Here is a 143224-nt window from a genome sequence, read left to right as displayed (position 1 = left end):
GCTCTGTTCTGGGTTTTTTGTTTTGTTTTGCTTGGTTTGGGGAGGAGAATGATTTCCTGAGTAAACAGTGGAGGAAGCAGCTTGTGTGTGCATAATTTAGCTGACTTGTGGCTTAATATAAAGGGACTCACTTGGCCCTACTGCTGAACCTTTACTGCCAAAAGACTCGGGAAGATCAAATCACCTGGGCCGGTGCTTGGCAGGGAGGAGCTCCTGACTACCAGGTGCAGTGCGGAGGGTAGGTGCGCATGCGTGTGCCTGCCGTGAGGGGCACGCAGCAAATGGCACAGAGCACACAGCAGAGGACTGCTTGGGGCTTCTGGTGGGAGGCAGTGATGTGATGGGGAGCAGCTGGCTTGGGAGCCAAAGTTTCTGAGTTTTACTCTAAGCCCCATACCAAATAGCTGGGTCCCCTTCAGTCTGTCATTTTTCACCCTTTCGGTTCCTTCTTTCGCCTTCAAAAGAGGAGATTGGATTTGATCTGTAATATCCTAGCTATTTCTAACATTCTGCGACTGAGTGTTCTTGCAGGAGATTTTGAGGGGAATTCTAGAGCTTTGTCATTCACCCCATGCACGTATCTGCCATTGAATTTTAGTCTTTGCCCTCATTCCTCACCAAATAATATGTTTCAGGCACCAAATGGAAGCCCCAGGCCACTTCTAAACCACCTCTGTGTGCAAGTCAAGGCCACCACCCTTTCTGTTCATGGCAGGCTGGGTCAAGCTTCCGCAGGAAGACATCAGAGAGAACTTGAGAGCCAACTGCATTGTCCTTCTTCTTGCTGTCCAAGCACAGAGCAGGGTTGAAGAGGATTGATCACAGTGGGCAGGAGGTGGTGGAGCAGAGCAGAAAAAAATCAAGCCCTTTAGGGGGAAAAATATTATATTATCTATCTATCTATCTATCTATCTATCTATCTATCTATCTATCTATCTACTGCATTAATTTCAGCCATGATTCATCTAGTGGCTGAAAAGCTCCCCTTACTAACGTGGAGACAACCTCACCACTAACCAGAGCAAAGTTTGATTTGGAAGAAAGTATTGATTGTGGACTGACTATCCACTGTCCCTTAATGTTCTAAGGATCTGGTCTGTTCCCACTTGACTAGAGCAGCCAGTTGGGGAATAAACCTGCCTGGCTTTGACTCCTGGCTTCCTGGCCAACTTGTTTGACTTTTGGGGAAAAACAGGCCTGTTCTGCAGCCAAGCTCTGTGGAATGCAGGCTGGAGGAAGTGCAATTTCTTCCTCCAGAAGCCTACAGAGTGGCCTTTGACTGGCAGGAAAGCAGGATGTTGTCCTTTCTCCACACTCTACACTCACATCCTGAGACCAGGGGGATCTGGATGGCAGATTCAAGACCCATGAGGAGTCAATTATTCCTTACTTCTTATTACCCTGTCTTCAAATGAAGAGGCCTACCCTGGTCCTCACTGGGCATCAGTAGACTTCAGTTTATCTCTGGAAGATGACACTCTGAACTTGCAGGTGAGGCAAGGTCTGAGTAGGTGCAGAGCCAGAGTGGAGAGGCAGAGTCTGAACATGGAATTGGACATGAGACAAAACACCTAAACATTTCCTGGACACTGACTACAAAAAGAAGCCTAATGTCATCTCTGCTTCAGTCTATCTTGTTGGTTGGCTTGAGTTGCAACAACTTGTGAACGTAATATATTTATGTTTGGGAAAGTGGAGGTGGAATGAGAGTAGAGGGACAGAGAAGACAGAGATGTGAGGCAGGGACGACATGAATGAACTGTGTTGTGGGTCTTTATTTTCCCATCTGTAACATGGATCAAGGAAGAACCAATAATAGCAGATCAGATTGAAACAAGGAGTTAAAATAAAGACACTGAGATGTATCTAATAATAGTTATAAATTCCACCATTTGGAACAAAAAAATCTTCTCTACCTCTGACAAGTTGGAAGCACTTGAAAGCCAAAAATTTCTCTACCACAGTAACTAGAACTCCTTTCCAGTCTCTGCAGAGATAAGAGAATCCTCTCAGACTAAGGGGATGAGGAGGGCCCTTTGGAGTCATCAGAGTCTAGAGTGGACTCAGTTTTACCCCAGAATTCAATCAATTCAGTCAACATGAGCTGAGACTCCCCAGGCACTGTCCTCCTTCTCACTGATTAACAGCTTCTCCAGGATTTGGTTACTGATTAACAGCTTCTCCAGGATTTGGTCACTGGCCTGAGAAGTATCTCTTTAGTTTCACTTTATCTGGTAAACTTCTGACTGTGGCTGGTTGCTGCTTGATCTTGAATGGAATCTGAGCCATCAAAAAAGAGTCACTTCAAGCTCTCTCCCTCTAGTAGCTCAGCATGAGCTGAGATCCCCTGCCATGCTTCCTGTTTCCTCCTAGATGCTTCTCTGAAGTGTGAAAATATTCATCTTTACTCAGTGAACCTTATAAATGGTCCTCTTCTCCTCCATTCTACCATTTCATAGACCCAGTTCTGTACCTAGAAAATAAGTTGGTCTCCCAAATGCTCTTGCTTAGGGCGATGCAATGGAGCAGACTTCCCTGGTTCCGTGCCATTGCTTGCTTGAAAATGTCAGGACCTCAGCATCTTATTTGTCTTTCTTGAAACTGGACCATAAATGTACTGGGTTTGTTTGCAGTTGTGAAACAGCACCTGCCTTTGACTCAGCAGTGGGCATACCGCTGTGGAAAGTGAGGGGATTATAGAACACGTGGGATGTAATGCCTGGTAGAAAGGCAATGTGAAGGTTACAGAAAGAAACTGACAATGGGCAGGAAAGAGAAGTCAGAGTTAAAGCAATGTTGGATGATGTTGTTGCTGACCATGCAGGAGTGGGTGGCAGTGAAAACTGGTATGTGTGACCTGCTTAGGTTTGTTGTCTGATTAGCAGCTCACGTGACTTTTTGGGAGTGCCTGTCATTGATTAGAATATGTCGCTTTGGGCCATATGCTGCATAACTGTCACAAAATGAATTAACTCACCTTGTACACAGAGAAGTGGTTCAATTTGGCACCTTACCTAGGAATTCCAATTTATCTGTGTGAGTGACTGTGGCTAAAAGGGCTTCATTAGTGAGGTATACGTAGAAACCACAGCCACAAATCGAAGAACAAGATCAACCTGCACTCAGGAAGAAAAGGACTACTCATCGCACCCCAACTTCATCACACCCCACAGTTGCACTCTTGGATCATAATTGCTGGTGGCACGGGCATCATCTTCAGACTATCAAGAAGTACTCTGTGGAGGGGGAGGGTATAGCTCAGTGGTAGAGTGTGTGCTTAGCATGCACGAGGTCCTGGGTTCAGTCCCCAGTACCTCCATTAAAATATAAATAAATAAATAAAAATATTAAACTTAATTACTCCCCCCCAAAAAAAAAGAGTACTCTGCAGTTGTAGAGACCAAACTAATGGTTACCAGTGGGGGGGAAGGGGCAAATAAGGGTGAGGAGTGGGAGATATAAACTATTGGGTTATGACAGGATCAAGGATGTATTGTACAACATGGGGAATATGACCAATAATTTTGTAATAACTGTAAATGGAAAGTTCCCTTTAAAATTGTGTAAAAAATAAAAATGTTTAAAAAGGTATGTGTTTGTATGCACCCAAGTGTGTGTACTCAAATGGTGAACACTATAGGAGTGCAAGATTAAACCAGTGCATCTTTTCTGATGTTAAATTCTAGTTATTGCCGTATAAGGTTTGCTAATTTAACTATAACTCTATGGTTGGCATCAGTAATGCAAATTCAGCTTGCTGCATATTTCAAAGTACAGTCACCAACTAAATTCTTCTTTACTTCAGTGTCCAATATCCTATTGCAGCAGACATTGAATTTATTCATGGGAAAATCAAAAAAGAAGAAAGGAAAAAAGACAGGAGGACAGACAAAAAGACAGACTGAAAGAAAGACAGAAAGAAAAGACAAAGACAGAAGAGAGAAAGGAAGAGAGGCAGAGAGAGAGAGACAGAGAATCCTAACTAATCAGAGACCAGTTAGAGAAGCACCACAGCAAGAGCGCTAAGAGTACCGTTAACCCCCTTAACTCTCCTAGTGAGGGAGGTGCTTATGAGTGGTCACAGACAAATATGTATGCACCACCAGAGATGCTCAAGGGATGTATATTCTGTTTAGGGTTGGATTATTGGAGGATAAGCTTCTTCAGAGGGTGTCTAGCAGGGGATGACCTGTTGTGATGTGACTAGCAGACAGATTCTGGAATAGCTAGAAGTGAAGCTTATTCCTGTCTCCTGAAAAGTCATCTCTCTTTTTTCTAGGCCATGTAATAAATGCCCAGCTCAAATGCTTTAAGAGGTACTCAGGCCCTGGGGCACTGCTGATGAGCCTGGCAGAACCTTCTCTGGGAGGGAATCACATCATTACCCCACTAGAATGTAAGCTACGTGAGGGCGTGGACTTCATCTGCTTTGTTCACTGTTGTAGCTACAGCACCTAGAACGTCTGGCATATGATTTCCACTCAATAAATAAGGGCATTCATGAATTAGTGGGAATGCGATACATTCCACGCAGGAAATATTTATTGATCTTTCCAAACTTATGTCATGTCAGGATTTCACACCTTACACATCATGGATATCACATTCGCCAAATGAGTGAAATAAGATATTCACAAGCATGATCACCAGCAAAAACCAATTTACTTTTGAGGACAGGCGTGACGTGGTCCTATCAGCCCCAGAAAAGAATGTTTCAGAGTTATGAGAGCCAAGAGACAGGGAGAGTCAATGCAAACTCAGTGGAAACCTTAATGACACACTCCTGCACAGCTAGTGAATTGCTCTCAAGTAGCTGATGGGATGCGTAATGATTCTGAAGGTCTAGCAGAGGAGAAATGGTGCATATCTGGGTGCTAGTCAACACACTGTCCCTGCGTAGAGCCCGCTTCCCTGTTGTCCCCCAGGCACTGAACAGAGAGCCAGCAACAGGGGCAGGACCATTGCTCACTGGTACTATCCTGGTGGTTGACAACAGATTTGTCCTTGAAGACTGAGAGAAGCTTGGTAAACCTCTCCAGGGGCTCCCCCAAGTTCAGATACCTCAGGCTTTGGCTGCAAAAGCCATGACTGAAATAGTCCATAAAAGAAGAAAGGCTGATCTTGGAAACATTGGGCATAAACCAATCACTCTCCAAGTCTTAGGAGAGCACCGAACATGTCTAACATATCTGCCATTTTGTTCTTCCTTCCTCCAGCTGAGTCGAGGGCCATGAGACTCCCACCATGACTACCATGGTGAAAATTTCATGCCCCACCACCACACACACACGGCACTTATCTCCCTGTGTCTGAAGGGCACAGGGACTTCCTGCCTCTGCTGGCAGTGCTCCCTCAGCACCAAAAGCTGAGCCCCCACTTTCCAGTACACTGTCACATCCTTGGAGGTTGAAAATGACCCCGAAAAGAAAAATTCACAGTCAGCAAAAAGACGCAGACTTGCTCCTTGGAGATCCTACTGAAATGCCCCGGTCCTTGTCAGCAGATTTTTTTAAAAAGACGTCTGTCTTTTATTTCACACATGCCCCCAACTCCTTACCCCAATGCTTCTGAAAAGTAGCTAATGCTTTGAGAGTTTTCTCAGACTGGGGACACTATCTGACTTTTTGAGGTACCCCTCAGACCACTTTCTACTTCTATAAGTGGGCAGGCAATATGGGGGAGTTAGGTCCAGGAAGGAATGCTGATTGACTCTTCAACTTTGCCCCCAGAATTCAGCCCTAGAAGTCACTGAATTCACCCAGTAATACCCATCCCAACATAGACAGGCTGCTCCTCAGACAGTTTCAGGAAGTCTGCTTGTAAGGAGGGCACAATTGTAATTTTCCTTGCATAGGGCTGAAATGTGACAGACTCTTTCCTGGAATGAAACATTTATGAAAATGTGCTTCATCCATTTTTAGCATCTCAGTCGTTTTTTCATGATGAAATAATATCTTTCATCCTGAGAAACACTTTGCTTACTGTCACTCCTCCTCCCCAGACCAGAAGATGCTGAGGTCATCTTCAGAAAGTGTGACTTCCTGTTAGTAAAGGGAACTCTTGAATGGGCAACTCCCCTGCTTCTTGCCACCTCCTAGAAGCAGTTTATTCAGTACTTTGCCTCTCTGGTCTCTCTTCTTCTCCCAAAGAGTCGGCTTCCCTCACCCGAGGAAAGTCATATCCCTTCCACCTGCCAGCCCGACCCTTGCAGCCTCTCCTTAGAAGGGATCTCTCCTCCCAGGAAGCTGACCCCACTGTGCTCTCAGCGCTCAGGGATCCCACAGGACACACAGAGGGTGAGACCTGAAACAGCGGACCAGTCCGAAAGGGCCTGTGCCTTCCATTAGCCAAGAACCTCGGATGACTTGAGTGTGAGGCCTTAAGACTAAAGGGCAAGGGACTGAAAACCACTTTCTTATTTCTCCTTATTACCATTACCTCCTGCTGACCCTCTGTGTGTGTGTGTGTGTGTGTGTCTGTGTGTCTGTGTGTCTGTGTGTCTGTGTGTGTGTGTGTAACTTACCATTCTTGTTTGACAGAGAAAGGTGCAGAGGCCCTGGGCTTGGGAAAGTATCTCGGGGTGTCCAGGGTGCATCTTTTAACAAACGTTCACTAGTTGCCTAGAATGTGCCGGGCTCTGCACTGGGCCCCAGGGGATTGGGTGGATCTCATGTCTCTGCCCTCAGGGAGCTCACCATGTATATGGAGTGGGGAGAGAGTCAAGTCAGCGAGCAACTGTAACGGAGTGTGGTGGGCGCTGTGAAGGGGAAGGCCAGGGTCCTGTGGGAACACATTGGACGGTCTCCTAACCCAGACCTGAGAGGCGGGGGCGGAGGCAGTTCAAGAAGTCTTCCTTGAGAAGATGACAACAAAACTTAGCCTAGAACGGTAAGAGTGGAGGAAGGAGTTGCTCCGGCAGAGGGAATAGTATGTGAAACAATGTGGAAGCTGGACACAGGGGATTCTAGATGCGTCTGCGGAGGAGCAGAGTGACCAAGTCACACAGTTCCTTGAACTTCAGCTGGAGAGCAATGGGAAACAGTCGAGGCAGAGGAAGGGACATGATCAGGCTTGTCGGAGACAGTGAGTCAAACAGGATCGAGTGCCTCTGCTGCCCGTCCCCTGCCCCTGAGCTCACAAGCCTGGAGCTCTGCCCTGAGACATGCCGTCAAGCTTGGTTCCTTGCCGTTCCTGATGCTTATGGAAAATAAGCAGGGAGGGCAAACAAGTGAAAGGGCTGCTATAGATGTTTTTAGGAAAATATTTTGTGTTTTGTGCTTACTGTCCAGAGAAGCGTGATTTGAGGCTTATAATGTTTCTCATCCCAATTCCAAAATCCCAGCTCCCCCCTCAACATTTCAGTGTGTAATCTTTAAAAGAATCTTCTTTCCTTTTCCTCTGTGCTTTAAAAATTCCTCTTCTTTAATAGGAACACAGCCACAAGGGAGATGCAGCCCAAGTTCCACCCATCCTTGCCTTTGTCGTTAATCCCTCTGAGTAGCACATGGGCGCCACAGAAGAACTGAGGTCCTCACAAACCCCTCTCTGGTGAGACTGAGGGGCCGCAGTCAGCTCTGGGCTTGGCCCCTATAAAGTGGCACCGACCCCTCCTCACTGATGCACACAGGAACTCAGAAAAGCTGTTGTGAAAGTTTCCACTGAAAAAGAAATAAAAGCCTTGGGCTTCTCCCTGTCGTAATTTCAGAGGAGAGAGTGAGAAAATGGAGATAAAGGGGAGGTCGAGAGAGAAAAGAGGGATGGAGAGAAAGTGAGGGCGAAAGAAGGGGGAGGGTACAGACAGAAGGTGAGACAGAAAAGGAAAAGGCAGGGAGAGGGAGATGGAGGGAAGATAGACTGAAGAAAGCTTCAGGGAAAGAGGGAGAAAATATAGAAAGAGAGGGAGGGAGGGAGGGGGGTGATGCCCTCCGGGAAGTCCCAGAACAGTTCAGGTGGTGCTTGGGCAAGTGCGGAGAAGGGTCCGACAGGGGAAGAGAGTTGCTCAGGCACCTGTGATGCTGTAAGCCAAATAGGCAGAAGCAAGAGAGAGGACAGGCCGAATTTCTCTGCCTCTCCTCCATCCAGGGCTGCAGGCTGCTAGGTCATTACTCTTGGCCCCCTTGACTCCTCTGAAGCTTGCAAAGCCTGCTGTGTGCCAGGCCTGCCCTTCCCCTGCCGGGGACACTTATTCCTCCTCACAGTCTAGCTGGGCTGGGGAAAGGGTGTTTGGAGAGCTATGGAGGGCCAACCAAGCCCACCGAGATGACCTGAGGGAGGGAAGCAGACAGGAAAGAGGATGCGCAGCTACAAGGAGCTGCGGCAGGCAGACAGACAGACAGACGGACACGGACAGACTGACAGGCAGGCAGACCACATATGAGAAGGACTCCAAAGTTCCTCTGCGTCATCCAGCCCCCTCATATCAATCCAGAGGGTGGAGGAAAAGCCGCCCCTGCCCTCAGCCTCCTCCTCGCCTCCTCCCAGCCCTGAAGCTGTCAGCTGGAGAATACCCAATGGCTCCGCCTAAACCCTCTCAGGTCTTTTTCACCCCTTATACAAACCATTAGGACTTTACAGTTCGGCCCCAGCTTGGCTCCAGGCTAAAAGGGAAACTGCTGAGGAGAAGGGGGAAGCAGGGCAGCCTGCGTGCACTCCTCCAGCTGGAGAGTTAGAAGCTGGACAGAACACCTCCGGCCCTCTCCAGGCGGCAGCAGCAGCCCAAGCTCCTCCCCAGTACACACGGATGCTCCAAAGCCCACTCCAGCTGCTGGCGACTGTGCCTTTAAATTGCTGCTTTCGGAGGGTGCATCTGGCGGGGAAGCGGGAGGGAGAGAAACATCTTCCTACAGTCTCCCTCCTCCCTCCCCTCCAAGACTCTCCAGGGTTTGGAGAGTGATTGCTGCCCAGAGAGAATCTCCTTCAGCTCCCGGGCAGGGCAGGCTGGCTGAGGCCCTCCGGAGCCCCCGGGTGAGCCGGTAGGGTTCTCTGTGTCCAGATCACTTCCAGGGGAATAGTTCTGGCCCCTGACTGGTAACGACAGGGCAGAGGAGAAGAGAGCAGAAGAGGACAGAGCGCGCAACTCCTCGCTCCGGGCCCCCCACTCCAGTTCCTTGCAAGGCTCCCAAGTAGGAGGAAGGCTTTGTACTTTGGGCTTTCCCGCCACCAGGATATCCCCTCTCACCTTGGCAGCCCGGCTGAGAAGGACTCCGGGTCCCCGCGGAATGACCACTCTCGTTCCAGCCACCCTCTCCTTCCTTCTCCTCTGGACCCTGCCGGGGCAGGTCCTCCTCAGGTGAGCTGAGTGGGGATGAGGAGGAGGTGCATGCAATCACTGGCCGGTGGGCAGCAGGGGCCTCTGGCACAGTTTCCTCGAAGTTTGCAAAAAGCCCACAGTCTGGAAGGCTCCAGGGGAGGACGTGGCCTCCTCAAGCCAGGACCAGGAGATTTTCATGCGGGATGCCACGGCCCCAGAGCCAGCCAGAAGGCTTCTGCATGGGTGAGAGCTTCCTGGGTCAGGGTAGGGGCTAGGCAGCGAGCCCCGGAACAGAACAGAACGGAACGGAAGCCATCTGTCCTGCCATCCAACCCAATCTCCCTACCAGCTTGGCCACACACTCCTCAAATCCTTAAAAATGACACCAACATTGGCCAGCTGCCCATGCAAGAGGCTTCAAGGAGCAGAGATTTGCCCAAAACCTCATCAGAATGAAGCTGGGTTAATCAAACCTTGGCCCTCTGCAGTTACCCTGCCCTGCCCCGGTGCGCCTGGCTCCTCACTATCCCCGAAGGGGTACTAAGTGGCTGTCATTTCCTAGACCGGGGGGCAAGTCATGCTTTGGGCTGCCTGTAAACGGCCCTCCCAACCCATCCTCACTTCCTCATTAGACCAGGAACCAATCTAGGTGGACAGGGTGAGCCGAGGAGGAAAGATGGCTGTGGCTTGGGCTGAACCAGTCATAAGAGTGGCTCCCAAGGTGGAGGGGGTGAGTGCCACTGCAATATTGTCCTCCTCCTCCTCTTTGTTCAAAGAGCACACCTGGACTGTTTGCCTCTGAGGGCCCTCCTGCCTCACTGCTGGCAGACACGTTACAGGGCAAGCTGGCAGGGATGAAGTAGGGGGTGGGGAGAGGATAAACTTCTTAAGAGTGAAAAGCAGCCCAAAGTGGAATAGCAGCTCAGCCGGAGTTGAGAGGGGAATGCAGAAGGGGGCACCCAGCTGGTGCTTGCTGGCCCTGCTGGAGGGGAGGCTGCCTCAAGGCCCAGGCTTCGGTGGCAGCCTTCCCACTTGGGTGGTTAGAGCCAGGCGGGCCCTTAGGAAGTCTTGAATCCAAGTCTTTTCTTGTACATCAGGAAACTGAGGACTAGAGAAGGTGGGGGGTGACCTGGCCAAGGTCACCCAGGGACCAGGAACAGAATCAGAGTTCTCCCCCTCCCCCACCCCAGGACCTTCTGTGAGAAAGACTGTCAGCTCTGGAACCTCCTGAGTCCTGCCAGTGTTTGGAACTTTCCAGGAATGAAAGGGAGGAAGGAGAGGCCGCACACACAGTGACACTGCTCTCAGGTCCGCAGAGGAGGTAGCCCCAGAAGAGAGGGGCTGCGACGGGGGCGGGGGCCCAGGGCGGCTGAACCCACTGCCCGTCCCAGGGTCCTGGGGCTGGGGCTCCCTGGAGAGGTGACCAGAGAGGGAGTGCTGAGGGTGGTGGCAAGGGTCTGGTTGCTCCATGTGCAGGACCACATGGCCTCCCAGCAGACGGGTGGCAAATGCCCAGCAGTAGCACCTGGCCACTGTGGACGCCCCATGGTGAAGCCACGGGCTTCTGCCTGTTCCAGCTCCACCACCCGCCTCCTTGGATGTTCAGAGCCTGCTTAGGCCGCCTGTTCTGGCAGCCTTAGCTCAGGGCCGAGGTGGCCTCTGTCTCCAGGGTAGGAGCGCCCTCCTGCTCAGGGGATTCAAGGAAGCAGGCCTCTAGGGGTCAGGGTGCAGCTGCCACTGACCTTCCCCCAATCTGGTTCCTTGGCAACCCACCCTGGGCTGCTCGCATCATGATATTGCAGTAAATGGACTTAGTTTTGAAGTCAACAGCTCTGGGTTGGAATCTCGACTTTACCACGATCATGAACAAGTCGGTTCACCCTGCAGAGCCTCAGTCTCCTCACTTGTATAATAAGGATAATAATAGTACTTATTGAGAGGGTTGATGTGAGAACTCTACTAGATCAAGCAGTTAGGTTTAGCATGGTGCCTCAGCGATTTTTATTATTCTATCAGTTACCGGTAGGTACAAAGATTTACTGGGAAAAAGGAGCCCACTGGCCTAAAGGAGACTTAGACCTAGAAGGCCAGTGGTCACCCCAGCCTCCCAGCCCTAACACTGAAGCAGCCTTGGTGGCAGCATGGGAGCTAGGCCTGGTGCCTGACACAGTGACGATGGCAGGACGGAGCAGGAGGCACAGGGCCCAGCCAGGAGGCCAGCCTGCACAGCGCCCTGATCCTCACCCCTGCCTTCAAGCCCTTGCTGAGCTCTTGGTCTCTAGCTTTTGACTGGTAAGCAGACAAGCAGGTACGTGAAAGGACCTTGGCTGTTCTTAAAGGGAAATTTGACAGGGGAGAAGGGGGTAGGCCTTGAGGCCAGGCCAAAGCCCTCTGGCCCCTTCCTCAAAATCAAGCTGTTAGGGAGAAAAATGGGAGTTGACCTGTATAGCATGGCCACCCTACTGGGATGCTCGCCTGGGCTCCCAGAGCCCTGCTTTCCACGGCCTATTGTATTGCCAAAGCGAATTTACCTGCCCGCAGCTGCCACAACCTTGAACTGAGGTCCAGCTCAGGACATAGCTTCCTGCTGGAGCAAACACGAGAAGCCAAGCCGCCCTCTGCAGAATCTGGGTCCTAGCCTCTGAGGGGTCAGCACAAAGGCCAAGCAACTGAAACCAACTCTCAGGGATGGAGATTGTCCTTGGCTAAGCCATGTGTGCAAAATATTGCCACAACCACATTATTTCTGTCACTCTTCTTTGAGTGTGTTCAAAGCAACTTCAGAAAGAATCCTGGATGAGGCCTCAGCCTTGGGTTTGAGTCCTGATCCTGGGACATGTGTCACTCACCTGTGACAGCTGTGAGACTTCAGGCAAGTCACTCCTCTTCTGGTTGATTGGTTGGTTGATCAATCTATCTATCCATCCATCTATTTATTTATTTATTTAATAGATTCCACATATAAATGAGATCATATGGTATTTGTCTTTGACTTATTTCAGTTAGCATAATGCCCTCCAAGTCCACCCATGTTGCTGCAAATGGCAAATTCTCATTCTTTTTTATGGCTAAATGACATTCCATTGTGTGTATGTATGTATGTGTGTGTGTGTGTGTATATATATTTCCACATTTCCTTTATCCATTCATCTGTTGGGGAACTTTTGGGTGGTTTCCATGTCTTAGCTATTGCAAATGATACCGTTATGAACATGAGGGTATAGATTGCTCTTGAACACAGGCATCTCATTTCATTTGGATAAATATCCAGAAGTAGAATTGCTGAATTATACAATAATTCTACTTTTAATATTTTGAGGAAATTCCATACTGTTTTCCACAGTGGTTACAACAACTTACAGTCCCACAGATTACTCCTCCTTTGGAAGCCTCCATTTTCTCACCTGTAAAATGGAAATAACAGTTCTCGCCCCCATCACACTGAGAATTAGGAGGGCAAAAAGATCTAATGTATGTGAAAGCAGTTTTCTAGGACTAACTAGTGAGTATGTTGGCTTCTGTTCTGGTTTTCTCATTTTGCAAATGGGCACCCAGAAACCCATCTCCTATCTTCCTGCCTGATGGAGAGACCAGCCGGCGGTGGGTGGGATCAGGGAAGGAGAGGATCTGCGATAAAAGCAGGATACAACTGATCTCAGTTATTAATTCTTTATCTCTCCTGTCCAGGGTGGCTTTGGCAAAAGAGGAAGTCAAATCTGGAACCAAGGGGTTCCAGCCCATGTCCCCCTCGGATTTTCTGGACAAGCTTATGGGGCGGACATCTGGATATGATGCCCGGATTCGGCCCAATTTTAAAGGTAAGAAGCATTCATCCTACCAAAACCCCTCCCTCCCTACTCCTTTTGGGGACACACTACTAAGCCGGCCCCTATTGCCTGCCTGCCTCAGGGACAGGAGGCTGGAGGTCCAGGGCTGGCTGTCATAGCTCAGAAGGAGCGTCCCCTCCCCCTTGCCCATGGATGGTCCTGTGTGTCGGGCACTGCCTTCTCCCAGCAGTGCCCTGGCCTCAAGCTCAGGGAGAGAGTCTTGGAAACTTCTCCCAGATTCCTGGAATGCCCTGCCAATATGGCTGTGCTTTGCTACCCTTAGGCCCACCTGTGAATGTGACCTGCAACATCTTCATCAACAGTTTTGGCTCCGTCACCGAGACGACCATGGTAAAGCATCTCCCTGTTCCCCTCTTTCATTCTAGTGGGAGTGGGAGAAACTCACCAGATAGCAAGCCTTTCCTCCCTCTGCTGTCCTCTGTCTGTTTCATGGTCATGGCTAAAGCCATGGGATGTCTGAAGTTGGTCACTGAGAGGATCTTTCCCCGGCCCCAGGTTTTAGTGGCTCAAGGCAGTCTAGCCTAAGCAGCAGATGTTCAAATTTGGGAGGTAGCTTGGTGCAGAGCACAGGCTTTGAAATCAGACAAACCTGCATTCAAACCCTGACTCTACCATCTAATAGCTATGTGTTACTTAAATCTCTTTGTCTCAGTTTCCTTATCTGTAAAATGGGGATCATAACAGCACCTTCCTCTCAGGTTGGCATGAGATTTCAGTGAGATAATGAACATAAAGAAAGCACTTAGCAGAGGGCCTGGCACATAGTAAGTGCTTCATAAGTGTCTTTTCCCTCCCCACCTTTGCCATATCAGCCCAAGGCAGGCTCCTTCTCCAGTGGAAAATGCCCACTGCCCCTGAGATGTGTTCCCAGCATTTCCACCTCGTGGCCCTTCTGCCCAGGTAGGCTTGCTAGGCCCCCGGAATAGCACTGCCTCTGATGGGCCCACCTCTCCCCACTCCCAGGACTACCGGGTGAACGTCTTCCTGCGACAGCAGTGGAATGACCCCCGCCTGGCCTACCGAGAATATCCCGATGACTCACTAGACCTCGATCCCTCCATGCTGGACTCGATTTGGAAGCCAGACCTGTTCTTTGCCAACGAGAAAGGGGCCAACTTCCACGAGGTGACCACGGACAACAAGTTACTGCGCATCTTCAAGAATGGGAACGTGCTCTACAGTATCAGGTGCCACTGGTGGGCAGCCAAGAGAATTCAGATCAAGGGGAAGAAGCCGGATAGAGGCTGAGGGGTGGGAGAAGGATCCCCTGGGCTGTGCTGAGCCCCAGTAAGCTGATGTCACTTCTTTTTTACCGTCCCTGCCAGGCTGACACTCATTTTGTCCTGCCCGATGGACCTCAAGAACTTCCCCATGGACATCCAGACCTGCACAATGCAGCTGGAGAGCTGTAAGTGTCCCTAGAGAGCCACAGAATGAGGCCTGAGATGCCAGCTAGTTAACCCCATCCCATGATATTCCAGACAGGCAAAGAGGAGCCCAGAGTGGGGACGGACTTCCCCAAGCACTCACAGTCGGTTCTTGGCACAGGTGAGACTAGAAGCCAAGGCTCGCCAACACCCAGCCCAGCGTGGCTTCCCATCCCCACACTCTCGGCTGGTCTGGCTGCCCCACAGGGCCGGGGAGTGGGAAGGTGCCAGCCTTACATACAAATGTGCTTGTGCTGGTTGTGGGGGGCTATTTGAGGGGTACCTCCTCTGCCCAAAGAGATGCCTCTACCTTTACTTCCCCTGAGTCAAGGCACTCAAGATGCCTATAAAAATCCAGAGTTGGCAGGGCAGGGGAAGTCTCTGAAAACTGATTCCTCACGAATGCAGATAACCTTTGTAGAGAGGTGGGAGAGGACAGTCCTGGGCATAGGACAGTGCCCAGGGGAACGAGGTCAGCCGAGGGCTATCAAAGGCAGGGGGGTCAGTCTGCAGGGGGTGCCCCAAGTGCAGAGAAGCTAAAGGATGACAAGACTGGACCTATGTCCTCTCCTTTACCATCTCCTGGGCAAGTGAGACTGTGAGCTCAGGAGTCATCCATTAGCTCCTCAGAGAAGAAGGCTTATCAGGCTTGCTTCCAGCATAGAACAGCGGTGGGTAGGATGTGTCCCGTGTGGTCAGCTTTGTAGAGTTCATAAACCACGTTCACATCCAGGTGCTCATCACCTCGTCATAACGATTCTGAAAAGTAGGTGGGGCATTTTACAGAAGGGGAAGTGACTTACTCAAAGTCACAAAATTCCTCAGGGCAGAGGCCCTACACTGGACATCTGTGAGCCTTGGTGTCCCTGCTCCCATTTCTACCTGACCTATGTGAATATAGTCATCTCTGTGGCAAGAGCCTTCACAAACTTCTAGCTATCTGCAAGCAACTTGGCATTTTCAGATGTTAACTCTCAATTCGCCCCAGTTCAGGGCCCTGGCCAGGAGTCTGTGGTATGCACATTGTCCCATGCACAACCGGCAGGGTATAAATAGCTCTTTCCTCCCTAGAGTGCGATGGCAAAAGCCCCGGCTCAGAGGCTGGCTCAGCTCAAGACATGTGGTCGGTACACATGCTTCCTCCCCTGGGTTTGAGATGGGGCAGGAGGTTCCCAGCTGGGTTCCTTAATATTTTTCCAACCCTTTTGACGTGCTTTCTAGGTCTGCCAGGATCATTTCTCTTGGGGCATTGCTAAAGCTTGAGAACTAGGTAGAAGAGGAGTCTGGAATCTTTCTGATTTACCCACTTAGGCTGGGTCCATGAGATGACTGACCAAGTACCCTCTTCAAAAAAGGGTTTCCTCTTGAAGATGAGCATGAAGCACCAAAAACCCAGGCTTTATCCCTCATATGTTCTTTTTTTGCCAGTTCTAACCCTCTCCCTACCCCCACCCGACACCCACAGTCTGCAGCTCTCTGCCATCTTTGTCACTTTCAGTTGGCTATACCATGAATGACCTCGTGTTTGAATGGCTGGAAGATGCTCCTGCTGTCCAAGTGGCAGAAGGGCTGACTCTGCCCCAGTTTATCCTACGGGATGAGAAGGATCTAGGCTATTGTACCAAGCACTACAACACAGGTAAAAACCCAGAGTTATTACCAGCTGTGGGTCACACGAGGGCCTCTAGATGGGAGGGAAAAGGGCCAGGCAGCCAGCTTCTACCTAAGGTCCAGTCCATGCCAGATGTGGTGCTAAGTAACTTCGTGTGTCTTATCGCATCATGGTAGGGATGGTCAGCCCCATTTTTTCAGAAAGGGAAGACTGAGGCTCTAAGAAGTTAAACCAATAGCCCAAGTCACACAGTTGGTAAATGGCTGATTTAGAATTTGAATCCAGATCTGTCTAAAGCCCATGGTCCTGTCCCTATCACACGCTGCAGAACAAATGGGCCTGCGCCAGTGAGTGGCAGGAGTGTTCCACCTGTCCGGGGACCAACTTTGTATCGAAGGTGGAGAATCAATATCTGGGAGTGGTCCATGGTTGCACTGAACCAGGAGAGAATAGAATTCAGGGCACCAGTGGGCTTCCCATCCACACATCCTACCACTGCCCCCACTGCCCAACTCTCATGAATGGGCTTGGTTTCCCAGGCGTGAAAAGTGGGCCAAGAGGGAGGGTGGGTGGGTGGGTATAGCTCAGTGGTAGAAAACGTGCTTAGCATGCACGAGGTTCTGGGCTCAATCCCCAGTACCTCCATTAAATACATAAGCAAATAAATATAAATAAATATAAAAAGGAAAGGAAAGGAAAGTGGAGCCAGGAAATGGAGAGGAGCTACTTTTCCAGCCTGAGCATCTGCCCCCTACAGCTTCCCTGATCACTGCTGGTTTCTCATTTGCCCTGGCAATTTGGCTGTGAAGAGCTATGACCCTGAGATAGAGGCTACAAGCTGATGAGGGGAGCTCCTGGGTTCCTTCTACTATGTGCTGATGTGCTCTGGGTGCACCCTATAAATATATGTGTTCGTGTACGTGGGGGTGCAGGGAATGGGGAGAGGAATGAGCCATTGAACTTAGAAAATGCTGGGGGGAGTGTAAATTGGTATAAACTCTTTTAGGAAAAAAAAGCTGGCAATTTGTATATAGATCAGTGGTTCTCAAACCTTGATGTGCATATTTCCCTGGAGAGCCTGTTAGACTATTGATTCCTGGGTTCTACCTCTCAGAGATTCTGATTACACGCACTTGGAGTGAGGTCCAGAAATGTGTGTTTGAATAAGCTTCCTGAAGATTCTGATGCAGGTGGTCCAGGGGCACAATAAGAAATTTTAGTCTAGAAGCTAATTTTTTTTCCTTACCTATTGATCTGGGAATTCTACTCTTTGGAATTTATTATAAGGATATAGCCCAAACTATCATATTGACTTTAGACTTTTATACTAGCAAAAACTTGGAACTGTTCTAAATATCCACCAACAAGGGGAGAAGTTAAGCAAATTACATAGCGCATCTACTTGGTGGAATATTATCCAGACATTCAAGAGGATGCTTGCAAGGTGCTTATAACAGCATGGGAAAGTACAGGTGGAAAAGGCTAAGATTTGAAGTTGTATACACAGAATGATTCTATTATGGTACAAAATCATGTGTTTAAAAATCCTGGAAGGAAATAGCACAGTGTTTCTAAAGCAGTGTGATGTAAGGGATGAGAGCAAAAAATTTGGAGTCAGATAGAGCTGAGTTTGAATTCTGGCTCCACCATTCACACTAGTTGGCTGTCCATGAGAAACCTAACTGAATCCCTTTGAGCCTCAGTATCCCTACCTGTAAAATGGGAAATAATAATTTTACCCACCCCAAAGTGTTGCTATGGGATTTAAATGAGATAAACTATATAAAGTCAGGGCACTTACTCGGGGCTTAATAAACATTAGTTTATGAATATTATTCTTCCTTTTCTACTTCTCACTTTTTTTCTACTTAAACAAGTGTTCATTTTGTTATTGAAAGCAAAATGGCTATTACAAGAGAACAAAAAAAGGAAAGAAGGAAAGAAAATACGGAAACCGAGCAAAAACATGTCACGGCAAGAAACCCAGGGTGGGGTGAGGTGGGGTAGGCTCGGGAAAGAGTAGGAGATCACAGCATCGAACAGCATGTCAAAGCCATAATCAGTCATTGATGAAATCACTAGCCTTCTGGAGTCAGACAGTCCTGCTAAGAGCAAGCGTAGGCCAGAATAAAATAATAATATCTATAGTGTCTGCCTTTTGCTTTGGTTGTCCTAAGCCTCTGCTGCTGGGAGAAGCTCTGAGCTAGTGTTTTCTTAGCCTTGGGGCATGGAAAGCAGGGTAAAGTGAAGACAGCTGGCAGAGGAGGCGAGCATCGGTCCATGTGCCCGGGGCCATGCACTTTTTGTTGGTGGCAGAGACTGCGGGTGCCAGATGCTCTCTGGGAACCCGCTGCGCACAGTCCAGAGCTGGTCTCTGTTAGACACTGTTTCCAGATGTTTGCTGTCCGGCTCTTCTTACTTGCTTAAGACACAGGCAGTGTTCATTTCAGTGAGTCGTTGCCCGAGTTTCAGGGGGTACCAGCATGCTCAAGCCAGGCTGAGATTTGAGTGGCATCTAAGCTCATCACTTTGGTAACAGTGATGATAGTACCAGCTGCCTATGTGCTCAACACCTCTAATACATTATCTCATTTAATTCCTACCATTGCCCAGCGAGGGAGATGCTATTGTTATTACTCTATTTTACAGGCAAGGAAACTGAAGCTTTAAAAGCTTAGGTGTTTCACCTGAGGTCACACAGCTAGTAAGTGGAAAGTTCAGGATTCAAAGCCATACAGTCTGGCTCTGGAGCCCTCCCACTCTTAATCCTCTTGCAAAGTTGTCAAGGGGAAGGCCTTCTGGTGCAAACTAAGAATGCTGGGAGCAAGAGGTCAAGTCCTTGATGGCAGCTCTGAGAGCTTCCTTGAGACATCTGGCGCTCCCTGGGGCCATTTTGAAAGGCTCATTTATTGGCCCAGCTTAGATGCCCAGAGGCTGGCCCACAGAGATAGGGCTGCCCTAGTCCTGCCTCTCAGGCTCCGGCAGGCTGGGGACCTGGGGCCTGATCCCTGACCTCTTTCCTTGCAGGGAAATTCACCTGCATCGAGGTAAAGTTTCACCTGGAACGACAGATGGGCTACTATCTGATTCAGATGTATATCCCCAGCCTACTCATCGTCATCCTGTCCTGGGTCTCCTTCTGGATCAACATGGATGCGGCCCCTGCCCGAGTGGGCCTAGGCATCACCACCGTGCTCACCATGACAACTCAGAGCTCTGGCTCCCGGGCCTCTTTGCCTAAGGTGAAGAGACATGCAAGGGAACTTGCTTTCCGTAGAGCTCCCCATTTCCCATTCATCCCATTCCCTCCTGCTCCCTATTCTCCTTGGATTTAAGGTAGAGAAGAGCCATTGTGCCAGAGCAGGTGGCTGCATTCTCTTCCCACAGAACATACTGCTAATAATATTGCTAACTGTGTAGAAGCCAGGGTTGCAGCTGCTGTCTGGCTAGGGAACGAGTAGAGACAGTGCCTGACTTACTTTGACTTTCAGCAGGAAATTCTAGCGTGTCCAAAATCAAAAGACCCTTAGCAAGTAGGAAGTCCCACTCACTCATGTTACAGAGGAGAGCAATGCAGCCTAGAGAGGTAGAACGACCTTCTCAAGATCATGCCTCATAAGAAACAATCAAAGAAATACAAGGATTTTAAACTGACATCCTTTTCTTGCTATGTCAGAAATTGGGTACTGTTTCACAGAGCTCTAGGGACAGTGTCCACTCTTATAGGGGAGAGAAAACCTTGAGGTAGCAAATAGCAATTAAAGTCAGTGGTCTCTGATTGTCTGGGGCCTGGCAGTATTTTGATGATGCAGACATTGTGCTGATGGGACTGGGCCCAGGTTCTCCCTGCCTCGTGTCTTCATATTACAGAAGTTAGAGATCATCACCTCAGTGTCCTTACAGTCAGCAAGACTCTGAGAAAATCAGGGAGCAAGCTCATTCATTCATTCATTCAATAAAGATTTATTGAGCAAGTACTATATACCAGGAACTGTACTAGGCCATGGAGAAATAACAGGGAACAAAAACAACACAGGTTTTGTGGATCTTATCGTGAACACATTCTCTCTTGCTCTGTTTTGATGTTGAAACCAGGCTCTGTGATCTCTCATCTCCCAGTGTTTATTCCTAAGAAGACTTTCACCAGGGACTGCAACAGGGGGTAATCTGGACATCCATGGTGAATTTACAGATTTACTTTATGGTGGAGGGTGTAGTGGTTAAGAGTAGGGGATTAGAGTCAGATTTGTATTTAAGTCCCAGCCTCATCCTTTACTGATGGTGACCTTAGGTAAATTCCTTAACCTCTCAAATCTCCTCACCTGTAACATGGGAATAAAAATCTTACCTCTTCCATAGGGTTATTGCAAGAAATAAATCAGATAATGTATTCATACAGAGAACAGTGTTTGACACATAAGAACCGCTCAAAAAATGTTAGCTATTGTTTTAATTATTAGGTGTTTAGTTGGAAAGAACGGGGTGGGGGACCTAGGCCTAAAGCAGATGGTGGTGTCCGCAATTATTTTTGAGCCACCAGGAAACCTTTGAGGTAGTCCAAAGCCCGCTATGGATAAACAGTGACAAAACTCAGATTAAGATTAAGTGTTGCAGGTGAAGTTGTCAGGGGGCATTCCCTATACAGGCATACTTCGTTTTATTGCACCTTGCTTTATCGTGCTTTGCAGATACTGCGTTGGTTTTTTGATTTTGTTTTTTACAGATTGAAGGTTTGTAGCAACCCTGCATTGTCAGATGACAGTCAGCATTTTTTAGCAATAAAGTATTTTTTAATTAAGGCAAGCGCATTGTTTTTTTAAGACATAATGCTGGAGCACACTGAATAGACTGCAGTATAGTGTAAACGTAACTTTTATGTGCACTGGGAAACCAAAAAGTTCGTGTGACTCGCTTTATTGCAATATCTGCTTTATTGCAGTGATCTGGAACTAAACCCACAATCTCTCTGAGGTATGCCTGTAAATGTGTTTCCTAAATGGGCAAGGATATTGAAGAGGCTCTGAGAGGCAGACTGGGCTTAGGCAAGGGCCACAGGGCCAGGTGGGGCTGTGACGGCGATGTTGTCGTAGTAGCCTTGTGTGAAGCTGAGAGACAGGAAAGTCGTTCAGACCTAGGAACCCTGCCCTAGTTTAGTGCCGCTGCCACACAAGAAGGAAAATTCCTTTCTAGATCAGGAAGGTGCTGCAATTTATGCCTTATTCCTGCCAGTGAAACGTCTTCCTCCAGTCCCCGCTTGTTAGCAAGCATGGTCCATCCGCTCCCAGGAATCACTTCGTTTCCTTATATGGAAAAAATGGACTTTGTTGGAGGGTTGTTTTGTTTTCTGGTTTGGCGGGGGTGGGGTGTTGCAGTATTTGGTTCCTTCTCATCAAATTTTGATGACCTTCTCTTAGCCTCATTGGCCAGTGGCAAAATATGTAGGCATGCATTCCGAATTAAATAGCTTTGTTGGCCAGCCCCACGGAGCCAGGGACTAAGTCAGGGGGCTTCTGCTCATTCCCGAGTTTGTGCAACATTAGATTTCATGGGCGCCCCAAGTAAAGAGGTGGGGCCAGGTCAGGGGCTCCTGAAAGCCACAGCAACCCCACCCACAATATAACCCTAGTGTCCAGGATGAGAGAAGCAGAGACTCACTTTGTAAGGGAACTCAGCTGGGATGGCCATTCCCCACGTTCCCGGAAGCCACTCCTTCTTTGCCTTTATGAAGGCTTCCGAAGGCACCTATCGCTGTCTCTCTGCCAGGCTCTTGATCTACACAAACTGCAGGTGGCTTAGTGCATAATGGAAGGGTAAGCTGAATTTTCTACCAGAGACTGACGGATGAGACCTAAAGTTGCAGCAGAGAGGAGGGACCCAATTCTTTCCAAATCTGTCATCTAAATGGCTCACAGCTCTTGGGGCAGGTAGTAAGAAGGAGAGCCAAGAGAGCAAACAGAAGTCAGCAGAGACAAATACATTGCTAAATCATCCATGTATTCATTGATTCAAAAGATAGTTACTGTGTGCCAGGCACTCAGCTAGGCACGGGGGATAGAACAGTGAACACAACAGAAGTCCCTGCCATTGAAGAGCTCACAGTCTACTGAAGGAATCGACCAGGTCTCTTTGATGGATGCTAAGAAGGTGTAGGTAACCAGAGCACATACAGGAGGGGCAACCAACCCATACTGGGATGATTAGGGATGATGTCTCAGAGGACATGGTATAGTGAATGTTTCAGTAAAAGTTATCAAGGTAAAGGAGAGATAGAGAGAGCAAGATTACTTCTTTGGGAGACTATTGAAATTGTTCAGCACGGTCATGGATTGCAAGGGGTGGGATGAGGCTGAAGAAGTTGACAGGGACTACGTGTCATGCCAAGGGAAGCACTGACTGTATCGTAAGGTAATGGAGAGCTACTGAAGGGTTGTAAGCAGAGAAGCGATATGATCATACATACAGTTTGGAAACAAAACTCTGGCTACTGTTTGGAGAACAGATTGGAGGTGGCAAGCATAGATGCAGGGAGATCGTTTAGGAAACTGTAACAGTTCTTCAGATGAGCGAGGATAGTGAGTGGATGGATTCTAGAGAAATTTAAGGTGCATTATTGACACATTTATTGTTAACAAGACTTTCTTCCTGCTGCTTAAGGTGTTCTTTTCTTTTGATGGTCCAAAGCCCTTCATGGACGTCCCTTGTCATTATCTCATTATGGATTTTCATAGCACTTACTCAACATCCCTGGGGGCACAGTGGGACTGGGAGATGGTGAATGAAATAGGATGCCCTCTTAGTAGGTGACAAACTGGAAACACCAAAGGATGCTCAATCAGGGTTGCCTAGCAACCCACCACTACCATCTCAGTGGAGTTGCCTTAAAAGAAATAGAGCAGGGTTTCTCAATCGTAGCAGTACTGTCATTTTGGGTGAGATTATTTTTCTTTGTTGTGCAAGTATGGAGGGGATCCTGTGCATTGTAAGATGTTTAGCAGCGTCCCTGGCCTCTACTCACTAGATACCAGTTGCCAGCACCACCCCAAAATTGTGTGACCAAAAATGTCTCCAAACATTGTGAAATGCCCCTGGTGTTTGGGGGCTGGGAAAGTCATCCCTGGCTAAGAACCACTGAGATGGAAGATTTCTCTAGTGAGACCTGCTCCTTACCTAGAGTCTGCAACACCCTCACTGTCCAACATAGCAGAGGCTGGTGAAAGAGGTTGCCTGTCATGAATACTACTCCTGCTGGGGAGCCCCCCAGGGTGAGCTCAGCTGTGCAAAACTTATGTAGGGAGTCGATGTGGTTGAGGAAGTGAAAGGCCATCAAAAACCTGAGTTCTAGCCACTCTTCTGGTCCCACCCAGCCACGACCCTGTTTCAGGAGAGGTGAGCATTCAATCCTCACAAGGGAAATGGGAGAGAAAAGTACAGTTGTCCCTTATACTCACAGGGGATTGGTTCCAGGACCCCCTGCAGATACCCAAGTCAGCAGATGCTCAAGTCCCTTACATTTGGCCCTCTGTATTCTCGAGGCAGAACCCACGGCTACGGAAGGCTGACTGTACTTACAGGCTACCAAGGCAGGTAGTAAAGGAGAGCACTAGGGACCAGATAGGCAGAAGCCAATAGTGCTTTGAAGTTAGAGAAGCATCTGGAGCAGGGGGAGGATGGCTCTCCATTGGGATCCCTGCCCTGCTTTGCTCTTCATTGTGAGAGATGAGGCCCCCACTCACCACTGAGCTCAAATCCTCACCAGGGCCTCTTACAAAGAGTCACAGGGTCAAAGGAAGAATAGGGGTGGAGGAAAGAAAGGAATGGACTCCTGGTCTGACACTGAGACTGCAGCCTATGTAGACGGCAGCACCACTGAACTGAAAGCCCAGGATCTCCCCCTAGTGCCATCTTCCCACCGGGTCAGACTAAGACTTCTCCCCTCCAGGCCTCAAGGTCCTCCTGTGTCTCACTGGAGAACCATGAATCCTGCCCAGTTACCACCGTAGCTGTGATGACCCTAGGAGGTAACAGAGAGCAAACAAATGCAGGCTTCATGTTCATTGCTGTTTACTGAAAGAAAAGAATCAGAAGAAGAATGAAAAGAATAATAAGCAGAAGCAGAAGTCCTGAAGGAAGGAAGAAAGAAAGGAAAAGAAGTGGAGGGAGAAAAGGCAGATAGAAGTGGAGGGTGGAGAGGGCAGAGAGAAGGATGGTGGGTAGCCCGATCTCTTTGGCATAGGCCCTCAGACAATGGGACATATCATGAAAAGCTTCTTTAAAAACCAGAAGAAATTCAGGATAAAACTGAAGAACAGCAGGCAGTTGATATGGGCTGGCAACCCACTGGAATGGCCATGGGAGGACTCCAAGAAGGCTGACTGCTCCATTGGCGGATGTTGCAGGTGTCCTACGTGAAGGCAATCGACATCTGGATGGCCGTGTGCCTGCTCTTTGTGTTCGCTGCCCTGCTGGAATACGCTGCTGTCAATTTTGTCTCCCGTCAGCATAAGGAATTCATGCGACTTCGAAGAAGGCAGAGGCGCCAACGTATGGTGAGTATAACTAGGGAGGGGCCCACTTCCTCCCTCCTTTGGGCTCCTTCCTCCCTCCTCCTCCTCCCACAAACCAAGACTTGACCTGGGCTGCAAAGACTAGACAGGCAATCAGGAACCCTGGGTTCTAGTCCCAGGCTGGTCACGAAGAAGCTAAGTATTTTAACTTCTGATTCCATTTCTTTATCTGTCTAATGGGACATTAATTTCTGTAGGGCAGTCTAGGAGAGTGATTAAGAGCATGGGCAGTGCCCAGCACATAGTAAGCACTGAAAAATACTAGCCATTATTAGAACCTCATCAAGCCAGTTAACATGAGATTGCTTTGAGAAGTAGTAGTGGTTGCTCCTGGCTCTCCTCCCACCCAGGAAGAAGGTACCCCAAGTTGTCATAAACTGATTGGTAGTTAAGAATTCAAGAGTCAGGCATTGGTGCCTTTCTAGGGGAGCATTCTAAAAGGGTCCCCATAACGAAGCTGGAATTGAAAAACCATCACTTGCCTCTTCTGGCTGTTGGATTTCTTCGCCTTGATCTTCATTGGGTTCATCAGAGTTGTTGGGCATGAGCTGTTCTTCTCCCTCACTGTTGTCTGCTAACCCCATTTCTCCTACAGTAAAATGATCACCTGGGGAAATAGATTAGGGATCTTGTCGTCATGACAACAGAGGCAGCTCCTCCCCTTCCCCTACTGCCCAGACACTAGGTGCTAGGTACGTTGTCATGACAACAGAGGTGCCTGGGCCACTCTCACAGAAGCAAGTGCCCAATTATGAGCAAAGCTAAAACCTTTTGCTGAGCTACATACTGGTCGCTTAATCAACAGACAGAGTTCTGGTTGGACTTGAGCTCCAGTTCCTTGTTTTCTGCCTAATCTGGAGGCTCTAAAGCCAAGGGGCAAGTACATATGACATCTGGAGGAAGAAGAAACAAAGATCTATCTGAGCCCACTGGTTCTAGCCTGTCGGGGCCACTCTAGCCCTAAGGCTCTTTGCCCTTCCTAACACCCCAACCTCCCACTTCAGCTGCTCCCGCGGTACCCCTACCACATATCACACTAAAAATACCTCTCAAGTTATCGCTGGGATTTCACATCCCTTGCTAAGGTCCCTTTCTGCCGAGGGGCAGGGCTCCTGTCTCTAGTGGTTTGTCAGAATTTATCATCGCCCAGCTTCAGTCCTTTAGTTAGGGCTTGGGAAACTCGCCCTCTAGTGGATCTATCCACAACTGCATCTCCTTGAGTAGGAGTAATTGATTCTTCAAGGGACCTAAAAGCCTTTCCCATTTGATGCTGAGGGTTAGAAAAAAAAAAATAGATGGTCTTGGCAGAAGGGCAAGAAAAGTAGAAGCAGTCTTTTCTAAACTAACGGTCCCCCACTCGCTCTTTAGCTGTATCAAACCTGCCTGCAGATATCAAAATCATCTTCATAGGGGTTTTGGTCTTGATGCCTTCTTAATACCCACCTCAGAAAAGAAGAGCAGGCTGCCAACCAGTTCCAGAGTCCTTTTGCCAGCTAAATTGCCTGCGTGAGTGTCCCAGCAACAGAAGACTGCTGCAGTTACTGTAGAGCTACTCCAGGTTGACACTTGTCCCACCCCCTTGCCCGCACCTCTCCAACCCCCAACTGCCCACAGCCTATCCCCTCCTGGGCATGTATAGCTTGGTCCTGATCTCATAATGAAGTCTGTCATAACCAGTGCTCAATCACTGCAAAGTTATAACAGCAGCCTGGGCTCTGCTTAGGCACCTGGATCCTACCTAAATGTGTGCATGGCTTATTAGGAATGTAAATAAAGCCTGAAAACCAAAACCTAGGCCATTAGTCCTGTCCCTTTTCGGGTTTCCTAAACCCCTTGCTATCCAGGAAGAAATGTAGCAGAATCCTGGAGGTCACCGAGCAGGCTGAAAAAGTTGATGCAGGGTTAATCCATTTCTAGAAACACCCTGGGCCCTGCTGTTCCAGCTAGAGAAGTCAGTTTTCAGTCTGAGAAGAGCCCTCTTTAGGGAGAGAGAGAATCCATATGATTTTCAGGGATCCCTTAGACAAGAGCAATTTAGGAGCATGCTAGGGGCTGTTCGCCCAGCTCCAGACTTCATCTTGTTTTCCTTTAATCTCTCCTCAACCATCCATCTCCACTGCATGGTGGTCTCCTTCCACGTCACGGTCTAAAATAGTTTAATCTTTTTCCAGACATTTCTGCTTTGTCTTCCTTGCTAGTCTATCGGCTTCACAGGGAAGGGTCTGTTTCTCCTTTTTTTAACCTCAACAGGCCCTCGCACCAGGGTCTGGACACAGCGGCCGTGGAGCCCAGCTCACCAACCTTGGCAGATTGATTGGCGAGGGCTCTCTTGCCAGCCGGACAGAGAAAAAGCCTTTCCATTATCGATGGAATAACTTGAGAAAAGGAAGAAATTTCAAAATACTGCCAAGAGCACTCAGGGGCTTGGCTCCAGAACCCACCTTGCCTCTTTCCATCCCCCAAGACCCTTCCCCGGTTTCGAGTCTCCTCTCTTCACTTCAATATATATCACTCAATATCTATCCCTTTGTCCCGTCTCCACACCCCCTCTCCCACACTCTGCCTTCCCTTCTCAGCTTAGTTTGGGAATATCTTCCCTCTCTAGTGCCCCAGCCCTCCTCCCCTATAGATAGCTGACATAAAAAACATTCTATTTCAACAGTCGTGGAAGCCAGAAAGTGATGTTTGTCTCCATTGTCCCTCCCCTCCAAAACACACACACACACACACACACACACACACACACACACACACCCCTCAGAATTTGGTCTAAATAGGTAATACCCAAATCCAGGACTCCCGCCCTTGGATTTTAGGTCATTCATCTTTGCTCCTTCAACTACAATGGGGTACAATATGTCAAAATCAAAAAGAGCCAAGGGTGGCTTACTCTCTCTGCCATATTTTCTCTCCCATGTGAAATAGCTTTTGCCTGAGAAATATTTCCAAATAATTCCCTTTAGATTTACTGTGATTGGAGAAAAGGGGAAATAATGAGATCTGGCGACACAGAAAGAGCAATTGGAGTCAATTTTCTCTTTCAAGGCTTTTTGCAAACAAATATATTCCATGCTTGTATCCTCTCGCTGGAGAGCTGAGGGGATGAGGATGAGCCGCAGGGAACACAAGGTCTGGGGAACCCTGAACTAGAAAGCAAAAGAGAAAATCATTTTCTTTACCCCCGCCCTTTTCACTTACTTGGGAGATGTTTCCTTGGCCTCTGATTCTTCATCTCTAAAATGGGTCCAGCACAACCTCTGAGGTAGGAACAGTGTGAAAATAATTGACAGGATATAGGGAGGTAAGCCAAGGCCTGAGGTGACCCATGTTATGTAAATAACCTTGAGGAAAGAGCTGAGGCCACCCCACTACACAGACTCAACATCGAAGCACAACCACAAGAGCGAATTGCCTCTGACCTACATGTGTACAACTCTCTCCACAGAGACTAGCACAATGAAGGAGTGGGTAGCTCAGCTCTCCAGTGGGCAGACCTAAGGACATTCTTTCCTAGACCAGAGGTGCCACTCTTTCTGAAGGCTGAAGGGCATCAGGCCACTGTGCGGGGGTGGGGCAGGGAGTGATGGTTTTTTCCTGCCAAGCACTTTGTCACTAAGATTCTTTTCTGAGTAGACTCTTCAGTTGGAGATCCTGTGAGGATGCTGGCTTCATGAGAACAAAGCCATTCCCTGTCCCATATTCTGAAGCATGTGGCTCACCAGTCCATTCATTCTTTTAACTGATATCTACTGGGTGTTTACTGGATGCTGGCACCGTGCTAGGCACTGGGACACAGCAGTGAGCAAGTCCAATGCCCTTTCTCAAGTCTGTACTAGGAGCCCACAGGGAGCAGAGAAAGAGGTGGGATCTGTTGGTAAATCTCTGACCTGAGCTTGTCTGCCCTGCTGCCTAGGGCCAGGCTGGGCCTTCCAGTGCTGCAATAACCCAGAGTTACTGGGACCCACCACATTGACATCTCATCCATGAAGCCACTTTGCAGCCGGTTACTACAGTGACAGAGGTCCCATTATAAAGACCCTATGATGTTCTTCTAACTGCATAGTAGGTGTAAAACCTACTTTTATCCACACTGTATGTCTATCTGTCACATCCATTAAATATACAGGTACTTATTCTGTTTTTTACTGAAAGTCCAGTGTCTCCGGAAGCCCTCAGTCCTGGGCAAACTGAGGAGATAGTTGGCATCATCCCACAAGGGGGCATTTCACTTCAGGTTATTTCTGGGAGAGCCGAAGATTTCACTCCTGTAAACATCAATACTTTAAAAAGTCATAACCATCTTTGAATGAAGTATTTCTAGGTTCTGGTATACTTGTCCTCTCTCTAATTTCCAGGCTGTGAACCACCACCACTTCTGATGGCAGTGTGTCCTTTAGAAGTAGACAAGATTAGGCAGGTTTGGGTTGGATAGAAACTAAGAGTAAATAGGCTCTGAGTGGGGCCCTGAAAGGCTCTTATATGAGTAAGATCTACTGATCATTCAGGGGCTTTGGTTCATTCTCTTTCTCTTTCTCTCTCTCTCTCTCTCTCTCCCTCCCTCTCTCTTTCTCTGGCCTTAACTCTTGGCTCTCAGCTGTGTTATAGCTACTTAAGATTGTCAGCTATCACTTACTAGACAAATGAACTTCGTGTCATCTGCTACATTGCTTAATGTTTATATAAAATTTACCTCTGCAGTGTTAATGCGTTCATCAGAATGCATGTATTGTACACAAATGTAATGTGCGTTGGGTAATAAATGTTACTCAAGGTGTACCAACCCCTATGTCAAAACCTGCTGATTTGCAGAGAAGCACACGTATCTGCAATAGCGTAATCATTTTTACCCTAATTTGGATACCAACTAGGTTATTTAAAACTTTGGGAATTTTCAGCTTTGAGTCGAGATAAACATTTTTTAAAAGATACCGTGTACAAGGAGAATTATTTCTGCAGCTTGGGAAAGTCATTAAAGTCAAGTTCCCAAGTCTCAATATCTCAGCTGTGCTTTCTAAAGGTTTCACTGTTCTGTTTATTCTGTTTATTACCAGTCAGAGATAACTTGACATTGAGATGTCCCTCTCACAGTGAGTTGGCACTTCACTGGGTTTTAGAGGGCTCTAAATGATGTTATGCATTTTAAAAAGGAAGCTCAGGGCTTATCTGCAAATGGAATCTAAACACATACTATATGTACTTTGTAGAGCTGCTTAGCATACATCTATCTCATAAGTAGTTTTGTGGCCATTAAAAAGCATGCAATGGGCCTGTATACCCAGCCACCCCGTCTGCATAGCATCACCTGAGATCTCTATGTGGGGCCTGGTCTCTAGTCCTCTGCCTTAGAGCTGTGACCTCAAATTCTGCTTTTTCTTCCATGTAATTCCAGGAGGAAGATATCATCCGAGAAAGTCGCTTTTATTTCCGTGGCTATGGCCTGGGCCACTGCCTGCAGGCAAGGGATGGAGGTCCAATGGAAGGTTCTGGCATTTATAGCCCCCAACCTCCAGCCCCTCTTCTAAAGGAAGGAGAAACCATGCGAAAACTCTACGTGGACCAGGCCAAGAGAATTGACACCATCTCCCGAGCTGTCTTCCCTTTCACTTTCCTCATCTTCAACATCTTCTACTGGGTTGTCTATAAAGTGCTACGGTCAGAAGATATCCACCAGGCGCTGTGAATCAGAGCTAAAGGGTCCGGCTGTTGGCTTCCTGCTTCCTCCTGGGTGGGCGTTCCCCCTCCATTAGATTCCGTCAAGGGCTTGGACAATTCCTTCCTGATCTCCCACTCAGAACTTCAACAGCCAACCTCAGAGCTATGTGGGTCTACAATGGATGGTGCCGATGGTGGCTGTACTTAGAAAGATGGCTTATCTGCCCAAATCTAGATCTTCTCCATGCTCTCCCATTTCTCATGAGAATAAGATTTGGCCATACTCCTGGGGCCAGGATGATCGTCTTCCATGGCTAAGTCATCTCTGTTTTTCTGTTCTCCAGTGCAGAATATTCAGAACACTGCTACTAGATTCTGCCATTGGTCATCTTAATCTGCACCAGTCTGTGTCCTGCCACCTCCACCCAGAGCTTGGCCTGGACTGTGCCCTCTGTCCCTCCTACCACAGGCTCAAATAGGGAGTCCTGTCCATCCACAAGTGCTTCCCTGTGTTGACCCAGTCAGGTTTCCCTGACTATAGGAGGAAGGCAAGGGGATAGATTCCCCACCTCTTAGCAGTCATCAGCTATACCAGAGGAGGGCATCGCTATATGACCCAACAGAGAGGTCTTCAAGTTTCCTTGGAAGTGTAACACTGTCAGAATGGAGTCAGCAATCTTTGGCTCTCAGAAAGACCACCCTTTCAGCTCTCAGAAATACTTGTTTTATTCCCTAACTAGCATGGTGGCAGGTGTTTGACTGCTGTGGAGTATAAAAAGATAAAAATGCTTAGTCTTTAAGAAAGTTACTTGGTGATGCTAGAAAACTTTCAAGAAAAGTCAGATCCAAGGCAGTGGGATCTAGGAGGAGTAGAATACAGAAACTATGCTCAGAAAGTCTTCTGTTGGCTGGGCATTCATTTTTTCTTCTTTTTCTCCACAGTCTCTTTATTTCACAGGACCCCTCATTTTCCACTTGTTCCTTCACTTCCTTTTAGTGAGCAAATAATGGTGCCGTGCAGCCTCATCCTAGATAAAGTGATCTCTGAGGTTCCTGGGAGGGAACTAGGTATATAGAGGACCCCTTCCTGGACAAACATTGACTTGGTCAATCTCAGGATGGTGTTGTAGAAGTTAGAAAACCGTAAGTTGGAGCTATTTCTTAATCCTTCTCTTGCTTCCCTTCTCCTTCCACAGTGAGGAGGGGCAGCATTCAGTTGAAGCTACCAGGAATGTCAGAATAGAGAGAGTGTGGGAGAGCCCATTTCAGGCCTGACATCCACTGGGAGGTGGGGAAGTCTGGGCCTGGTGCTCCAAGTCCTTTGAAATGACCCAATTGTGAGGAACTGAAAAAGGAAAGATTAAAGGGTGGGGCTAAACAGCTGGAAGACAGGTGATCAAATGATCTCTTAAACATCTTGTACATTTCTCTGGACCTAGAATAATTAACTATGTGAGTCCAATCTCTCTCTCTCTCTTTCTCTCCCTCTCTCATATCTTCCTCCCACCCTGTCCCTCCCTCCCTTCCTCAAAATAGTGGTCAAAATTGAAAGTCAGTAAGTCCAATGACCAAAGCAAATCCTATAGTCAGAGCAAGAACTCAGCTTTCTTTCCCCCCTTTTCCTATTGAGCTTGTTTGCTCTTTCCTGTTCACTGAGATACTCCTCTCGTCTGTCTCTTGGCTTTGGGGAGAGCATCCCGGGCTGACCAGGATAAGCTGGACCAGAAATGAATCTTATTGACTGTTTTAATTATGACTCTGGTGGCCGAGGAGATTGAATTGAGAGGGCAGAGAGTCCCTGTTTTCCCATTTCTGCCCAGGTAGTGCCAATCAATGAGAAGCCCCAAGCAATACCCCTTTGAAAGGAGCAGAGAGTATCTCTTTGATACTCTCTATGGCGGGGCTGGGGTGTCAGGCTGCTGCAGCCCGAAGGCGGGGGTGGCAGGGGGTGGACTATGGAGATGAGCTTATTGCACAGAGCTCTACTTGTTATAGATCTTGTCCAGATGGGCCAACTGCACAAATCTGCCCTGTTGGAAGTCTCAAGAACAATGCCCTGGAGACAGCTACAGCACTGAGCAATAGAGCCTGCCCAACTGGGACTCAGCACAGGGCATCAGCTGGTGCTGGGAGCCAAAGAAGCCAAAGTACCAACCAACATAATAGCCCAAAGGAGTTCACAAAGCTACTCAGAGGCCATGCCAGGTGGAAGGTACTGTCCCTCCCTATCAGAGCCCCCGAGTAGAGCAGGGAGACACATGGTGTCAGATCAGCTGCAAACAGCTTTTATTTTCCTCACCCTTCCCGCACATGTATGGGGGTAGGGGGCATGCTGGGTCTCACTGGAAGCGTCTGACACCCAACAATCCATTCGATCACAGTATTCTTGAACTTGGACCCTTCTTACAGTGACTTGTCAGATTTCTTTCATCTACCCTCATTCTTATAGTACTCGCTGCTCTAGAGACCCACACTACTTTCTGCCTGAATCACATATGAAATGATGTTAAATTTTAAAACAGCACATTTTCTAAAGGGGAAAAAACTTGCTACATAAATAAAATGTTTCGGGTGTTTTCATTAATTCATTGTTAGCATTTAATGTCTGTTAAATATTTTATACATATATTTTTCCAGAGAAAGGGCTATATTTACTCAGTTGTTGCTGAGGCTATCAGTGCCTCCATCTTTCCTTCAGTTTGCTCTGCTCTTTGGAAAACTGGTGGTCTGTCTTCATCTTTCCCCTCAGTCCACTAGCAGGGCCTCCTGCTCTCCCAAATTTCACTAGCACATTTAAAATTTTAAAAAAAGTTCTATGTGAAAGAAAGGCAGTAAATAAAATTTATTTCTTTCACTTTTTCCCATAAGCCTTTTCCCCCACCTATCACCAAAGAATGGAAACCCTTCTTGCTGAAATGTTAAGTTGCCTCTCAAAGTTATTTTTCCTTTTCACTGAGCCATGCAAATATCTCAACTTTGTCTAGAATGTATCACCTCCCATGAATCTTTCTATGTGCCCCCACTTCCCTCTCTCCATTCTCCATTTACTATTATCAATGTTGGGATGATGATGACGATGATCATCATCATCATCATCATCATCATCATCTTGTCATTCCTGGCTGTCAAAATCTTAAGTTCAAACTCACTATGTTAGGATTAAAGATTTTCCCAGGCTGCTTGGCTGATGAAAAACAAATCAGCCAAACACGGGAACCACCAAGGGATTAGGAAACCAGGTAGTAGTATCACCTGCTCAATGGAAGAACTGTAGAATAATCTCTTTGAGGGCAGGGACTGCATCTTATACAATTTTTTTAACCCACACAGATCCTGGTACATAGCAATGCTCAGTATGTATATGTGGAATGAAAGCCTGACTTCTGTGGTTTATTATACACCACATTTCTATTCATTTGCTTTCCATTAACCTATTGATCATAGACAAACAGATGTGGAAGGCAAATTATAAAATCAGATAAAGTCTGCATGCATACACATACCCAAGCTGGTCCTTGGGTATAAGAGAACCAAAGTTACAAAGACATCAAAGCCTGGTAAGTTGCATTGTTGAATAAAAAATGATACCAATCTGATTAAACATTAATAATATTCCAAATACAAAGACTAGTATCGTGCTATATTTCAAAAACCAATCACCAAATGAAAACTCTGGCAGCGACCAGCGAGTACTGTGGCAGGGATTTTGGCAGTACAACCATCTGCCTTTCCCTGTTCCACACACTCTTCCCACTGGCAAGCCAGTCATCCCTGAAGGGACAGCAACGAGGTTGTTCTTCCCAGCCTCACACTCCTTGCTTCATTATACTTCACAACTAGAGTAACATTTAGAGTCTACAAGCTTGGATTAGTGGCATCAGAACAGCTTGTTATCAAATCTCAGGCCAGGAGGAGGAAGGACATCTGAGCCAAGGGCTTTCTTGCTCACAGAGCATGGCTGCTGTCATAAAGCCACCTGAAGAATTCACGTGAGAACTCAGCTATTGCCACCCTACTTGAGTAGCTCTATTTTTTGCAGTCTCTCCTTTCACCAGGAGGCTTTCTACAAATTCCCTGGCTGCATCATACCATGTGGTGCATTTCCAAGGCAAGTACATGCCCTCACTATCGGCTCCCTGGAATAAGGGCAATTTGTACCATTACTTAAGTTCAGGGAATGTTTTGCCTTACCAAGCTGGATCTAGCAAATTCTCTATTTTAATAGCTGCCATTTATGACAATGTAGTGATTAAGAGCGTGGCTTTGGTACCAGACAGAGCCTGGGTTTGCATTACAAGTCCAACACTCACCAGAGATGGGTTCTTGGACGAATGACTCCACCTCCCTTAGCATCAGTTTCCTCCTCTAAAGGGTCACTTGAAGGCTCTGGAAGATCCAGCACACAATAACTATGTGGCCTTGAGCAAATCATTGAACCTTTCTGTGATTCAAATTTCATGTCTGTTAAATGAAGGTGATAACAGTACCTACCTCATAGGGTTGTTGTGGGACTTAAATGAGTTAATGTAGGTAAAGTGCTTAACTGAGTGCTTGGCCCATAGTAACTGCTCAATGAAGATTAGCTATTATATGACCAGACCACAATATCGTAGTCTCTTCTACACCTGTCAAACTTTCAGCACATGGGCCTGGTTGGAACTTCAGATTTCCATTTTGTGTGTCTCATTTTGCAGGGTCCACACTCACAAAAAGGGTCAAGTGAAAAATCACCTTTTATATTTTTCAGTCTCTCCACTGTCACTGGGTTCTTCTGCTGGCATACAACATGCTTATAAACTATGTAACCATGGCAAATAGCTGAATCTCTTAGAACCATAGCTTTTTCATTGAGCGAGGGCGGGGAGAGTGAGAGAGAGAAAGAAGAAGAGGGGGAGGAAGAGGAGGGGGAGAGGTAAAAACGAGAGGAGAGCAAAGAGGAAAAGTCTCTCCCATTCAAAATGAAAATTAAAAATAAAACACACCCTCCATTTGAGCCTGAAGTTCTCTCTAGGTATTGATTTACTGCCCTCTTTCCATTCACCATCAAGTTTCTTAAAAGGGATGTCATTATCAGATGTTTGCACACCTCATAACTACCATTTACTCCTTGACAGACTGCAATCTATCCTCTGCCTTCTCCCTAACTCCATCCCAAAAATGCTTTTCCCATGTTCCTCACAGTGCCTTCTTCATCGCCATATCAAGTCAACACTTTCCTGTCCTAATCTTACATTACCTCCTGCAACATTTGTCACAGCTGTCACACTTTCTTTGAAATTGTCTTCTCCCTTGACTTTTATTCCCATTCTTGTTTCTTCTCTCGCCCCTCTGGCAATAGCGTCTTGGTGTTCTCATTCTCCAGGATTTCACCTTTGGCTTTCACCTCTCTTCGTTGCCTGCCTACTGCTTGGCTGTTCTCAGCTGTTTCCATGGCTGTGATAACCTGTACGCGGATGATTCTCAAATTTCTACCTTCAGTTCAAACTCTCCACAGCTCTAGTCTTATTTTCCAATTCTCTGTTGAACATTTCAACCTGGATGTCCACAAGGACCTCCAACTCAACATGTCTGGAGCCAAGCAACTCACAACTTCCTTCAGACTTCCTCCTCCATTCTCCCCAGTTTTCATGAGTGGCACTTCCACCTACCCAGTCACCTAAGCCAAAAACCCGGGAGTCAGCCTTGACAATCTCTTCTTCCACAACCCTCAGATCAAATCAATCATCAAGTCCTGTTGAGTCTGCCTTCCAAATACTTCTGAAATCTGTCCCTCCTTCTGTCTCCTCCCTGACCCATCTTGGTTCAGCTTTTGATTCCAGCATCATTTCCTATTCTCCACATTATTGACAGATTGACCTTTCTAAAACAGAAAACTCTGGGGGACTCTTCCTTGCTTTTAATCCTTCAATAGTTCCCTATTGTCTTCAGAAAAAGTCCACATTCTTTAAATTGACCTCCAAGAGATTTTCTGCTCTGGCCCCTGCCAGTGCCTCCAGCCTCTTCTCTCATCACTCCCCCAACTCCCCTAAATGCACCCTGCACTTGACCAGTCTGATCCACCACAGATCCCTGAACCCAATAACTCATCCTGTCTAAAGCTCCATGCCTTTGCACATGCTGCTCCCTAGCCTTTAAATGCCCTCCTCTGACCTCTCCCACCTGAAGTAACCCTACTCATCTGTCAAGACTCTAACCAGATATCACATTTTTTGTGATGCCTTCTCAAACCCCTGTCACCCCAACATCCACATTTGGGTTCTCCAGTAATGCCCTGTACATAACTCTATGTTTCTGCTTATAAGATAATATAGTGTTTTGTTTGTTTCTCTCATACATAAATATGAGTTTGAAGTCAAGGATTATAATGTACTTATCTTTGAATTCCCCATACCAAGTTCATAGCATGAAATAAATGAGTTTTTGCTAGATAACTTTTTAAGTAGTGAGCAACTGTAGTTCTTTAAAAAAGATGTTTTTTTCAACCCCACCCCCCAAATGAAGCATCAGTTCTCACCAACTGTACTGATTTTGCAAGGGTTGTGTCACGAGGGACTATGCTATTAAGGTAAAAAGCATCCTTGTAATCTTCCTTTTCAAAGCATTTAAGTGGCACATCATCCTCAAAGCAAATAACCATGTATTCATGCAGATGTGGAAATGAGGCTCAGAGAGGCCAACTGACTTACCCAAGTCTCACAGAGAGTAAGTGACAGGGGCAAAACCAAAACCCTATTTATCAGTTTTCTTATTTCTTAGTCCAAAGTCTTATTTACTGGGCAAGGAATTTTTCAACATTTAATTTTCTCTTTTATTTTGTTTTACATCTTTATTTGTTTTAAGTAGGCCATGCTTGCCTGGTAAAAGAGAAAAATAGTACAAAAGCATAGGAAAAAAAGTAAATTTCCTTTCACTCCTAACTCCCAGAACCTGCTCCTCTGCACCCCCTCTCCCCCACCAAAAAACCCAACTGGTTACCACTATAACTAGTCTTTTTAAGGGAATAAATTTGTTTTACTTCATAAAGGTTACTTTAAAAAAGACAGGTGCATGAGGTGGGGATGTAGCTCAGTGGTAGAGCACATGCTTAGCACACATGAGGTCATGGGTTCAAACCCCAGCACCTCCATTCTGTTGTGCCCTTGCTCGGGAGATATTTTTCTTCTACTTTGTAGGTCACATGGGCAAAGAATTTTTAAAGTCAGCTTTAAGGCACCCTAGACCAGGCAGCCACCTCCCTCTCTCCTTCTCCCCACACTACATGCACAGTTCAGTCAGAGCAACTATACTTGCAGCTGATGCATTTACTCCAGCATAATATTTCACGTGGGAGGGGGCGGGGGCAGGGAGGACAGAGTTTACTGCTGCTTTTAAATTTTTGAAAAACAAAACTGCAGAGGTAATCCATTTAACAGGTCAATGGGTGTTACAACTGTATTATTTGGATAATAGTATAAAAAGACTTTGTGTTTTGAGACTAAGTCAAAAAGAAGGGCAGTCATGACAAAGGAATCTAACAATTGGGCATCTTTCTGACTCTAAAGCTCCTCTTCAAATTATCAAACTATAGAAGTCCTGAATTCTTATCAGCCTCTCTCCCCTTACACTTACTAACAATGCCTTGTTGACTAATGTGTCTTATCACTCCTCAACTTAACACTAAAACTTAACTACTTCAGGGAGTGAGAATCTTTGTTATAAAGACAGCCCTGACTATCAGAAGGGAAAGAATGCTTGGGACCTTTGGTCTCAGCAGCACATTTGCTATCTTGACTGCATTTACCACTATTCCCACACAGAGAAACAAACAATTGGCTCTTTTAGAAAACTAATCTCTCATGGGATTTCCCATAAGGCAACTGGGTCAATGGAGCACAATGTCTTAGAATCCTAGATCCTGGCACAACAGAGCTAGAAGGGCCCTCCCAGGTCATTTTGTCTTGTCTGCTCATCAGATAACATGGGGACACCGAGTGCCTGATTGAGCAAATCCCAAGCCCTAAGTGTAACTACTTCCACTCTTTTTTTCAACTTAGTTGAAGCTGTTAAGGGAAAGAATGGAATAGAAAGTGAGGAATCAAAGTGTGTCATAATTTATTAGCTCCAGAGGCTCACTTCTGAGACTACTCTGACACGTAAACTGCAGCAGATTCAAGACCTAGACGTAATCTGTAGCTGAGGAAACTGTCCCTGTGATACCATTCAGTCCCCAACCTCTGGCATGCCAATCTGTTGGCTGATACCCAAATTCAATGTCCAAAGTCCCCATCGAAAGAGGCTACCACAAATAAATCTTGGCAACAAATATGATAGTATAGGTATAAAGTGGTCATGCCAAGCTCCAAATTCTACAAACTCAGGGTGTTCAGTTCTCCAAGGTTCCTTTGTAAATTTATTTGTGAATTCTAGTTTTATACCATTTTACCCTTTCCCTAATAGAAACATAACCTATTACCACCCATTTGACTAGCCTAAGCTTCAGTTTGATCCTTTAAGGAAGGATATAATGTGATTTCTCACTAACACATCATTATCCTTATTTGAAATATCCTTCACTGATTTTGGAGTTAACCTTTCCTGTCCCATCTCTTGGAATTTCAAATCCCAGGTGCCTGAACGTTCTTCACACAAGGCCACCTAACAGAGTAGAGCAATGAGTCATGGAAAGTAATCTCACTCATGTCTATCTGCTACTTAGGTAATATCTCCCTGATATTCTGGTGGTGGATTCATATTCAGGGGAAATGATTCAAGGGGGAGAGAGAGGGTAAAAACTAATGACTATATCTTCAAAGCTTCACTAATACCATGTTTGATGTTATCCCTCAAACAAGAGATAACCACTTAAGACTATAGCTACAAAAGACTATCCACTGCTTCCTTTAACTCTCCCTTAGGGTGGGGCCAGGGGCAGGGGTGCACTGCCTCTCTGACATCCCCATTCGCTATCTTCCTAACCACCTGGGAACCAAATCTAAGATGAAAGACACCATCCCCTGGCATTAATGTCTACCCCAGGTGAGAGTGGGTGCTTTCTAATTGTCCTTGGAAGGTTTCTTGGAGCCACATTTTTGTTTCAGCCCCCTTCAGGGAGCAGGACAGCTCCTTAAATTTTACTGGGAAATCTAATTGCTTTTTTTGTGATTCCTGCAGTTCCTCCACTCTGCTCACTCAAGGGGTGTACCTTGGAGGTCTACTGGCCTTATGAGTCCAGCCTCATAAGGTTAAGAAATGGCTACTGCCTGAATGCCCTTCCAGACATTCTTCACCCTATTTAGCCTCCTTATGGAAGGGTGAAAATCTGGTGTGGATTGGCATAAGCATCCATTCTTTGAGTCTCACTGAGTCCCCAGCTTTATAGAGGGCCAACCCCTGAGATTCAGGTCCTTTGCAGGCTTAGTGCCCTGAACAATCTCCCAAATTGAGCCTAGGTAAGGCAAAGCTCTTCACCAGAAATCTGAAGCTATCAACTGAGTGATCCATATGAGGGGTTCACTCAACTGTGAGCCCCATTTAACACAGGAATCAGGTCTTCTTCATCTGTGACTAAGAACACACTGTTGGAAACAATGGAGATGGGCGATAAATGGCAGCCCAGTGAACAACTGCTCATGTGGAAGTAAGTGCATTTGGCTCTACTGCCAAATCTCTCTGGTTAAAGAACCAATGAGTAGGTTTTCTTGTTTGGGGAGAAGGGAGTGGTGGGGTGAGCACGTAAAAAGGGAACATGAGTCCACAAGATAATTGGGAGGCTGGGGTTCATGGTAAGCTGAGGTTGGAATTCTCTGGGTATTGTTTGTTTGAATTACCTTTTATTTGTTCTGTTTGTTTTCAAAAGTCAGTGCTGGGGGGAGGGTGTAGCTCAGTGGTAGAGTGCGTGCTTAGCATGCATGAGGTCATGGGTTTGATTCCCTATACCTCCACTAAATAAAAACAAACAAATAAACCTAATTACCTCCTCCCCCAAAAAGGTCTGTGCTGTCCAGTGATTTCTTTATCCTATAATTAAAACCTTTAAAGGTTTCCATTTGCCCACAGATGTGAGAACAATCTCTTCAGCTGGCTTTCAGCTACTAATACTGCCTCATACCCCTTGGATTCATTCATAAATTTTTGTGGAGCACCTACCACAATATGCCAGGCACTGTAATAAATACAAAGGCAACACAGTGAAGAAGAAACACAGCCCCTGCCCTCGGAAAGCTTATATTCTGATGAGGGAGACAAACTTGGACTAAGTTATTGGAGAAGAGTAAAATGGAGAAAATGGAGAAGTATTATGGCAATATGTAAGAAGAGGACTTGACTGGGTTATGGTAGAAGTTGGAGGAAGGGACATCATGGAAGGCTTCCCAGAGACAGAGCTGTTCACGGTATGAGGAAAAGTCAGAGGGAGGCAAGCAGAAAGGATAAAAAGGGAGGCACAAGAGAACAAAGGGAGTTTTAAAAAGGGAAGCAGTGTAACAGATTTGCATCTGGCAAAGAACTTTCTGAGTCCCAGTGTGGGGAACAGATGGCAGGGAGACAAGAGTAGGATGTCAGGTGAAGACGGCAGCATCTTAAAAAGGGGAAAGCAGTGGGTGCCACAGGGGAACACAAAGTAAGAGTGCTTACCCTGGTCCTGGAGGTCAAGGAAGCCCTCCCTGAGGAAGGGACATTTCAAGTGAGACTTGAAGATGGGGTTGGCTGTGGTCAGGAGCTGGAGGGGGTGAGGATTTGACAAGTCTCTGGCACAGTAACCTGCTGCTTTAGCCAAAGCAGTCCTCATTCTCGCTAACACTTGCGGCTCAACCTGGAATGCTGGGTGCCTTTTCCTTCTAATCAAACCGTGTCTATCTTTCTAAGGCCCTCTCAAATCCCACCTTCTCTGATCACACCCAGATATGGCTTCTCTTGCTTCTAAACTCCTATTCCATGTTTGTCACATGACATTTAAAGATACACTAGTACTGTTACTTAACTTTACACACAAAACTCCTTGTAAGGTGCTTAAACTTATGAACTGCCTAACACAACTTTGCCACACCTAGGGTACCTAGCACAGTGATGAATGTGCTCACTGAATGAATGAATGAATGAATGAGGCACTAGAGTCCTTGCAGGCCTCCTTCAGTGATTCACTATTATCTGTGAAGCTGACAAGGAAAAGATCTGCTTTCCCTACAAGATTTCTGCTACCTACATCCGAAGACCTAAGATTTGAAATGGACAGCTCCTTCCCACTAGTCACGGCTTCTCACCCCCTTCCAATCCTGCCCCCTCTCCCACCACCACCACCACCACCTTCTATTGTTTCTTCTGTCTTCTGGTTGTCAGCCAGGATGAGAAAATGGTCTAGCTGTCCTCAGAGACTTACGCCAGCCTGGACTGCTCTGCAGTGCCATGAAGGGCCAGGACTTTTGTTTACAGCTGGGACCATGGTGAGGCGGTGAGCACAGCTGACAGCCCCACTCTGGAGCAAACATCAATCTTCCTCTGTGCTCTCAGCCAAGTTTCACAGACCAGCTCTATTGAAAACTGGCCGCACCCGCCTGGGTCTCACTGACATCCCACCCACAACTCTGGCCTGGGAGCAGCTGGGTGAATCTAGGCTTTGTACCTTTTAGGTACTGCCCTTGGTCTCTTTTCTGGCCCGTCTCTAATATGTCACCTCAACTCAGGGCCTTGAAAGAACATGTCCTCTGGGGTCCCCACACTCCCAACAATGCCCCCCCTCTCCAATCGTATCTTCTTACTCCCAGCAGTGTACCAGCACCGTTGTTTGCTGGGTCAAAGTGAAAACACCAAGGAAGAACCCAACCGCCCAGTTTTCAACGCGTACTTTATGGAGGTTGCCTTTCCAAGCGACCAAGGATGCTCGCGGGTGTGCTTGTGTGATCTTGGCCTTCAGATGGCTTTTCCGCTTGTTTTAAAACCTGCAAATCAGACGGGGCCAGGAACCTTCAAAGAATATCCTTTGAGATCCAAGTGAGGGCCTCTTTGCCACATATTCTGTTCCCTGCTCTCCTCTTTCCTTAGCAGATTGGCCGCTCCAGCACTCACCTGGGGTGAGAATGAAGTCCTGTCTCTTGCCCCAGTTTCTCTTTGCCTGTGTTTCTCTGCCTACTGACTAACAGTTTTCAGCAATCAGCTGAGGCCCGTTTCCTGATTTCCAACCTCTCCCTACTCCCAAACGCCCGAGGGAGATGATTCGCTTACCAGTGTTTCTTCAGGGGTCTGGTGGAGAGGGATGGCAGGCCAGGAGACTCCCCTTCTAGGGGACCTTCTCAGAATTGCCAGCACAGAGGCTTTTTCGATCTAAAATACCCCCTCCCCAGACTTTTACATGGTACCTCCCTACTAAAAGTTACCACCCAACCCCTTGGTTAATAAGTATTCTTCTGAAGAGAAACCCATGTCTGTTCCCCTTCTCAGGACTGATGAAGCACTTTTTATTTTTATTTTTTGGTCTTTTTACACTGTTTTATTAGAGAAACCTTCAAAAAAAACACTCAAGAGTAGGAAGCATAGTATAATGAACCTCCATGTGCCCATCATTAAGCTTCAACAATTTAAAGATACAGCACTTTAAGTGCTATGGGTTTGTCCTCTTTAATAGAGCAGCTGAAATTTTCAAAAGATGTGGCTTTACACCAGAAACTAACACAACGTTGTAAATCAATTATACTTCAATTAAAAAAAAGGACACACCCTTTATCATTTCCAGTCAAATGGGGGCTGTGGGTGCACGTTATAAGCATGAACATAGTTACCTCTGAAAATGGGCTCAAGGGATCCCCTTGAGGCACTGCTCAGACGGTAGGAGTCAGTGTACACTAGTGGGAATCAGTCCTCATCTCTGTTGGGTGATATGTACCACAGATGACTTGACATGATCATTCCAAGTAAAGTCTGTGGTTCACAAAACCACACATTTCGGTGAATCGCACACTAAGCTAGTGACTCAGGAAGGGGAAACCAAGGGATTATGTGCAAGTCCAGCATCCCAAGGTCACTCAAGGACTACACTGATTAAATTCTGGTTCTCAGTCATTTGAAGTAACCTCTTTCTGCCATATGGATGGGTCAGTTGGACGACAGGAAAGGAGAGAAGCCAGAATAGAACAGATACCCCTAAAAGGGTAAAATTTTCCCATGATTATTTCCATCGTTGGCTCTGTCTGTCATAGCAAACTTGACGGCTCCAGACTGGAATGAGGCAGGTATAAATACACAGACCGAAAAAAACATTGCTATTAAAGAAATACCATTTTACTTAGCCTTGAAATATTAGGGTTTTTTTTAAAACTTTTAAATTAACCAAGCACTCTTTTAAAAGTCATCTAATAAGCTAGTCAGAACCAAATAAAAAATATTAAATTAACCTTAGAATGGAGCAATTTCACCTACTATCCAGACACTGGGGGAAGACACCAGTGTCCCTCTCCAACCTCAAGAACAGACTGACCACTGCCTTCCAGACCTAAGGAGGCTATCTTAGGCACGAAGTGAGACAAGCAAGGCCAGCAGATACTGTTGGACAGGACAGGTTGCACCCTGCACAAGGGTGCCCCACTGAGAGGGAACAATTGGAGGCTGAAATTCATTCCTCAATGGCCCTGGTGGAGCTCCAACATCCCTGAGAAAGAAAAAAATTTTTCTCATGGGTCCACTAGAGTGGACACTTCTCTGCAATTTGTCTGCCCCCAGGTGGCACATGTTTCTAGTGAGCACAAAGGCATCATATAAATAGCAAATGGTAGCCTTGAAAATTAACACAGAGTTCTTAGAGCCATTCTTTGTTCCCTGAAGGCTGGGATCATAAATAGTCTCTGTCTGGCCTTGGGCCTTGAAGCCAAACATTGACTGAAGCGATCTTTCCCTTCCAGTTGTCGCAGACGGTAAAGACAGTGATTCCGCTGTAAAATCAACAGGAAGAGAGTAACTAACATTTTCTGAGGGCCCAGTAAGAGTCAGGAATCTGCTCAAGCTTTATCTCACTAATATGTGGAAGGAGACGATTATTCATATTTGAGAGGGTACCATGGTAGAATGGGAAAAAACATGTGCTTTGGAGTCAGAGAGAAATCTGAATCTTTGCTCTGCTGTTTACTAGTTGGCAACCTGGAGTTAATATTTAACTTCTCTGGGCTTCAGTGAGGAGTCACTAAGATAATCGCAGTAAAAAGCTGAGCACACGGCTGCCTGGCACATAGCAGGCATTCAGCTCCTAAGTTTTTTTCTGCTACTACCCTGACTCCAAAGTTAAGTCACATTATTCACACCCTTGGCCTTAGGACCTCACTCAGCAGAGCATAAGGACGGGTCTAGCAGACAGAATATTGGAGCAAGGGTCAGGAGATGTGGGGCCCAACGTCAGACACATCCCCTGTTATATAGTACACTGGGTAAGCGACTCCCCTCTCCAGATTCCATCAATAAACAGAACATGACAAGCTCTGATGCTAATAGAGCAGAGGAAATCACTTCTGGGCACCTGCCATGAAATATCTACCATACTAGGCCCTTCTACATCCCCTACATATGCTAAATCAACACCGCCCCGTAGAATGCTCTATGGTGATGGAAGTGTTCTGTATCTGTTGCTGTCTAATTTGGTACTAACACTAGTCATGAGTAGCTACTGAGCCCTTGAAGTGTGATTAGTTTGAAGAACTAAATTCTTAATTTTACTTATATTTAACTAATTCAAATTTAAATACCCACATGTCTACTGGCTACTGTATTGGACACTGCAGCTCTAAGATTATGAAGCAGGAATATTTGTTCCCATTTAATATATGGTGAAACTGAGGCTCAGAAAAATTAAAGAACTTGCTGAAAGTCACATAAATAGTAAATAACTAAACCAGAGTCAAAACCAAGCTGTAGAAAGTTTAGCACGGATATACTGCCAGATACACCCGGAATTACCTGGGCTCCACTTCTTACAAATTATATAACTAAGAGAAATAATTATAGTCTCTAGAACTCACTTTTTTCTCACCTATAAAATGAGGATATTATCACCTAATTTATCGGCTTATTGTTGGGATTAATGGATTAGAGCTATACAGAGTGTGGCTTTTAACAACTGTGCTTCCTCACCCCCCTTTTTCTTCCCCAAACATTTAAGAGGTTTAGACATAAACTTTAAAAGATAACTGCAGGGTAGAGGAGGCATCTGGGAAATACAAAAGCAGAAAAGGAAACACTTATGGGCTTTTATGTGATATCTTATTATAGAATGGAGATGAAGGAAGGTATGAAGTCATCAAAATATTTCCATTTATTTGCTTTGCTTCCCTGTCTTCTTCTTAATGCTCTAGTCAACATTACCCAAGGCAAGGAACAAAGTACTGTAATGTATTTTGAGGCCCAGAAATACAAGCTACTGCAGCTGAACAACAGAGTACTGTCAAGGGCTTGGGTTCGAGGGGCAGGTAAAGCTCAGTTCTGGTTCTCGTACTTTTATATGCACTGAGACAATAATTGACACCTCTACACAACAGTTTTTAACCTCTGAAAAGGGACTGATATCAAGCAGGGTGTCGCAACAAAACCTTTTATTTTGCTTTACATTCTGTAGCACCCTCTAGTGGAGGGTGCAAAAATAAGCATTGTATTTCTGCCTTCCAAAGCAGTGCTTTTAACTTCAGTGTACATTAAAATTACCAGAACAGTTTGTTCAAACACAGATAGCCAAACCCTACTCCTAGACGTTCTGATTAATTAGCTTGGAGGTAAGGCCTGAGAATCTAAATTTCTGACAACTTCCCAAAAAGTGATAATGATGCTATTGGTGTGCCTGGGAAACATACTTTGAGAACCACTGCTCTAAATCCCGCCCTACTGTGTGTGTGTGTGTTTCCTGAGCACACAGGTGCCTGCGTGCACACATGTATAAGATCGATAACTGAAAGAGAGATAACTTTTGTTGTTTGATACTTATTTATCAGTATCCACCTAATATAGATTTTGTGAAGAATAAAAGAACATCCATGTGAAAGATATGACACAGCATCTAAAATATAGCAAGCATGCACAAAAACTGAGGATCACAGAACATAAATCCCAGGGTCTCAGAACTAGTAAGTGATGGAATGGGGTTTAAAGTTAGGCCTCTGACTACAAAAACATAATAAAGCTTAATAGTACTAGCACAGAAAACATGGTGGAAACACCCATAGCTAATCATAATTTCAAGAGGAAAAGAAGATCAGTTTTTAATACCAGGGTCCAAGTCCAGTAAAGACAAATGTCTTTACTGACTATAGAGCCATCTCTATTTTCCCTTTGGGGGGTGAGGAGGGTGAGTGGAAGCATTTGAAGAGAAGATCCCACAGAAAGGGTTAGGATCTTCATCAGGATCAGTGCTTGGGGTCATTCATCAATTCTGACCCCCGTCCCCAAAAGTCAAGGAAGAAAGAAGAGAGGGATGGGGAGGGGAGCTTTTTTTTTTTAAGAAGTAAAGAAACATGGCAAAACATTTGAATCTAGGGACATAGTCCCCTGCTTGGTAGGGCTATGAACATAAGTTAATTTGATTTTCCCCCAGCAATGAAAGATATATATGATCTCTATAGATTGGACAGTTCAGCAAATCAGGAAAAGGGGGTGGGGGTGAATCCCATAATTCCAGGGACCAAACAGCCAATCCTTTGCTGGAATTTGGCGGCATCTAGTGGCAGACTCAAAAGGTATAAACCTCACCCAGCGAACTTTCTGGAAAATTAACTGAGTGCGTACTTGCCTGAAGAGCATTCTGCTGGAGATCTGGACCAAAAGGTAAGAGAGCCTAAGCCCCCAAAGAAATTTGGAGTCCTTAGTGAAGGAGAAGTCTGTCGTTATATAGATATTCTCAGCAGAACATTCTGCTTGTGCCAGGGGAACTGAACGCAACTTGGGGTAGGGGGAGGGAGCGAGGAAGGGGGAAAGGCTAATAGGGAACAGGAAAGAAGCTGTTTCTTGGAATTGCTAATACGGGAATGGAAGGGTTTTGACTCTTAATCACCGGAGGGCCAGGGTTTAGAACGGGATTTCGTCACGGAGAAAAACGTGGGAATAAAGTGTATTTTTCGGGTCTAAAATTAAATCGACAAAGGAGACCGAAATATTTCTCGCAAAGACTTAATCTCAGTTATGGTCGCCTTGCCTTACTTATTTAATTATTTTCCTTTTCATTTCAACAATTTTCAAACATATACAAAAGTAGAAAACGATCGGTATAGAACGCGCGCGCGCGCGCGCACACTCGCGCACGCACCCGCTCCGAGACACACACCGGCCCCAACGCTAGGGGCGCACGCCTGCGCACACCCGCCGCCTCCAGCGCCACGATGCCTGGCGTTCGCGCACACGCCAACGCCAAGGCCTCGCGGGCTCGCCTGCGCACAGACGCACTCGCCCTGACACAGCGCGCCCGCAGTACTCCCGCCCGCCCCCGCTAGCACACACATCAAAACCCCTAGTTCTGCCTTTTTTTTTTTTTTACCTCCGATAGTTGCGCAAGAGGCTCGGGGGCGTGGCCCCAGATTTGACCTCGCGCTTCCCCACTCGCGGGAACCTTAGCTCATTTCCGCCCATCCTGTTTCCGCAGGCCACGTAGACACTTCCTTTCCCAGTGGAAAAAAAAAAACCCATAATGCCTCCCTGCAGGAAAAAAAAAAGGAAAAAAAAAAAACCTCTGGTCAGGGGAACTCTGGGTCGTGAAAGTTGGCCACGTGAACACCCTGCCCTATAGACTTATGACCCAACGGCTGTCGCGCTTTTTTAGGGCGGGCTAAGAACCTAAGAGGGCGAACTTCATTGGCCAGAGCGCGCACTAAAGGAGGAAGGTGATTGGTTTGCTTCAAGCCTTAACGGTGAAGAAGCAGGTTGCTAGCACCCGCCTTTACTGCGGCGGAGTGTCATTGCTGACGTGGTGCGCTTCGTCCAATCATTTGGTTATGGAACATTCTAAAACTTGGAGAAGACGATTGTGATTGGCTGAAGGGTATAAGCCCGCCTCCAGGGTGACGTGTCTGCCTATGGATATCAGTTGCCAGAGAAACCTGTCTTTACTATGGCGGTTGGAGGGTCGGCAGTGATCACACGTCGGCTGCTGGAAAGAACTGGATTCTCGTTTCAGGTTTCGGGGTGGGGGTGGGGAGAAAGGGTTGACGATTTCCTCTTATCGTCGCGTATGTAGACAAGATTAACTAGTGGCTTCACAATCGGGCAGAGCTAGATTCAAATTCCTAGTCGCCAACGCCCAGCTTGGGCTGGCTCCTGTTCTTTCTGTGTCTCGGTTTCCATGTTTGTAAAATGGTGATAATAATAGTATCTACCTTAGAGACGTGTGCCTCAGAGGCGTGTGCTGCAAATTAATGCGTATAATGTACTAATGCGAAGTAATATAATATAATACGTATAATAACTTAATATGAAGCCTGGCTCCGGATGATATTAGCCATTATTGTGGAGAGAAAAACCCGCGTAATAGAATGAGAAGAAACAAATTATGTAAAGTCGTTCGTTACAGCGCTTTTCCTATCCATCACCTCCTTACCTAGAAGGAATTCGAGATATAAGAGAGACGTATCAGACTTTACCGATGAAATAATTTATTTGGGAATTAGCTCAAAATAGCGGAGATTGGAATTTTCCATATTGAAAAGTTAAAAAAAAAAGCGGTGGGGGGGGTGGGGAGAGATGGAGAATGAGAGCGAGCTGGAGATGAACCACATGCGATGAGTAGGCCTTGTTTGGGTCCTGATTCGGATACATCAACTATTTTAAAAGCTGTTTAAGATGCATCGGGAAATTTTGAAGACGGATTCGATTTTTGTTGTTTTTTTCAGGAATTGATGTCGATTTTTTTAGACGTTATAGTGGTATTTTGGTTATGTTTTCAAATTGTCTTTAGCTTGTAGAGATATATACGAAAACACTTACGGATTAAATAATAAGATTTCTGAGATTGGCTTCCAAATACGTTGATGCCTAGAATTTGCTTCAAAATAATCTCAGCGGTAGGGGGAAGTGGGGAGGGGTATAGATGAAACAAAATTGGCCCTAAGTTAATCGTTTTAGCTGAGTGATGGGCATAGGGAATTCCTTTCTATTATTCTGCCTTCCTTGGTATATGTTTGAAATTTTCCGTAATAAAATACAGAAAATGAGCTTTAAAAAAACGGAGGTGGGGGGAGCAGTGGGTGGGGTTACAGATAAAACAAGATGGCCTTCAGTTGGTAATTGTTGAAGCTGGGTGATAGATTCGCACAGGTTTATAATATTATTCCCTCCACATTTTTATCCATTTGAAATTATCCTTAATAAAAAGTCAAGAAAACATTACCTTATCAAAAATCAGGGTGAATATACAACAAGGTAAATTAGAAAGTATAACCACAAGAAAGAAAAAAAAACACTTGTACATTATTTATCAGCTTTGGTGTCCTTTGTGTGTGATAAAATACATTGATGGAGAAGGAAACCGTTATCTTATATCTTTTTATTTTATGTCCTTTTCTGTCCCCTTGTTTGACCTTCTAGGCTACCATCAGAAAAGCTGAGTTTGCTGTGTAGTAAGGATCAGAAGGTCTGGTCCTGATTGCAGAACCATCCCTGATTACGGAATCTTGGGTAAGTGCCTCCCTTCTCCTGGCCTCTGTTCTCAGACAAAATAATTCCACATAACTGTCCTAACTGTCCAGGAATATTTTGAGGATTAATAAGCACCTATCTAGGAAAGCACTCTACAGTCTAAGAAAGGAAAGATGGAGCTAAGTCCATTTGTGCTTCCAGTATAAAAAGTGCCTAAATAAGAGGGCTATGTCATCTTACATTCCTTGATAAAAGATGCTATAATTGACTCCCTATAGTTAGCTCCATACATCCCTATTTTGTTTTCTTTGTGGCATCCCGTATGCAGCATAATTTAGTGGTTAAGAGCAAATACTGACATTCTGAACTTAAATCCTGGCTCTGCCACTTACTGTGTGATCCTGGCCAAGGTACTTACTCACTTTGTCTCTAAATTTCCTCATCTGTAAAATAAAGATAATAATAGTTCCTACTTTGTAGGATCATTGACAGGATCACATGTAAAGTACCAAGACATTGCTTGGCACATATAAGTGTTTGCTTTACTAATTATTATGGCTCTATTAGTCCTTCTGGTACATCTTGTGTTACACACACACACATGCGTGCACATGCACACTCTTACACTAATAAAAGCAGGATACCTCTTTTTGGAGTTATTATTAATAATAATAATAATAATACTGTTGGTTTCTCTCCTGATTTTCCAGAAGCAGCAGTTACCACTAGAACTGAATTCTGAGATTATAACTTCTGGCTTATCCTAACAATCTAGGAAGATACTGAGTATGTTGATCATATTTATTTAAAAGGGAATTTCCAGGAACTACAATTTTAACTAGCAAATCATAACCATATTCAGTCTGCTAACAGTTTTTATATCATTCCTCCTTTGTCTCAGACTCATAAAATACCTGTTAAACATAAAGGAAGTGTTCCAAGATCCAGAATTGGTATAAATGTAACTGACATGATGTATATGCACTTAAAGGTTATTCCAGCAAACTGTAGGAAATGTTCCCACTCATTTGTGATAGACCCATACACAAAAATGGTAGCATTTGGAGTCTGCATTCCTGAATGACCCATCAGTTGCATGAGGAGATGAAGGAAGGTTTTTCAGACTCTTGACAGCCTTATTTTCCCATGGAGTCACTATATTTTCCTTTTTTTTTTTTCTTCTGAAAGCTAGATTGCAGAGGAGGGTACTGCCCTGGTGGAAAAGATGCAGTAAATGGTTAGGCATAGAACTCCTTTACGGGAGGCCATTTGGAGAATGATTAAAGGCAAAAGGTGGGGGAGGTGGACTGTTAGGCCAATAGGAGCTCAGAGAAGGCAAAGGCCAAAGTAGCCTGAAATGGAAAAAGCCTCAAGGAGGGAAAGGACCTTGACCTGGGCCTCTGAAGTGGGCAGAACCTAGAAGTGGGGAAAGAAACCAGTTCAGATGTTAATGCCTACAAAGTATATGTTACACAGTGAAAATTAACTGAAAAGTCCAGCTGTGTGTGAGAACCATGGATAAGAATAGATTTGAAAATCATGAATTTTAAATACGTGTATTTTAATATAAGTATTTAGTCATAATGATATGTGAATACAGTCTCCTAGTAATGTGAAAAGTTAAAATAATACGGATTAGGCTCGAATTACCTTTTTTCACCACCCCCAATTCTCTTACTCTCCGCAGAGGTAACCACTATTAGCTATATTTCCTTCTAAATCTCTAAATGATGTACCTGTTCAAAAAATGTATATGGATATGTATATAAAATACTGTTTTGTGTTTTCTTTCACATAAATGTGGTGTCACACTATAGGTATTGTTTTGCAGCTTGCTGTTTTTATTCAACAAATTGTCTTAGATGTCTTCATGTCCATTCATAGAGTTCTATTTGATTCCATTCCCAGTGGCAATCCTTTAACTGGCATATTCCACATAATGGATAAACCATGTTTTATTTTTGCCAAATCACTATTGGTAGTCCTCTACATTAACTCCAGTGTTTTACTGTTTCAAATAATACTGCATCAAACATCCTTGGAACCCATTTACAAGTGTTATTCCAGGGCAATATTTTATTTAAACTATGATAATGAAACCAGTGTGATACTGGTGTGAGAACAGACCTTGCTGTGACAGAACAGGTGACTTAGAATCAGTGATATCTTTAAAAATTGAATAATCAAAAATCATTGGGAAAAGAGTATCTTAAAAAACTTATATACCTAGGAATTTAGAATGTTATAAAATAGCAATTCAAATCAGTAGGGAAAGGGACTAATTATTAGGAAAAAATAGTTACATATTTGAAAGAAACTAAAAAAATGCCAAGAAATAACACAGGAAATTTTTAGAATATTGATTTGGGAGCATTTCTCTAGGCATGACATGTCAAAGTTCGTGGAGGAAAAGGTTGACACATTTGTGGTTTTTATGCACACACACAGGCCCAATTAGAAAAATGACCATTGAGGAAAAATATTTCTAACAAAGGAAAAAAACTTACTATTTAATTATTAGAAGTTTATAAAAGAAGCAAATCACCCTAGTAGACATGGGAACAAAGGTATTTACATAAGAAAAAGATACATACAGATGTCTGAAAATATGCTCAATATCACACAAATTCAAATAAAAATAACTTGCTACATTTTAGATCCCCCCAGTTTTTTTTTTTTCAAAAAGATGTTTATCCAGTGTTACTGAAGGTGTGGGTGAATGAACGTTTACATTTTTAAAAATTAAATTTGCCTCTGTGTCATCAAAGCTGTAAATAAGCAAATCCTCTGAGCAGTTCCACTGCTGAGAATATGTCCTGAGATACTTACCTAATGTGCTAATATATTTGCACACTGATGTCTGGTACAGCATTTCTGTAATAATGAAGTATTGGAAACAACCTAAATGTTCATTAATATGAGACTGGTTAAATTATGTTACATGCAGATTATAGAATGATGTGGGTATTAATAGGAATGAGCTAGGTATGTGTGGACATAGATGCCCATTGTTTAGGTGAGAAAAGGGGAGCAATACGTATCTCACCTTTGTCAAGACATGTAAATAAATGATACATATTCACATATGTATATAATATACACATTTAGTTTTAAAGGTGGTTTTTTGTGTGAATGTGTACATGAAAAGATTTGAAAGCATATACACTCGGGTTGAGGTGGGGAGGGGAGAACTTGGTATTTATAGGTATGTAAAGGGAGTATTAATGATACCACAAAATTAATTACTTGGGGAAATAATAGGTTTTTAGTTCATGACTGAAATTTCTGGGTGAATTGGAATTAAAATATAAGCAAATCCATTTAAATGTCATCTTAATTTTTTTTAAGCTTAGTGGAAGGAAAAACTACATGTTTTATCATGTAAAACTTAAAGTCTTACAAGCCACTATAAACAAACTAGGGAATATATTTACTCAGGTATGACAACTGATAAACAACTCATAAAAAATTCATTAAGAACCAACTTAAAATTAATGCGTAAAGGACAAGAGGTAAACTATAACTGACCAGTAAACACTCTTAAAATGTCAGAACCACTAATAAAAAGTACAAGCTGAATAGATAAACCCATTTTCCTTAGCAAATTTACAAATTTTTTTAATAGCCAGTTCTGACCAGAGCTGTGAGGTTGTGCAACCTCAGGGGAAGTAACTTGGCAATGTAAAATTGCCTCTTAGCCTACTAAACCTGTGTCTGGGACTCAAAGGGATAATACGAAATGAAGGCTACAAATATTTTAATATTACAGGATAAATTGAATGGGGGCGGTCACTGTCCAGAGAGGGTGGTTAAAGTATGCCCATTTGGTGGAATATCCTACAGCTCTCAAGATGTGTGCATATTATGACTTCACTAACATGAGGAAATGAGAACAACTTTTTTTTTTAAGTGAGGATCTAAGATTTGCTACCAGGATGAAGTTACCTCTTTGAATTGACTATTTACACAGACATTGAAGATAGAAAACTAAGGTTAATATATAAATGTGTTTTCTCAGTATATGGCCTACCCTAGAGCTGACCTGTAAGTGGGAAATATTTGATAACATTTGTCCCTAATTTGTTTCTCCATTTTCCCATGTGTTAAAATCACCTCACTGATCCACTAGTGTATACCCACCAGGACCAAAGTGCTGTTGCAGAAAGTGCAAGAGGTATATTACACAAGACATGGCAAGTGGAGATTAATGTAGTTCCATAAGCGAAAGTAACACGTGAAACATTTAAATAAATACTAAGCCCTAGAGTACTAAGGTCGGCTTCATGTGGTATTGGAGATGGGAAAGAAACAGGCTAGAGTAGTTAGGAAATTTGAAGAGGAAATGGGACGTGGTATTTAGATGAGGGAGACAAAGGGAGGAAGTGTGCTAGAGTAGAGTAGGTATACTAAGCCAGTAAACGATGTTAAAGTCAGAAACTGGCAGATTCGAAGTTTAAAACCGCTGAAAGCAATATATAGTGCTAACGTTTCTAATGAATGTGCACAGCACATCTGTCACAGAGCCATGGAGCCAGGAAGGGAGGTACAAAGTCCCGTGACCCTAGTAAAGCTACCCATAAATTCATATTACAAGTAGGAGCCAGACATCAAAAGGATGGGTCTTCCCCTCCTTTGATGTCTGGCTTCTGACTCCAGGTAGTAATAGTTGCTTTATTGGTAAGGAACTCAGATGAAAATTAAGGTACTGAGACAGAAAGGCTGCTTCCCTGGCTTTAGTCTGGGCACAGACCTTACTCATAGTGCAGGTATTTTTAGGTACAGTGTCAGATGTTTCATTTAACTTGGAACTTTATATGAATAATAGAATTTGTAGAGAATAATGAAACCCACTTAATGAGAACCAATTAGAATTTTTTTGTAGTTTTCTTATGCATAAATATATGTAGTCGATGCCAAGGATATACAGTAGGTTCAGCTATCATTCTCAGATTCCTCACTGAGGAATTGCTGATGACCAGTGCAACTTCCAGAATACTTCCTATGCCGCCTGGCTCTACTTCTGCATGTTTTACAGTCTGCTTGGCACTGGGTCGACTTGCTTTTTTGAGTTGGTATTTTAACTGTCCCCTTGTTTTGTGGAAGCTCTGCCCATTATTAGCCCCGAGGTGGGTTTTCTGGATTTCACCTGTATTGTTTAACTATATTCTCAGATACCGTGCCCACTCTGTCCCAGAAACAATTTTTTTTAGAAATTATTTTGTAAGCCTGATAGCTTATAGTGCCATGACACTGGCCACTCTGATCCTTCACAGAATGTGTCTATACAGCAATCTCAGCCAGAAGGTTTCTGATTCCCACAGGGTCAGTATGTGTATTCACAGATTTTGATGCTCTCCGGGCAGCACCTTTGCTCTGATTTCTGATGAAAGCTTTGCATTCTGTCAGTTAGATAGCATTTGCTTAGGGGAAGCACCCAGTCCTCTCTTCCCAACAACTGGCTTCCCTGATTCAGGGCGCTAGTGTTCTAACATTTCTTACCTCTTATTTCCCCTTCAGGGATTCCGTGACACCTGCTCACGTGATCTTAAGGGCTAGCGATTGGTGAAAGGGCTTTTTCTGTGAGTTAAAGTTGTAGTTAAACCTGGTTTAATGCTGGTCCACCGTCATATCTCAGAGGTTACCCTGATTTTAACGGTCTGGTGTTTATCCTATGTATTTTTAAACACATCAGTTTAAAACAGAAATCATACCTCACTTCGTAAGAACTATCTAAGACTAATGCTTGTCCCTCCACCTGTGCTCTCTCTGGGATCCTGTTATACGCATTACTATGCAACTTGCCTGTTTACCTAATAGTATATAATTGAACCTCTTTTCACATCAGTACATGGATCTCTGCTTAATTCATTTGAATGTTCTTTCATAGTCTGCATACATAACAATTTACATTACCATTTTGCTATTGAAGAATAATTTAGGTATTTCCAGTTTTTCAGTATTACAAACACTACTACAGTGAACATCTTTGTATCCGTGTTCACATGTGCAGGTATTCCTGCAAGGTACAGTGCTAGCTGTTCAGCCAGATCGTATTTATGAAATTCTTAATAAGAACCTGTGAAGGCTAGGGATAATTTGCCACATTCCATTGATAACGATAAAAGGCTAAGAGAGCTTACATATCTTGCCCAAATCCTCGTAATCCATAAATGCCAGAGCCAAATTGAAGTATGTCTAACAGCAGAGCTCATGTATTTTCTCTGATATCACAATTGTAAACCACATGTTTTTAAATTAGATTATCTTTTCTTTTTCCTGTATTTCACAGAAGTTTATCTTCATTGCCAATGCCTGCTTTCCTTTGTAGATTGTGTCTCCCACCTCATCTTTCCAGACCATCCCAGAAGATCTATAGGATTCCATCTGGGAAAACACTAGGAGTTCTTGGAAGGGAAGGAAGGAAGAGGATTATGTAAGTCAAAGGAATTGTTTAATCTGTCACACCATAAGAATCACAGAACACTATTTTTTTCATCTTTTCTCTTACTAGCCCTCTCTGCTGCTTTTTACAGTGTAGATCATCCCTTTTCCCTCTTGAAACTTTCAACTTCTTGGCTTCCAGCGTAACATTCTCCTATTCTGGCTGCTCTGACCATTTTTGTTTTATTTGTGGCCTCTCTCTACTCACCCCATAAATATCATTCTTTCTTAGGTTGTTTACAGAATGCTATCCTTGGTCCAGTTTTTCTTCCTCTATTCTCCATGAAAGATTTCATTGGCTCTTATAGTTTCTGCTACCAGTTATATGATGATTGCTCTCAGATCTCCATTTCTGGTTCTGACCTCTCACCTAAAGTTAAAAGCCATTCGTTTAACTGCGTACTCACACTTACTCGATCTAGTTCTGAACTTCTCTCTAACCCCTTTCCTCCTCCTCTAGAAGCAGTCTCATTTGGTGATAGCAATGTAACCAAATCACCCATTCTCAAAAGCCTGGCAGTCATCACTGACTTTATCCCTCAGTAGTTTATCACCTCCTCCAACAAGCTATCGCTAAAAGTGGTGATATGTTTGCTCCCAAAATATTCTGTGCCTGTAACTATCACTGTACTAACCTTGTTGTTTTATAATCATCACTTCAGATATTTGAATCCCTAGTGTCTAGTACTTGTCCCGAAGCAGATAAGCAGTAATGTATGATGACTAACTGAATGGATAAATTACCTGTTTCTTATTATTTTATTACCAATTCCAAACTAACCATTAAAAATTAGTGCTTTTAGTAATTCATTAATTACCCAGGCTTAAAATTGCAGAATCACCTTTGACTCCTCCCTCTTCTTCATTTACCAAGTTCTGCATTCAGTTTCTCTTGACTCTGTCATCAGCCTAGTTCAGGCCTACCTGGACTTAGACCAAAATCTTTGCTATTATTTATTTTGCCTCCAGCCACCTAAATTAATCTTTCTTTCTTTCATCTTGTCATTTTTCCTGTTCAGAAGTCTTGAGTTTCAACTCCACTGCCTTTTGTAGTTTCTTTTCCATTTAATTCATTCTTTCTCTAAGATTATCTTCCTGTCTTTTGAGTGGCATCAAAAAGCTAGTTTATGGGCAGGTCTGATGAGTGATTGGGTGGGCTGAGAACAGTGGGCGGGTGGTAGTGAGGATCAAAGAGAGAGGGAGGAGGTAGTAAGTCAAAATTAATTGGTCCTGAAATAGGATTTGAAATCCAAATTCCAAGAGAGTAGCCTGTGCTGTGCTTTGATGGGCCTTTACGAAGCACATTCTGTTAAAGGTCGCCATAGAAAACAACCAAGTGAAATACTTTGTATATTACAGTGGTTGGAATAAAAACAGGGTTGAATGAGTTCCAGAAAGCAGGGTTCTCAAACTCGTGGACAACAATCTGCAGAAGAAGACAACTTCAAAAAACCAACTAGAAGCAATATGCAGAGAAGTAAGATGAGAGGGGCCTCCTCGGGAAAGAAGGCAGCTGGTCCACAGCAGAAGAATCTGGAAGCAGCACTCCCAGGCAGATGGGGGGGTCGCTCTGCAGAGAACCCCCCTTCGGGATCTGTGAGGAAGACAAGAAAGAATAAACAGAAGACCCCTGGAAACGGAGATGGTGGCAGTACCAGCGAAGCACCTCAGCCACCTCGGAAGAAAAGGGCCCGGGCAGACCCCACTGTTGAGAGTGAGGAGGCATTTAAGAATAGGATGGAAGTTAAAGTGAAGATTCCTGAAGAATTAAAACCATGGCTTGTTGAGGACTGGGACTTAGTTACCAGGCAGAAGCAGCTGTTTCAGCTCCCTGCTAAGAAAAATGTAGATGCTATCCTGGAAGAATATGCAAATTGCAAGAAATCGCAGGGAAATGTTGATAATAAGGAGTATGCAGTTAATGAAGTTGTGGCAGGAATAAAAGAGTATTTCAATGTGATGTTGGGCACTCAGCTGCTCTACAAATTTGAGAGGCCCCAGTATGCCGAAATCCTCTTGGCTCACCCTGATGCGCCAATGTCCCAGGTTTATGGGGCGCCACACCTACTGAGATTATTTGTGAGAATCGGAGCAATGTTGGCGTATACGCCCCTTGATGAGAAGAGCCTTGCATTATTGTTGGGCTATTTGCATGATTTCCTAAAATACCTGGCAAAGAATGCTGCGTCTCTGTTTACTGCCAGTGATTATAAAGTGGCTTCTGCTGAGTACCACCGCAAAGCCCTGTGAGGGTCTACTGACCACTCACTGTTCTGTCTGGTATCTGTAAACACTCTTTTTGTTCTTAGTCTTTTTCTTGTATAATTGATGTTCTTTAAAATTGTTAATGTATAACAGGGCTTATGTTTCAGTTTGTTTTCTGTTTTGTTCTAAACAGAAAATAAAAGGAGTACAAGCTCCTTTTCTCATTTCAAAGTTGCTACCAGTGTATGCAGTAATTAGACAAAGAAGAAACATTCAGTAGAACATTTTATTGCCTAGTTGACAACATTGCTTGAATGCTGGTGGTTCTATCCCTTTGACACTACACAATTTTCTAATATGTGTTAATGCTATGTGAAAATGCCCTGATTCCTAGTGCCAAAGGTTCAACTTCATGTATATACCTGAAAACCCATGCATTTGTGCTCTTTTTTTTTTATGGTGCTTGAAGTAAAACAGCCCATCCTCTGCAAGTCCATCTATGTTGTTCCTTAGGCATTCTATCTTTGCTCAAATTGTTGAAGGATGGTGGTTTGTTTCATGGTTTTTGTATTTGAGTCTAATGCACGTTCTAACATGATAGAGGCAATGCATTATTGTGTAGCCACGGTTTTCTGGAGAAGTCGATATTTTAGGAATTGTATTTCAGATCTTAAATAAAATTTGTTTCTAAATTTCAAAGCAAGTAATTTGCAGTGTGCCTTTAATGTTACTGAGGCTGAGAAGTCAGCAGGCGCAGGAAAGATCTAGGCGGTATTAAAGGAAAGAGTTTTGACTCCTAGTGAAGGAATTCCTTTTATCATTGGGTGTGGCAGCCAGAAGTATGCCCTGTCAGGCCAGTTCCCCTCCTCTCCCTTGTGTGTGGCCTCTCAGGGTGGGGTTGCTTTCTAATGCTGCTTCTGAGAGCCATTTCTGTTCCTGATGCTTCTCACCTCCATGAGTTGGGCTGGTAAAATAGGATATGTAGTGGGTACCCTATCAGTCCCTTACACTCGGACAGACCTGTGCTCTTTCCCTCCAGAGGCAGCCTGGGCAGCCACATTCAGTATTCTATCAGAAATATTTGCAGATTTGGGGCCAACGATGGCAACTTTCCCAGCTCCAGCATTGATGCCATGTACCCTGTTTTTATAATCCCCTGGACAAAGCATTGAGGATCCTAGAGCAGGGGGTTTCTGGAGAAGTGGAGTGGTGTTGGATGCCTGTGATTATAAATCCATTTTATATAAAAATTTCCTAGACAAGCCAAGTTTTGCTTCATGACAGTGTTTTTATGTCTTCAGTGAAAAAAAAATTCCATGGTTTCAGGAATTTTGGAAAATACATTAAGAATGAATGAGAGTAAGAATCACATATAATCCTACCACTGATCAGTCAGGGTCCCAGCAGGAAATAAAAGGGACTCAAAATGGATGATTTGAGTTTAATAGAGAATTTTTTCCCAAGTTGTCAGCAGAGGAGTCACCCACAGACTGACTTCAACAACAGAAATTTATTTTATCATAGTTCTGGAGGCCAGAGGTCTTAAGATCAAGGTGTTCACAGGGCTGGTTTCTTCTGAGGCCTGTCTCCTCAACTTGTAGATGGCTGATTTCTCCCTGTGATTTCACATGGTCTTTTCCTCAGTACCTGTCTGTGTCCTCCTAATCTCTTCTTAGAAGGAAGCCAGTCATACTGGATTAGGGCCCACCACAATGACCTCATTTTAACTTACATCTATAAAAACTATCTCCAAATACAGTCACATTCAGAGGTAGTTGGGTGGGGGTTAGGACTTTGACATGAATTTGGAGATGACAGTTCAGCGTGTGACATGGTGTGACTGCCTATAGATGAGTAGGGAAGGAGAGAATGGGGTGGGGAAGGGAGCTGGAGGAGGGAGTGTGGGGGACAGTGGAGTAGGAGCTGGGGACGAGTGGGGGTGGTGAGAGGAAGGAATGGGGTGAGGGGAGAAAGTGGGAGTGGGGAGTTACTGGAATGGTAGACAGCTGTGTGGAAAGGGCCACCTGACAGCAGCTGGAATCTTGAGAATGCAGTCAGCTCACAGAAACCTCAAAGAAGACAGACTCCAGGAAGCAGGCTAGGGGTGGAATACCTGACCTCACTCGTCCCTCCTTTTTGTCTCCTGTTGGGTATTTCCCTTTGGCCATACTAGAAGCCAAAGGGCAAAGAAGGCCTTCAATACAGCAATACTGGTAACCTTGGGGGACACAGCAGAGGGGGGAAATGGATAGGGGGAGGGGCAGATGAGATTACTGGCATACACATACCTGAAATAACCATCGTTCATACTTTGCCATATATTCTTAGAATTGTCATGTCCTCTTTGGGACCTAGGGCCTTCGCCAACTAGGACTTTTTTTTCTTTTAATGGGAATAAAAGGGAGTTTATTAGGGGTATGCTGCCATAGACAACAGCGGGCCCCACTGATGAAAGGTGCCTGTGTGAGCCCTAGAGGAGTTCTTAACAAGGACTTATCCATTGAATACGAGGCCTAGTAAACAAATGGATCTTGGCTTAAACATGTTAGAAATGTCACATTTATTTAAAACACATTTTAAAATACCACATTGCCTCTAAATGAACATAAATAGGAATCTGATATCCCGACTGTAACACGTTGGTGGGATCTTCTCTTCAGTTATTATCGGGGATTCCCCATTTCTGCTAGATGAACAAACATCCTATGGTCTTATCTGGCACCAAAGCCTGAGGAGAGCCCCACTGACATATGTCTGTCTACCCTGGTTAGGGATGAGGTCCTCCTTTACTGAATTGGCATGGTATCTTCATATCCCTTGTCCCCACTGCTTCCATCCACCCTCTGGGTAGGAGGATCTTTGGTAAGACTAGATGCCCAACTTCCCTGAGCCCACCACAGAATCTTCCTTGGGTCCTGATAATGGAGAAACTCATGTATCTGCTACGGGAAGGACCCACAAACCCTCACTTCTCTTCTCTTGCTGCCTTCAAATGCCCTCCATTCCCATCCGAGGGATATCTGGCTTGATTTCATCAAGGGACATAATCCTTTTCAAAATGTAAAAGCCACTGGCTTTAAGCAGCTTCTACTTCCAGCTCCACCACAAACCTCTCTCTCCCGGTTCCCTGCAGGAAATGGGAGGAAAGAAAAATAACAGAACACAATACACAGGTTAATATCCCAATGACTAATAATTCATTATTCTCCAGTTAAAATCATAGGTGGTTTCTTTTCATTTTAGCTGATTTCTTCTTGTTTCATTTGAAAAAAAAAAAACTTACAAATACTCAGGAGAGGCCTAAAGTACTTTATTAGGATCTAAACCAGGCCATCCTATTGGTTAAAAAAAAAAAAGAAGGCAGTTATAATAAGTATAACCAAATTATTATCCAAATCTTTGTTGACTTAGCAAGTTTCTCTACTCTTAAACTACACAGGATGTAGTTTTATCTAGTCATCTAGATGACTAAGTGGCTTCCCTTCTAAAACTGAATGGTGGTTTTGAGAATATATTTACCCCATCAGATTCAGCACCTAGTTAACATGGTGGTTTCTGTAAGAAATACTATTACAATTGTTAGTTATTATTTTCATCAATATCATTAACAACAACAAAAGTTCATTTTCCATTCAGGAGAATGTATGTGGATTGGTAAGGAAGCATGTTGTGAAATAACGCTCATAACATCCTTGAACACCTAGAAAGTAAAGAAGGTCACCATTAAATATAAGGCTTGTCTTGCCTAAGGAAAGTTTCTGGTACAGAATAAATGTTCAAAAATGGTCATTCTCTCTCCTCTTTCCCTTCTCAAAAGAAAAAGGTGAAGGATATATTTCTAAGATCTGTAGTTCTCAACCTGAGGTCCCCAGACTCTTAAGGGTTTTTGAAGGTACCATTAAGAATTGAAGAACTCTTTTCTGTTCTGTTCTCTTCTGGTCTGTCCTCTTCTTATTTTGCCCCCTAATTCACTAAGTCATTATGAAGTAACACTTATCTGAGCTTTATCGAGAATCAGATGAGATAATACATTAAAAAATACATCATAAACTGTGAACTATACTAACAAGAATGGTTAATAGTTTGCTTGCTTAAAGAAATGCCAATTATCAGAAGTTGTGTATATATATATATTTTAAAAGCATTTCAAAATGTCAAAGTCATAATAAAGAGGATAGAAGTTAGAGATACTTTAGATTTTGTTTAAAAACACAAAGTTAGATAATCAATTTAGAAAACTCTTAGGATAAGCACTAAAGGATTAAAAATAGAATGTGTAAATTCCAGAATTCCAAAGAAAACTCCATTGGTCCAACAGAAGGCAGGAAAGGAGAGGAGAGGAAGGATGCAAAGAAAAAACATGATAGAAAACACAAAATAGGAAGGTAGAAATATATCTACATATGCCAATAATTATAATAAATGTATATGGATTAAACTCAACAGGAATAAAACCTCAGATTGGATTTTTTTCAAGGCACAGAATCTGGTTTCATACTTTTTCTCAGAGGTATTCTTAAAATTATCCACAAAAATTCAAAATAAAAGGATGGAAAAATATATACCAGGCAAATACTAGTCAAAAGAAAGCCGGTGTAGCAAAATTAAGGCAAAAATAGTAATAGTACCCCCCATAGGAGCGTGGCCCATCACCAACATCATACCACACAGATACAGTCACTATACTGGACAAGAACTACTGGTAAGATATAATCAAAATGCAACTTTACTTTTGTCTAATACAATACCTTTAAAATTAAGTTTTTCCCAGGAGCCATGGCTTTGCTACTCACTCCAAAGAGCCCTACAGTCACTTTAAATCACAAATTGAGCCTCCTTTCAGTGATTAGTACCCCTAGTCCCAAATAATAATGGACCTTCTGAACTTGATTTAAAGTTAAATCTCTCCTCCCTCAGCTAACACCAACTTCAGGTGGACCTCCCACTTCGGGGGGAAAGGGATGTACTGGGTTTCTCCTCTTTCCTTATCCTTCCTATTCTCCAGCATTTAACATTTCTCATGCTGGAGTCAGATCCCATTTCGCTATGCCTCCAAACTCCAGGAGCTACATATCAAGATTCAAAGGGTCCAGTGAAAGTCTTGGTGTGAAGAGCAAAGCACAGGAACTCTCCCCCCTCAGAAGCCGACTCCAAAGAAATCCTCACAAAAATTTCTTCATATCTCTTCTCTCTGGACCCTTTAAATCCTTTGAGGCTTTACAGCTGTTTGGCTATTTCCTTTGAAAACTTGTCTTTAGAAGTTCATATCTATTATATCTTGGTGCTTAAGAGAAAACTCCAATTTAACATCCTGTCATGCAAATTTAAACCAACCAATCCCCTAGTCCTGGAAGGTCACCAAAACTTAAAAGGTAGATTATGGGCTTTGGAGTATGACAAATCTAGGTTAGAAATATAAACTCTGTAATTTACTAGATTAAGGGCTTTGGAAAATACACTTAACCTCTCCGAGTTGTTTCTTCTTCATGTAAGGGAAATACTGCCATCTACCTCACAGGATTGTTAAGGGGATTAAAGAGAGAATCAACCCAAAACACCAAACACTGCATCTGGTCCTTAGTGGGCACTCATGAAAATGTTTGTTCCCTTCCCTCCCTGCCTCTTCCCTTCCTTGAAAAACATGCCTTTGAGACACTCTACCACAAAGAGCATGGTAAATGTAACAAGAAGGGGAATTGCAGTATGGTCCTCAGGGACATTTCTGTATTGCAGAATAAGTTGTCTAATGGATACAATATAGGAAAAGGGACAGTATGATCATACCATTCTCATTTTGGGAGTTGCCCACCCAATGGACTTGAAAGTGGGGGACGCAATCATCATTCTATTTAACTGGTTCATATGTTTTCCTGAACCTTAATTTTAGCTTCTAGTTTAAAAATCAATAAAGCATATGTACTTAGAACTCTAGAAGTTAATATTGAAATTTCCAGAGCCAAACTCATCAACAGCTACAGGACCTGGTGAGACCCTTCCATCTACCAAAGATGGTAAAACAGCTGATATTATTTAATACGTGAGACACTTAAGTGGTCTGTATAAAAATCATTCATATAAACCTCACAAAGCCTTAAGAGGAAGTAATGTGATTATCCCCTATTTTTTTGTTTTTGTTTGTTTGGTTTGGGTTTTTGTGGGTTTTTTTTTTTTTTTTTGGTGGGGAGGTAATTCGGATTATTTATTTATATATATTTTTAAGTGGAGATTTTGGGGATTGAATCCAGGACCTCACGCATGCTAAGCATGTGCTCTGCCACTGAACTATACCTTCCCCCTAATTATCCTCATTTTAGAAAAGGGGTACAGAGGCCAAGGACACACAGCTAAAAGTGATAGACCTGGGACTTGAACTCAGATAGCCAAGCTCTTAACTATTGTATTATCCTGCTTCTCTGAAAAACAGTACAGCTATTGAGAAATGTGAAACTTGAGCTCTCATCTGTGAAAGAATCCTGACCCTGTGTACCAGTTCAGGCCCTCCTAGAAGCAAATGCCAAAATAGGATTAGACAAGATTAGAGATTAGGGAAACACCTATGAAGATAAAAGAAGGAGCAGGAAGACATGGGGAGAGCCTTCAGACTGTGATGCGCATCTCACACCTGTGAACGAAGAGAGAGAAGGAAGGCAGATTAGGCAAGAAGAGCCTCAGACGGGAGTGCGATAATAAAGTCTGCACCAGGCCAGGGAGGAGTGCAAGCAAAGATTAGGGGAGTCCTCCAACGAGCAGAAATGGCCTGGCTCTGGCTCCCCAACTGTGCTTAGTTAGGGTGTGGGAGCAGTCTGGGGAAAGTGTGGCTTTAGCATAAATAACAGGAAAGATCCAAAGATTCTTTTGAGGAAATATCTCAGCTATGTGACTCCATGGCCACCACAGACCTGGTGACTTTTTCCTGGCAGTCATCCACATACCTTCTACTGACTGGGGCCTGAGTGTTTTGCAAGAACCCTGAACCTGATCCCTCTACACGCTCCCTCACCAGGAGGGGCTCCCACTCCCATGCACTGTCTCCTAAGAGCCTGTGCATCCTGCTTAGCACACGGCTCTCGCCAGGGTCCTAGACCCTCAGTGCTTTCTGCTCTGGAGTTGACCAGGCAAATAGCTTCTTAGACACGTAACGGGGATACCAGCTTTCTGTGTGGCAAGGAAGCGGTGAGGGGCCAAGAGACCTAGGTTCTGGTTGCTGGTGACCCCCCACCATCAATGCCTCCAAAAGCATCTTCACACCAACCCACAGCCTGAAGGCCCTGACCCGCAAGTCGTGGGCTAGGCCTGCAGTGCATGGGGTGTTCACACAGGAGGTGACACCCCTTTTCTCCCGAGCTGTAAGACCATGTGCCTTTGAAGCTCCCTTTACTCGAGGTCCCCTGTGCCCCTGGGCCTGGGCTGACGCAGACATTACAAGCGCTGCCCCAGGCACACACACAGCTCAAGTCACCACAGAACCATCCAAACAGGCCGGGACATGTCCGAGGCCCTTCTGGGAATCTGAGCAAGGTGAGTGGGAGAGGGATGGGTGAGGGCTTGTCTGAGGTCTAACCCCAATTTGGTGGGGGGCTCCTTCTCTGGACTCTGACAGAAGGCCAGCCCCTTCTGCTTCAGCCCCAAGTTCCCTGGTCAGGCCCAGGTCAGACATCTGCTGGCACAAAGACTGTCCCAACCAGTGTTTCCAGTTGGGAATCCTTGGGGCCTTATCTCCTCCCCTACAAAAGGTTGTCCAAAAGAGAAAGGGAAAAGGAAAGAGAGGCAGAGTGCTCTGACCTGCAATAGGACAGTCGTCGCCCTCCAGGTATGTATGTCCAGGAGAGCCCGGCCATCAGCTGAGAAGAGTCTGGAGTCTGCTGCAGGCTGGAGCAGAGAAACCAAAGTCAGACCACCCTGGAGAGAGGTGTGGCTGGAGGGAGCCCTTCCATGTCCTGCCCCAGCGCCACCCCTCAGAGCGCCAGGTGGCTGGATGCATCCTGTCCCATAAAACTGGCACAGGGAGAACCTGGACCTTCATCTCACTCCAGCCAGAATCCAGCCTTACCAGCATCCATCAGGCTGCCATAAACTTCAAGAATGATCTAGAGTCCCCCAAAATAACACCACAGAGAAAACAAAAAGTCAAGGGCACATTCATTCTTCCTTTGCTCCACAGAAATTTAATTATCTTATACTTGTCACTTTTTCTTCACAATTTTTAATTTTTCGTTATAGTGCTTTAGAAAGGCACTCCCCTTGAATTCTTGTGAATATTTTCTTTTAGTTTTTCTCACTTTATACTTTGCACTGCCTCTGGGCACACAGAAAACTATACCATCCAGTCTCACAGCACCCTCAGCTCCTGGCCATTAGGTGAGGCTACTAGTGCGACTAGTGTAACTACGCTACTAGGTGACTAGTTTTGGCCAACCAGCTGTGCACAGCCGTGACTTATGTTACTTCTTGACTAATTACTTTAGAAGAGTGAGTGTGAGAGAGCTCCACAACACTCTCCCCTTGCCAGTGACCAGCCATGTACCAGGTTGTGGCGCCTCTGTCACGGGGGTCCCGGACAGACTATCGGATCTTCACCAACACATGTTGGGCATTTATTGTATGATAGACCTTTATTATGTTAAGCCACTGAAGTTTGGGGGTTGCTACCTCAGTATAAGCTTAGCCTAACCTGACAAACACAGTGATGACTCTCAAAGTCTAGCATGCAAGAGTCACCCGTGAAATGTTAAAATACATATTGTGTGACAAAAATATACTGGGTAACAGACTTATGGATTAGTGATGATAGGAGAGAACTACTCAATTTTCTCCTCAGCTGATTTAACAAATCCTTTTGGATTTTATACTTTTTAATGTTTGTAGTCTGATTAATAGTATTTGTTACCCAGGTGATAGTCTACTTGGAAAAACAGAGGATACAAACAAAAAAGAAAAATTTAAAATCCAGAACTCTGCCACACGGGAATTTTCTTCTGAAAAAAGACAAAAAAGAATTTCGGAGAGCTCCGTCAACTCCCCTAAACAAAGACACACACACACAAGACAGACAGACAGACACAAGACACACACACACACACACACACACACACACACACACACACACACTCCGTCAACTCCCCTAAACAAAGACACACACACACAAGACAGACAGACAGACACAAGACACACACACACACACACACACACACACACACACACACACACACACACACACACACACACACACACACACACACACACACACACGATGGCCAGAGTGGGAATCTAGTCGTGGATTCGCGTCCATGTCTGCCCGCCCCCACCCTGGGAGCTGCTGGCACCAGCCACTCTCGCACCCATCTGCAGGGATCCGGAATGCTTACCTGTCTTTCTCCATCTTTCCCTTGACACGCCCTCATCCTCCGCAACGGGAAGCTGGCAGCCGCGCACGGGTCCCGCCCACCTCCCCAGCATTCCCCCTCGCCCACCATTTTCTGAATCAAAATGGGTAGAAGGCGTGGCTGTAGGGTGAAAACTGCACTACGGGGCTTGCTCAGGGGTCCGCTTCCCCTCACCCCTTTTCCTCTGCAGTGGGTTGCAGGTGGCTCCCACCTGCATACCCCCTCGCAGGGGACCTGGGCGTTTTCCTCCTCCTCCTCTTTTCCCGGGCCGGAAGCCAGCCTGCTTTCAATGCAGTGGGAAGCTCGCACCCAAACTCGACCGCTGCCCCCTCCCTAGACCCCTCCCCCAAGCCCACCATTTTTTTTGCCCCAAAGTGGACCAGAGCCGGGGCAGGAAAGATCCCGCATTGGTGTTCGCCCTCGCCTTCGGATATCCTCTGCTATTTCAGACCTGCTCAGATCCCTGGCAGGTGGTCGTCTCCTCCTCTGGTCTAGTGTCCAGAAGCGCCCCCGCCTGCCTCCAAGGTAAGAGGGAGATGGTGCTCAGGTGCGAAAGAGGACTCAGACCACACAGTGACTTAAGTTCACGTCAGCGCTTTGTCCAGCGAGGCCGCTGTTAACAGTGAGTTCAGGTCCCCAATTAACCCTCGCAACAGCACTGCAGCAGAAGCCGGGTTGTCCCTCCTCCTCGCCCCAACTTGACACTCAGTCTTTAAAGAAACATGCCAGAAACATGAAAAGTGTATCATCTCCTTGGCGTTTTTAATGTGTCTTTCTCAGATTATCAGAGATCAGCCCCTTAGTGCAACTATGTCTCCTTTTTAATATATATCAGTTCTGTTCCTTATGGATATTATTGTTACTATCATTCCTGTTATTACTGTCAGCTTACTTGCTGTTTGCCATTAGAAAATAAAAAAGAGCTATCTATTGTCATTTGGGAAGCAGGAGATAGATTCACGTGTGTGGGGGAGGGGGGAATAAGCAAACAACCCAGCCACCTGTTTTCCTTGAGCAGTGATAATACAAAAATAGATCTTTTAGGCAGTCACGTTTTTGGAAGTTTGAAATGTACAGAGCAGCTGGAGCGGCCCATCTGTGTGTGTTGGGGGTGGTCTATGAAGTCACCCTCTGAGGTCACATAATCTCAAAATACCAGAACACCTTGGAATTTCAGATTTTAAAAGCTGACGGTCACATGTTCTAGTCTTAAAGATTATTGATTCAACCTCCACAATTGCTGTTTCCCAGTTTTCTACCACATCCACATCCCTATTAACCCTTTCCAATTGCAACCAAAATTTTGTACTACTTCTTACCATCTCAGGAACAGATCTAGGATGCGGTGTCTGAAACTTACAATTTGGGGGACCCTCTTTAAGACAAAGGATATTAAAAATGTATGGGCAATGCAGGCAATTAGGTGCCAAAGTTGGTATTTATTTATAATGAGAAAAGAAATGACAACAAATTATGAAATTTGAACAGCTAACATATAAAACATCCCAATTTCCATACAAACAACACTTTTATTAATTACTACCTGGCACATTTCTGATTTTTTTTCCCTACAATGTTTTACTACAAACTCTTCGATCCTCTCTTCATGTTTTTGTAATTTTATATTTCTTGGAGAAAACATAAAGATAATTCAATCTTTCCTTTGCATGGTTAATCAATATATTATTGTTACTGATTAAAGTTTCAGCTTTACAACTCATTATTGGTGACAGGTGAATTTTTAGTATTGTCCAATTTGAGTAAACTGGTCAACCTCTGTCAAGTTTTTTATATGGGCTTAAGATTTAAGTTGTCTTCTGCAGATTCTCATGTTAAATATTCTTCATAATGACACAAATCAGTTTGCAGTGTCCTGAAGGGGAGCAGAAATTACCACCCCAAAATATGCCTCTTGGGCATAAAGATTATTTTAGGCTGATCGTTTTTAGGAAAAGGCAGGCCTAGCAGAAGCTCAGAAAACCGAAAAGTTACCCTTTTGTGAGAGACATTTACATTTATAAGAGAAATCTCCATTTGTAAGGGTGTTTTCCTCTCTGTACTGGGAAGAGAAGGATGACTAAATCTCTTGAAACTCTTATCAGTGGAGAAGGCAAGGATGATTTGCATAACAACCTTACTCTTGTTAACTGTGCTTTTCTTGGCCAGTTCCTTTAACTGGCCTCCCCCCGCAGCAACATCATTTTTCTTTAGCTGGAGATGATATTTAAGGTGGTATCTTGGGCTATTTTGGGGAGTTACTCAGTTTTCCTGGGTCTCTCCTTAGTATACAGGATGTGTATGTGTTATTAAATGTCTTTGTTTTTCTCTTATTAATCTGTTTTTTATTACAGGGGCATCTCAGCCAAGAACCTAGAAGGGGAGAGGGGAAATTATTTGTCATCCTCCACAGTCCTCATTATAGTAGTGATTTTGAGTTTTCAGGTATCTTAGTGTCAGTCTTTCATGTCATATCACCAAGAAATTAATATGAACCTGTGTGGATCTGACTGAGCAAAACCATACGCATGGTTGGTGTAGCAAAGACCAGGAGTCCATTTTTGATAAATCATATCGTATGTGCTTATAGGGCAGCAATGGGAGCCAAGACTAAAAAAGTGTCTTGGAATCAGGTAACGAAGTGGAAAATGGTATCAATGCTGGCAAGTGGCTGGTGTTAAACTGTGAAGGAAAAGCTGGGCTGGTCTAACAAGATAACTCACAGGTCTAGGAATGTGAAGGAGAGGCTGGGCTGGGCTAACAAGATAACTCAAGTCTATATTGGAATACTGATCTGAGTTCTGCTGGACTAACTTGTAAATCTAAGTTAATTAGTGTTGGTTTGCTGTTAATGTCTTTTTGCTAGCCAGCTGGATTTTCGAAGATACATACTGGCTTTGGAATGTTGGTTTGCTGCCTCCCCACCTCCATTTTTGTGATGATAATGCTGCTAAAGCTGTTCCATGCCTATTGGCCGAATACCCCAAGCTTGTACTTTACCCTGTAAAACCTCATGCGCATGTCTTGGAGGTGCTCAGAGCTTCGGAGCAGAAGCCCCTCTGAGCCCGCCAGCGTAATACATCTGAGTACTCTAACCCTCCGAGTGGTGCTTGTTTCTTGACTGGCCTGTCGTTTCCGTAACAAAACCACCATGCTTTAATTTGAGCTGTAAAATTTGTTCATGGTTCACGAAACATATGAAAGGCGACAGAGTGTAGCGGTAGCTCATCAGCAGTAGAGTCAGACAACCCTAGTTTGAATCCTAGAGCTTCTACTCACTACGCTGTGAAATCTTACTAGTAATTACGTAATTATACGTGCAAGTGACTGAGAAACACGTGAATAAATTATCCAGTTAAACCCAAACTAAATGTAATTCCAAATCACCTTCCCCTTAGCTTGATCCCAAACATGCCCATCTCCAACAACATGAGGGGAAGTCAGAGTGGGAAAAAAACAGTAATTTTTTTGGTGGGGGGGGAGGTAATTAGGTTTACTTACTTATTTATTCTTAGAGGGAGTACTGAGGTTTGAACCCAGGGCCCCATACATGCTAAGCATGCACTCTACCACTTGAGCTATACCCTCCCCACAAGGCAGTAATCTTAAATTGTGGTCAATCTTCTTGCTTTTGCTAACTTTACAAAAACATCTGAGACATAGTATGGCCCCTATATTAGTTTTCTGTTGTCATGTACCAAGCTTAGCTGCTTGAAATAACACTCATTTCTTTGGCTCACAGTTCAGCAAGTCAGAAGTCCGGACAAGTGACTTGGTTCTCTGCTGTGTCTCATAAGGCTGAAACCAAGGTGTCAGCCAGGCTGGAGCTTAAGAGTCCTTTCCCAAGTGTACATGGTTGTGGCAGAATTCAGTTCCTTGTGGTCGTAGGACTGAGGCCCTGCTTTCCTCCTGGCCATCGTCTGGGCCATCTCAGCTTAGACGTCACCCACATTCCTTGCCACATGGCCCCTCTATCTTGAAAGCCAAAACTCGAAAATCTCCCTCATATTAAATTCTCTTCATGCTTCAAATATCTCTGACTAAAGGACCATCTCTTTAAGGGCTCATTCAGTTAGATCAGGCCCACTTAATAATTGCCCTCTTGATTAACTCAATGATTTGGGACCCTGACTGTATCTGCAGAATTCTTTTTGCCATATAACACAATCATGGGAGCAATATCTCTTCATATTCCCAGGTTCCATCTATAATAAAGAGGAGAGAATTATAGGGGCATGAAGGTCATTGGGGACCATCTTAGAATTTTGCCTACCATAACCCTTCTTAGATGGTGCCCATACAATTCAAGAGGCCATGAAGCTTAAGCTTCATTAGCTTCAAGGATAATTTACCTGTATTACCTCTACACATTCAGAGTTTTTCACTTCACCTATGTTGTGGGACACAACGGGGCAGCCGGTCGGTGAGCCGGTGACACGTGGGTTGGTAAAAGAATTTACCAGAAATAAAGTATGAGAATAGAAAGGAGTTAGGGGTATGCTGCCATAGACAACAGTGGGCCACACAGACGAGAGGTGCCTGTGTGAGCACCAAGGGCTGGTTACTGGGGTCTTTTATAAGGTTGGGTCACAAGGTGCCTGATTGGCTTGTGCACAAGTCTGATTGGTTGTAGGTGAGGTAAGAGGTTTAGGGTCTGTGAAGGGTGATGGGGTTTATGATTCTGATAAGGTGGGCTGAAACAAGCCAGCCTTAGCTATTGTGAGATTATTACCTAGGGCTATTAGTTTGCTAGGGGAAATATGCCCAGTAAAGAAGGTACTTTATCTGTTGAGGGATCACAGGCAGACATCAGAGAGCCCAGAAATGGGGGTCCTTGGACTTTGAAGGACGTCAGTGGGCCCAACAACCTATACAACTATATTCTGGTAATGAGCCCCCCAAACCTCAACCATGCATAATCATGGATTAGTTATTACTTACAGTTCTCACAGAATTTACAAGCTGAATTAACCAATATTGTTTTTGCTGCTAAGGTTTTTAGTGTTTACCTAAAGTTGGGATGCTAGAGCTGTACATTTTGGGAATGCAATGAAAGGCAGTCATGATTTTTTGTATATTTACCAGGGTATGTTAGGCTAGGGGAGATATAAAAGCCAACCACAAAGATGATTATCCTCTAGAGGCCTCTGGGAATTTCATCATTACTGTACCTGCTGCGTGTCCCGCATGGGGACAGTTGCATTGTACAGGCCAATGGGCTATTCCACATCCCCCTCACCAGTTTGTGAGGGAGGGATTATTAGCAGGTCAGTAGGGATCTGGAGAAGATAATGTCCAGTGTGGACTGGAGTTGTTAGAGAAAAATTCAAAGAACAAGTAAATGACCAAATTGATCTACCTTATTTCCTGATTTCATCTTACTGACTCCTGCTCAAAGGCTCTGGCCCACAATCTGCTGAATAATCTTAGGTTCCCTCTCCTGATCTTCAGGATCTAGCCTGAGTCACATATTCTAAGCTTTGTCAACCATTTTTCCTCTGCACCAGCCAAAAGAGACAGTCAGTGTGACTGCAGCATGCTTTATACTTACCCAGTCTGTGCTCTTACTGTGCCATTCTTCTAGAATGAATAATTCCCCAGACCTGGCACTATAAAGGAATAGGAATAGGTAATATAAAGGAATGCACATCTCATAAGGGAATAGCTCCTTGGGATGTTTCTGGTGCATCAAAACAGACCACAGATGCAGACAGCCCTAAGGACCAGCCCCCATGACAGCAAAGGCCTCACACCACCATTGCTCTTGGAGAGAACCAGATAGTTTTAGCTCAGTCCAGCAAAAGAGGGATTCTTTGAGAGCGTTGTGGACCGACTTCTTGGTTTGTAGTCTACATCTGATTATATCACTCACTGGGGCACCTAGTGAAGATCACCTTCTCTTGGAACACCTTTGATCTCTTCCATTCCTCCTCCTGCCTCCCCTCGTGCTAGATGTTCCTCAGTTCCTTTCCATGCACTCTTTGAATAAATATCATAGGCCTTTTCTCCTGCCAAACTGAGCAGAAGTGGAAAAAGTCTCTTCCCAATAAAGTAGATCATCGCAGCCTTGTCCACAAAAAAGCCCGTAAGTTGACATGCACTGAAAACTCCTTCCATGAAGAGCAAACACAGAAGAGAGGCATTTCTTGGTCCTGTCACAAAAAGAATGTCAAGGCCTAAAGCCTGGACCTTAGGCCCTGGGGAAATGCCTCACTGGGTAGCAGACTAGTGCCTTGTAGTTTAGTCTAAAGTTCTTTTGGAGAACTGATGGGCTTGGGAACTTAAAATGCAGTGAACTCACAGTTCTATGCTCCTCTGACTTGGTGAGCATCTCATGGTACATGGGCTGCCAAGACCACTGAGCTTTGACCACACCATAGTGACATACAAGACATAGGATGAATTGCTGCATTCAGTCACTTGCACTGTCATCTCTTTTATATCCTTTGCATTCCATATTTGCTACTTTAGTAGTAACCAAGCTGACATCACTGAACCAAATCCAAATTGTCATTCTTGCACATCTCAGAATTCAGACCAGACTAAAAATTTATAGATACATGTTTGTGAGTGCTGTAGGTACACAGTTTTATAAATCTGCTTTTGATCGCATTTGCTGATGAGAAAATAGAGACAGAGAAAAATTAAATATATTGCTACATTCACCTAGCAAGCCAGGAAAGAGACTGGCCCTGGAACACACATCTGTGAATGTGGACTTTCAGTTATTCTTACTAGATTCCTTGACTGGCCTCTATGATTCAGGAGGGATTTGCTCCCCACGTCTCACCTAGAGGTTTTCAGAATATGTTAGAGGGCTCTGCCTTTGCTGAAAGCTGCTCAGAGAGAATTGGGCTCCAGCTATGTTTACGCACAGCCAGGGTGGGCAGCACAGGCCTTTCCAGGGAGCAGGAGCTGAAGGTGTGTGAAGGCAGGCAGGGCAGCCCCTGGCAGCTGCCGCCATGACAACAGTGTCCGGGGGCGTGGCCTTTCTCTGGGGGAGCTAGGGAAGCCCAGCGTGCGTTTCTGGTTCAGAGATTCCTGTTCCCTGCTGAGGCTGCACTTCTGTGGCAGAAACACAGCCCCCTCCCTCTGCGCGCCTCTCCAGCACGGACTCCTTGGAGGTCTGGTTTCCCTTTGCAGGGCCTGTCTGCCTGGACGGGAGCTGAGGAGTTCTGCCCTCTCCAGCCCAGAGGTTCCCCCTGCTGCTACCGCCTCTGCATTCTTTCCTAATGACACCCGTGGCAGCAGTTTGATCTCCAGACCTGCTGCCCTGGGCGGCTCGCCTTCCCCTACCAGCGCCCCGGGAAAAGTAGCCAAGTGGGGAAGGCAGTGACAGGAGCCTCTCTTTCCTGCCTCATCCTGTCCGAGCCTAGACACACACACCCTGCATATGGCCAGAGAAACGAGGAAGGGGCTCTGAGGAAAGGTGGGCTGGCAACTTAGGCTGCTGGCAAACTCTCGGGGACGGAGACGGCAGGCCTAGACCTGGGCTGAAGAGAGGCAGGACCAGGCTGTGGGCTGGGCAGGACTCGTGCTGTCACCGGCTGGAGGGCTCTGCAGCCTGGGAGCCTCTACCCTCTCCTTGCCTCTGTCTGTGTCGTCCTCCTCGCTGGAAGGTAGGGGGACGGGCTGTGGTAGAACCATGAACGGGGTCCCTTCCAGCTCTAGGATGCACAGGACAGTGAGAAGGGGCTTCTCTTAGGAACGGCATTTGGCCTGAGTTGAGGGGACGGGTGCCTCTCCAGATTGGCTGCTGCTACCTTTCCCAGAATCCAGATGAGCTCAGAGCACAGAACTCTTCCCATGCTGGTCTTCCCTGAGGGGCCCCAGCATGCTCACAGCCTTACCCGCTCTTGGCCTAGGGACTCTTGAAAGTACCCAGTACAACCATAGTCTGAGGTTTGGGGGACAGTGGTTGGAATAGAGGAGACAGAGTCACAATCTTGAATATTTGATTCACCAAACTTATCTTCAATGAGTGTTCTGTTCTCTGTCCTGTATAGGCTGACAAATAAGACACAAATGTCTTTGAGGTTATCTTAGACTGGGAGATAGATGTCTAAACATAGTTTTAAACACATTATAATAATAAATTCTAAGTCACCTGTGGACTTAGGAGCACCAAGAAAGGACACCTAACTCAGCTTTCTCTGATGACTGCCAGGAAGTCTCCTGGGAGTAAGTGATACCTTACTTGACTTTGAATGATTAAATAGGATTTTGCTTAAGAGAGAAGGGGAGAACTATATTCAATATCTTGTAGTAACCTATGGTGAAAAAGAATATGAAAACGAATATATGTGTTTTCCTATATGACTGAAGTATTGTGCTGTACACCAGAAATGGACACATTATAAACTGACTATACTTAAATAAAAAAATATAAAAAGAGAGAGAGAGAAGGGGAGAGCTGTCTAGACTGAAGGAGCAGTCGGAGAAAGCTTGAGGCAAGAACATGGAGTTTTGGCCTCAAAAGTCTCACTAGACTAGACAAGTCAAAGCCCAGCAAGAATTCAGATGACAAATGCCCATTACACAGGCCATTATTTGGCAGTGTACCCTAAATGCACCCTAGGGCCCCACAATTGCACTTCTAGTCACCAATCCTAGAGGAATACTTACACGCACAAGGAAGCATGCAAGAAGGCCACTGCAGCACGTTGGTCATAGCCAAGCATGAGAAGCCACCTAAATCTCTATCATTAGGGAACAAACTCTAATATATTCACACTCTAGTATATGCAGCAGTTACATATGAACAAGATACAGATCTAACGTGTGCTTTTTTCAACTCACCAAGCATTTAACTCAATTCTGACACTGAAAGAGTGTGAGATCCCACAGGTGAAGGGCTCAGTCCCACAAAATTTTACCGCCCGCCCCTCAACACTTCAGATGCCAACCTTAAGTCCAGGTTGTCACCTTTGCTTCTGACCGACCAGTTATAGGTCAGAGGTTCCCATGACCCCCTTCTTCCTCAGGTTTGATGAACTTGCACAGAACTCAGAGAAACATTTATGTATGTTTTCCAGTTTATTAAAGAATACAGATGAAGAGCCAGATGAAGAGGTACAAAGGGCAAGGTCCCGAAGGGTCCTGAATGCATGCGCTTCTGTACTTGAGGTGGCTGGCCTGTGCCATCGTCCCAGCACGTGGATGCATTCACCAGCCTGGAAGCTCATCAAGTCTTGTTCCCCTTCCCAGGGGTCCGTAGGGCGAAATTTCCAATTTCTGGTGACTAGCCCCATCTTGCGGCTATCTAGTGGCCCCACCCCTTAAGTGGAAGTTCAGAAGGGTCTCCTTATGAATGACAAAAGATATTCCTGTCAGGAAATTCCAAATCTTTGAAGAGCTCTGTGCCAGGAACTGGGGACAAAGACCAAATATATTTCTTATTATACCACAATAGGTAACAACTTGGATAGATTCCCAAGACATGCTGCAGTGAAAAAAAATACTTTGTCAAGTGAAATGGAGGGTATAATGCCATTTGTGTAACATCATTCAGATTCTATGAATATGTGTGTTTGTGTGTGTGTGAATTGTTTCTTCTCTTGTGAATGATTTCTCCCTGCACTTTTGCTCATTTTCTATTGGTGAGTAGAGATTTATATTTTTCAGAGATATCTCAAAATCTGTAATATATGTTTTAAATATTTCATCCCAGTTTCTCATGTGCCAGATACATTCTTTGAGCTTTTTTTAACTTTAAAGATTTGAAAGAGATAATTCCTTATCAATTTTTTCTGATTGCAAAAGCAGTCTTGTAGCAAAAAAATTCAAACTCAACAAGAGTGGGGTATGAGAGTGGGGTAGTGTTTACAACTTTTCTGAATTTCAAAAGATGAATGCCACTAGACTCAGCAGGAAGAGAGAAGGTGTGAAATTTTAGGAGTAAGCAAGGCACAGTGCTTAAGAAGCCTGACTTAAGAGTCAGACAAATTTAAGTTCAAATCCAGGTTCCTCCACTTACTGGCTGTATGACCCTGTGTAAGTCACCCTTACTTTATGAATTGCAGTTTCCTCATCTATAATCAGGATGAATGCCTTCCTTAAAGAGTTATAAGGATTAAAGAAGATCCCAGATATAAAGTACCTAGCCCAAAGTGGGTTCTTGATCATTCTGAGGAAATTCCTTTTATTTTTTTTTTTGGTGGGGGAGGCAATTATGTTTATTTATTTACTTAACTTTTTTTAATGGAGGTACTGGGGATTGAACCCAGGACCTTGTGCATGCTAAGCATCCTCTCTACCACTGAGCTATACCCTCCCCCAGTTCTTGATCATTTTGAATTTCCTTCCTCAACTCCAAACAAAGCTGGTGTTCTTTCCTCTACTTTATGCTTTTTTGGGTGGACTTGACCTTTCATGTGGCCTTCAGACATAGGCTTCTGAGATCAAAGAGAACAATTTTATCTCCACTATAAACATTACTGTCAAGGGGTGTCATTGATGGAATGACCATATAGATAAATGCTGTGGCACATGTGCAAAGATAAATGAAGGAATAAATAATATATATGCTATATAAAATATAACAACAAATACATAAATGAGTACATAAAAGCATTTGAATGTAAAAGATGTAAAGTAATATACATATGTACTATATAAAGTAAATTGACAAACTATATAAAAGGAGATATATGTATACACACAGTGTAAGTACATGCATATTATAGGAGAGGAAAAATTATTTTCCCTCCACCCTTCTAGGGTCTTGGCTGAGACCCACCCCTGTAATAAAAGACAGATTGACAGAAGAAAAACAAACAGAAGTTTGATATCATATATGACACCTATTTACATAGGAGATACCCAGAAAAACTGAGTAACTCCCTGCAAAGGCCCAAGTCACCGCCTTAAGTAGCATCTTCAGCTAAAGACAAAAGAAAGATATTTGGGGGGAAGTGCAATTATAGGAGGCTTTCAAGTAGAATACAAAACCTCAAAGACACTTAATAGGGCTAGAATCTGAAATCCACACAGGTGTAATATAGTTTCCACTGAAAATAAAATTTTACTCTCTGCAGTCACCCCCATTTCTAGCAGAGATGAAGTAAGACTAATTTGTTTGCAAAATAAGTCTAGTAAGGGAAACTCCTTTGTAGGGGTGTCTCCCCCTCAGTACCTAGAAGAGAAAGATGACAAATCTCTAGAAACTCATATCAGTGGAGAAGGAGCAAACTTAAATCTGCATAACAACCAGGCTCTTATTTACTGTGCTTTCCCTGATAATGAAACTGTGCCCCCATAGGGTTAACAGAAGCTGGCGCCTTAACAGAAAATCCTTGAGTGTGCCTTACAGAACAGCAGATAAGGGAACAGCTTGTTAAAAAGCCCTCTGCTTATAATCTGCCTTTACTGATTAAGCTTGCTTTAGTTATTTTTTTTCTGTTTTTTTCCCTTCTTTAATTGCATACCCTCCAAGCTTAGGTAATATATCATAAGACTTCTTAACCACCCCTACAGATAACGCCTCTGACGTATGGGTCACTATAGTAACGGGGGCTTAAGTTGTTTTCCAGGAACTTGGAGTTGGCTCCAGTCCAGTTCAAGCCGGCTAAAACTGGTTGGGACCATCAATCCTAAAACTGGGCCTGCGCAGGTGTCCACGAAGGACCTTTTGACATCAGAGGGCCCAAAACTCAACTTTTAGATCATGCTAAGTGCCTCCATTTTCTAACCTACATCCCATGAGTAAAAAGCATGTAACTCAGATATGCCTGCACAGAACACCGATTACCTCACCTTTTCCCTACCTCCAATCAACTTTCCCCACGCCTGCGTGCACTCTGCTTCTTTAACCTGTAAATATCTCAAGCCCCTTGCTTTTGGGGAGGCAGATCTGAGTTATTCTCCTGTCTCCTCACATGGCTGCCTTGTGAATAAACTTTTCCTCTGCTATAAACGTCAGTTATCTCATCATTTGCCACGCTGAACATCAGGCAAATGAACCTGGTTGACTAACAGTAATCTCCTGCAACTTCCCCCCACCCCAAGGTCTTTTGTCTTTAGCTGAAGATAGTATTTAAGGTGGGCCATTTCAGGGAGTTACTCAGTTTCCCTCTATGTATACAAGAGGTGTACATGGCATTAAACTTCTGCTTGTTTTTCTCCTGTTAATCTGTCTTTTATTACAGCAGATCTCAGCCAAGACCTTAAAAGGGTAGAGGGGAAATTATTTTTCTTCCCCTACACAGTTAAAGCCTTGTTAATATAACTAATGTTTCTAATTGTATCTTGTTACAAGAACAGATTCTTACTGAATCTATGCAAATAACTACATTGCCAGAAAACTACTCACTCAGTTTCTGAATTCTGGAGAGCTCAGATAGGGAGAAAAAGTCATTGTTTCACCTTTGTTCATAAGGATATACTTTACTAAATAGCTATAAATCATAGATGGCTTAAGAGAAAAAGTTCCCTTAAATCTGGAAAACATAACACTAAAGAACCAGGATGTTTCAAACAAAAGGTCATAAAAAATTACAATCATCCTCATGAGTTGAGTCAGTCCCATGGAAATTAACCCTTGTTGATCTTGATCTTTTGTTAGCAGTTTTATTAATCCAGTTTTTTTATTAGAGTTCTGTAAATTCTTACCCAGTTCAGTGGCATGATGTGAAAGTTATCAGAAATCTGTACTTGTCAGAGTCCTTTCTATGAATCTCCTTGAAGATGAAGCACTTTTACAAAATCATCAGAATAAAACAGTAACTGTCTATCAATGACAGAAGGATTTAAAATGGCCATGGTTAAAGATCTGAGGAGAGTACATTATAATGCAATTAATAAGGAAATTTGTTATTTCTGTGACACAGTATTTTAAGATAATAACTAGAATTAGGACTGATAATATTATACCAAGACATATCAGAATTCTAGAACTTTCAGATAATTCATACAATTTCTGGAACACTTATACTAATAACATATAAACAGAACCTAAAGAAAGTTTAAAATATCAAATAAGCCTAATTAGTTTAATATCTTATATTCTTTTTATAAGGAGAGAGAATAAATCTTTTGAGATTTTCCAGGGCCTCTTTGAGAAATTCCGAAGTTAGTTTGAGGTCAAAAAGACTTAATTTAGAATTCGATTTTGGGAAGTTAGTCAAAAATAAAAAGGTATGGACACTTGACTAAGAAGGATCACAGAGCATTATGAAACTACTTAATTATCTAAACAAAATGACAAAAGATTTTAAAGGCAAATACAGAAGTTTACAGAGTTGTGAGCAAAACTTAGGTCTTTTAATATTGAAAAGACTTGGTTTTAAGTAATCAAAGTCCTGATGATAAAGACAACATGAAGCATAGGAAATTACTTTGGTAAGACACAAAATCCTTTCTGGCTAGGCAGATTATTTAAAACGTAAAGAAAAGCCTTTCACAATCTCTTATCAAGAGAGACAAATAGTCCAATAGACTTTGTCCTTTTACCAGAGAAAAAGAAAGCTAAGTTTTAGCTTTATATAAGTACACTATTGATACTGAAACTTACTTTTTTAAACCCTTATAATAAATTCATTCAGTTTTAGCCAGCTTGATTACACAAGGTAAGATTGTCATTCCTCATCAAGCAGTGTGATTCTTGGAATGAATACCCATAGGAATATCATGGCACATGTACAAATAAAAATAAATAAATAAAATATATGTGACATAAGATATAACTACAAATATATATGAATACATAAAGGTATTTGAATGTACACTATTCAGAGATGTAAAGTAATATACATATATACTATATAAAAAAGTAAACTGACAGAGTATATAAAAGGAGATATGTATACACACAATGTAAGTATATGCATGTTAATATTAATTATTTTCTCTGGGTAGAGGAACTATAGGTAATTTATATCTTTTATACATTTCTACATTTGCAGATCTTTTCTAGTAGAAACATATAACTTCCACAATCAGAGAAAAAGTGAAAATAGTATAAGATCTTTCCATTTAAACACACACATATGCACACACACTTGACTTGAGACAGGGGAAGACTATCTAACTATATGCTGCTTCTTGTGCCACCTTACCCGCCAGAAAGAGGCTGCTACTGTATCAGTCCAGCGTAAGTTGGGATTAAGGCATTCCCCTCCCCAGTATCAAGTCTTCTTCCCTGGCCTGGCAATTATTTCTCTCCTTCCCTCTGTCTTTGGTTAGCAGTGTTCAACTCGCAGTTCTGGGTGTGGTCACCAGATGGCGCGCCTACCTCTTCTAAATAGGTATTGTGTCTCCGTAAAGAGGTTTAAAGAAAAAGTTCATTTTTTACACACAGGTTACGAGTCAGTGAATTCAGTATAATTCCAATTCTGTTTGAAAAATATATATTTATAGGAAAGGATACAAGGATATACAACTGGATTCTTGCTTACTATGAGCTAGGTATCACCAGCCACAATCCATATCTCCATGCCAATCTTTTCCCCAAATTCTAGGTACGTATCTAACACCTGCTGGATAGTCCCACCTGGAGAAATATATCAATGTGAAAACTCTCCAAATGCACTAACCAACACGCATACCATACTTAGCAAGTCTAAATCAATTATTCCCTAAGCTCCCTAAGCCCCAGAAAGCTACAATCTAAATTGCAGGCAGTATGCAGACTGGGAGAACACAGAATTTGATTCAGACAAATCTGAGTTAGAGCAGAGGGTCTACATCTTATTTATATGTATAATATTCCTCATTTGTAAAAATAATTGAGTTTAGATTATATTTCTGAATAAGGGAAGGAAGAGTCTGGGCATTTTGCAAGGACCCTGAACCTGATCCTTCTACCCTCTCTCAACAGGGGGCGCTCCCACTCCCATGCACTGTCTCCTAAGAGCCTGTGCATCCTGCTTAGCACACGGCTCTCGCCAGGGTCCTAGACCCTCAGTGCTTTCTGCTCTGGAGTTGACCAGGCAAATAGCTTCTTAGACACGTAACGGGGATACCAGCTTTCTGTGTGGCAAGGAAGCAGTGAGGGGCCAAGAGACCTAGGTTCTGGTTGCTGGTGACCCCCCACCATCAATGCCTCCAAAAGCATCTTCACACCAACCCACAGCCTGAAGGCCCTGACCCGCAAGTCGTGGGCTAGGCCTGCAGTTCATGGGGTGTTCACACAGGAGGTGACACCCCTTTTCTCCCGAGCTGTAAGACCATGTGCCTTTGAAGCTCCCTTTACTCGAGGTCCCCTGTGCCCCTGGGCCTGGGCTGACGCAGACATTACAAGCGCTGCCCCAGGCACACACACAGCTCAAGTCACCACAGAACCATCCAAACAGGCCGGGACATGTCCGAGGCCCTTCTGGGAATCTGAGCAAGGTGAGTGGGAGAGGGATGGGTGAGGGCTTGTCTGAGGTCTAACCCCAATTTGGTGGGGGGCTCCTTCTCTGGACTCTGACAGAAGGCCAGCCCCTTCTGCTTCAGCCCCAAGTTCCCTGGTCAGGCCCAGGTCAGACATCTGCTGGCTCAAAGACTGTCCCAACCAGTGTTTCCAGTTGGGAATCCTTGGGGCCTTATCTCCTCCCCTACAAAAGGTTGTCCAAAAGAGAAAGGGAAAAGGAAAGAGAGGCAGAGTGCTCTGACCTGCAATAGGACAGTCGTCGCCCTCCAGGTATGTATGTCCAGGAGAGCCCAGCTATCAGCTGAGAAGAGTCTGGAGTCTGCTGCAGGCTGGAGCAGAGAAACCAAAGTCAGACCACCCTGGAGAGAGGTGTGGCTGGAGGGAGCCCTTCCATGTCCTGCCCCAGCACCACCCCTCAGAGCGCCAGGTGGCTGGATGCATCCTGTCCCATAAAACTGGCACAGGGAGAACCTGGACCTTCATCTCACTCCAGCCAGAATCCAGCCTTACCAGCATCCATCAGGCTGCCATAACCTTCAAGAATGGTCTGGAGACATGAAGATCCCTCCTGCCCCCCCCCCCGCAAATGGCATCACACAGTGAAAAAAAAATTAAGTACATAGGACTGGCTTACCGTTTTGTGGACTGATTACCAAAGGAGAACTCTGAATTTATTTCTAATGTATTTTACTCATACTGGAAGGAAATCATGTAAGGCATTATATAATGTCAATCATGGAAAATATGTCTTGCTGTTTTGTCATCTCTCAGGTTTTTATTGTCTGTATGGTCTTGCTTTGCTGCAAAAAAATTAAATTTTATGTAGTAAAATTATGAGGTTTTTATATTCTTGTTTAAAAATACAGTTGGACAAGAGTTTCACTTCTTTAATTCTGATACAATCATCTGTACTTCTATTTATGTTGTGGTTTATTCTTACTGAAACCAGGAGTATATTGTATATAGATAGCAGTGGCTCTCCAGCTTGTGTGCAAATACACAGAAAAGCAGATTTAGTGGGTCTGCAGGAGACAGTTCAGATTTGGCCCAGCAGGGAGGGGCTCCAAAGCAATCTGGAGCTTTGCTCCAGGAGGACTTTGGCACTTTAGCTGTGATGGGGGGCAGTGGAAGGAGCAGGACCCAGGACAAGGAGCAGCTGTGCCCAGCAGACATGGCGGTATCCAAGGGAAGAGAATAGCAGGACATGAACAGAATGTGGCACTCACCTGGAATCGCACAGGATTTGTGAGCACAAACCAGACCTCCTTTGGGTACTACCCCCTGTATTTGAAGGGAATCTATAGGGGTTGGGGTCCAGCGTGTGCAAGTGGGGGAAAAATACAGCTCACACAATCTTTACCTCGTTTGGTTCCGCAGCAGCCCTGTAAGTCAAGTATGATTCCTATTTAAATGGGAAAAGAATGACCCTTAAACAAATATAGTAAGTACCTGGTTTATATTTCTGCCTAACAGATTCAGAAAAAAAACATGGGATTTACTTTTCTTTTTTAAAGTTCTAACAAGTATTTATTAAGTGCTTTATAAGCTGATTGACAGTTTAAATTGCTTTACAATTTTCCCATTGGTTTTTTTTTGCAACATATGTAAAATGCATTCATCTTGAAAAAATGAGAAATTCAGGTGAAACAAAAATGAAAAAGAAATCACCTATTATCTTACCACACAGAAACCACTGTTACGCCTCGGAAGTATATAGTTTCAGTTTTCTTTGCATATTAATATATAAATATACATTTTTTACAAAAATGGGATACTACATATACTTTTTGAAAATTGCTTTTGTTACTTCACAATATTTAATGTACATCTTTCCATGCAAAATGGAGAAGACTCATGATTGAAAGAGGGGGACTTGCAGATGAGGGGGGCAGTTTTACCCAGTTACAGGCGAAACAGCTCAAATAAAGCCACACAAAAAGTCAAAATTAGGAAGATGGGGTAAGGTATATGAGAAAATGCAAACACAGTTCAGGTGATAATACTTAAAGCCGGCAAAACTGAATTAAAGGCCAAACACATTAAATAGGGTAAGGGCGGTTCCGTCTTGCCTTCCAATGCATGATCATCAATTTGTTTCGTACCCTCTTCATCTCTTCCATCTCCTCTGCGACCTTTATCATCTCCTCGTTGCTTAAATTTCTGCCATGTATGTCCCCTCTGAACTGCGGGCGAGAGCGAGCCAGCCTTTCTTTAAAGCTGCCTTCCTCTAGCTTATGTTTGCCCACTCCGCAAGGAGGCTGCTCCATGGGAGGACGCTCCTCAAACAGGTCCTTCCTAGACAGGCGCTCCTGAGGAGGGCGCTCCTCGGACACGAGCATCTCAGGAAGGAGCTCAGGAAGGAGTTCCTCGGGAAAGAACTCCTCCTCCGAGGATTGCTCCTCCGAAGACGGCTCCTCCGTAGACGTCTTTTCGGGAGACTGCTCTTCAGCAGTCTGTTCCTCATCCGTCTTGGGCGAGCTCTGTGGCTGCTCTTCAGGCTCTTTGCAGGCTTTTTCCATGTTCAGGGTGGTCTTTTTAAGCACAGTTATTCATAGGAGACAAGAAAGGCAGAGGCGAGTCAGAATACTCGGTGTCCGGACCAAAACCCCGCCCACTGGTTCCAATACCTGCCTTTCCCCGACTCTGGGCTCGGGTCCCCCAACTTACGCTGGCCGAGGGTCCCTCCGGCCCCCAACCCCCCGCCGCGTCTGGTCCCCGCCCCCACCTCCTCGCCCCCTCCTTCAGAAAGCCCACCACTTTCCCGGCAGGCCTTGCCACGCAGGCCTCTCCCGCAGCGGCAGGGGCGGGGCGGGCCGGTGGTGCGGCGGCCCCGGCTCCCTCCCGCGCCCTCCCTGGCGCCCCACGCGGCCCACCCCTTCCCCGACCTGGACCTCTCCTGGCGGCTGGCTCCTAGGCGTCCCCTCCTCGAGGTGCCCCGCTGTGACCTGCAGACAGACGCCGAGACAGGGTAGGGGCGGGGAGCGGGAAGGAGGGAAGGACTGACACACACGCCCCTTTTCTGGGCAGCAGCCGCCGCCCCCACGCCGGCCCCCGTGTACCCCTCCTCCCTACCCCATCTGCCGCTGCGTCCTCCAAGCCCCCAACCCCCACCCCACCCCGCAGTGCTAGTCATTTCTTTTCAGGCGACAAGTGGAAGCGAAGGACTACTTAGAAACTATTTATAGGTGTCCGTGTTTCCCTCCCGGGGGTCCTCTCACTTCCCCACCCCACCCCCTAGACCACCATTTTCTGCACCGAAATTGGGCGCAGGGGGCGGGGCTGGGCATAGGGAAAGGCCTGGACTCTGTGCCATCTCAATCCCAGGGGTGACTGGGCAGCACTGACACTCATACCGATTTAAGAGGACGAAGGGGACTTACTTCCTTCTGCTTTTCCCCTCGACCAAAGGGCAATAGGCAGATGGTGTCTGGACAGGCAAAAAGGACCAAGACGAGAGGGACTTGGGCAGACACAGGCTCTGGTCACGTGAGGGCCGCACGTCACCGCCGAGCTCAGATCCCCAGTTACCACTTTGACCGGCGGCCGTGCTGCAGCAACCAGCCAATATTTCCTGACCCCCAACACACCAGACGTTGTCACTCACCTTTCTTTGTTTATATTTGTCTTTTCCTGGTTGCCAGAGACGATCAGCATCCAGTCTTGAGGGTTGTTGCCTCTTCTTCTCTGCCTCCTCCGCTGATAACGCCTCTCTCCCTTATTCTGTCATCAGCTACCAAGGCCCATTATTTCCCCTACAGTTCAGATCCTGAACTGAAATTTGACTATTTCTCCTTAATGAGTCACTGTCATACGCTACCTCTTCCAGTTTTAATCCACATTTATAACTCCATCGTGTCCGTTTAGGCTCTATCAGCATGGTTATCATCTCTTGTCATTTCATGGGAGGTAAACTTTCACTTTTCCATGACTTAACGATTTTTTTTGAGTCCCCAGACCTAAATCACAAATGGAAGCTCCAGTCAAATTGATAAACATTCAGTTCTAGAACTCTGGAAAGAATAAAGTTTGTAAAGTACATACATCTAAAAAGGCTGAGTACTTTGATTTTCATAAATCAAAATACACATTTTTGCATCTAAGTACAAATAGTTTAATAGTATTTATTTTCTGAAATGGGAGCATTTTTGGTGGAAAGCATGGCGTTATACATATATGTATACACGTGTATTTATATGACATATGTACTATGTATATATACTAGTCAGTAATTATTATTTATAATAGAAGAACAAGATTTTGCTGGGACTCTATATCTTTAACCAGCAACCTCCTGGTGTTGCTGGTTGAGGAAGTTTATATTAATTCATTAAATCAGCAAATATTTGGGTCCTGGGACTGCTAAACCCCAAAAGATAGATTCAGCACAGAGGACATTCTTATTAAACTATGCAGTAATGCAGTAATTCTATGGACCACACACGGAGCAGCAAGACTGAAGTCGTGCTAACATACTCAGTTGTTATTACGAGGATGTACTCTTGGATCTAATGGTGTTTTGTGATCTTCAGCTTCGTGTCTGCATCTCATATCAGCCTGGATGCTACTTTCTCATGCAGGTGCCCTTTCTTCCATAGAGCAGACTATATCTCTCCTCTCTGTATTTTACACTTTCAGGGTGAACATCAAATCTGTGAGGATCCTGGGATGTCTAGTAAGTTTCCAAACAAATTCATATGTGGAATTTCCCATTTTAAATGTTTTTGGTCGCTTTTCTCCAACATCTAATTTACTTTGTGTTGGGATAGCAGCAAGACAGATAATTAGTTTATCTGTGTATTTTTTCCATAACTTTTACTTTTCAGTTTTTCACTGATGTGTGTCTTTTAAGCCAAATTTCACTATACCTTCTTTATTCTTTTCACCAAGGGTTGGCTTCTTCATTTGTATGGTTTCTTTCTAAGAGGAGCCCCATTCATTCATTCTTCACGTCTGTCCTCTTTTCCTTATATCCTGTGATGGAGAACGCACTACCTGTGATGAAGAACTCATCCCATTGAAATTTCAGACCGTTCTAAGCATTCAGTGTCCCCGCCTCTCCGCCCCCACCGCTTTCGTTGAGCTGGAAACTGCCTCCCAGTAATTTATACACCTTGGTCCTGGTTCTGCCCTTTGGAGTGCTACAAAGCAAGTATAAAATAACAAAAGTGCCCTTTACCCTTGACAGTTTGACACTGCCAAAGTTAATGTTCCGATTCTTTCCCCTGCTCATCTGTGAGACACACTGGGCAATGTACTTAACCCTTCTGTGACTCTACTTCCTCATCTGCAAAATTGGAGACATACCTACATTACAGAATTGGTGAGAGAAATAAATGAGTCAGTATACATAAAGGACCTGGAGTAGTGCATAGCACATAGAAAGCACTCTATAAGCGTTAACTATAATAACGGTAACAATAATAGTATGATGTAGTACTAATAATACTACTAGTTATCATTCTTTTATTATTAACATTAATTGAGCATGTATGCCACACATTGTACTAAGCACTTTTAATATGCTGGCTCATATAATTCTTAAACAATGATTTTCTCACCAAGACTATTTTTTAAGGCTTAACTTCACCTCCCTAGTTATTTCAGTTATTTCCGATGTGATAATATTTGTTCAAAGTCGCTTATCATCCTGTATGCTCCTGAATTTGTAAGTGTCTCTGAAAATACTGAATATTCTGCCTCGTATAGAATGGAGTGATCTTACTATACCCTTCATTCTAGATAGCCACTATACATCTATAGATGCATCTGAAGATCAGAGTAGATTTTGTGGACGCCATATCACACAGTTGAATCCACTTTAAGTTGCAGTCAATTGAAACTCCCAAATCCCTGTTAATGCACTTCTGTAAGTCAGTTTAGTTTTAACCCAAGTGCAGGAGCTTCTGTTTTTCTGGGTTAAATGTTGTCTTGTTAGATTCACTGTCTCATTTTTTGAATCCAGGTTCTGTCGTACATTAATTACAAAATATTAATTTAAAACATACCATTAGTACTAAGTGGGTGATAAATTCAGCAAGTTCAGGAAAGATCTAGGGGAGATCTCAGCCAAGAGCTCTGACTCCAGATGAAGAAATTCCTTCTCCCTGTTGGGTGTGGCAGCCAGGAGTGTGCCCTAGAATGCCAGCTCCCCTCCTTTCCTCTCTCAGTGTGACTTCTTAGGGTGAAATTACCTTCTGCTGCTGCTGCTGATAGAAGACACAATTGCCCCTGAAAGCTCCTGAACCGGTATAAATTAACCCTTGGTGAGAACTTGGTAAACATGGGTGGGCAGACAAGGGACGTATGGGGAATTAGAACCAAAAGGAAGGAATGAAGACAGAGTCTTTGTATTGGCTATAAGTCTGTGCCTGACAGTAGCTCATTTGGGGTTCCCTGAGAGAAAGGGCTCTCAAGAGAGAACAAGGTGAAGGGAGTTCTGCCACGGTGACAACCATTTGTTACAGAGGAATGTGGTCTGCTACTTGTCTGCATGTGTGTGTGACAGGGGTGGGGACAGTGAAATAATACTTCTGATGGATTTGATTTGCTACTTCTCATTTAGGGTCTGTGTGGGTTAAACCCCCACTGCTGTGAGGGTTTAAATCTAAGGAACTCCATTTTAAAGGTGAGATAAGTAAGGCTCTGGGAGATTACACATTGTTCCCATAGAAACAGATGATAGTGAGGAGCAGAGGCAGGATTTAAACCCTAACAGTGCAACAGTAGAGACTGAAATTTTAAGCACTTTGTAAAACTGCTACTAGACAGTAGGCTCCAACCATGTTTACCCGTAGACAGGCAGGGCAGCCCCTGGCAGCTGCCGCCATGACAACAGTGTCCGGGGGCGTGGCCTTTCTCTGGGGGAGCTAGGGAAGCCCAGCGTGCGTTTCTGGTTCAGAGATTCCTGTTCCCTGCTGAGGCTGCACTTCTGTGGCAGAAACACAGCCCCCTCCCTCTGCGCGCCTCTCCAGCACGGACTCCTTGGAGGTCTGGTTTCCCTTTGCAGGGCCTGTCTGCCTGGACGGGAGCTGAGGAGTTCTGCCCTCTCCAGCCCAGAGGTTCCCCCTGCTGCTACCGCCTCTGCATTCTTTCCTAATGACACCCGTGGCAGCAGTTTGATCTCCAGACCTGCTGCCCTGGGCGGCTCGCCTTCCCCTACCAGCGCCCCGGGAAAAGTAGCCAAGTGGGGAAGGCAGTGACAGGAGCCTCTCTTTCCTGCCTCATCCTGTCCGAGCCTAGACACACACACCCTGCATATGGCCAGAGAAACGAGGAAGGGGCTCTGAGGAAAGGTGGGCTGGCAACTTAGGCTGCTGGCAAACTCTCGGGGACGGAGACGGCAGGCCTAGACCTGGGCTGAAGAGAGGCAGGACCAGGCTGTGGGCTGGGCAGGACTCGTGCTGTCATCGGCTGGAGGGCTCTGCAGCCTGGGAGCCTCTACCCTCTCCTTGCCTCTGTCTGTGTCGTCCTCCTCGCTGGAATGTAGGGGGACGGGCTGTGGTAGAACCATGAACGGGGTCCCTTCCAGCTCTAGGATGCACAGGACAGTGAGAAGGGGCTTCTCTTAGGAACGGCATTTGGCCTGAGTTGAGGGGACGGGTGCCTCTCCAGACTGGCTGCTGCTACCTTTCCCAGAATCCAGATGAGCTCAGAGCACAGAACTCTTCCCATGCTGGTCTTCCCTGAGGGGCCCCAGCATGCTCACAGCCTTACCCGCTCTTGGCCTAGGGACTCTTGAAAAGACCCAGTACATCCCTAGTCTGAGGTTTGGGGGACAGTGGTTGGGGCAGAGGTAGGTTAGGCTATGTAATTTGCAGGACCCAGTGTAAAGCCCCTTGTTCAAAAAACAAGGGAAAAAGTGCAATTAAAAATACTAAAATATAAAGCTTTCCTTTTTCCTGTGGTCTCTCTTTTGACTTTCTTTTTAGTAGACTTCATTTTTTAGAACAGACTTTGACTTACAGAGAAATTGAGAAGATACTATGGAGAATTCCCACCTACCCCATACCTAGGAGCATCTTACATTAGTATGGTACATTTGTTGTAATTAGTGAATCAATATTGGTACATTGTCATTAACTAAAGTCTACGCTTTATTCAAATTTCCTTTGTTTTTACTTAATGCCCTTTTTCTACTCATGGATTCCATCTAGAACACCACACAGTTTTTAGTTGCTGTGTTTTATGTTGCCGGTGATTAGGTTCTTGTCTCTTTGCAGAAAGAATTCAGACAAGACACAGAGGTTACGAAAGTAAAGTGGGGACTTATTAAGGAATAGACAGTATACGCTCAAGAGAAGAGCAGGCTGGCTCAGGTGAGCAGCTGCCCTGAGTTTCTTTGGCAAGTTGTTTACATAGGGTGTGAAAATGAATGGGTGAAATATTCATCGGGGAGGGAAGGGTTTGGGGTCATATCCCCTGATTTTTATTCCAGTTGCACCTTCCCGAAGGGAGGAGGGATTTTTGTCCTTATTTAGTCAGGATCAGAATTGTCATGGCGTTGGTGCATGATGGGTACTTCTAATCTGCAAGACTAACTTTATTGAAATGAGGGCATAATGAGCCAAAGGTTACATTCAGACACTGGAGATTCCTGCCTTTTCTCACCTGTCTTTGTAGGCCGCCAGGCCACTTGTCACCCCAAAATGTGTGATCACTTGTCAGCCTAGAAGTTCTCTGCCCAGGGCCCCCTGTTGTTTATATGATGTATGGTTTTGTATGGTTTCCTGCATTTGGCCCAGGCCCCACCTTTTTGCTCAATTCTTGCCGTTTGGTCTGTGTCCCCCTTTCTCTGCTCATAAACAGCTACCAGCCTGCTCTAACACTTAGGCTCCTCTTGGCTGTGACAGTTTCTCAGACTTTTTCTGATTTTGATGACCTTTACAATTATGAGTGCTAGTCATGTATTTGTAGAATGCCTGTCTATTGGGATTTGTCTGGTGTTTTCCTCTTGTTTAAACTGGGGTTATGGATTTTGGGGAGCAAGATCACGGAATAGAGTGCCATTTCATCACATCATATCAAGGATACCTGCTATCAGTATGATTTATGATTACTAATGTTGACCTTGACATGGTGCTTTTCATTTATTATTTAATGTTCTAAGTAAAGGAAAGTTAGTTTTTAACTATTAGCATAAATTATATAGTCCATCTTTATATTGCGTAATGCCAGTTTTAAATGCCAGTACAAGAGCATTTGACTCATATGTAGAATCACGAAGATTGCAGTTCGTATTTTGTACCTCGTATATGCATATGTATTTACTTCTTACCGGAAGAGTGGAAATGCTGCACAAAATTGACTAAACTGTTTTTTTAAACTTTTTTTTATTGAGTTATAATCATTTTACAATGTTGTGTCAAATTCCAGTGTAGAGCACAATGTTTCAGTTATACATGAACATACCTATATTCATTGTCAAATTTTTTTCGCTGTGAGCTACCACAAGATCTTGTATATATTTCCCTGTGCTATACAGTATAATCTTGTTTGTTGACTCAACTGTTTTTATATTACTTCTTAGTACTTGCACACGTGCACAGTCTACAGAGGGACTGAAAGGAAAAGGGACTGTGGGTTGCTCTATCTTTCCTTCTTTGTCATCATTTTCAATTTTAAGTGATTGGCAAATACAGAGAAGTAACATATATCATATGATTGGGTTTCGTGATCATTTGTGTTTCTTAGATTGTGACTGTGTGTTGGGAGTAAGTTCTGAGTGGAACCGAAAGGGTGGCCTTCTTGGCTATCAGCAGTCATAGAAGATATGCGCTTACCATTTACTTGCTAAGCTCCCATTCATCAGGGGTCCACTGGAATTTTGTACTTGTGGGGCATGAGGAATGCAACGTACAAACAGGACAGCAAGATACTGCGTATATCCTCTCCTGTCCTTTTGCCAATACCATGCTGTCTTCATTACTACAGTTTTATGGGAAGGCTCAAAGTCAGCTATTGTCAGTCCTCTGATATTATTCTTTTTCAAGATTATTTTGACTGCTGCAGATCCTGTGCATTTCCTTACCGATTTTAGAATCAGCCTGTCAATTTTCACACCAGAAAAGCCAGCTGGGATCTTATTTGGAATTATGCTGAATATCCAGATCTGGGAGAATTGCCACTTTGACAATATTGAGTCCTCTGATATGTGAACATGGTATACTTTGTCATTTTTTAGGTCTTCCATGATAACTCTCAGCAATGTATTGTAGTTTTCAGTGTACAACTCTTCATATATTTCATAAAATTTATCCCTATTTACTTTGCATTTTTTGATGCCATTGCAAATGGTATTTAAGTATTTTCATTTTGTAATAGTTTATTTCTAGTATATAAGATATATACTTAATTTTTGTATATTGACCTTTTTCTGAGGCCATACTAAATTCACTTATCATCTCCAATAACTTTTTATAGCTTCTTAGGGCATTCTATGTACATGCTTGTAATATTCCTGCAAATAAAGACAGTTCTACTTCTTTTCCCATCTACCTGCTTTTTTCCCCTTGCCTTATTGCACTAACTGGGATTTCCAGTACAGTGTTAAACAGCAGTAGTGAGAACAGACATCCTTGCATTGTTTCTATCATAGGAGGAAAGGATTCAGTCTTTCACTATTAAGTATGATGACAGCTGTAGTTTTTTCATAAATGCCTTATTTCAGGCTGAGGAATTTCTTTTTTATTCATAATTTCCTAAGAGATTTTGTCATAAGAGGGTATTGTTTTTTATCAAATGCCTTTTCTGTATCTATTGAAATGGTCATAATTTTTCTTCTTTAGTATATTGATGTTAGTATATTGAGTTGCATTGACTTTTGAGTGCTCAACAAACTGCATTCCTTGGAGAAATCTCACTTGGTCATTATGTATTCATTATACTTCTTATATATAGCTGGATTTAGTTTCCCAAGTTTAAAAGAATTTTTGCATTTATGTTCATGAGGTATATTGGTCTTAGATTTCTTGTAATGTTTTTGTTTAGTATCAGAGTAATTCTGGCCTCATTATATAGAGGAGACCGCTTCCTCTACTTTCTGAAAGAGTCAGTTTAAAATTGGTATTATTTCATCCTTGAATGTTCGATAGAATTCACTAGTGAAGACTTCTGGGCCTGGATTTTTCTTGGAAGGCTTTTAATAACAAATTAATTTTCTTTTATAGATATAGGCAGTGGCATGCTGGAACTAGCTTGTACCAGCTAATGAGAGCTGATTGTTATAATCTCTTAACAAATCTTTATTCAGTGATGTCCCATTGATAGTTTGAAATTATACCATAGAAATTAGATATGCTTATGAATTGGAGGCTTTATTTTGTTTTAGAGACCTAGTGGTTAAAAAAACACTCTTCTGTTCAGGTTTTTAATTTATTTTTTGAGTGAGTTTAATTTATTTTTTGAGTAATTTATTTCTGTCTTTCAGGGAATTTAACAGTTTTATATATGTTATCGAGTTTATTGATATAATGTTCATAATATTCCCATACTATCCTTTAAATGTTTGGAGTATCTGTAATGATGGCCCATTTTTTTCTTTTTTTTTTTAACAGTTTCATTGAGATATGTTTCACATCATACAATTTACCCATTGAAAGTATACAGTTCAGTGGTTCTTAGTATATTCACAGATAATGTATAACCATCATCACAGTCAGTATTAGAATATTCTTATCATCTCAGAATGAAAGCCCGTGCCCTTTAGCTATCACCTTACATCCCCCTCATCTTCCGCAACCCTAGGAAACGACTCTTCTACTTCCTGTCTCTATGGATTTGCCTATTCTAGACCTTTCATATAAATGGAATCATGTAATATGTGACTGACTTCTTTCAGTTAGCGAAATGTTTTCAAGGTCCATACATGTTGTAGCATGTATCGGTACTTTATTGTTTTTTTAGCCAAATAATACTTCATCATCTGGATATACCACATTTTAAAATCCATTCATTAGTGGATGGACGTTTGGAATGTTTTCACCTTTTGGCTATTATAAATAATGCTGCTATAAACTTTCATATACGAGCTTTTGTGGATGTATGTGTTTGTTTCTCCTGTGTATATAACTAGGAGTGGAATTGTTGTGTCATATGATAGTGCTATGTTGAATATTTAAGAGTTATCTTGTCAGTTTCTGCAGAGATGTCCACAGAGATTCTGATAGGGATTGCGTTTAATTTGTAGATCACTTTGGGATTATTGTCATTTTAACAAAATTAAGTCTTCTGATCCATGAACATGAGATGTTTTTCCATTTTTAGATCTTTCAACAATGTTCTTAATTTTTAATGTACGATTCTTTCACTTCTTTTGTTAAATTTATCACCAAGTTTTTCATTCTTTTTGATGCTACTGTAAATGGAATTGCTTTCTTAATTTCATTTTTGTATTGTTCATTGTAAGCGTATAGAAATACAATTAATTTTTGTATATTGAAATTATATCCTGCCACCTTGCTGAACACATTTGTTAGTTGTAATTTTTTTAGTAGATCCTTCAGGATTTTATATATAAAATCATATAATCTGTGAAAAAAGATAATTTTACTTCTATCTTTTCCAATCTGGATGCCTTTTATTTCTTTTTCTTGCCTAGCTACCATGGCTAGAACCTCTAGCATAATGGTAATAGAAGTCAAAAGAGCAGGCATCCTGGTATTGTTTCTGATCTTAAGGGGAAACATCTAATCTTTCACCATTAAGTATGTTAGCTGTGCATTTTTCATAGATGCCATTTGCCAGGTTGAGGACGTTGTCTTTAGTTTCTAGTGTGTTGTGTGTTTTTATCATGAAAAGACATTGGATTTTTTAAAATGCTTTTTCTGTACCCTTTCAGATTATCATGTGGTTTTTGTGTTTTATTCTATTGATATGGTGTTGTACATTGATTGATTTTTGGATATTAAACCAACCTCACACTCCTGGAATAAATCCCACTTGCTCATGGTGTAATTCCGTTTTTCATATTTTTGTGATGGATTTACATCCGTATTTACGTGAGATATTAGTCTGTAGTTTTCTTTTCATGTGATGTCTTTGTATGGTTTTGGTAACAGGATAATACTCATAGAATAAGTGAGGAAGTATTCTCTCCTTTTCTATTTTTTGGAAAAGTCTGTGAAGAAGTAGTATTAATTCTTCTTTAAGTGTTTGGCAGAATTCAACAGTGAAGCCATCTGGAGTTGGACTTTTCCTTCTAGGTAGCTTTTTGTTTACTAATTAATTATCTTTACTTATTGTAAGTATATTCATATTTGCCATTTTGTCTGCAGTCAGTTTTGGTAGTTTGTGTCTTTCTAGGAATTTGTTCATTGAATCTAAGCTATTTAACGTATTGGCATACAATTATTCTTAGTATTCCTTCATAATCCTTTTATTTCTGTACAGTCAGCGTGAATGTACTCTCTTTCATTTCTGACTCTAGTAGTTTGAGTTTTCTTTCTTTTTTTCCTGGGTAATCGATCTATAGGTTTGTCCATTTTGTTGATATTTACAGAGAATCAGCTTATGGTTTTATTGATTTTCTCTCATTTTTCTATTCTCTGTTTTATTAGTTTCTGTCTAGTCTTTATCACTTCTTTCCTTCTGTCTTTTTTTTAACATTTTTAAATTTTGTTTGGGGGGGAGGTAATTAGGTTTTTATTTATTTATATTGGAGGTACTGGGGATTGAACCCAGGACCTTGTGCATGCTAGGCACACACTTTACCCCTGAGTTGTGCCCCCCCTTCTGTTTGTTTTAGGTTTAGTTTGCTCTGTTTTTGAGGTCCTGTGGTAAAAGTTTAGGTTATTGATTTGAAGTCTTTCTTCTTTTTAAATATAGGCATTTACAACAATACATGTCCCTCTAGGCCTTGCTTTAGCTGCATCCCATAAGTTTTGGTATGTTGTATCTTCATTTTCATTCATCTCAGTATATTTTTAAATTTCTCTTTTGATTTCTTCTTTGATCGATTGGTTATTTAGGAGTGTGCTGTTTAATTTCCATGTATTTGTGATTTTACCAAATTTCTTTCTGTTTTTGTTTTCTACTTTCATTCCACGATAGCAGAAAACATACTTAGTATTACTTCTAATCTTTCAAATTTATCATGGTTTGTTTTACTGCCTAGCATATGGTCCATATGGTCTGTTTTGGAGTATGTCACATTGTTGTTGGATTGAGTTTTCTATAGAGGTCTGTTAGGTCTAGGTCTGGTTGGTTTATAGTGTTTTTAAAGTCTATTTTCTTTTTGATCTTCTGCTTGGTTGTTCTATCCATTATGAAAAATTGAAAGTCTCCAACTATTGTCATTGAATTGTCTACTTTTCCCTTTATTTTTGTCAATTTTTCTTCCTGTATTTGATGCTCTCTTATAAGATGGATATATAACTGTTATATCTTCCTGATGGATTGACCCTTTTTTCATTATAAAATGTCCCTCTTTATCTCTACAAACATTTTTGTTTTAAAGTATTTTGTCTGATATTACTGTAACCACTCCAGCTTTCTTGTGGTTGTTGTTGTATGGTATGTCTTTTTTATCCTTTTACTTTCAATCTGTGTGTATCTTTGAATTTAAAGTATGTCTCTTATAGATAGCGTATTACTAGATTTTATTTTTTATATCCAGTCTGACAACTCTGCCTTTTATTGGATAGTTTAATCCATTCACATTTCTGTTAATACTGATATAATTGGATTTATGTCTGCCATTTTACTTTTTGTTTACTCTGTGTCATATCTTTTTTTGTTCCTCTATCTCTCTTTTGCATTAAGTGAATATTTTCTAATTTTGCCTTCTAATTTCATTAATTGTTACTGTATTTTTTAGTTATTTCCTTAGTGTTTGCTCTAGCATTTGCCATATACATATTAACTTACCAGAATCAGCTTCAGATTTTAACTAACTTAATGCTAGTGAGACACAGGAAAATTACTCCTATGTAACTCTATTCCTTTTCCCCCTTTTGTGATTTTTATTGTTATATATATTATACCTATACGTCTTACAAACTCAACAATACAATGTTATAATTATTACTTTATGTAAATTTATATATTTTAAACACTCAGAAGAAAGGAAAGCTAGTATATGTTCACAGCTTTTGTTATATTAAGCTTTTAATGTATCATTTCTGAATCTCTTCACTTCTTTCCTCTGGATTCATGTTACTATTGGCAGTCATTTCTTTAGCCAAAGTAGTGTTTTAATAGTGTCCCACATTTCTCTGAGGCTCTATACATTTTTCTTCAGCCTTTTTTCTCTCTCTTGTTCAAATTGATTAATCTCTATCAGTTTACCTTCAAGTTCACTAGTCTGCCAATTTAAATCTACTGTTGAATTTTTCATTTCAATTATTGTACTTTTCAATTCCTGAATTTCCATTTGTTCTTTTTTAAAAAAAAAACTCTTTATTGACTTCACATTGTCATCATATCTTCCTTTACTTCTCTAATCATGATTTCCTTTAGTTCTGTGATCGCATGTAAAGTGGCTACTTTGAAATCTGTTAGATTTAACATCTGGTCATTCTCACAGGCAGTTTCTGTTGCCTGCTTTTTTCCCTGATATATAGGTCATACTTTCCTGTTTCTTTGCAAGTCTCATAATTTTTTGTTGGAAACTGGACATTTTAGATAACAAATTGTAGCATCTCTGGGTATTGGCTCCCCCTCCCCATCTGGGGCTTGTTACTGTTATTTTCATGATTTGCTCAGAGACTAGCTGTAGTATTTTAGATAATTTAGATTATTTTTGATAATCCAGGTAGTCTCTAAACAAATAATGCCTGTGCCCACAAACATAAGAGGAAACCTCTTATGTTGCTCCCTAGTGGGCACAGCTTTAGGTATGCCCACAGTCACAATGGGATGGCAGCGGTTTTGGCAGGGTTAAGTCCCTGACCAAACATAGCTGTAAAACACCAGTAATTGCCTGCTAATGTTTTCAACAATGCCCTGAGGCATAAATTGTTCTGCAGACCAAGATTCATTCTGCTCCCAGGCCTCCTAGCTTTCTCTTTCCCAGGTTCTCTCTGCTAAATGAGCTGACCTACAGTTTAGTCTATCTCCAGTGGATCTATCAGTGTCCTCTCAATTGCTTTCCACCATGAGTAGTATTATCAGACACCACTTTTGACACCAAAGGCAGTGTGTTTTTCAACATCAACCAGTTTTCTGATTCTCCAACACCAACTGGCCTGCTGATTGCTCTACTGTTTTCAACAATACCCTGAGGCGTAAATTGTTCTGCAGACTGAAATTAGTTCTGCTCCCAGGTCTCCTCCTAGCTCTCTTTCCCAGGTTCTCTCTGTAAATGAGCTGACCTACAGTTTAGTCTATATCTCCAATGGATCTATCAGTGTCCTCTCAGTTGCTTTTCACCATGAGTGGTATTATCTGACACCACTTTGACACCAAAGACAGTGTTTTTGAACACCACCCAGTTCTATGATTCTTCAACACCAACTGGGTATCCTACAGTTCAATTCAATTCTGACACTAACACAGGTTAAAGGCTCAGTCCTATAATAATATCCCCACTTCAGACACCAGCCACAGGTACCAGCCACAGGTGGGGTGCCCTGGCCACCTACACTTCTGCTCGGCCGACAACAAATTTGGGAGTTCCCATGACCCCCTCCTCAGTTTCAGTAATTTACTAGAACAATTCATAGAACTTAAGAAAATGCTTTAGTTACAAGTACTGGTTTATTTTAAATAATACAACTCAGGAACAGCTAAATGAGCCGTAGGGGAAGGTACTGGGGGGAAGAAGTGCAGGGTTTCCATGCCCTCTCTAGGCACACCACTTTCCCAGCACATTCATGTGTTCTCCAACTTGGAAGCTTCCCAAACCCTGTCATTTAGGATAGTTTATGGTAATAATTGATTAAATCATTGGCTGTTGGTGCTTGAACTCAATCTCCAGCCCAATTAGTTCCTAACTGAATAAATGATGTGCAAGTATTTTTTTTCCATTATGTGAGCTGCCTTTTCACTTTCTTAGTGGTATTATTTGATGCACAAGAAATTTTCATCTTGATGATTTCTAATGTATCTTATCTTTTGTCACATATGCTTTTGTTATCTTATCTACGAAAACGTTGTGAAACCCAAAGTCATGAAGATTTACTCCTATGTTTTCTTCTAAGAGTTTTATAATTGTAGCTCTTGCACTAATACTTATGACCCATGTTGAGCTAATTTTGGTGTATGGTATGATGTAGTGGTCTATATTCAATCTTTGGCATCTGGATATCCAATTGTTCTATCACTATTAGTTTTAAAACTATTCTTTACCCTTTTGAATTGTCTTGTTACATTTGTCCAAAATCTGTTGACCCTAAATGTGAAGGTTTACTTCTGGACTCTTAATTCTTTTCCATTGATCTATGTATCTATCCTTAAGGTAGTACCACGCTTGATTTCTGTCATTTTGTAGTAAGTTTTGAAATGAAGAAGTATGAGATATCCAGTGTTATTCTTTCTACGATTACTTTGACTATTCTGGATCCTTTGAGTTAGAAATTGCCTTGTCATTTCCTATATAAAAGCCAGATGGGATTTTGATAGGGATTGCACTCAATCTGTAGATCAATTAGGAAATATTGCCATTAGAACAGCATAGTTTTTCAATCCATGAACATGGGATTTATTTTTATTTATTTAGATCTTCTTTAATTTTTCCCAACAACATTTTGTATTTTCAATTTATAAGCCTGGAATTTCTTCTGTTAAACATATCCCTAAAAATGTTTTTGTTTTTGATGTCATAAGTGGAATCATTTTCTACAGTTCATTTTCAGATGGGTAATTTTTATTGTAAAGAAATACAATTGATTTTATATATTGATATTGTATCCTGCTACAGTGTTCCACTAATGTGTTAGTTCTCATAGCTTTTTAATGAATTCCTTAGGATTTGCTATGTACAAGATTATTTTATCTTCAAACAGAGATCTTTCTACTTCTTCTGTTCCTAACTGGATGCCTATTTATTTATTTATTTATTTATTTATTTTTGCCTAATTGCCTTAGCCAGAACTTCTAGTACAACCTCTAGAAAACAGCAATGGAAGACATCCTTGTCTTGTTTCAGTTCTTAGAAGGAAAATTTTTAGTGTTTCACATCACAGTATGATGTCAGTTGCATGTTTTTGGTAGATTTCCTCTATCAAGTTGAGGAAGTTCCCTTGTATTCCTAGTTTGTTGAATATTTTTATCATGACAAAGTGCTGGATTTTGTCAAATGTTTTTTATGCATCTATTGAGATGATCATGTGGGTTTTGGCCTTCATTATATTAAAATGGTGATTTATATTGAAATATTTTTGTGCCTCATACCAAACTTGAATTCCTGGGATAAATTCCACTTGGTCATTGTATACAATCCTTTTTATATATTGTTGGATTCAACTTGCTGGTAATTTGTTGAGGATTTTGCATCTGTATTCATAAAAATTACTGGCCTGTAGTTTTCTTAGTGTACCTAGTCTTGTTATGATATCAGAGTGATACTGGTCTCATAGAATTAATTGGGAAATATTCCCCTTCTATACTGTTTCAGTAATGAAACAAGGAAAGCATTAAACTAAGATGACTCTATGATTCAGTAGCCTATATAAGCAAACCAAAACCTAAGCCAGAGTCAATTACTGTAAATGCCTCAAGGTTAAGAATAACTAATTATAAGCAGCCAACTGGGCTTTCCTAAATAATGCAACCACTTAAGTTATAGCCAATCAAATAATTTTGGGGGGGGCTTCACTTCCATGTCTTCTCCATAAAGTCTTTGCTGTAGGTACTATTGGTAGAGTGCTTCTAATCACTTCCAGTTTGGCACAGCTTAATTCAAATCAATGTTTGACCAGGTAGACTCTTAAAATTTTTAATATGCTTCAATAGATGTTTTAACAGTCTTGGTGTCACAAGTAGGATCCAAAGGAGACCGCTAATGGCCCTAGGGAGCAATGAGTAATGAGCATGAGTAGGCATCTGCTGATCCCAGTGTGCTCACTGCTTTCTTGCTGGGTCTGGAGGTCATGAATAAGTCCCTGTTGGATATCAGAGCTCTACAGCTTTTGCATTATGAGCAGTCTGACTTTACTTGAGTATTTCTTTTTTGAGACCAGGTCTGCAGTTGAACTAGGTCTGACTTAAACTGGACTGGGCCAGTGTGAGGCTTCAGGTAAATAAATTTTAAGACGAAAAGATAGAAAATGGGTTTCTTCAAGTTCAGAGTCTGGGACTCCTCCATGTGAGATTCCAGCTAACTATATGTATAAAAATTACAGGCCCAGAATCGATGTTTGTTTGAACAAATGGTTTAACCTTACCAAAGATAATCTTTAATTACAGTGACCACAGTGAGAAGCTTTTAACCTAGATGAGTTCATTCATTTACAAGGTACCCTAGAGCAAAAAGGATCTTAGCCAAGCACTCAGAAGGGTAGAGAAAATTATTTTTCCTCCCCTATAATTTCTGGTGACCCAGATACTTGCTCTGGAGCCTGAAGATGGGATCCTGGGAAAACTGACAGAAGCCAGTGAAGGATAAGATTTCTTACCAAAGTCAGCTCTCCTGGATCTTGATCTGTAGTGTCTAGTTAGGGAAAAGTAAAATTTCATGATGTTTCTTTCCCAAATTCAGACTTCTGTGAGTATGCTTTTGGAGTACTTATTTGCTATTGATGATTTCCTTCCCAGGAACAACTATTGGTTTCCTGTCTGTCTCTCATTTTATGTACTGAGGACTTGGCATTCTTCCCATTGGGACATACAAGTTGTCATTGCTTGCATGTACAGGCAGCTCTACTGTTATGCTTGGGACCCCAGGACTATGACCAGACAGAAATGTGGATTGCACTCCATTTGTGGCTAGTGTCCTACTGATTGTTGCCAGCTCTCAGGGAAATTGTCCAGGTCTTTCTTCCTTTTGATTATCTTTGCAAGTGGTCCTGGATCATGGGAGAACTACATCTTTTACGCTCTTTGGGAGTGCTGTTTGTGTCCATGGTTAAGCCATAAAAGGCTGATTGATTTTGGTTTGAAGTAACTTGATAGGTATGCACTTGATTGAAAGATATTTGAGAAAATGTTTCTTTAAAAGGAACTCTTTGGTCAGAAGTTACCCAAATTGGAAGCTAATATTCAGCTTGACAGGAACATTTTTAGGCCTTCTTCCCTAAGCTAAAATGAAACTATGGATGCAGAGGGGAGAAAACAAAACAAAACATCCTAAAGTCTTTATGGATAGACTTACTAAAACATTCCAAAGACACACCGCTCTAAATCTAGAACATAGGAATCTTTTGATTTCCATCTTAATTGGTTATCTTCTCCATGATATAAAGAAGCAAACTGAAGATATTGTAGTTGATTGGGTGGGTCAGCCCCTTGATATCATTCAGGTTTCAATCCAATTCCTTGAGGAATTTAAAACAGTTCTACTTGTCTTATAAATTGAGTCTTTTGAAGAACAGAAATATGGCTCTAGAGGCAATTTAAAGCCCACCTATCCTTTTTTTTACCAAATTCTAAACCTTCCCCATTCATCTCAAAAATGCTTACAGATACTATAAAAGATCAGAACATTAAAAAAAAAATCCTTTCTTGGAGAAAACTTACATCCTTTCTCTGTGCATCTGAGATGTGATTTTTCTACCAGAGTCTTCTCTAGGAATTATGAACCATCTCTTTGAAATGCAAATGTCAGAGAGATAATCTTATCAGAAGGGATAAAAAAAGCTATTTGGAAACTAGGTGAATGAAAAATGTAAAGTCTTCTCCAAAAATATTAGTAAAAAGCTTAAACCACCAGAGTGGGTAACCTTAACTTATTCCATTGGCCAGAAAAACAATTTGGATCCAACTGTTTTTTTTATAAACCAGTAAATTTTTCATTATTGTACCTGTCTCATGGCTAAAATTTAGAAATGAAAACTGTAAAAATCTTTGCTTTTGTTTGTATGTTTATGTATGTCCTATATGTGTGTTATAGATGTGTGATTTTTCAACCTCCAGATGGTATTGCCAAAATTAATTTTTAAAGAAGTCTATTTAATTGAGTTGTGGAAAAATAAGCTCTTATATAAATTAAATATTCTCTCAGAAATATAGAAACTAACCCAAATGTTTTTCAAGTTCATGTGATCTAGGATAATCTTTGGTAAATAAAAGCTAGTTAAAGTTTGTGGGTTTAATTAAAACAGGCATATCTTCAGAGTTATCAACATTAAATATAAGGCAAACATGCAACTTTTATTCTACACACGTTTACTAAAAGTTATGTTATCTCTGTTACACAATTTGTTAGCAAGAGAAATAACATAAGAAGATGGTTAGCTGTTTATTGTCTCATGAAGTTTTCATGACTAATCTAAACATAATTGTTAAGAGGAGATGAATTATATAGATGTAAGGTAAAAGTTTATATATGAACTTTTCAACAATAATTATGTTTTATGATATGTCTACTTAAAAATAGTTTCAAAAATCTGTTTGGTAATTTGAAACCTTAAAGTTGTACTAATTAATGATGGATATTCACTGAATATCTAGACCATTTTCAAATAAGTATTTTACTGTTACATTAAACTACTGAGCATAGGTTTAACTACTTTTGGCTTCTTATTATAACGGAACTGAAGATATTTGGATCCATCAGCAAACGTGTTACATTATATTGAAAAATTTACTGTGAGAAAGAATATACTTTTGGAAATTATGAAATATATTTATAAATATCCCAATCCATATAATGTTTGTATAACAGGAAGTCCACAATTGCTTATTTCTTAGTTTCACTAGAAATTAAGGTTTCTAAGGGTTAAGAATGCTAATCAATATATGTAATTAAAACTACTAGAAATAATAAGGTTGAAAGGAAACAACAGTGTACAAAACTTAGGTAAGGAAAGTAGGATGTGTATTTTGGATAAGGAAAGGTATGAAAGACATGTTTTTGTTAAGGGAAAAGAGTAATTTTGTCCTAAAGTAGAATGAGTAGGTGTTCCAGAATGAGAAAGAGGAAAATACAGGGGAAAAAAAAACTGAACGGATAGAAAGTTTGAGGAAAAGGAATCTTGCGAAAGAAATTGTATGTGTGGTCTTAGCTGACTAAGATCAGAATGGATTTGTTTATAAATTTTTAAAGAATAAGCCTTAATATCAGAAGCACACTGGTGCAAAATTAGTGTTTGGCTTTCTCTGATAAAAAGAAAAAGTCTTTTGGACTATTGGTCTGCTCTTGATAAAAGATTGTGAAATGTCTTTACCTTTTGGGTAATCTGCCTGGAAAACAAAGATTTTGTCTTACCAGAATAGATTTTTGTGCCTCACGTTGTCTTTTTCAGCTCTTTGATTACATGGGAGAATTGAGTCTTCTCAATATGAAGAGAGCTACATTTTACTCACAATTTTGTATTTGCATTAAAAATCTTTTATTGTCACTTTGGTTAAATAGGTAATTAAGTATTGCTTCATAGTGATCTGTGATACTATTTAATCAAATGTTCAAACTTTTTGACATTCTTGACAACTTTCCTAAATCAAAATCTAAATGGAGTCTTTTTTACCTCAAACTATTTTTGAGATTTTCCAGAGGGTCCTTGGAAAATCTCAAAAGATTTCTCTCTCACCTTATAAAAGACAGATGTTAAAACAATTAGTTTCCAGAAATTGACACAACATTGTAAACTGACTATTCCTCAATAAAAAAAATAGGTATATTTGGTTTGTTAAATTACATGGGAAGCATTGTCAAATAAGAAAGAATAAGCCTGCTTAGGTTATACATGGATATATGTTAAGTATAGGTTTTCTAGAATTGCTTGAAGTTCACAGAAATTTGTCAATACCCTTATTGTCCAATTATTAATTATCATGTGCCACAGAAATAACTAAATTTCCTTTTCAAATGAAGTCTCATCAGATCTTTAACCATGGCCATTTTAAAAATTATGTTTTCATTTATAGACAGTCATTTATTTTACTCTGGTGCTTTTGCAGAATTACTTCATCTTCAGAGAGATTCAGGAAAGGACACTGACAAGTATTCTAGAATACATTTTTCTGATAACTAAGTTTGTAACACTGAACTGGGTAAGCATCTCCAGGACACTAATGGAAAAATTGGATTCAAGCAGGATAAGAGTTAACATGGGTTTAAATGAACTGATGAGGACGACTATAATTTTTATGACTTTTTGTTTAAAACAGTAGTGGTTCTTTAATGTTTTATTTTCCATATTTAAAGAAATATTATCCTCTTACCTTTTAAGCTATCTGTAACTTACAGTAACTTGGTAAATTTTACCTTTGTAAACAGGATTAAAATACATATCTTTTTCTCCCTATCTGATCCCTCAGAATTTGGAAACTTTTAGTGAATTTTTTAATTTTTATGACAATAAAGTTATTTGAATACATCCAATAAAAATCTTCTCCTTAAAACAGGACACAATTCAAAATACTGGTTATGTTACCAAGGCTTTGACTGGAATGTCATATTTGAGAATGATGTGCTCAATCAAATATGACCAGATAGCTTAGGGAACTAACGTTGACTTCAGGGAGCCAATAAAGCCCTTTGGAAAACCATGTGGTATCTTGCTTACAGGGTTCCCAGCCATAACAGATGAGTAAAAGTCACTTCCTGAAGCCCCAGTTACGCCAGGATATTTTAGGGACCTCAGGAAAAGAGGAATTCACCCAGGTATTTCAGGTAACATCTGGCAAGTTCTTGGCTTAGCTTTCTAGTCTTGAGAGGCTTTTTAAAATCCAGTCTGAGATTCCTTATGAAAAGTTCTAGCGAAGAAGACTTAAAAATATCACTGTTCTTACTGTGCTTATGTAAATAGGCTAAGTTTAGTAAGACTACACTTATTTTGCAAACAAATTAATCTTACTGTGATTATCTTTGCTAGAAATAGAAGTGATTGTAGAGATAAAAACTCATGTTTCATTAGAAAACTATAATACACCTACAGATATTAGATTCTTGTCCTGTTTTTTAATTATTTGTTGAGGCTTTGTTGTCTATCTGTAAAGTGGACTGAATCCTGAATTTTTGTAGTTTCCCTAAATATCTGGTTACAGTTTTCCAAATGAACATTTCAAACTTTCTCCCACCTTTCTGACTTGGAATCACTAAGAACAAAGTGCCCTTGATTCTTGTTGAAAGGGATCATACTAGGTCCTCCTTACTACCCAGATGGCACCAAACTTCAGGGCCTTGAAACTTGGGTCCATATATCCCAGTTAAAAAGAATTCCTCCACTCTTGGAACTGCACACCAACTGGAGATCTGAAATTAAAATTAATTAGGGAAGTTCCTCCCCAGAAGCAGATGACATCTTGAGGTAGATAGATCTCCCAAGATCACAGATCAAGACTTTCATCTTTAATATGAAAACTCTATTCCGTTTGCCTTTTTGCTATTTGCTTTTTCTCTATGTTAATTCATGGGAAGATGATGCTCCTTAACTCTGGCAACTATTGCTAAATCTAACAATAAGGCCATAGCTGCACAATAAAAGTCCCTAGGCTTTCTTGCTATGGTGATTTTAGATAGCAGAATTCCTTTACAGTACTTTGGCTAAACAAGGAGGAATTTGTGCCATAGAAAAATACCTTGTATTGTGCCTGGGTTGACACCTCTGATACAGTGCAAATAAAAGGAATTAACAAATAAGCCACTTGGCTAGAACAGGTAGATGCCTCTTCAGGTACATTCTTTAACTTCCTAGGTATCAACTGGTTTGGTTCATGAGGGTCCTGGCTAAGCAGCATACTTCAGTCTCTTGGTATTACCCTCCTGATAGTCATCATTACAGTCTCTCTGATGTTCTGTGTTCTCTCAGGGATCTTAAATACACGTTCACAGCCATCAGCAGTGCAGCAGGTAGTCTCACTCTTGGAGAAACAAACAAAATGAACGGCAAAAACAATTCTTCCAAAATCCTGACATCATAACCTATGAGTTTCACAACAAATTTCACAAAACAAGAACATTTTAAACCTAGTAGTGACTGAGAGTGATGCTAATACCAAAAGGGAGAAATTATTAAAGTAATCAAACAAGGAGACCCTTAGATTGAAGTTACTCTAATGGTTTGGTAGACTGAGTAAGCAAACTGACATCTAAACCAGAGTCAATTCCTGTAAATGTCTCAAGGTTAAGAAGAACAATCAATCACAAACAGCCAATTAGGCTTCCCAAAGAGTTGCTTAAGATATAACCAATTAAATAATTTCCTTGCCTTGCTGTCATATCGCTATAAAAACCTTGCCCCTAGCTCCTGTCTATAGAATGCTCCAAACCTCTTCCAGTTTGGCACTATCCAGTTTGAATTGACGTTTGCTCAAATAAACTCTTGAAATTTATCTTTTAACAATATTTTGGAAGATTTGTAAAGTGCTGGCATTTATTCTCCTCTAAACATTAGTAGATGTAAAGAAAAATCATGCTACTCTATGTCTCCTCTACTCTCGATACTCTATTACAAAATTACTTCACTTCTGATCCCAGATGTGTAGGTTTTCCACACATCAAGCAGGTCTACCACACTAGCTGGATGTCCTGTGTTTACTAGGAGATAGCATCAGATCCCACAGCTAGAATGTTAAGTCCTACAATACTGCCCCCATCCCCACTTCAGATGCCAGTCACAACTTCAGGTTACCTGTACCAACTGGCTATAGATTGGAGGTTCTCATCTTCTCCTCCTCAAGTTCAACAGTTTGCTAGGGCAGCTAACAGAACTCAGGAAAATATTTTACTTACTAGATTAACAGTTTATTATAAAAGAATATAACTCAGGAACAGCCAAATGGAAGACATGTATAGGGCAAAGTATGAGAGGGAGTGTGGAGCTTCCATGCCTTCTCCAGGAGAGCCACTCTCCCAGCACCTCCAAGTATTTACCAACTGGGAAGCTCCCTGAACTCCATAGTTCAGGGATTTTTATGGAAGTTTCATTACATAAGCATGATTGATTAAGTCATTGGATGTTGGCAATTAACTCAACCTCCAGACCCTCTCCTCCCCTGAAGTGAGGTGAGGGGAGGCAGGGAGGAACTGAAAGTTCCACTGCTCAAATTATGGTTGGTTCCCCTGGCAATCAGCCCCCATCTTTAAGTTACATAGGGGCTTTCTAGAGGTCACCTCATTGATATAAAGCCTGATGTGGTTGAAAAGGGCTTGTTATGAATAACAAGACACTTTTATTGCTCTCATCACTTAGGAAATTCCAAGGATTTTAGGAGCTCTGTACTAGGAATAGGACAAAATCCAAATATATATTTCTTATTATAAATCACAATATCATAATAAAATTCACAAGTGCAGCCCTCTGGTCCTGAGATTTTCTTTGCAGAAAGTTTTTGTTTGTTTGTTTTTAATAACTAAATCCATCTCTTTACTTGTTATAGGTCTATTCAGACTTTGTATTTCTTCTTGACTCAGTGTTGGTAATTTGTATCTTTCTAGGAATGTCTATTTCATCTAGGTTATCCAATACATTATCATAAAATTGTCTGTAGTATTGACTTACAGTCCTTTTTATTTGTGTCAATTTGGTAGCAATGTCCCCTCTTTCATTCCTGATTTTAGCAATGTGAATCTTCTCACTTTTTTCTCTTTCTTGGTCAGTGTGGTTAATGATGTGTTGTTTTTGTTATTCTTTTCAAAGAAACAAATTTTGATCTCATTGATTTTCTCAATTATTTTTGTGTTCTCCATCTCATTAATTTCTGCTCTAATCTTTATTATTTCCTTTCTTCTACTTGGTTTGTGTTTAGCTTGGTATTCTTTTCATGGTTTCTTAAGGTGAAAGATTAGGTTATTGAGATCTTTATTCTTTTTAAAATATGGGTATTTATAGCTACAATTTTTCCTTTAAGCTCTGCTTTAGCTGCATCCCATAAGTTTTGGTATGTACTGTTTTTGTTTTCTTTAATCTCAAATTATTGTGTAATTTTCCTTTTGTTTTCTTTTTTTGACCCATTGATTATTTAGGAGTGTATTTTTTATTTCCAATATATTTATTAATTCCCAAAATGTCCTCATGTTACGTATTTCTAATTTCATGCCATTTTGGTTGTAGAACATGTTTTGTTTGATTTAAATCCTTTTAATATTTTGAGACTTATTTTATGGCTTAATATAGTTACTGAAAAAAGTAGAACAAATTAAACCAAAGCAAACAGAGGAAGGAAATAATAAAGATTAGAGTGGAAATAAATGTAATAGAGTACAGGAATACAATAGAGACCATCAATGAAATGGAAATAGGTTCTTTAAAAAGATCAACTAAATTTCATACTCTCACTAAGAAAAAGCAAGAAGACTTTCATTACTAAAATCAGGAATAAAAGTGGGGACATCACTACTGCCCTTACAGAAATGAAAAGGATTTTAAGAAATGCTGTGAATAATTACATATTAACAAATTAGATAACCTAGAAGGAGTGGACATTTTCTAAAAAAGGTATATATACTGAAACTGATTCAGGAAGAATTATAAAATCTGAGTAGTCCTATATCAAGTACAGATTGAATTAGTAATCAAAAAACCTCACAAAGAAAAGCCCAGGCCCAGTCAGCTTCACTGGTTTATTCTACCAATCTTTTAAAGAAAAATTAATAACAAACATTTTATATTCTTACAAAAATAGAAGAGAGGCCACTTCTCAATACATTGTCTGATGTTAGCATTACCCTGATACCAAACCAGATAAAAATATCACACACACACACCACACACACAAAACTTGATGGATATAGACACAAAATTCCTCTGTAAAATACTAGCAGAATAATTCAGCATCATATATAAAGGATGCCCTAACCAAGTGCAATTCACCCCACGAATGCAAGGCTAGTTTGACCTCTGACTATCAATCAACATGAAATGCCATATTAATACAATAAAGGGAAAATCATCTCACTAGGCAAAGAAAAAGCATTTGACAAAATGAGAACTTCCTCAACCTGATAAAGATATACTGAAATGTAACTATTACACTGTATTTCATGGTCAAAGATTTCACTTGCTTAAACTATGCAACTACAATCTGTTCTAGTTTTTCTTATTTCTAAATGAAGTTTTTATAATTTTGGGTTTTACATTTTGATTTATGAACCATTTTTAATTCATGTTTTGTATATGATGTGAGGTAAGGGTATTTTTTTGTATATGAATGTCTGCTGTAGACTGAATGTTTGTGTAACCCCAAAATTCATCCAATGGGATGGTATTTGGAAGTGGGGCCTTTGGGAGGCAACTAGGTCATGCAGGTGGAACCCTCATGAATGGGATTAGTTCCATTATAAAAGAGACCCCAAGGAGAGCTCCCTTGCCCCTTCTGCCATGTGAAGACACCTGTTTATGAACCAGGAATTGAACCCTCACCAGACACCAAATCTGCCAGCATCTTGATCATGGACTTCCCAGAATCCAGGACTGTGAGAAATCCCAGTCTGTGGTAATTTTCGTTATATCAGCTGAAAGTGATCAAGACAGCATCCAATTGTTCCAGCATCATTTATTGAAAAATCTTTCTTTCTCTCCTGAATTCCTTTGGGACTTTTTTAAAAAATGAACTGACCATATATATGTGGGTCTACTTTTGGACTGTTTTATTCCATTGATCTATGTGTCTATCTTTGTGCCAAAACTATACAGTCTTGATTACTATAGCTTTATAGTCAGATCTGAAATCAGACAGTGAGTTTGTTCCTCCAACTTGTTCTTCATTTTCAAAATATTTTGGCTACACTGTGTCCTTTGCTTTTTCATATAACTTTTAGAATCGCAGTTTGCTGAGATTTTTATTGAGACAGCATTGACTTTATAGGTCAGTTTTGGAGAGAATTACCATATTAACACTGTTGAGTCTTCTAATCCATGAACATCTCTTCTAACTCAGGGCTCCTGATTCAATCATACTTTATTAAGTATATGTGTCAAGTACAGTGTGAGGGATATTAGGATGAATAAGTCTTTGGGGAAGGGAACATACTAGTGGTTTAAATAAAAATGTCTAACATTTGAGAGTTTTTTGTTTGACTTTTTAATTGAAGTATAGTTGCTGTACAATATTAAATAAGTTACAGGTGTATAATATTGTGATTCACAATTTTTAAAAGTTATATTCTATTTACAGTTGTTATAAATATTGGCTATATTCTGAGAGTTTTAATATTTTTAAGAGCATTATTACCCCTTTCAGTTGGAATTGAAATGGGAAGGGATATTTTCAGCTTGAAATTCAGTTGGGTAACCCTCTCTGATTATGTGTGGACAAGTCCCTTGATTTTGTATAGTGGACCAGCTAGGACACTTTTTAGAGAGAAAATTCACACTAAGAAAGGTATGTAAGGAGGGGAGGATATAGCTCAAGTGGTAAAGTGCATGCTTAGCATGGACAATCCTGGGTTCAATCCCCAGTACCTCCTCTAAAAATAAATAAATAAATAAACCTAATTACCTACCCCCCTAAAAAGTATGTAAATTTGGATATGATTTCCCTGGGGTACTGTGGTGTGGTGTTCAGTTCAAATCACCATCCATTATCTGGTCCAAAGATTTGTCTCAGTATACAACCCTCAGTTGACCCAAAATATCAGAAGTCTTATGAAGAAACTAAGCAAACATAAAATGAACTAAAAATGTTAATGACTGCCTTGCTAAGAACTATGTAATACCATGGAGCCCAAACAGGCCTGGGATAGTACCTCCTGGGTAGGTACAACTCTGAAGCTGGGAGAGGGGGTTTATCCACACTCCAGTAGGAGTCAAATAGGGGCTGTGGCCCTTTGGGAACTACAGGAAATCAGAGTGGCTTTGCCACCATGAAGACTCCATCATATTAATAGCTGTAGGCAGTGGGTACAGGGCACAGAACAGGGGTGCTCAGCAGATATGGTAGTATCCAAAGAGGAGTAGCACCCTCGTCTCAGCTACTTGGACTTGTTCCTGGGCACAGGCGAGACCTACCTTCAGCCCTCCCCTGAGCATCTGACAAGGTCCAGGGTCCTACTACTACAAATGAGCCAGCCCAACACAGCTCACATACTCAGGACCTCATCTGATCCACTCAGCAGTTTGTGAGGCAAGTTTTAGTCCCATTTCACAGGTGACAAGACTGACCTTCAGAGCACTGGATCTGTTAAAACTGTCAAGTTGATTCCTCTAGCTATGAGTCCCAGAAGTAATGTTTCACTTATTTTACATTATTACCACAGGAATTTAAAGTGTCTTCTTTGCTTGCATAAGCTCACTGAACATTTCAATTGTTTATCATGTATTGACTTCTGGATTTTTAAAATTATGACAAATATAATCCACATCACTTAAGAAAAAGTGGAGATGAGTGAGCAAAGAAAATGAAAAGAATTACACGTGGTGGGAGCCATAGGACAGTAGAGGACAGCAGTGCCCAGTGACATGGTTACAACGAGAGGAAAGAGATGGGGATGAGCACACCGCAGAGGAATGGCATGGAGGTTCCTAACCATTAGGTGATTGGGCTCATTTCTGAGTGCAGGCAAGACCTATTTTCTGGCTACCTTGCAGGAAAAAACATTGCCTATTTTTTAGTGCACACATTTTCAGAGTTTTCTCTGTGCACAAATGCATTATACATTTATATTTTTACAAAAATGGGCTGATACTGTATATGCGGTTCTGAAAACTGTTTTTCCTTTATTGTTATTTTACAGTGTACCATGAACATCTCTTCCATGCACGTGGGCAAAAATCCCCTACTGAAACACAGAGAGCACTGTAGTTGGGTCAAAAGGCTGCTGGTAACAAGAGTGACACCTAAAGCAAAGTATCAGCTTAAGGTTAAAGCACATAGCCTGGCAAATGCCTGCCAGGGAAAGCAGGGTCAGCAACATTTTCACTGGAGGAGTCAGAATTGAAGGCCAAAGGCATTAAAGATATGGGATATCATGTAAGCCCCTTTGGCCCCTACCTCCGCCTCTCATTCCCCTGACACCCCGTTGCCCCCTTGGGGTGAAGGGATCCTGTACATCTCTTTGCATCCAATGAAAGCCACTCATTTTCTGTTTTTTCCTTAGCTCCTCCTGAGCCCGTGACATATCTCCACATTCTCTCATCATCTCCTCACTGCCCAAATGCCTTTCCTGTAAGTCCTCCTGACGGTTCTTGGGGGAATCGTCCGTCCCCCTGTCCGTTTTTCTTTTTGCTTTCCGGGGCACATAATCTTCAGCCGGGCGCTTTTCAGCAGCCCGTGGCTCACTCTCTGGCTTTGCCTGGGATTCGGGCTTGCCCTCACTATATGGTTTTCCCTCGGCTTCAGACTTTCCCTGCTTTTCTTGCTTCCCCTTACCATATGGTGATCCCTCATCTTCTGGTCGTCCCTCATTCTGGAGCTTTCGCGCATGTTCTGACTTCCCCTCCACTTTCAGCTTTTCTTCCTCATCTGACTTCCCTTCATTTTCAGGCTCTACTTCATCTTCTGGCTTTCCCTCGCTTTCCAGCTTTCCTTCATTTTCATTGCAGAGTTTTTCCATGTTGAGATGTCTCCTCCTTTTCCTGTCCTGGGAGGGTGGGGTGGGGTGGGGAGAGTAGACAAGAGAGACTGAGGGCCTGGGGGTGGAATGCAGCTCCGAATAGCACTTGCATCTCGCCCTTGTCAGGGATTCCCTGACCTGGCCTGGCCTTCTTAGTGTGCCTTGTGACACACTTTACCACACCGTTCCTCCTGTACATGAGAGCCAACCACTTCCAGGGCAGGCCCCGCCACCTTCTGTACCAACCTTCAGAGTGGCAGGGAGTGTATATATTATACATAGTGGGGGGCTGGTCAATGGGGCCCTCAAATTTCTGCCCGAGCTGTGCCCTCCAAACCTGTCCCTCCAACTCCCATCCTTGTCCAGTACCTCTCCCCCTTTCACTGACCTGCAGGGATTCTGGACTGGTTCCTCCTTTTCTAGCCTTGCAGAGTGCTGGGAACAGACAGGCAGACCTGCAGACAGACAGGAGACTGGGGCAGGGGCTGCATGGTGAGTGGACTGAGGTTTCTTTCCTTAATCCGGGCCCTCCTCATCCAACTTTTCCCTCCCCTACCTCCCCTGCATCCCAGCCGCCATTGCTTTTAAGGCCTCAGACCAGGATCCTTTCCAAACTAATCTTTCTGTCCCCCTTTCTTGACGGCAATCCGCCCCATTCCCACCCGTTTACGCGGCGGTCACTATTTCCTTATGGACACAGAGTGTGAGAGGTGGGTGATTTTTAGAATTTGTCTATGTTTCACTGTCGCACTGCGGGGGCGCAGCCCCCCCCACCATTCAAGCTCGAAAATGGATGGAGGGCACAGAGAAGGGGCGTTGAGGGGGCGGCGGGACCAGCTGCAGGGTCCTCCTTGCCCACGCCGCGCCCCGTGCCCCTCCTCACCCATCTCTGGACCCTTCCCCTCCTCCCCGGCCCCGCCCCGCCGCTCCTGGATCCTCCTGTCATCCGCCTCCACCCCCGCGCGGGCCGCCAGCAGCGCCCACCTTCGCACTGACCTGCGGGGCCCGGGCCAGGCCTGCGCCTCCTCGGGCTCGCCTAAGCCCGCTCGCCCCTCGCCCGCCGCCCGGGCAGCTCCGGGAGCTGGTTCCGCGCGGGCGACGCCAGCAGACGGCTCCAGGACCTGACCACAGGGCGGGCGGGCGCGGGGGCTGCTGCCCACGTCTGCGCCCGGCCGGTCACGTGAGCATCGCGTCACCCGAGCTCGGCACCCCCCCGCCCCGCCCCCTCACCCCCGTCCCGGAGGGACCAGACAGCTGCTGACGGTGGGGAGTGGGGGTTGGAGAAGAGGGAGACAGAGTAGGAGAGGGTAGACTTCCTGATGCAGGTGCTTTACCTGGCGCATCTCAGGTCCTTGAACAGCATCCCTCTGAGATCCCCATTTTCGCCAGCTGTGACAGCTGATCACAGGAGGGTAACCGACTTCGCCAAGAGTGCTCAGCAACCGAGCCCTACAACTCGCTTTCAAGACCAGCTCTGCCTGACTGCAGAGCCCAGGTGGTTGACCCTCCGGGAAGTTGAGCTGCCACCTTGAGTATTGGTGTTCTGGGCCTCCTGTCTTAATCCACATACTCTCTCTCTCCCTGCGTGATCTCTGTTCATTTCCTTCTAAACACAAATGATTCCCATATCTACGAATCCAGGTTATTCCTTCCCCTGAGCCTCAGACCCATTTTTACTTTCCCACCAGCAATATAAGAGAGTGCTGATTTCCCCACACCTTTTTCAATGTGACATACTTTTTAATTTTCATTAATAGGATAGGTGAGAAGTAGAATCTCAATTGCACTTTATTTTGCATTTGTTTAATGACAATTTTTAATATCATTGTAAATTGTTCATGTCTTTTCCACATTTTTCTATTGGGCTGTTGATCCTTCTCACTTTTCAAGTATACATTTAACTATATTAGGTCTTACTCTGTTATATAAGTTGCAAATATTTACTTCCAGTTCGTTAATTGCTTTTTTACTTTTTTAATGGTGTATTTCTGCCATGCATTAAAAAATCAGTCAAATTTAGCAGACTTCTATTGCATCTAGATTTCAATTCAGAATTAAGAACTCTTTTTCTACATCGGGTCAGAGAAATTCACAAGTTTTTTAGTACTCATATGGTCAACTATATTTGTCTTGAGGGCATCTGTGGTTAAGGAATAAACCAGCACCAAAATGAGTTCAACCTTCAGCACATTCAAGGCACTAGGGTAACAAAAATCAAAGCCCAAGGCTCATTAAAGGAGGAGAGATTTCCTAGGAACCTCAAATGTTTCACTTTAAGGGTAACTGGAAATAAAACCTTTTAGTTTGGCCTTGTAACACCTAGGTGAACTAGTAAACTTTAAGCTTTGTATGTAGATCATGGTAGGTCCAGACAGGAAGCACCCTTACAGACCTGACCAATGGAAACAAAATCTTCTCTGGAGGAAGATTTCATCATTCTTGGCCTCAAATTATTTCAACGAACAGTTGTTCAAGTACAATGCCCATACACAAAGATAACCAGGAACACAAAGAAAAAAGACATCATAGGTAAGAAGCAGTAGAGACAACAGGTAATACAAACAGATCCATTAGCTTTGAATTATTTGAATTATCAGTTTACTAAACCAAAATGCTTAGTGTATTCAGATAAATAAAACCCAATCTTGAAAATTTCAACAAGGAACTAGAAAACAGAAAGAGTGGGGAAGAAAATTAATGAAAACTCCAAAACTAAAAAGTAACTTAGCTTAAATCAGAAACTCAACGGATGGCCTTAACAGCAGATTAGATGCAGCTCAAGAGAGTTTTAAATTACTAGAAATTATATCCAGACAAAATTATCCATAAGGCTGCACAGGTAGACAAGAAGATGGAAAATACAGACAGGAGGGTATGATAAGGTCTAATGCATATTTAATTGGATTTCCAGAAGGAAAAGAGAAATGGAATTGTTCAGAGTCAATCTTTGAAGATAATGGCTGAGGGCTTTTCAAAACCAATGAAATACATTGTTCCATAGATCCAAGAAGTCCAACAAATCCCAAACAGGGTAAGTAAAAAGAAATTCATGCACCGAATGCATGATAGTGAACTTATGACAGACAATCAAAGACAAAAGAGAAAATCATAGAAGTAGTCAGAAAAAATAGAGTATGCCTTGAAAGGAACAAAAGTTAGGCTAATTACTGGCTTCACAACAGCAATGATAAAAGCATAAAGATGGTGGAATGACATCTTTAGTGTCTTGAAAGAAAATCAGTGCTAACCAAGAAATTGCTAACCAGCAAAAATACCCTTCAAAAATAAAGGTGAAATAAAACCTTTACAAATAAACAAAAACAGAGTTTTCCAGCAGCAGCCATGAACCAAGGGAAATACTAAATGCTACAGGGTATTTTTAAGATAACAGGAAAATGATCTCAAATGGAAGACTGGGGATGAAGGACTAAACAGCAATTAAAAGGTTAAATGGCTAACTATTTTTATAAATTTAAATCAATACTATATAAAAACAATAATATCTTAATTCATATTGACAACATGAGTCAAGAGAGCTAGAGCAAAAGTATTTAAAGTTCTGGCATTATCTGGGGAGTGTGTAAAAGTATAAATTAATATTAGACTTTGGTAAGATAAAACTGTATGCTATAACTGTCAGGTAACTATTAAGAAAGAGTAAAAGAGTGTAAAACTTCTAAGCTAATAGAGGGGCAAAAATAAGAAAATAATCAATCCTAAAGAAGAGAAAACTAACATAGATCAGATGGGACATAGAGAACTTGGTACAATGGTTTAGTTACATCTAGTATTAATACCAGTAAGTACATTAAATGTAAGTGATTTACATGAAACAATTCAAAAACAAAGATTTTCAGACTGGAAAAAACCCAACTATATACAGTTTACAAAAGACATATCTGAAATACAAAGATACATAAAGACTGAAAGTAAAAATGTAGAAATAATATAACATGAAAACAGTAACCAAAAGAAAACCATTATAGTTAATAACAAAATAGACTTTAAAGTAAAAAGCATTACAAGACATATCATGAGTGTCACTTCGTGATATCTTAAAATTTGTATTATTAACTTGATCTCAAAGTAAATAAAACAAAATTTGACAGAACTACAAGGAGAAATAAATCCTCCATCTCAGTGTTAACACTCCTATCTCTGTAATTCTGTAAATAAAGTGTTGAAAGAAAAAAAAACACTAACCTAAAATTCCATATTCAGTGAAATAATCCTTCAAATGTGAAGAAGAAACAAAATACTTTCTCAAACAAAAACTGATGGAATTCAGCATAAACAAACCTTTCCTTCAAGAAATGTTAGAAGATTGTTGCCAGGCAGAAGAAAAATTATATAGGTCAGCAACTCAGATCTACATAAAGGAAGAGCACTGGAAATGCAATAAATGAAAGTAAAATGAAATCTTTTATTTTTATTATTCTTAATTGATGTAAAAGATAACTGTTTGTCTAAAGCAATAAAGTAACAATGTATTAAGTGATTGTAGCAAATGGATAGGTGAAATGAATGATAAGTGCTCTGTGGTAAGTCACCTGCACTACATATAAATGAAGCAGAAGAGTGTTATTTGAAAGTGGTCTTTTTAAAAAATACAAACTCGAGGAAAATCACTGAGATTAAAATATATCTATAACTGATACAGTGAGAGAAGACAAATGGAATCATGTAAAATAATTAAAACTAGAGAAGGCAGAAAGAGAACAAAGAGAAAACAGTTATAAACATGGTTGATATTAATCCAAATATATAAAAAATCATTTGAAATATGAATGGTCTAAAAACACTAATTAAAGACAAAAATTGTCAGAGTGGATCAAAAAAAACCCCAAGTATATATTATGTACAAGAAGCTCACTTTAAATATAAAGACTGAGAGGTTAAAAGTAAAGCAATGGAGAAAGATGTATCATACTACACTAATCAAAAGGAACCTGGACAAAAAAAGAAAGCTGGAATAGCTATATAATTTCAGACAAAGCAGACTTTGGAACAGGGAAAATTGTCAGAGATGAAAAGAAGCAGTAAGCAATGATAAAGGGATCAATTCTGAGAAAAACACATAATAATCCTAAATATGTATGCACCTAACAAAAGTGCCAATGTAGATAAGGCAAGAACCGATAGAACTGAAAGGAGAAACAAACAAATCCATTATTATAGTTGCAGACTTCGATGCCCCCCCATTCAATAATTGACAGATCAAACAGCAGAATACCAGTAGGGATACAATCAATCAGAACAGCATTATCAATCAACTTGATTTAACAGACATTTATAGAACATTCCATCCAACATCAAAACATATTTTTTTCAAACTCATATGGAACATTCACCAAGAAAGCCCATATTCTGGGCAATAAAATACACCTTAACAAATTTAAAAGAACAGAAATCATAAAAGTATGCTCTCAATAGAATTAAACTAGAAACTAATAACAGAAGGATAAATGGAAAACCCAAATATTTGGAAATTAAACAACACACTTATGAGTCAAAGAAGAATTCTCAAGGGAAATGTAGAAATGCTTTGAACTAAATGAAAATACAACATATCAAAATCTTTGGGATGAAGCAAAAGCAGTGCTTAAAGGGAAATTTGTAGCTTAAACACATATATGAGAAAAGAAGAGAATTCTTATTTATTTATTTTTAAATTTTATTATTATTACTTTTTTAAATTTTGGGGGTGGGAGGTTATTTATTTATTTTTGGAGGAGGTTTTGGGGATTGAACCCAGGACCTTGTATATATTAATCATGTGCTCTACCGCTTGAGCTATACCCTCCCCTTGAAGAGAATTCTCACATCGGTAACCTAAGCTTTCTTCTTAGGAAACTAAAGAAAGAAGAGTAATTTAAGCCTAGAGCAAGCAGAAGAAAAGAAATAACTAGAGGAGAAATCAATGAAAGTGAAAACAGGAATACAACAGAGAAAATAAACAAAACCAAAAGCTGGTTCTTTGGAAAGATAATACAGTTGTTAAATTTCTAACCCGGGTAACCGAGAAAAAAGAAAGGAGACACAAATTAACAGTATCCGAAATGAAAGTGAGATTATCACTACTGATCCCATACACATTGAGAAGAGAATGAAGGGATATATGTACCAATTCCTTAAATGATGTAAAGTACTAAAACTCATATAAGGTGTAAAAGATAGCCTGAATAGCCCTGTATCTATCAAAGAAATTGAATCAATAATTCATAACTTTCCAAAGACACAAATCACTAGGACCAAATTCTAACAAACATTTAAGGAAAAAATCATCCCAATTCTCCACAATCTCTTCCATAAAACAGAAGTAGAGAGAACACCTGACTCATTCTGTAAGACCAGTATTACCCAAATTCCAAAACCAGATAAAAGACATGACAAGAAAGGAAAACCACAGACCATTATCTCTCATCAACATCGACACAAAATCCTCAACAAAATATCAGGAAATTGAATCTAATAATGTATAAAAATTACACACCAAACAAAGGAAATTTATTCTCAATGTGCAAGGCTGATTCAATATTTGAAAATCAATATAATCCACCACATTAACAGAGTAAAGCAAAAAAGCATCTGACAAAATCCAACACCCATTCATGATAAAAGCTCTGAAACTAGGGTTAGAGGGGAACTTCCTCAATTTGATAAAGAATATCTAGAAGAAGCTTACAATTAACATCATACTTAATGATGATAGAAAGTGGACACTTCACCCTAAGATCAGGAACAAGGCAAGGATGTCCTTTCTCATTTCTCCCTATTAAACATCATACTAGAAGTCCCAGCTAGTGCAGTAAGGCAAGAAAGGAAATTAAAAGTATATACATTGGAACAGAGGAAATAAAACTGTCTCTATTTGCAAATGACATGATTGTGTAGAAAATGCCAAAGCACTGACAAACTACTGGCCACAAAATCACAAGATGTAAAGTTAATACATAAAAGTTAATTGCTTTCCCATATACTAGCAATGAACAATTGGAATTCGATATTTTAAAATGCCATTTATAGCTGCATTCCCACAACACAGAATGTAAGAAAAAAATCTAAGTGTATCACAGATGTATGAAGCAATTTCACTGAAAGGCATGGAAGAGTAAGTTGCTGACATAGGTAACTTTGGAAATAAATGAGTCTGTAAGCCTAAAGGCAAAATTTTCTCTCAATTATAAATGTATTTAAAAACATATAAGGATATACATATTTATATATTATATATATATATATATATATATAGAGAGAGAGAGAGAGAGAGATGCATATATGCATAGGTTATTATCTATCCATCTATCTCCTTTCTCTGTCATGTAATGATATCCCAACAGCAACCAGTATACCTACCACATAAATCTTGATTTTTAATACCTTTCTCCAACCAAAGGTACCAGGGCTCCTTGGAGAAATGGCTGATTCTAGGACTTGGGCAGGAAATATGGAAGATAAGACTAGAGCATCTTGTAGTGCCAGAAAGTTAAAAAAACACACACACAAAGATGAGGGTGTGTCCAACAGATTCAAGAGCCAACTGAAGGAGCTTCCAATGGCCAAAACTGGGACAATTTGAGCAATGAAAATATATAAAGTAGTATTAAATTATAATCCGAAGTATAAAATTAATATTAATGAGCCCATACTGATATAAATAAAAATTGAATACATTAATAAATGGAGGAGAAATCAAATGTCCTATGCAGAATTTCCAATAAATTTTGGAGATACTCCATCCTCAAGAGGGTGAAACATAACACCGCATTCTTTTAAGTGTGGACTGTGCAGAGTGACTTTCTTCCAAAGAGTACAGTATGGAAAGGGAGAAATAAAAGAGAAACTTTGCCATGGAGAATCCTGACAAACACTACCTCAGCCAAGTGACCAAACTTAACATCAACAGGGATAATATTGATAGTATGCACCCTTTATATGATGCCACTTTACCTCTGTGATCCTCTTCCTGAAAGCACTTAACACCTGTCTAATCACAAGAAAAAAATCAAGCAAACTGAAATTGTGGTACACTATACAAAGTACCTGAACAGTACTTCGTAAGAGTGTCAAGGCATCAGAAACAGGGAAAGTCTGAGAAACTGTCACAGCCAAGAAGAGCCTAAGGAGACATGACAACTAAATGTAAGGTGGTACCTGGATGGGATCCTGGAACAGAAAAAGGACATTAGGGAAAACTGAGGAAATCTGAATAAAGTATGTACTTTGGTAAATAATACATGTATCAATATTGGTTCATTGTGACAAATGCTTCCTACCAACGTAAGATGTTAATAATGGGGGATATTGGGTTTGGGGTATACAGAAACTGTGTCTCTTTGCAATAATTCTGTAAATCTACAGCTGTCCTAAAATTAAAATTTATTTTAAAAAACACTATAAGCAAATAAAAGGCTAAGAACCAGAGAGGGGAAAAATCACATAGGTAGACAGGTCTGCTGAAATGGTAAGGCAGGGCTTAACAGGACTTTCCTAGGAGACAACTCCTTCTAAGAAAAAAGTGTCAGCAGACAAGAGATTAACAGGTGAGAATAGCACAGCATCTGGTCACTCAGATTTTTCTCCTGGCTCAGTCTCCAGTATGTAAATCCAGTGGAGATGGCTATATGCAAAAACACGCACAAACCAACAAAAAACTGGGTAAGTTGTGTTTTATAAGAACTTTATAATAAATATCAAGGCCCATGTGCGAATTGAGCGCTACCCACCTGAGTTAGGGCAACTCTATTGTAGGTAGAGAATTCTCCACCCTTCTGTTGTGACAAGAGTTGCTTAAGTCCATCATGGTCTCCCGCCTATCAGCAGCAGTGGGGGCCCTTACTCAGGAGGGTACAGAACCCACGAGAAGAGGCACAGTGCCTAAGAGTCGTGGCATTACCCAGGGGAGAACGGCACCCACCTCTCAGCTGTCTGGACTTATTCCTGGACACACGTAAGACCTCCCTCAGCCCTCTCCCAAACATTGGATGGGGTTCCAGTCCTGCTAGTGCAGGGAAGAGGGTAGGAGCCGGCCTAACACAGCTCACGTACTCAGTATCTCATCTGATCTTCTCCACAGCCCTGGAAGGCCAGATTTATCCCCAGTTCACAGATGACAAGACTGTCTCTTACAACAATGGATATGTAATAATTGCCAAGTTGATTCTTCCAGCTTTGAGTCCCAGAGGTAATGTGAGTTTTACTTATCATTTCATGTCCTGACAATTTTATGTGTCTCCACTGCCTTCATATTCTTACTGAAAAGTACTTTTGATTGCTTGGTATTGTTTTCCTATTTTTTATTTCATTATTTTTATGATAAAAGTAATCTCTGTTTTTTAAGAGAATATATACAGATGAATAAAAAAACCCAAAAAAGTCATCCACAGATAACCACTGTTAATCTTTTAGCAAACAGAGCTTTCAGAGCCTTTTCTGTACATGGATCACTAGGTAAATATCTTTGTAGTTTTACAAAAATGGACTGATGCCATATGTATGGTTCTGCAAACTGTTTTTTTTTTAATTTTACAATGCACCATAAACATTTTTCCATGCAATGGATGAAAATCTGCTACTGAAACAGAGGGCTGCAGTTGGATAACATGAGTGACACCTAAAGCATAGTATTAGCATAAGATTAAATAAAGCACAAGGCTTTGCAAATGCCTGCCAGGGGCATTACACAAAAGGAATGTCTTCAAAGCCCCTTTGTGGGGCCCTGCAGCCACCCCTGAGTTCCCTTGGGCCCCTGGGGTGGAAAGGGTCCTGTAAACTTTTTTGCATCCACATAAACCCCCCCAGTTTCTGTCTGGTTTTCTTCACTTCATCCTCCACCCTAGCCATCTCGTCAAATTCTCTTATCATCTCCTCATTGCTCAAATGCATATCGTGTATGGCCTCCTTGTATTCCTTCAGACACTGAGCCAGCCCCTTGTTGGTTTTCCTTTTGGCCTTCCTGGGTACATCGTCCCCAGCTGGGCGCTTTCCTGCAGCCCTTGGTTCGCTGGCTGGTTTTCCTTCTTTTGCCTTTCCCTCGCTCTCTGGTTTTCCTTCTTTTGGTTTTCCCTCATTCTCTGGCTTTCCCTGGCTCACTGGCTTTCCTTCTCTTGGCTTTGCCTCACTCTCTGGCTTTTCCTTATCCTTTAGTACTTCCTTATCTTCTATCTTTCCCTTGTGATCAATCCTTCCTTTGTTTTCTAACTTTTCCTTGTCTTCCACAGTACAAGCTACTCCTGGCTTTCCCGCATCCAGTGGCTGTTCTTTGTTTTCCATCTTTCCTGGGTTCTCAGGCATTCCTTCATTTTCACTGCAGAGTTTTTCCATGTTGAGATGTCCCCTGCTTTTCCTGTCCTGGGAGTAGGGTAGGGGGGAGAGAAGACAAAGAGGAGACAAGGGAGACTGAGGGCTTGGGGGATGGAATGCAGTTCGGAATAGCAGGCGCTTCTCGCCCCTTGTCAGGAGTCCCCTGACCTGGCCCGGCCCTCCTAGTGTGCCTTCTGCCACCCTTTACCCGACCAGTCCTCCTGTACGTGAGCCAACCATTTCTCTGGCAGGCCCTGCCATGTTTCCCTACATTTGTTCAGTGTGTGTAAATGTGTTGGGAAGTGGGCAGTGGGGCCCCCACTTTTGCCCAGACTGTGCCCTCCACACTCCCCGACCCTCTGGGTCCCTGTCCTGTGCCCCTCTCTTTCACTGACCTGCGGGGATTCTGGACAGGTTCCTCCTCCTTTTCTAGCCTAGCAGAGTGCTGGGAAGAACGGACACGCAGACCTGCAGGCAGACAGGAGACCGGGGCTGGGCGTCCAGTGGATGCACAGGGACTCGGGTCCCTTTCCTAAATCCCAGCCCTCCTCACCCAACGTTTCCCTCCCCCACCGCCTCCGCCCCCCGCACCCCAGCCGCCATTTCTTTGCACGCCTCGGGCACCAGACCAGGATGTTTTCCAAACTAATTTTGGATCTTTGCGTCCTTCTCCCTCGGAGGCAACTCGCCTCCCCACCCTTGAGGTCAACTTTTTACTCCACGCACGGAGTGGCAGAGAGGGGGTATTTCCACTGTCTCGCTGCTGGGACGCCCCCCAACTCACCATCTCTGACTCCAAAATGGACGGAGGGCAGAGAAGAGGAGGTGCGGAGAAAGGGGGAATGAGTACCCGGGGTGTCCGCCTTCCCCACCCTCCGCCCACTGGCCGCTGGCTCCCCCTTAGCTGTTTGCCCACCGCCATCTCTGTCCACACCGGCCAGCTCCCCTCGCTCCGGACCCCATCCCCAACCTTCTTTCTTTCCGTGCCCGTCCTCTTCCCCCATTCCAGTGTCCCGTAGGCAGCGACGACAGCCCGCACACTGACCTCAGAGAACCTGGAGCAACAATTAGAAGCTCGCAGACGGCTCCGGGTCCGACCGCAGGGAGGGAGGGAGGGAGGGCGGGCGGGCGGGCGGGTACCCGGACCGGTGCCCACATCTGCGCCCCGCGGTCACGTGAGCATCTCGTCACCCGAGCTCCGCCCCCCGCCCCCCGCCCACTAGCCGGCGTCTGCCGGCCACCCGCCACCTCCCTCGGACAGGTCCCCCCTAACCTCTCCTGGTCCTTTTGTCCGTTTCCTCTTCTTGAGAAGTTGGTCGAAGAAAGAATTTTAATAAAAACACAGCGGCTTTTTTTTTTAAATAAATGGGTTGGGCTGCTGAGGGGTGGAGTCCTGACAACAGTCAAATTCCATTGCAAGAACGTAGACCCACCAATGAATTGTATATGAACTTTAATATTGTACAAAAAGTAGAATATTGCACTTTAGGAAAAATTTTCCGTCAAAATGAAATTGTCCCTTTTTCCTGACATGCACAAATTTTCTAATGAATTAAATATTTAGATCTAAAAATGAAACTATATTTGAAGCAGAATGAAAGAACGATTTTTTTTTAAGTGAGAGACTCAATATAGAACAGACAATGGCCAAACCATATATGACGATAGAATTGTGACCCACAGCCTCTGTAGCAAGCAGTCCGAGAAGCCGAACCACAGCCTCTGCAGCAATCTTCAGGACTTGGTCAAAGAATGCCAGACCTGCTACCAACTAGAGAAATCTAAATATGCTCCCCAAACCAATCACATATGTCCCTGCTTCTAGTTATCTGGCCTCCATCTTCCCCATGCCAACAACCTCCAATAAGAGAAAACCTGGTTTTCCCTTTTTATTCATTCTAAAGCTTTCCCAGTCCCCTGCCTGCCTTTAAATCTCTGCCAAACTGAAGTTATGGTGACTGACTCCATTGTTATAACAAACTCTGAATAATTAGCCTCTGCTTCTACATAGGGTTTTTGTGTGGAAGGACTTTCAAAATATAATAACAGAGATGAACATTTAAGGACAATGTTGATAGATTTGATTACATGAAAATGTGTATTAGATTTGTTAAGGGATTGGGGACACATGCATTCTTCTCTGCTCTTGTTGAGAGTATTGGTAAAAATTTTCTGAAGGGCAACTTTGTAAATAGTTTAAAAATAAAAAAAGTTGATATTTGGGCTCAGCAATTCCACTTCTAATATTTACCCATGGAGATCTTTAGTAAGATGCTAAAATATAATCTTATGTTTTATGTTTTAAAACTTCCCATAACAATTGTTTATTATGAATTTATTCTTTGCTGGAATGGGGGCTACAGAAGTGATACTGTAGTCTTGGTTTATAATGGGAAAAATGGAACATCACTGTTGTCCTTCAGTACAGATTTAGTTACATAATCTTCTTAATACATTTGTGTACCCCGGTTATCTTTGGATGTTTGGTTTAGAAAAATAATCCTTTTATGTTGGGTGCTCAATATGCAGTAAAAATAATTATTAACTATCCATAATCCTAAATTACTATGGGCGATGGGACACAAAGGATGATGATAGGATGTGGTATTGCTCTCTACAGAATACCACCTGTGTGCCAGACACTGTGCTAGTTATCTTACCTGGTGTGGATTTCATTTATACCTGATGGAAGAACTCATACTTCAGTGAAGCAGAACAATTTATAAAGCTACAATCTTAAGAATCTAGAGTTCAGACTTGGCTCTTTAAAAAAATATATTTAACCTCTTTTAGGCCCAGGTGGTTTGCTCATTGGGGAACTGGGAGAATGGATAACAATCAAAAGACGGAGTATCAAGTGTTGGCAAGGATATAGAGTAACACACATACAGTTTGGAAAACGGTCAGTATCTACAAAGGCTGAACATTCATGTATATTTTGACTCAGGAGTTGTACTCCTGGTATATTTCAACATAAATATGTCCTTGTGTCCACCAAAAGACATGAACAAGACTGATTACTAGGCTCAAAATTTAAAGCAATGCAAATGTCCATCAACAGAAAAAGAGTGTTATAGTCCTCTAATGCATTACAGTACAGAAATGAAAATGAACCAACTACAGCCACGAACAACAACACAGGATAAATATCACGAATATAACAGTGATACTTCCACTGTAATCCCTCCATCTTCCTTCTGCCTACAAAAACACATACCCATGGAGTCCCAAATGCGGGCAGATTTGAGGCCACAAGAAAGAATTTAGGGAGAGGGAAAAGCAGAAGCAACCCTTGGAACTCAACCTGATGTCTGATATCCCCAGCAACTGGAGTTTGTCAAGGGAAAAACGTTATGCATTTTATGCTTATGCATTTTATTTTGAATTAACTACCCACGTGGATATTGAAGTGGGTCAAACAAGTTAACACTGTACTAACTTTTATTTTAAAGTATTTCTTGTCAAGCAGATTAATGCAGAGAAGCAGAGTTTCTATAAGCCCCTGATGGCAAGTTCAGACACTCAAAGGCTAATCCCATGTTTGATAGACCAGACACTGGAGTGAAATTCAGAAGATCATCTGCGTCCTGGTGTCAGTTCTGACTCAGTAGCTACGTGACCTTGGGTAATGCCCTTCACTTCTCTGTGAAGATATATCTGGGAAAAGACACTGAGTTCCTCAAAAGGATAGAATTCACCATGCCAGTCCAATTATTTTAACAAGAACAACAACTATGACTCTTATGTTTTCTTAAAGCAAAATTCCCAGTGGTGTATGACAAAATACCTGGTCAACATCATGTCCACCTAAAGTCATATAGTCCCCACCTAACTTCAATTCCCAAGAGCTGACACTGCTCACACTTAACACTGTGTAAGGAACATTTTGAAGGAAGACTTGGTTACATTCTGGACAGGTTTCAGGATTTTAGAAGAATTTCAGGACAACAGCAGAGGCTGTAAGGGCCAGGACTGGCCACGTCACAAACCCCAGAGAGACCCCAGTCAGCTTGGCAAGAACCGGATTGATAACTTGCTAGAGGGGAGTGCAGGGCTCTCACGCTCCACTCATGCCTATCAATGATACTAGATTTGTTTTTAAAGTCCCTCATTTTAAAGAGAGAGGGGAAATGGCCACTTTTCCAAGCTTCCTCTCCCACCCCACACTCATTCTCTTCTTATCCAGGAGTGACAGGCCATGATCAAAGTGGAGGAGGGTTAGGAATCAGGACCAACCCCATTTTATTGGCCCCTGTCCTGGGGGGAGGTTTTCATCTTGCCAAGTTCACGTGGTGGGTTCTATTTTGTCAGGACTATATGCTGGAAGGTGAAAAACATAAAATAAAATAACTCAATATTCAGATTGGTTGAGGAAAAGGATGGTGGGGGAGAGTCATTTTATTTCTCTTGGTCTATCACCATGGTTCATTTAATATGATTAAAAGGTGGGTCCTTCATTGCCTGAGCTAGTGGAGAAAGGGGCATGGACTGCTCTCATAGGACTCTCCCATCATCATAATAATGCATAATTGCAGGTCATTAAGTTTTGTGGGTTTTTTTTAAATACAACTTTCTTTTCTTCTTAATTTTATTTCATTTTTCCCCCTTAATGGAGGAACTGGGGATTGAACCCAGGACCTCGTGCATGCCAAGCACAAGTTCTACCACTAAGCTATACCTCCCACACCCTAAGGTTTGTGTTTTTAAAAATGAAAGCTGTAGCCTGGAAAAGAATAAAAGCAAACAAATCTGAATGAAATAGAATAGTAATTTCAGAGTCTTGGAAACTTGACAAAGATATTGTTTCTTGAAAATTTTGATTTATCTAAGTCTGGCCCTTTTGTTTGTTTCTGTTATATATTAAAATGAATTCAAAAAAGTTTGTGGTATTTTTATTCCGTTAACACTGTTTCTCTCTGAGTCACACTTATCATATGTTATTTACTGTAGTGAAAGCCATTTCCCTTATTTAACCTTTTTCAAAAAACACAGCATTAGAGCATGATTGTTTCTCATTCGCCCACGAGGTTAAAAATCAGATGTATTCATCGTCCCTCCCAGTCTTTAACATCAACCCAGGATTTTTTCTCTACTTACTAGGTTCATGTGTTTCAACCACCCCACACCCTCAGCCAAATTACAGTGCATTTTAAATGTTATTAATGCTTCTGTTTATGTTCTGAATTTTCAAGTGCAAAACAGCCAAAACATACACCTACCCTAATGGATTCGATATATCAAAATCTCTTCTAACACATTATGTATGAGACCAGTGTGCTAGAATAATTTTGGTAAAACATTTGTATGGCATAATGATAAACATTGGCATTTTGAAGCAACAACAATTAGCATGATATAAATTAAGTGACAGCAAAATGCTTTTTTTGTTTGTTTTTCTGGACATGTACACAGCTCTTTCTGAAAGGAACCTTTGCTTTCCCCAAATTTTATTTTGATGTGTAAGTCAATCACGTGCCTCCACCCCCTCCCTCCTCCCCCCCGGATATTTACTTGCATATGATTTTGTAATAGTTTGTCTAGATCTTTGCAGTAAAATCCTTTTTCAAGTCCTTTTATAAGATCTTTCTGATATACCAGATAATGATAAATACTAGTCCTGATGAGAAGGCTCAATTTTTGTGAATCCTGTCTCTAGTGATGGTTACTAGTATTCCATCATGAAACAAGCATCATCATATAAGCAAGGGGATTTAAAGCATGTACGGAGATTAATTGAAGTTTCTATTTCCTTTTTTAAAGTGAATCATATTTGTATTTTACTCAGTCTGAAACATTTTTGTATGCTTGAATGGATCCTGACTTGTCTTTTTTTGTTCATCTTTTAACATACCAGATATCTAATCATTTATTTAGAAATTTTATATATCCTTGTTTATAAATGTGACCACTCAGAACACTTTTTAGCATGTTCTTTTCATATTATATTTCCTTCAAATAAAAATGTAATATTCTTCATAATCATACACCATTTCTTTAACAGAAAAAAAATACCTGTTCTTAATGGTGTTTTGGAAGCCTGGCCATTTGGGATGGTAGTTCATTGATGACCTCAATTTCTTTCATTTTTCTTAGTCCTCAAGTCCTTTTTTGGGGAAGGGAGTGGGTTTTATTTCTGTAATTTACACTTTCCACAAATACACGTTTTATCAGTATTTTCAAATGTAGCATCATAGCTATTTGAAAGAGCTATCCTTTACACCAAATAACATTTTCTGTATTATTCCCTTTTTCTCTCTTAGGAGGTTGACTTCGATGTGTAATGTATTATTTTTTCCCCAGGCAACAGCTCTCATATTTATTCACCAAGTATACAGTTAATGGTATTTTCCTAGGATTTAAGTATTGTCAAGAGAAACAATTTGAATCTTGGTTAACATTTGAGGATATTTTACATTTTTATAAATACACATATATTTGTTTGCATTCTGTATTTGAAGATTGGTTTTGCCATTTTTCCTTTTCACAGTTCACTGAGGTTTTTGTTCAGAATTGGAGGCAATAGCTTGCTAACTAAGTCCCTTGTTTTCCAGATCTCCCCTCAGTCAGAAAGTTCCTGTTCAAGCCAGGGTGGTTTAGCCCAGGATATTCGATTCTGGGTTGGTGGACAAATGGCCCAAACGTGGCCAGCGTCATTCCTGTGGTATGACGGACCTGGGTTAAGGAGGTCAGACTCTCAAAGACCTAAAGCTGAGATTTCCACAATTTAGGTGTAGTAGATGGCGTCTCCAAAGTGCTCTCTGTGCAGGCTACAGGAAGCTTTTAGATAGTCTGAGTATTCAGTGCCTTCTAACTGGCTCTTGCCAGGTAGAACTACCCAATCACTTTTAACTACGTGGGGCTTATTGACAGGGTTTCCTGTATTACATTTCATCCAATCAGATGTTGCCTGTATCCAAGCCCTTATTTGCATACAGGATATATAAATAGACAACGCCTGGTCCGGACCACTCTCTTCTTTCATTGTGGGATATCAAGAAACTGCGTCCATCATGGCTGAGCATTCTTCTAAATCTATCTTTGCCAAGAAGGGCGTCATGAAAACCACTTCCAAAACAGAGAAGGGGAGGATGGAAAGAGATACCCGAGAAAGCTTTGCTCCCCCCATATCTACAATACTCTGAAACCGGTTTACCCTAATACTGGTATTTCATTAAATGATGTGCGCAGCTTATTTTCACAACAATCTCATTATGGGCATTTCAGACTGTGTCTCCCTCCTGGCCCGTTCCGACAAGCGCTCCACCATCACCTCCAGAGAGATCCAGACCTCCGTGCGCCTGCTGCTGCCCGGGGAGATGGGCAAGCACGCCATGTCCGAGGGCACCAAGGCTGCCATCAGGTACACCACGCGCAAATAAGCTGCCTCAGGACCGCCTGAGCATCGCAAACCAGAGGCTCATCTCAGAGCCCCCTCAGTTTTCTTAATAAGAACTGGATTCTGGTGAAGTTCGATCTACTTTATTTTTTGAAATAAGGCGTCCTGCTAATTTTAGAACGTCTCTCTCTTTTTTCTTTTACAAAGAACTGAATATTATCGATTTTATTTTAATACATCTATGGTCTAATTTGTTCAAAAGAAATAGTGAGTTTTGTTCAATAATGTTGCATTATACCGGTTTACTAAAGGGTCAGCTCTTGTAGTTATTTTTCTAGGTCAACCTTTTTTTTTTTTTTAGGTCAACCTTTCACAGGGTCTGTAAGATAATGTTACTTACCTTTTTCACTCTCATTTTCTCGTGAATGTACGGAAAAATTTTCCAGAGATACATTGTGTACCATAACGGCAGCCAGTTAAGTGCAGGAATGTGTATAAGAATCCAACAGACTTCTATTAGGACAGATACTAAAGAGATTTTCAAATATTTATTAAAAATTCACATCATCTCACTTTTTTTTAGGAAATATATTTTTTAATGAATTTACAATTTCAGTTTATATGATGAATAGATATTGTAATTTTTAATGAATTAAAATTTTTAATTTTAATGTTTAAAACAGTAAGTATTGACAGGTGTAAGCCACATAAAAATTTTAAACGGTATAATTTTTAAATCTGTAAATTGCTCTGAGACAAAAACAGCTCTAGGTATTGTTTGCAGGTAATCAGATCAACTGAAAATACTTAGCCTCTTTTTCAGAGGTTTTTCTGTGGGAGCCTATGGCCATTCTTTCTACCTTGCGGAATTTCACTTGCATATTTCTAGACAGAAGTTATTTCCCCTATTCCAAGTTGCCTAAAGCTTGCATTTATAAATAGCTATCATAGAATCAGAATCAAATAACCCAGAAAATTGTACACGTAATTTCTTTTGAAGAAGTCTTTTCCCTATAGTCCTTCCATTTTTTAATAAATAATAATCTTAAAGAAAGATTATTCTTTTTTATTGAGGTATAATTGACATATAACATTATATTTTAGTTTCAAGTGCACATAATGACTCAATATTTGTATATATTGTGAACTGATCACTACAATACATCAACTTAACATCTGTCAACATATATATACAGAATTTTTTTTCTTCTGACGAGAACTTTTAAGAACTAATAGCAACTTTCAAATATGCAATAGAGTATTATTAACTCTAGTCACCATGCTGTACATTACATCCCCATGATTTATTTATTTTATAACTAGAAGTTTATACTTTTGACTCCCTTCACACACTTTACCCACCTCCCACCTGCCACTTCTGGCAACCACCAATCTATTCCCTGTATCTAAGCTAGGTGTTTTTTTTTGATTCTATATAAAAGGGTTTTTTTGATTCTATAAAAAGTATTGTATTCGTCTTTCTCTATCTGACTTACTTCACTTAGCATAATGCCCATAAGGTTCATCCACGTTGTTGCAAATGGCAAGATTTTATTCTTTTCTATAGCTGAATAATGTTCCATTATATACATATACAACATTTTCTTTATCTAGTCATCTATAAATGGATACTTAGGTCCTTTGCCCATTTTAAAATCTGGCTATTTTATGTTGTTGTTGAGTTATATGAGTTCTTTAGATATTCTGGCTGTCAACCCCTTATCAGATATATGGTTTACAAATATTTTCTCCCATTCAGTATGTTGCCTTTTCACTCTGTTGATTGTATTCTTTGCTTGATAGAAGTTTTAAAGTTTGATGTAGTCCCATTTGGCTGTTTTTGTTTTTTTCCCCCTGTGCTTTCAGTGTCATATCCAAGAATTCATTGCCAAATCCAATGTCCTGAAAATATTCTCCTATGTATTCTCCTGGGAGTTTTGTAATTTCAAGTTTTACATTTGGGTCTTAAATCCATTTTGAGTTAATTTTAGTATATAGTTTAAGTAGAGGCCCAACTTCATTCTTTTGCATATGGATACCAGTTTCCCCAGCACCATTTGTTGAGAAAACTATTCTTTTCCCACTGAATGTCTTGGCACCATCAAAAAAATCAATTGATCATACATATGAGGGTTTAGTTTTTGGTTCTCTATTGTATTCCCTTGGTCTACATGTCTGTCTTTATGCTCATACCACATAGTTTTGATTATTGTAGCTTTGTAGTTAGTTTTGAAATCAGGAAATTTGAAGACCTCCAACTTGGTTCTTTTTCTAGATCGTTTTGTTTCATCAGGGTCCGTTGATATTCCATATGGATTTTAGGATGGATTTTTCCATTTCTGCAAAAAATACCATTGGGATTTTGATAGGGATTGCTTTGAATCTATAGATCGTTTCAGGTAGTATAGACATCTTAACAATATTAAGTCTTCAAATCCATGAACACAGGATGTCCTTCCATTTATTTCTGTCTTCCTTCATTTCTTTCAGCAACATTTTGCAGGATTTTATTTTTATTGAAGAATAGTTGACTTAAAATATCCTGTTAGGTTCAGGTGTACAGCAAAGTGATTCAGTTATGCATATGTGTGTGTGTGTGTGTGTGTGTGTGTGTGTGTGTGTATTTCAGGTTTTTTTCTATTATAGGTTATTACAAGATATTGAATTTAGTTCCATGTGCTATACAGTAAGTCCTTATTTATCTCTTTTATATATAGTAGTATGTATCTATTAATCCCATACTCTGAATTTATCCCTCTCCCGCATTCCCCTTCGGTAAACACAAATATGTTTTCTATGTCTGTGAATCTATTTCTGTTTTGTCAATAAATTCATTGTGTTATTTTTTAGATTCCACATATAAGTGATATCATATGATATTTGTCTTTCTCTTTCTGACTTACTTCAATTAGTATGATAATCTCTAGGTGCATCCATGTTGCTGCAAATAACAATATTTCATTATTTATTATGGCTGAGGAATATTCAGTTATATGTAATATATATATATATACACCACATCTTCTTTCTCCATTCATCTGTTGATGGACACTTAGGTTGCTTCCATATCTTGGCTATTGTAAATAGTCCTGCTATGAACATTGGGGTGCATGTATCTTTTCAAATTAGAATTTTCATCATTTCTGGATATATGCTCAGGAGTGGGATTGCTGGATCATATGGTAACTCTATTTTTTAGCTTTTAAAGAAACCTCCGTACTGTTCTCCATAGTAGCTGCACCAATTTACATTCCCACCAACAGTGTAGAAGGGTTCCCTTTTCTCCACACCCTCTCCAGCATTTATTATTTGTAGATTTTTTGATGATTGCCATTCTGACTGGTGTAAGGTGATACCTCATTGTAGTTTTGATTTGCATTTCTCTAATAATTAGCAATGCTGAGCATCTTTTCATGTACCTGTTGGCCATCTGTATGTCTTTGGAGAAATGTCTACTTAGGTCTTCTGCCCACTTTTTGATTAGATTATTTGTTTTTTTTTTGATATTGAGCTATATGAGCTGTTTTTGTTTTGCAAATTAATCCCTTGTTGGTTGGATCGTTTGTAAATATTTTCTCCTAGTCCATAGGTTGTCCTTTTGTTTTGTTTATGGTTTCTTTTGCTGTGCAAAACCTTATGAGTTTGATTAGATCCCATTTGTTTGTTTTTACTTTTATTTCTTTTGCCTTGGGAGACTAAGCTAGGAAAACATTGCTATGATTTATACTGGAGAATATTTTGCCCATGTTCTCTTTTAGGAATTTTAAGGTGTCATGTCTTATACTTAAGTCTTTGATCCATTTTGAGTTTATTTTTGTGTATGGTGTAAGGGAGTATTGTAATTTCATGGATTTACATGCAGCTGTCCAGCTTTCCCAATTCTGCTTGCTGAAGAGACTGTCTCTTCTTCACTGTATATTCTTGCCTCCTTTGTCGAAGATTAATTGACTATAGGCGTGTGGTTTTATTTCTGGGCTGTTGATTGTGTTCTTTTGATCCACATGACTGTTTTTATGCTGATACCATGCTGTTTTGATTACTGTAGTGTTGCAGCATTGTCTGAAGCCTGGGAGGGTTATGCCCCCAGCTTTGTTCTTTTTCCTCAGAATCTCTTTGGCAAATTTGAGTCTTTTGTGGTTCCATATAAATTTTAGGATTATTTGTTTTAGTTCTGTGAAAAATGTCATGGATAATTTGATAGGGATCACATTAAATCTATAGACTGCTTTCAGCAGCATGGCCATTTTGACAATATTAATTCTTCCAATCCAAGAACATGGGATATATTTCCATTTCTTTGAATCATCTTCAATTTCCTTTATCAATATTTTATAGTTCTCAACATATACATCTTTCACCTATTTGGTCAGGTTTTTTCCTAGATATTTTATTTTTTGATATGATTTCAAAAGGGATTTTTTTTCACCTTCTCTTCCTGATATTACATTTTTAGTGTAAAGAAATGCAACATATTTCTGTATTAATCTTGTATCTTGCTACCTTGCTGACTTTGTTTATCAGTTTTATTAGTTTTTGTGTGTAGTTTTTAAAGTGCAAGTGTTTTGCCTCCTTGGTTATTTATTTCTAAGTATATTGTTCTTTTTGATGCTATTGTAAATGGAAATGTTTTCATTTCCTTTTTGAATTGTTCTTTGCTGGTATATAAAAATGCAACTGTTTCTGCATGTTCATTTTGTATCTTACAACTTTTCTTGAACTAGTTTATTAATTCTAACAGTTCTTTGTGGAATCTCTAAGTTTTTCTGCATATTAGATCATGTCATTTGTAAACAGAGATATTTTGCTTCTTCCTTTCTAATTTGGATGCTTTTAATTTGTTTTCCTTACGTTATTGCTCTGGATAGAACTTCCAGTACTGTATTGAATAGAAATGGCCAAAGTGGGCATCCTTGTCTTGCTCCTGATCTTAGAGGAAAAGCTTTTAGTCTTTCACTGTTAAGTGTGGTGATAGCTGTGCATTTTTCACATTGAACTTTTAGAAGTCTCTTATTTGCTTGTCCTGAAGCTAGGAAGGAAAGCCAAGAAATTCTCTCCACCAGAATTTACCTGCAGTATGTATAAACTGGGTGAATTCTTTTTTTTTAAAGTTAGCAACCTATCTCAGAGTTCCTGGCCTGCCAGTAAGTGCCCTTCCTTTCTCACCTGTAATGCTGAAGATTCTGTAAGCCAAGTATCAGGCCAGTTTTCTGCAGTCGCTCCCTACCATCAGCCTTAATTCTCTAACTGTAGCTGGTCGTACTGATTAAATTGTTGATCCACCTCCCACCCCACCCCCAAAAAAGCAGAAGTCTGCAAATAAGAAAAGAGTTTATTTGGGGTCTTAGGAATTGTGATTTGTGAAACACAGATTCAGGTAAAACCAAAAAGTATTCTGGGGAAGAGACAGAATTGGACTTATAAAGGCAAAAGCCACAAGGCTGTACTCTGACACAAGAAAGGAAATATTTGTCCTTAAGGAATGGCCATCACAGGTTGTTTTAGGGTAAGGGTATGATAAGTATCTTGAGTTCTGAGCACTGGACAGATGTTCTGGATGCCTGCATTAGGATAACAAGTGGTCAGAAGATTCTATCAGGGCTGAGAGGTGCATAAGTCACACTTTCTCAGTGGCCTCCTGGCTGCATTGGTAGGAAGTTCTAGCAATACCGACTCCTTTTTTATTTTCTTTCACAAAATGAACATCATTCTCTAATATGACATTTCTGATAAGACCTTAATTGTGTAACTAAAGTTTCCAATTATATCCTTGTAGGAAGGAGGACAGATTCTTATTGAACCTGTACAAATCATAATATTGACATGAAACGTAAGAAGACCCAATGAGAGTTTGTAAGTTCTACAGAAGGCTGGGAATCAGTGAGAAAAATAGTCATTTACAAATGTTTCATTTCAGTTTACAAATGCAGCATCTATTAAATTGTTACAGATTATAGGTAGTGTAAGAAAGACATAGGGCCACATTACATATCCAGAACGTGGAAGATTAAGCTGCAGCAACAATATTCTGAAGAAAAACTACAGTCATCCCTCATCAGGTCATTCAGTCCTGTATAATCAGGATATTGGGTTAGTAGGCTCATGAACTCATCTGCCTGTCAACTAAAAAGCATTCTGGAAATCATGACTCAGTCCACTGATAATGGTTTTTAAATTATTGAAGCAAGAACTTTAAAGGCTGGTATCTACAAATGTACTCTTTCCAGTGTCAATAAGCTGAAATACATAGCTCAGTCCTTTTTGGGGAAACAGCTTCTTTCTGCAGTGACAACTCATGCCTGCCAAGGCCCTGTGCCCCCCAGACTCCCAGCCCTTACGTGTCTGCCTGCTCCTCTTCGGAAGATAAACTCCTGACAGGTGTTGGCCTTAGCAGAATTAACTGCCCTGGGAAATGACTAGCCTCACTGTAGCTCAGGCTGACTTGTCTCAGCCCGTGTCTCCTTATCGTAATCATAAATTCCACTGCCTTGCTTGTGTCAGCTCATGTCTCCGTCTTACTGGAGTCCTAAATCGACTATCCTCCCATATACGAAAGCCCCTTACCTCACTGATAGCCAATTAGAAATCTGTTCCCCTATCCCTCTGTGTTCACAGCCCCTTTCTCAATAAAAGACCCTGCACATTCACCCTCGGTGGACATGCAGGCACCTTGCCTGTGTGGCCCACTGTTGCTTATAGCAGTGTAACTATTAAATTTTTCCTTTGTTCTTAAACTCCTCTTGGTTTCTGGTAAATTCTTTTACCAACCCACGACAGCAGCCCTCCATGTGTCTCCCAACACTTTCCAGCACCCTAACAATTTTGCATGTATCCACACTGGCCATATCAGCAAGGCTTGAACCACTGTTCTCAGTCTTCAAAGAATGCCTTTTGGTTTTCCCAGAGAATGAGAGCGTGGTGGGCTTCTGAGCAGCTGTTACTGCTACAATATTTCCCACTTGGCCACCACCTGCCCCTGGCCATCTAGCAGGAGGTCATCAGGAAAGCTGCTTGTTTTGTTCTGGATTCTGCTGACGTGTGTCCATCTACCTCTCTCCTTTGGCGAGCAGCTATAGGCTATAAAATTTAGACGCAGCACAGCATTGATTCCTCAGACACTGTGTGTCCTATCATCCATGTTCCAATCATCGGGGCCTCTTTTGTTTTTCCCAGTGCAAGGGACAAAGGATGGCTACTCATCCTTTTCGTGTCTACGTAAATAATGCACTGTCTGAATCTAAAAAGGGCTCATTGTTTTCTTCACTAGCCAACTCGGTCATCCTATGTTTTTGTCGACATCCATCTCCACAGGACCTGGGGACAGTCCTTTCTTGAAAACACAAACTCTGGCCTGTAGTTGATTTCAGGGTCTTCAGACAAGCATCAGAGTAAAACAAAAGCTTTTTGTAGATATGATATTATGACTTATAATTTAAAAATATATTCGATCTTTGTGACACAGAGCTCCTCAAATTCTTGGAATTTCCAAAGTGAGGAGAGCAATAAAGGTACCTTTTGTTATGTTAATGAGATGACTTAGGGAGCTGCTTGGTAACCATCGAATGAGCTGGATGCCAGGGGGACCAATCCTTTGATTAAATGGTTGGAACTTTCAGTCCCTCCCCTCCCCCACCTCCAGGGAGGGGAGAGGGGCTAGAGATCGAGCTCAATCATCAATGGCCAAATGATTTAATCAATCATGCCTCTGTAATGAAGAATCTATAAAACCTCAAAGGACCAGGTTTGAAGAGCTTCTGGGTTGGTGAACATGTGGAGAGTCCAGGAGACTGGCGGGCTGGGAGAGGGCATGGAAGCTCCTTGTCCTTTTCCTCATACCTTCCCCTATGCATCTTTTCCATCTGGTTGTACTGGTTATAATAAACTGGTAATCTGGTAAGTGAAATGTTTTCCTGAGTTCTGTGAGCCACTCTAGGAAATTAAACCCCAAAAGGGGGTTGTTGGAACCTTCAACCTATAACTGGTTGGTCAGAAGCACAGGTGATGATCTGGACTTGCGATTGGTGTCTGAAGTGTGTGTGTATGTGTATGTGGTGGAGGCGGCAAACTTGTGGGACTGAGAGCTTAACCTGTGGCATCTGATGCTATCTCCAGGTAGATAGTGTCAGAACTGAATTGAATTGTAGCACATCCAGCTGGTGCTGGATGATTGCTTGGTGGTGTGGAAAAAAACACTTCGGAATTGGTGTCAGAATTGGAGTTTTGGTGGGGAGGGTGTAGCTCAAGTGGTAGAGTGCATGCTTAGCATGCATGAGGTCCTGGGTTCAATTCACGGTATCTCCTCTAAAAATAAATAAATAAATAGACTTAATTACCTCTCCCCACAAAAATAAATAAATAAATAAATAAATAAGAATTGGAGTGGATAACAGAGGCTGTGGTTATTTATTGACAGTAATTCTCTAAAGTGAAGGAGCTGATGAGCTTACAAGAATAATGCAATTGACAAGGAAATGTTTCTGTGGCATGCAAAATAGTGATAATAAAGCCAATCCATAAAGTTCTAGACACAATGTGTATTAGGATCGTTATTACCCATATTTCAATAAAACAGTGAACATTATATCTGCTTTACAAATAATAGATAAACATAATTTTTATAAAGGAACAAATCTCAAGATATAACTTGTAATAATCCAGGGACATAATGTACATAATATGTCATGAACATATCAAGCATTCAGTAAGAATATATATCAAGGGAACATCAAATTAAGAGGTTCATTAAGTCTGCAGTATGTCCTAAACATCTGTATTTTAATAAAACTTAATAGGAAAGTCTTTACCAGTATATATACATGGACTTAACTAGGTCTCATTGTATAAATTTCAATTTTCATCACACATTTTGTTTCTGAGATTCATCTACATTTTAATTGCTGTCATTCTAGGTCATAAATTTTGCCTGGTATATTGTATTTTGCTGTATAATTGTACCATGATTTATTTATCAAGAATAATCTGCTGATGGATGTTTGAGTTGTTTTCAAATTTTGTGCTATTAGAGTAGTGCAAAGGCCTTTTTTGTACAGGTCTCCTTGGGCACAGCTGCCAGGGGTTCTGGGTATGTACCTGTGGGTTCTGAGGTGTCACCAGATAGGTACAGTCCACTAGACGTGACTAAATTGCTCTGCAGAGGCTATGTGCCATGTCATAATCCAACCAGTTGAGTATGGGAGTTCCCACTGTTCTACGTTGTACACCTGAAGAGGAGGCTGAGTGCCTGGTTCCAAACACAGGCCTTTGGGTCAAGCATGTGGGGATTATGATAGCAGCTCTTTTTTGTAGCATCTGTGTGACCCTGGAACATGTACTTAACCTCGCTGAGCCTCACTCTTATAATCTGTAAAAGGATATTCTGATACCAAGCAGAATATCTGGAGCATACAGACTGGCAGCAGTTTGTTTCTTCCCATTCCATCTTTTCCCTTCTTTAAGAGAGATTTTATTTTAACTTCAAGATCATCACTATGTGTTAGCATTTTGGAAATGTTAAAAGAAGAAAAACAAATATACCCATGTACCCCCATGTAACAGATTCAGGGCTATTTCTGTAATAAAGGATACTATAGAATAAGTTGTCCAATGAAGTGGGGAGGGAGAAAAATATTTAGTCTTTCCTATTGAATGATTATGTCTGCTCTGGCCTTTTTGGGTTCAGTAGGTTCAATTCAGGCGAGTACAAGAGCTGGGAGTCTGGAACCTTGGATCGCCAGAAAGATGAAGCATTTGGTGACTGTGAATTGGCAGGGAGGGACAGTGGAACAGGAGTCAGAAGTGCTGCCCAGGTCTTGTGCCTGAGCCCTCACTGTTGACAAGACCTTGGGTGAGTCCTTTCTCTCTCCACCCCACAGCTACCAAAGAGAACACCAGGGAGCCAAGTCAATGAGGGTATGATAACTAGATTCAGTACTTACCATGTTTCCAGGCACTGTGCCGTCAGCTTCACTTGCATTTCTCCCTTTGTATCAAGCACTTATGCTCAAGTGGCTTTCATGGGGCAAAGTCCAGCATCCTAGGAAAGAGAACTGTGTTGGGGCTCTAATTTAGACGGTAAAGAGGCACAGAAATCCTCTCTGAGAAATTACATTTGAAAGGTAACTTGAAGTGTGAAAAGGAGAGAGTTAGGGTGGGAGAGACTCCCAAGCAGGAGGAGCAGCATGTGCAGAGGACCTGGGGTGGGAAGTAGCTTGGCCCTTTTGGAGTGGAGTGAGGCCACCATAGCAGAGTGAGTGTGAAAGAGGGAGTGACCCCAGATAGGGCTAGTGAAGAAGGCAGGGGCCAGGACACCCAGGGCCCTCTACACCATGGTCAGGAGTTTGCAGTTTACCTGCGGAGCTCTAGCAAAGCACCGGAGAGTTTGTAAACAGGTGTGAGCCCGCTGGCTTTTGGCAACCGGGAAGGTGTTGGACTCAGAGTAGAAATACTGCCCTTCCCTGCAAACAGAGCAGAGCAGACATGAAGAGCAGCCTGTGGATGGATGGAGCCTCCATTGCTGAGTTGTCAGGGTGTTAACAGCACCCTGCCCTTGTTACTATGGAAACCTGATGTTGGGCTGGTGCTGCTGGTGATGAGGTCCTGTGACAGGCCTTGGGCAGGTGGGTAAGACTCTGGATTCCCCACCCCAGTGAATATATTGCATGAGGTAAAGAGGGTTAAGGGGGGCAGCTAATCCTTCATGGGATTCAGGCCAGCCTATAGGTCCTGCTAAGGGAGGACAAAAGTCACTGAGACACATCATCCCTCTTC

At 42.1% G+C, this 143224-nt stretch overlaps 6 protein-coding genes and 1 non-coding gene across 21 annotated transcripts; 3 read left to right on the top strand and 4 right to left on the bottom strand.

Moving 5' to 3' along the window:
• The first annotated feature begins 9218 nt into the window (after positions 1 to 9218).
• GLRA4 (glycine receptor alpha 4) lies at positions 9219 to 30381 on the top strand. The gene is made up of 9 exons (XM_031675287.2): positions 9219 to 9289; positions 12938 to 13068; positions 13361 to 13428; positions 14062 to 14285; positions 14424 to 14506; positions 16024 to 16164; positions 19165 to 19379; positions 24534 to 24683; positions 30091 to 30381. Exons 1-9 carry the CDS (start codon positions 9219 to 9221, stop codon positions 30379 to 30381), a joined length of 1374 nt encoding a protein of 457 aa, XP_031531147.2.
• Positions 30382 to 47002: 16621 nt separating this feature from the next.
• Positions 47003 to 59265, top strand: MORF4L2 (mortality factor 4 like 2). 5 transcript variants are annotated; one of them, XM_006219277.3, is made up of 4 exons: positions 47003 to 47117; positions 49866 to 49955; positions 56245 to 56349; positions 57717 to 59265. In XM_006219277.3, the coding sequence occupies exon 4, from the start codon at positions 57741 to 57743 to the stop codon at positions 58605 to 58607; it is 867 nt and encodes a 288-aa protein (XP_006219339.1). In that variant the 5' UTR covers positions 47003 to 47117; positions 49866 to 49955; positions 56245 to 56349; positions 57717 to 57740; the 3' UTR covers positions 58608 to 59265. The 5 variants fall into 5 exon arrangements, with proteins under 5 accessions (XP_006219339.1, XP_031531149.1, XP_006219340.1 ...); XM_031675289.2 differs by having other exon boundaries at positions 56206 to 56349; XM_006219278.4 differs by lacking the exon at positions 47003 to 47117 and adding an exon at positions 48321 to 48459.
• Positions 59266 to 84876: 25611 nt separating this feature from the next.
• TCEAL1 (transcription elongation factor A like 1) lies at positions 84877 to 87033 on the bottom strand. 5 transcript variants are annotated; one of them, XM_072955746.1, is made up of 4 exons: positions 86899 to 87019; positions 86675 to 86772; positions 86180 to 86239; positions 84877 to 85825 (listed from the first exon to the last, which is right to left on the bottom strand). In XM_072955746.1, the coding sequence occupies exon 4, from the start codon at positions 85811 to 85813 to the stop codon at positions 85334 to 85336; it is 480 nt and encodes a 159-aa protein (XP_072811847.1). In that variant the 5' UTR covers positions 85814 to 85825; positions 86180 to 86239; positions 86675 to 86772; positions 86899 to 87019; the 3' UTR covers positions 84877 to 85333. The 5 variants fall into 5 exon arrangements, with proteins under 5 accessions (XP_072811847.1, XP_072811849.1, XP_072811850.1 ...); XM_072955748.1 differs by lacking the exon at positions 86675 to 86772 and having other exon boundaries at positions 86899 to 87033; XM_072955749.1 differs by lacking the exon at positions 86899 to 87019 and having other exon boundaries at positions 86186 to 86239; positions 86675 to 86856.
• Positions 85812 to 132503, top strand: LOC140691810 (uncharacterized). The gene is made up of 3 exons (XM_072955945.1): positions 85812 to 86262; positions 123899 to 124006; positions 132349 to 132503. Exons 1-3 carry the CDS (start codon positions 85812 to 85814, stop codon positions 132501 to 132503), a joined length of 714 nt encoding a protein of 237 aa, XP_072812046.1.
• On the bottom strand, positions 113962 to 116028 carry TCEAL3 (transcription elongation factor A like 3). Of its 4 annotated transcripts, none has more exons than XM_072955743.1 (3): positions 115807 to 116028; positions 115211 to 115277; positions 113962 to 114849 (listed from the first exon to the last, which is right to left on the bottom strand). In XM_072955743.1, exon 3 carries the CDS (start codon positions 114820 to 114822, stop codon positions 114220 to 114222), a length of 603 nt encoding a protein of 200 aa, XP_072811844.1. In that variant the 5' UTR covers positions 114823 to 114849; positions 115211 to 115277; positions 115807 to 116028; the 3' UTR covers positions 113962 to 114219. The 4 variants fall into 4 exon arrangements, with proteins under 4 accessions (XP_072811844.1, XP_072811843.1, XP_072811841.1 ...); XM_072955742.1 differs by having other exon boundaries at positions 115211 to 115295; positions 115819 to 116028; XM_072955740.1 differs by having other exon boundaries at positions 115819 to 116028.
• TCEAL4 (transcription elongation factor A like 4) lies at positions 124212 to 126251 on the bottom strand. 4 transcript variants are annotated; one of them, XM_015252089.3, is made up of 3 exons: positions 126170 to 126251; positions 125520 to 125592; positions 124212 to 125172 (listed from the first exon to the last, which is right to left on the bottom strand). In XM_015252089.3, the coding sequence occupies exon 3, from the start codon at positions 125143 to 125145 to the stop codon at positions 124501 to 124503; it is 645 nt and encodes a 214-aa protein (XP_015107575.2). In that variant the 5' UTR covers positions 125146 to 125172; positions 125520 to 125592; positions 126170 to 126251; the 3' UTR covers positions 124212 to 124500. The 4 variants fall into 4 exon arrangements, with proteins under 4 accessions (XP_015107575.2, XP_072811840.1, XP_015107574.2 ...); XM_072955739.1 differs by having other exon boundaries at positions 124212 to 125167; XM_015252088.3 differs by having other exon boundaries at positions 124212 to 125167; positions 126095 to 126232.
• TRNAA-GGC (transfer RNA alanine (anticodon GGC)) lies at positions 129735 to 129806 on the bottom strand. The gene has a single exon. It is a non-coding gene; the product is annotated as a tRNA-Ala (tRNA).
• Positions 132504 to 143224: the final 10721 nt, after the last annotated feature.

This window comes from Vicugna pacos, chromosome X, assembly GCF_048564905.1.
Source record: "Vicugna pacos chromosome X, VicPac4, whole genome shotgun sequence".
NCBI lineage: Eukaryota > Metazoa > Chordata > Mammalia > Artiodactyla > Camelidae > Vicugna > Vicugna pacos.
The sequence above is the reverse complement of the archived record's forward strand: the minus strand, read 5'-3'. Positions and strand labels throughout refer to the sequence as shown.

What these genes read in the sequence shown, in the direction of transcription:
- GLRA4 (XM_031675287.2), top strand. Translation starts at nt 9,219, where the DNA reads ATGACCACTCTCGTTCCAGCCACCCTCTCCTTCCTTCTCCTCTGGACC. An exon ending in CCGGGGCAGGTCCTCCTCAG is followed by an intron (nt 9,290 to 12,937) that starts GTGAGCTGAGTG and finishes TCTCCTGTCCAG; the next exon opens with GGTGGCTTTGGCAAAAGAGG. An exon ending in TACCAAGCACTACAACACAG is followed by an intron (nt 16,165 to 19,164) that starts GTAAAAACCCAG and finishes CTTTCCTTGCAG; the next exon opens with GGAAATTCACCTGCATCGAG.
- MORF4L2 (XM_006219277.3), top strand. Translation starts at nt 57,741, where the DNA reads ATGAGTTCCAGAAAGCAGGGTTCTCAAACTCGTGGACAACAATCTGCA.
- LOC140691810 (XM_072955945.1), top strand. Translation starts at nt 85,812, where the DNA reads ATGTTCAGGGTGGTCTTTTTAAGCACAGTTATTCATAGGAGACAAGAA. An exon ending in CAGACAGACGCCGAGACAGG is followed by an intron (nt 86,263 to 123,898) that starts GTAGGGGCGGGG and finishes TCTTCTCCACAG; the next exon opens with CCCTGGAAGGCCAGATTTAT. An exon ending in TCCAGCTTTGAGTCCCAGAG is followed by an intron (nt 124,007 to 132,348) that starts GTAATGTGAGTT and finishes TGGGCATTTCAG; the next exon opens with ACTGTGTCTCCCTCCTGGCC.
- TCEAL1 (XM_072955748.1), bottom strand. Translation starts at nt 85,813, where the DNA reads ATGGAAAAAGCCTGCAAAGAGCCTGAAGAGCAGCCACAGAGCTCGCCC.
- TCEAL3 (XM_072955743.1), bottom strand. Translation starts at nt 114,822, where the DNA reads ATGGAAAAACTCTGCAATGAAAATGAAGGAAAGCTGGAAAGCGAGGGA.
- TCEAL4 (XM_015252088.3), bottom strand. Translation starts at nt 126,128, where the DNA reads ATGGGGGAAGAGGACGGGCACGGAAAGAAAGAAG. An exon ending in CGGGCACGGAAAGAAAGAAG is followed by an intron (nt 125,593 to 126,094) that starts GTTGGGGATGGG and finishes GTCTGCCTGCAG; the next exon opens with GTCTGCGTGTCCGTTCTTCC. An exon ending in CCTGTCCAGAATCCCCGCAG is followed by an intron (nt 125,168 to 125,519) that starts GTCAGTGAAAGA and finishes CTCCCAGGACAG; the next exon opens with GAAAAGCAGGGGACATCTCA.